We start from the raw sequence: 144,179 nt of genomic DNA on the forward strand, positions 1-144,179 counted from the left end.
TAAGCTGGCTACACACTAGACTAGACCATGTTCAAATCTTAACTGATTGTAAAGAGCAGGTGAGTTGAGTGAGCGTGGCTGGCAGGCAGAGTGGAGTAGAGGCAGTGCGAGTGGAAAATGAATACTGAGTGACTGAGTGAAGGCAGGTGAGCAAAACTGTGACATCATTGAAACATACAAATGAATGAGATGTAAACATATAGGGATGAAAATACCAATGATACAAAGAGTCAACAAATCAAAGCTCTTTCCCCAAATCTAAAAATAATAATGAAAAAAAAAACAATAGAGCATTCTATTTGTTTTGTTTTTTCTATGACTGCTTGTATCACAAACAAAAGAGCACCTCAAATACACTTGTTTGAGTCCAGGATGCACTTCCTTCCTCCAGCATTGTTTAAAGGGTTATTATTTATACAAACAGCAGCATTATGCCCACAATGACGTTTATTAGTTGACCTAAAAAACCAAAGTAAACCACAAATGGTTATATTTAACAACAGGTGTGTGTGTGTTTGTGTCATTCAAAAATGAATACTTCTTTAGGGGTATCACTCTTAAACGTCACACACACACAGAGAATCTCTGAACAGTAGGGGTTTTTAGTGAAGCCATGGAGGGAGCAGAGACACAGGGAGCATGTAGAGAAAGCTGAATCCATTCATATTTTTGACCCCCCCTCACCATATAAGATGACATTAAGAGTAGAAAAGCAAGTGAAGACACAGGACAGCATCGAGGAAGATAGAGATGAGGGCTCCTGTGGTACTGTTTTTTAACGTCTCTGTGTCTTTTTTTAGGCCAAAATTAAAGCGGAGCCCAAACTCTGGATATTTCCCTGTTTTAAACATAACTTGTTTGTATAGCCTGCTCCAACAAAAGACTGTAATAGGAAAGATTAAGCAGAAAGGAAAATGCATGAAGGAAGCTGACGGAGTGACATCTCAAGAAGGATCTCAAACAGAGGTGCTTAAACCCTGCAATAACTTTGAACATACAAGGTGATGCACTCAATTGCTGTGGCAGCCACTGAATAAGTACACTAGTCACAGTTGAAGTTTGTGAGGCTTTGGAGTGAGTGTAATTATTCAGCTTTCCAAAAGGAAGGGGCCGTTTTGGTGCCTGAGCAGATTTGGTGCAGTGCATTCAGCAGGGTATGTAATGATGAGGCTAAATAGAGCTGTGTTTACCTCTGCTCTGAGAGTAACAGGCCCCACTGAGAGCTAGAGGGGGACAGGTAGAGAAACAGCCTACATTGATTTCCTGAGGTTCAAATGAAAAAAAAAAAAAAAATTCTGATAGTGAGGATGAGTGTTGGAGACTGATGGTATCCATGGAAACAAGGCCAAGGGAAAGATTGAAATGCCTTACTGTTTTATGGTAAAGGCCCCTCTCTTTTTGCCCTCTGCTGTCAGCCAGATAAATAGAAAATCCCTGGACGAGGGGATGAAGAACACAAACTGTACAACTCATGACTGTACTGTACTGATCTGACCAGTGGCGTTTCTATGTGTGAAACGTTGGTGGGGCACAACCTCTTTAAGATATGCTATACCAGGAAAACTACAGTACTCTCACTACTGATGTGATTTATTTATTTTTTTACATGTCAGGGGGTCATTCTTGGTTTAGCAAAATACAATGCAGAGTGGCTTCTTACACGCGCACACACACACACACACACACTCGCAAAGAGAGAGTGGGAGAGAGAGAGTTAGTGTTCCTCCTACTGTCACAAGCCTAAATTAAACATGAAATATTCCATCCTCATAAACCAATACAACTGAGCTGAGAACTAATGAACTAACAGGACCATCAAAGCCAACAGCAACAGAGTGCTAAACCACCTAAGTCCACAAGGGAGCACGCAGACATCTTTTTAGGGATACAGATCCTTTCTATGACAACAATCCTTAGATAAGCCCACATTGACACATGTCACCCTCTCTACATCAATCAGTTCATCAAAAATGAACAATTCACATACAAGCTCTAAAAGGCAGTATGATAAAGTATCTTCTTACTTATCAAAGCTGCGGGCTCACTTGTCGCTGACATAAGGGATGAAGTCCAGTAGCTGCTGAATCAGCTGGCTGTCTATAGAGAGCATCGCCAAAGTCGTTGAGGCCCTGTAGTGCCGTATCACAGTTTAATTCACGTTATGATCCGATTGAGCACGTACCGGTTTTCCTCCACCCGTCTGTTATGCTGCTCAATGGATCGCCTGTAAGCGCTGTAAGTTTGCGTAGCCACATTGACTTTTTCCAAGTTAGCTCAGTTTCACCGCGCTGTCCAGAGGAATCCCGCTGCTGTCATGTTTTGTGATCCTCTCAGAAAGAGGTTTAAGATCTGTGAAACCTGTCCTCGACCAGGTACCATCTTAGCAGAATAACAGACACGGAAAACAGAAGAGCACCGTCTTCTCGATGCTAACCGTTAACCACTTTTTTCTTTGTTTTACTGGTAGTTTGGGTGATGATCCCTCGGCTGGTGGGCTCCAATGTGCTTTAACTCCTACTTCTCTTGCAAATTCATGATTTCAAACCTTGCTGGAGTAAGAAATCCACTTCATTCATTTTTACAACTTTGTTAGCTTTCAAACCATCCCGCTTCCTGCCGACTAATTCATTGCTACATTCACAGACAGACAGACAGCCAATCACCCGAGCCACTCTGAACAATATCAGCCAATCAACTCTAAAATAATGCATGATGTTTGGGTGGGGCTGCGAGCTGTGAGCCCCACTTGTCATTTTTTCCCTCTGATTCACATTACATACAGTAACACTCTGAGCATGCGTATTAGCACTTTCCCCCCGTGCAATAGACATTGCACTGTGACGGAGGGGCAGGCCGGGATCTGCCCCTCCGTCGTATTTAAACTTTATTTTTTGTATTTTTTCCCAAAAATTTTTAAAATAAATTAATTGCAAATTACGAACATGCTAATCATAGCTAATAAATTATGAGAGATAATATTATGTGAAAATGAATGATAACTTGATTTGTTTGCACAGTTATTTCTGGTGCCAACAGGTGGGGCTGTGACCCTAATGACCAGTCACCACTGCATCTGATGTTTTAATAAAGGTTTAAACATATTCAGAGATGTGTGTTATAGCCAGTTTTTGCACCAAGTGGGGCCACTGGCAGAGGTCATCATTAACACAATTAAACACAAAGATTTTCAAGCTGGCAAAGGCAGGACAAGCAATTTTGCACAGAAGGACGGCTATATCTCTGCTCCCAGGGTCCCTGGAAGTCGCTCTGTATATAGCGGTGGTGGCATGACATCAATTTATCTTCCTCTCAAAGGAAACAACTAGGGCAGACCTGCAGGAAGCGAATAGGAAAGAGTTGTTCTTTTTAATTCTAGCAATGCAAATATTGGCAGGGTTGAACTGGTAGCCAAGAGAGACACAAAGTGATAGAAAGAGAGAACATCTGGGCCTTTACTCACAGTGATTAACAAGAACTTCCAAAGAACAAGTGCTGCTAAGCAGGTCAATAAAAAACACAATCAATGACAAACCCAGGAGGAGCTCAATTTGTCAAGTGAGCATCTTTGCTCAACAACGTGAGGTTAAAACAAAGCAGCTGAGCGAGACGCAAGCAGGTACTGCCTCAGTCTAGTTTTCCTGAGCTCTGCAGTACCATGACCCTTCAGCCAAAGCTAATTCTTCTGCAATTACAGTTCATCTCATACATCTAATGGTAACTCAATTCAAATGGTCAAAGTGCATGTGAGGGTTCTCCTTTTTCCAGCAGATAAGATATGATGAGCAAAGAGGGACCAGTGAGCTGGAATTACATCAGTATTTGGAATGGAGCTATTGTGTACCAAGAGCAGTGTATGACTCTGTGTTATATCATAAATCAAAGCAGTGCAGAATCTGAGCAGGGAAATCTAACACTGAAGGGATTGTAGCATTCATAGCACATTATGTTGCCTGAGCCTAAGTTAACACTTAATCATTTCATCGATCTTTTCCTGTTTATTAATACCAAATATGAATTCATTTTCAGAACTTTGACCCCATAAAGTGTACTTATGTCAAATACAGGCCGCTTCAAAAACAATTTCTGTTGAGGATGGTAGTTTAAACCTGCTGCCTTCCTTGGTCTGGTAACCATTTTCCAAGGCTCGCTCTACAGATTAAAATCCTGGTTACCCTGGTTACCCATGGTCTCCTGGAAGGCACTGAACGGGATCATCCCTAAAGATCACTGCTCGTTGGCATGCATTGGTTCTGCAATTGCACCGGTTATCCAACCCAAGTCAAGTAAAGTTTACTTTTCATCTTTACAGATCAAATGGGTAATGGAATTGCATGCATTGAGATTCCTTATCACACAAATTCACACACCTTTACTTAGTTCTGCCATTGTTTTGTTTTATCTTTGTTTGTTTTCTTGTGTTTTTATATTTTATATTATTCTTTTTTTAAATTAATTAATTATAAACTATCTATTTTATCTATCCCTTTGCCATCATTATTATAGAGATGTATACTTCCATTATATATATTGTTGCAGTTGTTGTATGTGTAAAGTTGATGCTTTGATTTATTGTCTTAACACTCGATGTACAAAGCGATGGACAATTTCATCACTTTTGCTGCGCGTGCATAGTTTCATGAGTATTTGAGCATGCCCTGGCAAAAACTACCCCTCCGCTCTTCTGCTCACAAAGAAATTTAAGGCCATGAAACTATTCCACAAATCTTCCACCTGACACATGCACAGATCCTCAAGTATACTACTGGCAGGCTGACCTACACTTAACTAACGCACTGTGGGGCCATGTCTTCCTCTTGTCTTTAATTGAAGTGATTCATCTCTTATTTTGCCTGCTTTGTTTAGGTGGCTCAGCAAATGTTGTCGCCATAAATTATTGCAGCTTCTCGGTTGACTTGGGTCTGTTTCAAAGCTAAATAAATCATTCTGCGTCTCATCTACTTTAGCTGGCAAGCAAAAGTCTGACAATTTAACAAACTAGAGGCAGAGAATTAGGGGCCCTTTGTCTCTCTTTGGCTCACAAATGCTACTAAAATAGATGAAGGGCTGCAGCCTGATTTCATTATCTCTGCTCTGAAACAAGAGAGGAAGGGGGGGGGGAGAAGAAGACAGAAGGAGAGAGAAATGAGAGATCAGGAGATGGAAAAAAACGTACTTGGAAACCCAGGCCTCCATTCAGAACTGTATCACGTTAAAATATCGAATTAGCAAAATAGAAGGTACAAGATAAAGGACATCCCATGCTAACAAGCAAATGAAAGGACGGAGAGAGAGAGAAAGACTTCCTCTTACTTCCCTTAATTGCATCCGTGCATCCCTTACTTGCCTCCTCCACTTGTGTCTTAGTCCCTCCCACCAGAGATACATGGAGAGAAGAAAGTAACTGAAGTGAAAGAGAGGAAAGGTAAAACATATTTTTTAAGATACACTTTCCCCTGTAACGTCCCTTGTGATGATAACATCAGCTGATTCATGAAGCTTTCAGTCTGCTTTAACAGCGGTTTTTGTCAGCACACGTGCACATTGCTTGTGACAACTAAAGATTGTCACTGGGTCTTTATAAGATGAGCCAGGATGGAATGCCAATCGTTATTAATAGCAGCATTAAGTGTCTATTGTCTGCCTCTGAAGGGGTTCATCCTACGTTCATGTGAGCCTGCTTGTGTGCTACTAGTGTGTTTGTACTGCAATGATGTTGCTGTGCTTCTCTGCTCTTAATCCAGTGCCCCTTTTCAAACAGGGACAAAGCAAAAACTTCCTGACTGAGGGTGCCACTCTCCATAAGGTGAATTGACTCAGCGTTCCCAAGTGTAATAGTGGAGATGGAAATGATTGCTTTACAAGCAGACGAATGCACAGCAGTGTTAAGAACCCTCTGTGGATGCCGCACTAAATGCCATCATGGATCATGAATGGAGGGAGGGAGGCAGGCAGGCACACATTGAGCTCTAGGGATTCCTCTTTCTCTTACTGACTCGAGCAATCTTATAGCAGCCTGGCAAACTCAAATTTAGCTGCTACAAAGTCAATAACATCTCTGTAGAACCACAATCAAGACAATAAACCAATCTGGCCTTCACGATAGTACATGATATTATAGTCAAACTATTTACAGTCATTGCTTCCATTAAACTGAATACAGTGATTCAAAATGAAGGATGGTGGGAGGGGATGCAGCATGTACAGTATTACAAACTAGTGAAGGATGTTGGACTCATTCAACTTTCGGGGTTTTTGAAAGGAAAAAACACAAGTCAATGTTTAACCCTGTTTTTGCACAATTTCCAGAAGTGTGGTGAAACATGAGCCTTCTATGCTACCAATATTCAGGGACCAAAGCAGCGGACACAGCTCTCTTATCTCGCCACGCTCATCATAAAACGTTATGAAAAAGGGTCTGAGAATGAGTTCATGAAATTATTTAAAGCCCGCTTAAAGCAATTAGCGATTAAAAGACAAGAAAAGAAAGAGAGTTCAGCGCCTTGCACTGGAGCACATTAGCCTCCTCAATCTTTCAGAGGACATTGGGTTTTGAGCCTGAGAGTGTTTCCCCCCAAATGTACATCACAGACTTCTCCACAGATCTGGGCTCATCACACCTCTGCACTGAATCCAAACCTCAGTCAACACCAGAAGAGAAGCACCATGGCTTTTCTTGAAGAGGGGTCAGGGTCCGTTTCTAGTTTTCTACAAAATGTTGCCTAAATCACAAGAGCTCTGAACTTCTACAGTGAACAATCCTTGATATAGACATCTGGCTCCTGACGGGGCTTGAAACCCTCTCCAGCAATGACTCAAACATTGGTTAATCTGATCAGGGACTACCTGGACACAGCAGTAATAAAGTGGAAAGTGATGAATTTTAATTTATTTTCCTCTAACAGGAAAATAAAGCAATATAGCTGCACGCAAGAAGAGACAAGCCTATCATCGGTTTATGTAAGGACAAGTTATAATGTAATGGTGCTAATCAATTATGTGATAAATAAACAGTTTACCAGAAAACAGCAAAATGGCTCACCTTTTTCCTAATTTTATCCGATAGGAATAAGAGTGATACTTAATCCTTTGAAGAGCAATAAATATCATACCTTCAGATATAACCTTCAGGTTAATCTGACACAGAACTGTAAAATTATTTTGTTTATCTGCACCTTAATGATCGGAAACAGTGAGACCTGAACTGAACTTGAAGGTTGTTTGAGTGGTTTCAGGTAGAAAATTAAATTATGGTGAGGACTTGAGTAATGAGGGAAACTGCAAGGCAGTCCACAATTTGACTCCCCAACTTGTTCAGCTCAAGGAGGGAGTAAAGCTGCCTGACACAGACATTAAACATGACAGACTGCTTAAATCGGTCTAATTATAAAATATAATGTGAGACACATCCATCTAAAATGGGAAGAAGACTGGAAAAAAAGGAATGTCCTGTTCATTCATTATCACTTTCACTAAAGAGCTCTGTCACAGTTGACACTGAAGTGTTAAAATAAGGGTCATTGACTGAATGTACTTAATCTGCGTTTTAAAACAGTGGCCTTTATGCCGGAAACCATCCTTCAAAATGGCTTAACAGTTTGATGTCCAGAGTGAAGCCATTTCTTTTCTGGTATCATAGAGAGGGATTAGAGAACTGACAGCTTTAACATCCTAAAGCTCTTTTACATCTGAAAGTGTGAATGCTACACCTCAGTTTAGTGTTGTAGTCAAGACCACACTAACCGAGACCAAGAATTACCCTAGACCAGAGTGCTCAGTGACCGAGACAAGACCAAGACATTTAGGGATCGAGACCGAGTCAAGACCAGGACCAAGGCAGGGTGTGACCAAGAAGAAAGAAATTATGAAGAAGAAGTTATTCGTTCTTTTAAAAAGGGGCATTTTCCATCACATGATGTGGAAAAAAAGCATATAAGTGGGGGTCCTCTTTTACCAAAGGCTGGTCTGTGCTTCATCCCCAACACTCACATGAATTTATCCCTCTTTTTTAGAAACACAGAATCCACTGTGCCTCCTTTCTTTAACCAGCAGTCAAGGAACAATGCATCTTTTTTCATGGTCCTACTTTTTTATTTTAACTGAGATGAGCCTAAAGGGGAAAGAAGTAAAGTAAAAAGGCAGAGAGAGGAGGGATATGATGGAGGACAGCTTGCAGCCAGCTCCAGCAGAGGGAACCTTGCTGACCCAGATCCAGGCTGAGTGAGGATGGTATTAGCAAAACATTACAAGGAGATGACAGCCGTCAGGCAGGGTCACACGGACTCATTCTTGTAGCGACTATTGATTTTTACAACCAACACAAGAGGCTCCTATCAGCCCACAAGCGGCTGAATCAAAAAAACAGATTGAAAAAAAAGTTTTGAAGACAGTGGGTATGAAAAAGAGAAAAGTGTGGCTAGCGTGTGATGTTAGGGAAAGGAAAAGAGGCTCTCACGTTGGTAACCCTGTCAGCACTTTTTTCCCATTTTTCAGTACAGATGTGATGGACATGAAAGGGAGTGATGTTGCACTAAATATCAGCTTTGCTTTGATTCAGTAGTAGCACAAGACAGCAGGCCGAAGATAATCACAGCACTGCTGATATCCAGTACAACCTTGAGATGTTATGGTTATACAAGCAGCTAATAGTAGAAAAAAAGTGAAACTCAACAAGAGATTATTTTTAACTCCAACAACACAACTTAGTCCAAACTTTAAAAAATATATACATTTGATCATGTAACCAGTAAAATTAGTCATCCATGTAATTCTGATATATAAGATTTATTTATAAAGAAAAACACTGTTAGTTATAAATCAATTAAAAGTATTCAGAACTCCTGGCTAAGTGGAGTGATACATTGTGAAAAGTCCCAGAGATGTTGCTCTCCTATCATCACTTATGAAATGACTCTTGTCCAATCAGATTGCTTGGTCGGAACAATTGTTGTCTAAAATGTCATTAGGCTACAGTATGGCTATAAACCAATCATCCAAATCTCAATGTCAGCAATTACAGCAGACTACACCACTTACATCACTGGTCCGTTCAGCTTAAACAGAGCAGCAGCACACCAAAGGTGTCACTCCCTCCCAGCATGCCTCTACAGGTGTGGGCCTTGGTGGTGTTGTGTCTGCTTTTATCTGATCTCACTGGGTGGTGTTTGACAAAACACAGAGGAGGTAGACCAAACTGAACACCAAAAATGAGAGGAGTAGAAGTGACATAAGATGTAACTGCGGTTTGTGACAGAGCAAAGGGAACACATGTTGGTTGACTTTGAATCCCACAGTGTCCTGTCAACACCAGCTCATCTTAAACCTCAAGCACACTTCAGACGACACACAACACCAATCCCTCACCGCATCTTTTTCCTGCTCACATCTCTACCTAACTTTTTCATAGCAGGGATTTCTGTTTCAATCTTAAAATCATTTTTTTTTCATATTTCAGTTAAAAAGTGAGGGAAAGACTGTTGAGCTGTGAGATCAGCTGGAATTATTTGAATTCTGGTTATTTCAAAACTGAGACAAAACTGAAGCTGGTTTGTTTTTCCTTAGTGATATGTAAGGATTTTGAAAAAAAAAAGGCTGTTTGGGGCCCTTGGAGCCTCTGTGAAACTCCTATCTTTGCCTTGAATTCCAGACCACATGTGTCTCAGGCATAAAAACTGCTTTAAATAGTCGTACATGTGCAGCATTTGAGCAACCTGCAGATCAAGAGGTGATATTACTGACAAATCCTCTTGACTGGATCATTCAGATGTGATAGAAGAACAAATCTTTGTTGTCAAGAGCTCGGCTAAATGTTGAACAGCAAAATGACCTTTTGCATGCTGGTAATCGTTCCGCTGCTTAATGTTTGTATGAGCTCTCACATCTCTGCTGAAATATTTCCGCAATAACCATTCACAGACGTAACAGCAGCCTCTCAGCTTCTGTTTAAGTGGAAAATGCACTTTTTCTCTGCCTCTAGCAGAACAACGTCTGTCACTCTTTCGAACAGCAGTGGGAAAAGCCATAAAACATCTGTGTGGTCTGCTACAAATGTACAGAAAAAGACGTGCCATAATGAGTTGCACTCTGCAGATGGCCATTAAAGCTTACGTCAAGATTAGGAAGATATCCAAATAAAAAAATGGCAGATGATACTGGCAATTACGAGAAATCCAGCGGATTAATTGACCGCGGATAATAATAAGGTACATCCAAGTTCCTTGATAAGAGTCCCTGTTGGGAAATTAATTTCAGCAGCAAATTTTGAAACCCTTCATTGCATCGCTGAATGCGTGAGGGACCACACCGGGAGTTTTCATAGCAAGCATTTGGAAAGAAAATTCCTTTCAAAATGTATCTTTGGAAATCAGACAGCAGATTGAGCAGATAGTTTCTGCTGCTGCTCACAATGCCAGAATGTTTGAGAACTAATGCTGGGCAGGAAGCTGCTGCTCTGTGAAAACGTTCAACCACAAGGCAAACGCAGAGCAAATCAGATTTCTTGTTGAGCAAACAGCTTCAGAGCGCAAATGAACTGTTGGCCTTCACACAGATTTTTGCCATACTCAAGGTTCAGAGGGAGAAGCCTTTCTTTATACGTGCATCTTGTCTGCATCATTGTGGATTTAATGGTGAAGGAAAATAGTACGTTGACTTGGATGTAAAACTAAGAATTACAAAAATAAACATGCAATTAGGAAAGCCAGATGTAGTATTATGCAATATAAAAGAGGAGCTAACCTATTTGGGTTGAGCTATATCATCTCCCCATGGCCACAGCAAAGACACACAGTATAAAAATCGATGTGGCACCACTTGTACAGAGGCTAAGGAGCGTGTGGGGATGTCAGGTGGAGATATTCATAAATAAGACAACTTACATGACAGACTCACTGTGCATGAAATGTCTTGTGGGATATCATCGGGCGGCAGGACATTTTTTATTTTTTTATTATCAAGGATTGGCGACAGAGGGCTCAGAAAAACCATGGCTGACAGGATTTCAGGATGAATAGATGGATGAACAGGTGGTGATGCTGTGGACTTTTCAGCTTTCTCCTCATGTTATGTGACTGTTTTTGACTCACATTTCTCATGTTTAAGACAGGGATAAGATATTTCTTTGATTTAATCGAACATTGCTCATCTTCTGCTCAATGTCACGATACCCATTCTGCACCAACCCTACTAAGAAAAAGAGAGCAAGAGCTTTTTTAAATCTGGGCTAGGATTTTGTGATAAATAATACTTAAATAAAATAAAATAAATTAAAATCACAGAAGGTTGAAGACATTGAGTTCCTTTCAGTGGCAGGTCCATTTTTCAAACTTGTAAAACATTTTTTTCATGTTGGTAAGCTTATAATGAAGCGTCAAAAACTGATCTGACAGATACTCAAATTATGTTCTTGTCCTACCTCCATTTCTCTCCTCTTCAGTGAGGACACTATCGATAAAGCGGTTTCATACATTTCTTCTTCCTTATGATGCATTTATGCTTCAGTCCCTGAGGACAGATTAACGGGAAAAGAAACAGATACAACACTAATAGCACTTCTAAAAGTGCCAGCATGCCTCGTTCAGAGATATTAGCTTCAATGGCCTGTATCCTGTATAAGATGCCATGCTTGATCCCCTGCTGTGTGTGTGTGTGTGTGTGTGTGTGTGTGTGTGTGTGTGTGTGTGTGTGTGTGTGTGTGTGTGTGTGTGTGGTGTCTGTTTTGTCCTGTGTGTGGGACTCTAAGCTTCTATGCCCCTTTAACCACGGGCAACCCCCCTGTTGTGACTAACTTCTTCATCACTGCAGGGGTGTGGAGGAGACAATGCCTAACTGTTAAAGTGACGGAATAGAACCGGTTATGTGTGACAGCCGGGTTGAGATAATGTTATGCCTCTGCTATGGTCTGGCACTGTGTTTGAATGGAATGCTTGAAACTTTCAAAATAATCACAGATTTGAATAGTCTTTATCTTTCAATTAATTCACACAATTGACTTATTTAACTCACTAATGAACAAAGATGCACTTAAAGGATTAGATTTGAACATGAACATGAACATTTGCTGTGCACATTTATGGTTCCCATAGTTCCCAAATGAAATAAACATTCCTCTCGCACAAACTCCCAAACAGATAAAGAAGGCAAGATAAGAAGATAAGAACAGACAGAAAATAACTAATTGTTTGGTAAGAGCGTCCAGTCAAAGTTCTGTTTTTACAATCAGGTGCTTGAGGCTTTCATTCAGCACCACCCTCAAACTGTTCTCCACAACTCGTTCAGCAGGTCAGCTGCCAGCTGATTGCACCTTTGTCTGAGAGGCTCTGCGTGCTACCAGGAGACGTGTTTCCTCCTCACAGAGGCTTGTCATATATCATTACCTGAGGAGGCCTTGAGAATGATTCCTGCAGACAGCTCCAGCTTACTGTCTGGGGCCCAAATGTAAACAGCACACTGCTGGGCAAACTAGGGGGATAAAGACCATTATTTCCCCAGGTATGTGGTAAAAAAAAAAAAAAAAACTATTAATGTGATGTGTTCCAGCCTAAATTCAAGAGGCAGGCCTGGCAGGCAACAGGGCCTCTTTCATCATTTGGATTTCATAATTTTACAACACCCAAAAGATGATGTTCTTGTGTTGCTCTCACACTCTGCTCCTCTTGTATTGGAAACCAGTCTTTCACGCAGTGGTGGGCCGTTGGGGCCAGCAAGACCTTTGTGTACAATTTTTCCCAATAGTTTATTATATTAATTTCATAGCTGCCCTCTCTTCCTCAGTTGCGCTGCTTCCAGTGCAGCTCATTTTAATTATTACAGCTTCTATTAGATTTCACACATGTGTTGTCACCATGTCAAAGAAATCTGTAGAGGCCTGAGAAAATGCAAATAAGTTTCATAAATACATTGGTATTTACCACGCCTGAAACAAATTGCGTTGATTGTGACTGTGTCTGTGTCTGTATTTAATACCTTTGAAAGGAAGGTGTTAATCCAGGTGCGCAGTGCTACACAGATGGCTGCTGTTATTGTAGGGAGGAGGAGACATAAACACAATGAAATAAGGCGTAAAGATTGCGTTTTTTCTTCACTTGTTTACATGTTTGGCATAAAAATAATTGGCATGCATTCATTTTTTATTCCCATTCAATAATCTTTATGAGGAAAAATGATTAAACTTACATTTATTTTGTCACACTTGTAGCCAAAGGAAACGGGAGATTCACAGCCGCTGTATCCTAAAGAAAATTGACATTGACATGTCTTTTTATTTCCCTCGTTACACCAACATTGCATTATAAACTGGGGTTTTCCTCTTTCCCCCAGCTTGTCTCCCCCATTGTGCTCCTCTGTCCTCTCTCTCTCTAAAGACCCCGGCTGCTCTGTGGGACCGCTTGGATTGGTAGACCTCACCACTGCTTATACCCCAATCTTCGTTCCCTCTTTCCTGGGCATTTAAGGCCACTGTTAGACCAGACAACGCTTTTGTTGAAAAGGATGTCCAGCCATAAATCATCTTTGTAATAATTAATTGAAGCAGCTATCTGGATGTCAGAAACACTTGGAAGCATGATACATCAATTTTAATGACCTTTCTTAATTAGAGTGCTCAGCAACCAGCAGAGACTAATTAGGGCCTGAGCGCTGTTATTGTTTTAATCAAGTTAAAGGTCCAATATTTAACTCTGGCAGGTAGTGTTTAAAATGGGTACTGAATTCTAAGCTTCAGTTCTCTTGCTTGGTGTCAGAAAGGCCAGCACTTTAACATAGCATTTTCCTTAATGTCTGATCATATAGTAAGGTGATTTTATGATTGAATTCAATATCTTACATATTGCTACTTTAAGAGAAACATAGTTAGGCCTATCTTACAAACCCAGAGAAATATAAATGACTATTTGGAAAATCTATAACATCACATTGTGACCCACAAGCACAGAGCAATGACAAAAGTCATCTTTACAGCAACACTTGCAAATATTTTCCAATGTGGTTTTCATGCTACAAATGGCAATAAACTGAACTGAACACTTTCAGCCACAGTCTTATTAACATTATGGTAAATTATGGTAAGCCTTATTGTAGCTAAATGTCTGTTTTCTAACACAAGAGACAGATTAACTGCAACACATATAAAAGGTGCGCAGAGAGTGAGCAGAAAAAATTGGCTTCCATGTTCATTGTTTCATGTCCGACAGGACTTTACTCCTCTCTGATTTTCACTTTTAATTTCCCTGCTGCATATATGCGCTACTAACACCGTGTTTTCAAGTTCACTCCTGTAAGCTGCAAGGATATAAAGATCTCAAATATTAAACATTCACTGTGTATTGATGGCAACAGCTGAACCCCCTTGAAAGACAAGACCACATTTAAGTAAAAAAACTCCCTGTTTTCATTATTGCATTGTTTGCATTTACTGCTAGTTCTTTCATTAAAGCCTGCTCATTGTACAGCAGGTATTTAAACAGTGAAAATCTACTACAGCCAGAATGAATTGAGCAACATCAGAGTGCATACATTGCAATATATAATGCAATTATTTAAAAGACTCCTTGGAAGAATACCAATTCCTCTTTAGTCAAAAGCAACCTTTCAACTCACACTGCCTGAAGTTTGCAAATCAGACATTAATGTAAATCACTGTTATGTGTTCTTATTAAAGGATGAAAGATTTAAAGATTAGTTTCTTCCTGAGGACAACTGATGTAGAGTTTAATAGTTTGAGAATGAGCTGATCGCTCAGAATAAACTACATGGTGGAGAATTAAGAAGATCTGTTATCACTACATGAAAACAAACATTCACCTGTCAGTTCTGGTTATTACTCAGGATGCCTTGGAGTTAATGTTTTTTTCTTGTGGATACAAAGACAAATAAAGGAACAAACTCTACTCTGTAATTACAGAGTAATTGCTGTTGTGCAGTAACACATCTCAAATGACAGCAAAGCCAATGCTTGTGGCGAGAAAGGCGGGGGGGGGGGGGGGGGGGGGGGGGGAACGAGTTCAAGAGACCTTAAGTGGACAGAGCTGGTTTGAGTCTGACATTCATCTCCAAAATCTGTTCCAACAGAGATCTTTTAAGCTCCGCTTCTCCTCTGGGCTTATTCAATTATTCAGTTTTAAATGATTACATAATACATTCATGTCCTGCTAAGAGCCAGTGCACTCTGATAATGACAAGTATATTCTGAATTTTAAACAGGCCAAAAATACCAAGAATAGATTTTCTGTTTCATCATAGATGATGTTTATTTCATAAGATTCACCTTATTAAAATGAGTAACGTTCACAAAAGAGATGTCAGGGGAGCTGTGGCTTTCAGATAGCAGAAATACTCCTGCAGCCAGGCTTCAAGGGAGTCTGCATAAATAACAAATCATGGCTGTAGTTGTGTCTGTGGTTATGAGCTACAAGAATTTTATTTTCCATGTTCACCTTCTTCCCCATCTCTTCTCCTCCATGGAGCAAAACTGCTGCAGCATTATACTGTATGAGGCTAAAATGCTTAATCAGCCCCTCCATGGAGCCACTCATCCCAAAACAACCTCACAGACTGCAAGGGCCTCAAGATGAAGCCTTATAGGCCTGAGTTTAAACCAAATCCTTATTCCAAGTCCCAAAACATGTCGGTCAAGTGAATTAAAACCATGGCTGCCAAATCAAGATAATGTCTTATGTAGTCTCTGTTAAGAGGCTTAATTTGCTCCAATTAGGAGGAAACCAAATATTTCCAAACACTGCATGGAATACATTACATTGGCCTAGTACAGCTATGCTTGAATTTAAAACTGGGTCTAACTGCTAAATGTCCATCTTGGCCTGTGCCGCGAGTGTCAGCGTCATGCTCAGGCATGAAGGATTAGCTGATAAACTAAATTATTATTAGGACACAATAACACAAGAACATGGATATGCACAGCTCTCAACAAATACAGCATGTAGAGTATGGGGCTAAAAACATACAGTGGATCCATCACACAGATCAAATAATGACTCTTCACAATGGCTATTTTCACTTATTGCATGTGTTTATTCTAATTCTCTGAAGATAATCAGGAATGAGCTAATGGATTACACAAGTAAAATTGAGTGGAAGATAAACTTGTCAATACTCTTGTCAATTGTATATCTTAACTGATAAATCTAATGACTGAACAAAATACTCCATCTAGGCTACAAATACTGGGATAAATTACAGTTGGATTTATCCCATAAATAAAGTAGTCATATTTTACCAGCCTTAACAATATAAATCATTTTTTAATATAGTTTTTCATATTAAACATAAACAATGCCAAATATTAACACGTATAAGGGAGCTACTAGCTTATGTCTCAATAGGCAAAGGAGATTTAGAGCTTTGTGCATTTAGAGACCATTCCGGTCTCTGAATAGCAAAACTGACGGCTTTTAAGATGATACCAGCATCACTGGTCCTTTGGTTACTGTGTTCAAGAGGACAGCTGAAGAGAGACGGCCTTTCATGCTTAACTGATCACTAAAGAGATTGGGAAGCACAACGTTTTCTCATGGCCTTGTGTACAAAGGTCTTTTATGCTTTTTAATAACCTTTGATGCTAAATATTTAGCAGCACATTCAAGCAAGAAATATCACTGCTACTGAGAGCCAAAGCTAAGAAGCTGCTATGGGTAAGCATAGGACCGATTCTGCACTGTTGGTAGAGATAAAAATGTCTTCCCAAAAAGCTTAGACCATGAAAAAAACATTTTCACTTTCAGTAATGTAGAATAGGGCTGCTCCGTCATGACAAAAATCATAATCATGATTTTTTTTCTTTGATACTGACATCACTAATTTTAGAACATTTATTCGACTACAGTAAGGTGGGGTTGTCTGTCTTTAAATGTTATTCTTCTAAATCGGTCCTATGATTCAACTGATACGCTTTCCACCTTATCAAGGCAACAGATGGCTACACGTTCTTCTGGTACCAACAGCTAGTGCAGATAAACAGAAGCATTACTAAGTATGTACAATCATAAAAAAGAGATAATGGAAAGCTGTTGTCTTATAGGAAACATTTTTATCTGACTGTTACATGAAACAAAACGGAGATTTTCTGTGCTGAATGTCTCTCCTCAGCCCTGCACAGCTTATTTTCTATAGTCCATTAACAGAATCAAAAACAGTGGATTTCAGCCTGATCCAAGTACAGTAAAAAACACACCGTATTTCTTTCAGTCACTGCCAGTTTTTACGGGCTAGAGTACTGTATATGCACACAAATCAAATCAAGGTCTGCTTTCAGCGCAAAAGAGCCTTCTTGGTTAAATCAAATGGCCTCGAGCTTTACAACATTTGCTGACCATAACAAAGAGATTCATTTTTCAAATTAACTAATGGGATAAATGCCACTGGGTAATTTCAAAATAAAAATCTCTTAGGCAAATGGAGCTCCAAGGCCAAGCTAAATCACATTTGATACAGAGGGATTATCTTTGATTGATCTATATGCGGAGAAATCTAGTGACAAACCGGAGGAACCTTAATACCTCCACAGAGGTAATACTTGCCTGACATTTCAAACTACAGCTCATACACATATTTCACACCTCTGCTTATTCTAGATATGTGGAGACAATTATGTTAGATCCTACTGATGAGTCAAGAAGGCCCCTGCTCTGAGAGCTGCCTGGCTGTTCAGGGAGGACTGGCACTAAAGCCCTTAATCCTCGCCTCGATCCACAAAAACCTGCAAACGTCATCAGTGAGGAAGTGTGTCCTGCGTCTGCCTCACTGGGCCAGCTAACACTGGTTTAGCCTACAACTATTTTGAGGGGGGAAAACATGCAGTTAGGCCGGCTGACTGTGTCTAAATAATATAAATGCGCTCATAAACAGGAATCAGTCTAGACTACCTGACTAAGGATTGACACATGTTGTTTTGTGTGAGAGCTGAAATTAGATTGTTTACACATGACGGATTACATTTGATAACACCACAATCATTATAAACCCCTTTCTCTCATCAACACTTCACTTACCAGAAAACAAATAAAACACAGAGAAAAGTGATGGACAGCTTGCAGCAGTAATAAATAGGTAGACTCAGCGTTCAGCAGTGACTGTGTGCCAGGAAAAGGCACAGTGAGTGTAGTGCTCTTCTTCACATTCAAGCGTACAGCACTTCACTGTAACAACACAAGGGATTGGTGAGTAAAAATGAAGGTTTAAAGTTTGTTTTTAACCTCTCTATCTTTGCAGGCACCAACCTGAACTCTGCACACACACATTGTTTGGTAGGTTATGGTCCTTAACTAATGGGTGGGAGGGAAATTGATGATCCTCGTCTCATTCATTCTACATAGGACAGGTGTTCTTGTTCCGTTTTGAACTCTTCTTCCCAACAAAACGCAAAAACAAAAAGACGAGAGTCGGCATGTCACTTCCACATAGATGTGGACTGAGGGCTTACCTCCTCAGCCGCTCCTTTCCCTGGGGATTTTTCCCTGTTTCTTTGAGACACTGCTCAATTTATGAATTAGTACTTGTTTGAGTCTGCTGTTGAATTTCACAGCACATGCAACAAACATGTATGCTGGTAGAAGCTGTATGCTGGTGGGTGTCCTGTCAGTGCTGCTACATGTCACCACGTGAAGTGATCAGGATTTATGTCACCACGTGAAGTGATCAGGATTTATGTCACCACATGAAGTGATCAGGACTTTGCAGACATGTCTGGCTGTGCTCCCTGTGCGGCAGTTGATGCAAACCCAAAAGGCCAAATAATTTGGCTGTGAGGGCCAACATATTTTGTCCAAAAACACCGGCCAAAATGATGGCATTAAAGCGTTAAACAAATACAAAATGCTATAAAAAGGTTTTTTATTTTTTATTTTTTATTTTTTTTTATGATTTTCATTCATTTTTGCAGTTACCCTGTCAACTCTTCAATGATGTCTTATCCAGAGTTTTTTTTTTTTACTTTTAAAAACTGTCTATTTCTTCCCAACCTCTTTAGAAGCTTTCCACTAGTTGTCAACCAAGCAAATTTAATTTTTCAAAATAATCTAAGGGAGATGAATTGATAAATCATGTGGGGTATTAGCAGATACCTGCTGTGTGGTTAAACCAACAGCAGGTAAACCTTCCTGAGGGGTCAGACAAAAAAATGGATCGATTGCAGGCCACTTTTTCAGTAAAGTTTACGATGGGTGTTTCTTAGGTGAAGTTCTTTAACAAGCAGGCTAAAAAGTGTTTCCAGACGATTATTTTATGACAAAGCTCATCGGTTGTACTCATGTCAAGCTTTAGTGCCTAAGTTAATTTTCCAAAAGGCCCAGAAGCTATAAAATACATTGGGTCACGTCACGTTCTAATTCCATGACTATTACAGACAAACTTGCATGAGTGCGTGACAGCACCTAAGAACGCTGATTTACAGTAAATGTAAGATATCACTTGTTGCACTTCTATGTGAGTGAGGCTGTGTGGGATCTTTCATTTCCCCTACAGACTGTTAGACACTGCAGCCTCGATGTACTCATTAAAAACACTTTTGCAATGTGTTTTTTAGTTCATGAGACATACAAAGTAATGAGGAAACAAGCTGTCCTTGTTATCAATACATTAAATGAATATATCATGGCTGAGGCGTGCACTCAATATCTCAAATTGCCCGAAGAAATAGTTACGGCCATTTTGACTGATTCTATAGTTTAATACTGTTTGAACAACCGGAAAATCGTCTCTTAAAGCCAGCAGCAGACATATCTGTATTATAAGTAATTATTTCATTAAAATATATATATCTTTTGTGAAACATATTCAATGACATCTTACTTTATTTTGTGTTTGGAAAACATGCTACAAAGCTGAAGGTGTTACAATGGCCACTGGCTTAATGGATGCATAAAATGTGTCTTCTGGGTAATAATAGTGGAATGAACAGGAAACGTGTTTTTGCATCACAACTGTATTTCTGTCTTTTGTAACACTAATCATTATCATCATTATACAATCTCTACAAACTTGCCTGTTAAGCCCGGACAGACTTTTTCTTTCCAACTAGTACATAGTTTAGTGACTTCCCATTTTAACAGAAGGACCACACCAAGTTTACACCAATTAAAGGTGTGATTAATCAGAGCAATTAAAAACTTCGGTATCCAAAATTAATGTAGGTAAAAGTTAAATATGTCTCTCTGAAGTATACAGAGATTCATTAACATGGAATGGTGAAGTTCAACCATGGGGGCATGAAGGTTAAGGGTACTAAGAGAAGTCATTCCGAATGAAGACGTCATACCTGTTTGGTTTGTTCATTTAACAAAGGGAGAGGATCAAGATGCACACTTAAAAATATATATTTAATAAACAAAGAGTCAGATGAAAGCTTTCCCTGCAGAGTCCGGAAACAATCATAGAAACTGCAGCAACCAGATTTCTTTTAGAAAAACAATTACTCCCTTCCATCCATCTAAATTTTGAATGCTTCATGGCTACATTCATAAGCTTTAGCAAATGCAACCTACTGTGTTCTTTCTCAACATGAAAGAGTAGATAATGGTTGTTGTAAGACTTATTACGGGAGATGAAGGAGACAGAGAGTCTGCCTCTATCCATTATGAAATCCATCTGTCTGGAAATGAAACACAAGACGTTCATTCTCCAAATCATTTCATCTTTTAACATCACGGTCTGACCGACAAAGAATTTGTTTTCTTGAATGATTTATCAGCTGCAGATTTTGATCAGCCCTGTAAAATCAATGATGAGACATAATCAGGCCAATCTCCGAACTGTGGCGCTCCATGAAAACCAAACAAAAACCTATACAACTCTTAGCAGTGGATCACTTGGCTCGTGCGTCGATGAAGAATGCAGCTAGCTACGAGAACTAATGTGAATCATGCTCGGTCATTAACATTCAGGATGACTCAGCTCTTATCAAGAGATTGTCGAGCAAAGCCAAGTTTTGAGAAATGCAAATGTGCCTGTGAGTGGCAGTTATAGGCTTATGTAAATATCAAATTGACACTTAAGGTTTTAAAGACATATTTTTGATTAAATGTATAGTGTTTAATTTTGCAATCAATTGCTCCTTATGTGTAACCATGTAGTAACAGGGGAAAACTAAAAGTTTCTCTAAAGAACAACTGAACTTATTTTGACTATGTGAACTGCAGAGAACTGTTAGATACATTTACAATGGTGTATATGCGAGGTAACAATATTTGAAATCCATGTCATTTGGGATGTATTTTTAACTTTACATATTTAAACACTACTATCATATAACAGTTATGTTTGATTTGCAATTTAAGAAACTGTCTTTAAAAATGACGTACACAACCACCTGATGTGTTCCCAGTCCCCTTTCCCTCTGTGTTGCTCTGAGGCTCTTTGGGTTTGTAACCAAGAGCCAGTCGGTGGCTCACTGAAGACAACTGAGGCCATCGGTTGTATAAGTGTGTGTATTTTCTTTTGTGCTCTGCCACAAATTTATTCTGCCAGAACACCCGAGGGTACCCATGTGCATCACTCTGCGCCAGGGGACCAACTCACTGAAGCACCTCTATTTTCTACTGGCTCTGTTTGGGGATGCTTGTTTTCTGCCAAAGCCCAGACACAACAGCAGCAGTGTTTGAAAAGGCTTTTATTGTATCAGAATAGTAACATAATCATGCCACTAACCTTTATTGGAGAAGCTTGGTGGATACCAAAACAGTGTTTCGCATCAGGCTTGTTGCTGCTAAAAAGTTTGGCATTTTAGCAAAGGGACATCATTCAGGATTCTTCGGCTTTTGGAGTAAAGTAGGCAATGAACCTGCCGTTTGAAATTTGCACTTCTACATTGGCTTTCATATTCAAAACTAAAGGTAGTTACTTGGGAAACACACACACGCACGCACACACGCTTGCCCTCGTCTAGCACTGAGTGATTTGAGTGATTCTGAAGTGATTTTGTTCCTCAGAGAGACTCAAATGCAGGATGAAGTCGGCAGGGCCTGAGAGGGTCACTAGTTCTGTCAAACTACAATACTGTCACACTGAACAGATGAGGAAAATACTTTAGTTAAGGGTCAAACAAAGCTGCAGTGAAAGGCTGTTTGTTGTGTAATCTAGAAGACACAATACCGGAATCAGAAATGACCCAATCAGACAATCTGAGACAGATATCCCACAATGCACTATCCCACATTTTACTTTTGAATTGGTAGAATCTTCAACTATAATATTAGAAATATAAATATAATATAAGAAAGCAGGAAAACCAAATCTGGATGAAAAGGTGTGGTGTTACAGTACACTATGTAAGTTCATTTAAAATTGTTCTCCTTCGTTGCTTTTTTTCTTATGTCCCTTCATGCTATCCATACTGTCAAAATAAGTGAATTTGTTTCCTTGTATGAGCACCACATTAAACCAACAATCAAAAAAGAATATTGCAACTTGCAGATCTGGCAACCACTTCGCCAAGTTGGAGACACCAGGTGACACAGAGATGCCATTTGTTATGCCAGGCTCAAGACTTCCCATTAAGTGGTGAAAAGAAAAACAAGGTGGCAAACCCCTTCATTATGAACACAACTTGTCACCTATTAATCCCTTAACTACAGGTTTTGACTCTTCTGTGAGAGAGGTGAGCCAACCATGGTGGAGTCAGGCACCACCTGCTCCTACTTCCTTTCTCTTCTGCTTTGAACCGGAGCCTTAACCTGCAGAGCCCAAGACAAGGATGGTACGTATAAATCATGACACCTGGGCTCAAGACATCAGCTACCTCCAAAGATGAGCTGCCGCTGACATTGAGGATCTCAATACTGACAAAAGCAGAACAGCCATGTTTGTCTGACAAGGAGTCATTACGACCGTCCAGGATATGTGTCCTCCAGGCTCACAGGTTTCACAAGACTTTTGGAAATACAAATAGAAAGAAAAATACATATTGGACACACAGAGTCACACTATAATATTTTTTAAAAGATAAAAACTATCAGACTTACAGTCAGAAATTGGGAAGATAGAAAGTGGGGAACGACATGCGGGAGGGGGGCTCAAGTCGGATTTGTCAGACTTAAGCCTCTGTAAATGGGACACGCGCACTAACCACAAGGCTACCGGCGCCCCGATCATTTTTACTTTCAACAACATTATTACTGAGTTTGAGTTTAAATTAGCCTGTTTTACCAATGTTTCTTCATGATGGATTTCAGCTGGTTAACACTTCAGGGTCTCCTTCATCTTATTTTACGCTTCATTATGCTCCAAACGTTCATTGGTGAAGTCGGGACTTCAGGCAGGCCAGTTTATCACCTGGACATTTTTACTACAGAGCCATGCTGCTGTAACACGTCCAGAATGTGGTTTTGCATAGTCTTGATTAAATAAGAAAGGCAATGTCTGAAGAACAAGTTCTCCATTTGGCAGCATATGTCTCCAAAGCCAGTACACATGTATGTGGTTTAGCATTTATGGTGTGTTCGCAAATGTGCAGGCAACCCGTGCACTAATGCACCCCAATACAATCATGGAGCTGGTTCGGGAGCTGGTTTCCTTGAATGTTTTTAAAGGTCGTCTTAATGATCTGGAGGCAGAAATATCTGACTGTAGATGTTTTAGCTAACTCGTATTGCCTTTTTTGACCGCTTTGTTGCTGATGACTTATGACAGATTCTGATGAATGGTTCTTTTTGTGATTCCTGTATTTATGTTCATTGTTGTTAAGTGTTTTATATCTGAAACCCTATAATTGTGCTGCTGCCTGTCTTGGCCAGGACGCTCTTGTAAAAGAGATTTTTAATCTCAATGAGACTTTTTCCTGGTTAAATAAAGGTTAAATAAAATTAAAAAAATGGATCAAGGCTTTTGAACCGTTCACTGAAAACTGTTTTTTGGCCTTGTCCCCTGCATTCAGAGATTTTACTAGATTCTCTGAATTTTTTTATGATATTATGTACTGTGAAAATAAAATCCTCAGTTACGCTGTAATTTAATGTTAAAAATCATTATTCATATGGTCTTGCACTATTTGCCAGAGCAGTCTTTGAATTTGGCAAAGTGGTGAAAGTCTTTCCATCTTTACTTGTGGAAGACTTACCTTCTCTGGGGTGCTCTTTTTATACCAAATAATGTTACTCCACTGTTACCAGTTAGCCTTGTTAACTGTCCATTGTATTGGTAACAGTAGAAACCAAAGTACTTATCTGTAAGGTATATTCATTACATTTAGGAAGAAATGTGTCAAAATAAAGCAAATTGTCCCACAAACCGGAGCTCAGCTGATGGTTGGCGATGGACCCCATCCGCTAGGGTCCAAGCCGTCCTACTCTGAAAGTAGTACTTCTTTATGACCACACAGCCTTGTCTGAAGAGCGGGCAGGGCAGGGACTGTGAGAGCATCCATGTGTTGGTGCAAGGGTCAAAGGTCTCCATGTTGCCGAGGGCGGGACCCAGCTCGCTGCTCATGATGCCTCCTGTGGCGTAGATCTTCCCGTCTATGATCACTGCGCTGCATTGGCAGACAGAATATTGTATAATTCAGTTATCTCCTTTAAAAAGACAGACTTTGTGAAGGAATAATTCAACATGTTGGGAACTTGGCTTTGTCAAGTGGTAACAAGAGCCGTGTTACACCAGAAGTAACCAGTACATCTGAGTTTGTCGACATTAACACATACTGTCAACATGGCCGACAAGGCCCCGGTACTTTTCCTCTTGCTGGGCAGGAGAGGTAACTAATGAAAAACAAATATCTGTCCAATTGTGCCAATTTGATACGAAGAACAAAAACAGGATCTTGTGTGTGGACAGGATAAAAAATGTCCCTTTGAGCTGATCAGAGCTTTAAACTCCTATTGGGGTATGGAATGATAACACACACAAACGCGTCCCAAATCACCATTGATACATGCATCATTCTTGGCCCAACATATCCCTAAATCCATAGCGCGGCAATTCAAACAAGCTGTCTCTCAAGCTGCCAGGTAATATTCTTAAATGTAAGTAATTAGTTTAAGCTCAATCAAATATTAACCAATAAAAATGTTTAAAAAACAATATAGGCGTTGAAACTTGAATTATCTTAAAGATAAAGTTACAGTTCATGCATTAGTTATGTTAGCTAGTTCTGGTGAAGCTGTTGAGGTTGCTAGGTGACAGGCGGGGTGCTTAAAAATGACAGGATAAGGGTGAGACAGCTGGTGACACAAATGGCAAATCCTCTGCAGATCACACCATCGCAAAGGGAAATGACAAAATTTTATTGGGAAATGGAAAAAAAAAAGCCATCCTACTGCAAAAGAGACTGCACAGGTCATAACCTGGAGCTGCTCTACCTGATAAACAGAGGTGAGGTGCAGGCTTATAGCTCAAGACACAGTGAAGGGAGAATATCAGCTCTCCTCCAGGATGACCCTGCTAGACTTCATCGTCACACACTGCACATAGTGCTGTCTCTGAGTGCTGCTCTGGACTGTGTTCCCTCCTTTCCTCCTTCCCTGCATCTCTTCCTCTCTGGTTTCATAGTTAAATGTAGCAGAAGAGCGTCCTTGTGTGCTGGTGTATCAATAACTCTTGGGTGTTGTTTGTATATTCATTCAGTTTGATGGCATTAATTTATTATCCGGCTGGCTATGAACTAAAAATATCATCAGCATTTTCCTTATTGCTTTTCACACGCAATATTCTTAAGAATGTTTTGACGAGTAAAAAAAACTGTGACTGGATTGATACGAGTAAAAATGTGAAGTGTATAAATCACTTGGCTTTATTGGATTCTGCTCCAAACATGTTTGACCTTCACTGTGAAATAAAATCATTCACAATTGCATTACTGCACATCCATAGATTAACAAAGAAAAATGTAGCAGTAAAAAAACACTGAGCATGTATTTGAAATAAATGAGTGAATATGAGAGATAATGCAAACTGTGTATGCTGTATTCAATCTGATACAGAATATAGCACACAAGGAACAAAGGGCATCAAAGCAGAACCACTGAAGATGAAAAACAACTAAAGAATTCTGTGATGCCATTGGACAAAATAATGTCATTAGAAACCTGTCTGCTGGGTGGGAAGAAGAACTGGATTTCAAACTCAACACCATTTTTCTTGAGCAGACTGGGACCGGCCAATTTACAAGCAACAAAAATAATGCAGAGACACTCAGCTGTGAGCTGTTGCCCTTCGCTGTTTTTCTGCCACAAAGGGCCGACATCCCTCGCTGGAGGCGGGAAACAAGAGATGCATGGATGTGCACATGCCTCTGTGAAACTAGTTTTTCTGATTTCCTCACAGTCTGCCTGACATTTTTATTTTCTTCTTGATTGATATGCTGCTGACAGTCCTTTCCAGCACATGTGTTTATTTTTTTCTCCACGAGTGTGTGTGTATACGATGTTTTGTGTTGGTCCCATACACCCAGAGCACTTATTTCTCTTTGCCGTGCGCCTGAGGTAGAATAATAACAGGACATTCTCAAAGGAAAAATCTTTTCTCTCTCTATCCCTCACAAACTCTCACTACTGCTTCCTGCATCTCTCGTGGACCTGCAGTAAGCAGCAGGTTTGAGTGCTTGGAGAAGAACTACACAGGGGTATATGAGATCTCATTTGGCAAACCTCAAAGGACTGCAGTGTTGAATTCAACATCTTTTCCCCCCTGGCCATCAACACAGAAAACAAGCAAGTTCTGCACAAAACAGTGAGATACTGAGAATTATGAGTGCAAGAGTGGCATCCATGATGGATGAAAATATTCTATTTCTGAGGAGAACGTTACTATTCGTGAAGATTCAAAAACGATTTTCAGCTCTGAAAAGAAAAAAAACTGACAACATTCTACATAACACAAATAAAAAAATGGAGGACATATGATAACAATGATGATGATAAATGTTGTGACACAAACACAAAACTCCCACAACTATGACGCAATTTGTGGCTGCTGTCTTAACAAAAACTTTGCTGTTGTCTCACATCCTTTCCTATATAATTCCTGCATCAACAACACCAGATATCTGATTCTGTAGATCCCTCACCACAATCGCAAGGACATCACATACACACAAATATATCACAACTCACTTGTTTATACCAACACTGTGTACTGTACAGATAGGTAAGACTACTCTGTCTGATAAATACTCCAGAACAGCGGTCGTCATCACATAGTAGCGAGGAAACGTTTAGTCAGCATCAACATAAACATGACAATCTCCTCTGAAAGATAAAGGACGGGGTGCTGGTTGTCATCTGCTGTTCCCTGCACCCCTGCAGAGAGAACGCATTATTAGAAAGTCAAAAAGTATAAAGTATAAATGCACAGCAAAAAAAAAACATTTTCCCCTCTATATCAACTGACCTTTAGGAGATAGCAATGATGCTACATGAGAGGGTGGCTCATTTACACTGCCATGATTCAGTAAATGTATCGCTCAGCAGACACATACAGTATATTGCCGAATGAAGTGAGAAATGGATGAGCAGATCCACACGTCTCTATGGGCTTGTTGAAGGAACTATTTTTGACACAGGTTGTATTATTTTTCACTCTTTACCGATAGGAAGTCATGATAAGTGTTTGTGAAACCCATACACAGTTCATGTGGGAGATGTGATGGCACATGCAGAGGGAAGAGACACACATGCAGGACGAGCTGCCCAAGTATATTTCTGGCTGCCGAAGTATATTTCCCAATTTTACAAGAAGCACTAAACCTGCCCATTATCTAAGGTCTTGTAGTCTTTTAGATTTACAGTAGGTTCATCTATAGACTAACAGATGACAGTCTATCTGTCTGTGTAAGTTCTTTACACACACACACACACACACACACACACACACACATACAAATACACAAGAGAAGATGTGTCTCTCTACATGTGTGTTTCTCCCCCCGACTTTTCTCTCATTCCTCCCCTGCCAGCTGCTCTGCCAGCTCGACACCATTCAGCTTTCATCCCAAACACACACGTTACATAATCATAACTTTGCTCACAGTAGTCTTGCTCTGAAAAGACCCTAATAACTGAGAGCAAGTTTCTGGGCAACAGAGCTGAGAGAAGTGAGCACACTCTGGCACTTTAATGACACGATAACATCTTCTTGTCAGGAAACATTTGAATTCAAACACATGTTTGTCCCAGTGTTTCCCTCTAATTCCTGCTGCTCTGAGTGTCGCCTGCAGCAACAGAATACCACAATTTGAAATCATAATTCTCTCATTTTGCAAAGCACTCTGGAGAGATTTGTGCCACATTATGTGCCAACGCGTTAAATGGGGTTATTCAGCATCATATACACATAGAATCGCTAATTACGTGAAAAATTATCATAAACACATTTTGACAAGAAAAATGCTTCTTAAATTTCTGGTGGAAAGTGTATTAGGAATCTCGTAAATGTTCTTGATATGTATAAGGCTACAGCAAAAAGTACGTTAAAAATCATTATGTAATTGACAGAAGTGTTGCTTTGCACAATTCATTTTCTTTTCCAAAATGTCATATTAATGTTTCTATGTGTTATAGTGTCTCCCTGAACTTAATGCCAAATGAAGGATTCAAATCATCAGCAAACATCCATAACAACAGAATGTTTTTTGTGCAAAGATCTGCCTGTGGATAACATCTCTGCACAGGGAACTCTGCTCTGAGTGTTTTGAATCACAATGAGTTGTTCACTGTGTGATTTCCCTGCTATCAGAGGTATGGCTTCTTGGTTGAAGTTTTCCTGCTGTGTTACGTCTTTCACAGGTCCTTGGTGGCTCAGGTTTGAGAAGTGAAAAACTACAAAGTTTGGCTAATTAAATATCAGAAGTTTTAATTCTGCCCTCCTATCATTAGCCACGGTCTGCTAATTATCAAAACAAGCTATAACATAGGAAAAGGGGGATTATTGAATAATCTGAGTAGGACTCCAGGACTCAAACTATGTAAAAGGGACTGCAAGGTTAGAACGCTATAATCCAAACTGTAGCATTTATAGGGGTGAAAGGGAATCCCTGTGTGTAAAGTCAAAGATAACACAACCACCAAAGATTGACCCTCATGCAAACATCTTCCAATTGAAAAGATTTAACCTTAATGGGGAAGTCAGACACATGAAATGGAAGTTATGCATGTGGCTAGTGTTTGGAGAGCACTGTTGCATAATACTTATTGCTCAAATGAGATAGCAGGATATCATTAACCAAAGATAAAAGGAATGCATGCATATAAATGGTTACATTAATTGTGCATCAATATGTGCCTTTTACAGTCTGTTTAATCACTTGCAAAAAAAACAAATAAATTAATGACTTGAAGGGGAGTAAAGCTGGTGAGCAGGTAATTATCATTCAAATGGGAAAGGCAAAGTCATATTGAAGTAAAGGAAACAACATGTAGAATATCAAACCTGGTACACACTGGTTCAAAAAAGGAAACAGCAGCTCTGTCATGTAACAAAAGGCGATGGTAACAAAGGCAACATGTCTCCTGACACTGAGGGTGTTATCAGCTGTCTTACCTATCATATGTGATTCGATGAAGCTCCAGGTGTTGCTCTGTGGTATGTAGGACTGGAGGACCCCCAGCCGAGCGCCCGGCCTCGTTCACACCTCCGAACACGTAGACCTTCCCTCCGCACAATGTGTCTGCTGCTGAATGGACCGGCTTAGGAAGAGGAGGGACCGTCTCCCACTGGTTGGAGAGTGTGTCGTATCTGGAGAGGAAAAAGAGCATTGCATTGCATTGATTTGCATTGAAACCAAAATAATCAAAGGAGCAGGAGATTGAAAATTTGACTGATAAGTAAAGTCAGACTCCACTTTCATTTGTTAAATCAAATACGAGGACCCTCTGAGTTACTTGTGAATTTTTGAAGGGTTCTCACTTCTCAGAGAGAATGACCTTTCTCACTGAGCCACTATTTGAAGGGACTTCAAAACTGGGCCAAAAACTCAGCCGACCCAGATAAAAGGGCACGACACATGTAACCAAGACCTTTTTATTTGCATTTGGTGTTATTTATTTATTTATTTTGTTCTGTGGCACCATTAGCGTGGTGTGTTACCAGTGTAATTCTGTGTCCAAGGGCCACTGATCAAAGCACCCGACTGCCTTCCAGCTTCAGAACACCTCATTAAAGAGCCACAAACAGACCCTGTGATTATAATACCAATCGTTTCAGACAAAAGCAAGCAGTCTTGATCAACGCTGGGACTTTGTTACAAAAGAAAAACACCTTTACATGAAGAACTGAAGCCAGCATCCCCCAGGACAACAAGCCAAGCACATCAAATGCTTGAAAAAAAAAAGTAAAAGTCCAATACGGTCATTTGGACGATTTTATTGAAGTATGAAGAACTGAATCTAACGTCCTCTGGGACCACTAGCAGGACATTTCAAGAATTAATTTTATCCACTTTAGTCAATTACCTTAATGAGTTGTTTTGCCCCTTTTATTTCAGTAAGCACACAGGCGTTTACCCTTTTAACTTGTCTTTGACTTCTCCTCTGAGTATTTGTCAGTCAGTGGATGCTTTTCCTGTGCAACTCCTGTGGCATTTGTAGTCAAATCGGAAAGAAAAAAAACTTGATACGCTAGTTGCATCCATCTTGCTGTGAGAAGGACGTTAGATGAACTGAAAGAGGACACGATGGATTAGCCTTTGGAGAGTTTCTCTTTGGGGGTCTGATAATGTTTTGGCATCAGCTTCTGAGGGGATGGGTTAATGTCGACAGGTAGTCTGAGAGAGCGGTGACACAGAACACACTCCTGGAAAGGTAGACTTGTAACACTCAAGAGTACCAATTAGTATGGTGGCCGGTAGGGGTCAAACGCTCAGCAACTGATGAAACGACATACATATAGAAAAACGTGCATTTCTCAAAGTTGTGTTTTTCCCCCTACATGTTATAAAGTCGTGTTTGCGCACAATAGAAAGTGGGGCTAAGCCCCGGTGATACGCTGCTCCGGTGGTGTTTAGATAATAAATCCACTTCCCCTTCTCCCTCCCACATCTGTGAGCGGCCTGAGGGGGGATTCAATGAGAGCAGCCCCAGTACGCTAGGAGACAAGCCCGGCACCATCTCGGAATTTCCGACTTCCGAGGTAAATAAACGCGGAATAACCTTGGAACTCAGAATTTCCGACTTCCAACTTCCTAGTTCCGAGGTCGGAAGTCGGAACTCAGAATTTCTGACTTCCTACTTTCTAGTTCCAAGGTCAGAAGTCGGAATTCGGAACTCGGAATTTCTGACTTCCGACATATCTGGGAAGTCGGAACTCAGAATTTCCGACTTTCTCGGAAGTCGGAACTAGTAAGTCGGAATTCAGAAGTCGGAACTAGTTAGTCGGAACTCGGAACTTGGAAGTCGGAACTAGGAAGTCGGAACTAGGAAGTCGGAACTCGGATGTCGGAACTAGGAAGTCGGAACTAGGAAGTCGGAACTCAGAAGTCGGTAGTCGGAAGTCGGAAGTTGGAAGTCGGAAGTCGGAAGTCGGAAGTCGGAAGTCAGAACTAGTAAGTCGGAACTAGGAAGTCTGAAGTCGGAACTAGGAAGCCGGTAGTCGGAACTATGAAGTCTGAAGTCTGACAACAAATTACAAAACATGACCACAAATTACAAAACACAACAACAAATTACAAAACACAACAACAAATCACAAAACACAACAACAACTCACAAAACACAACAACAACTCAAAAAACACAACCACAAATCAAAAAACACAACGACAAATAAGAAAACACAACAACAAATCAAAAAACACAACCACAAATAAGAAACACAATGACATTAACTTTAACAGAAAAGGTAGGTACCTGCAGTCGACAAGGATCGTCGCTGATTGGACGAACGCAATGTCCGTCTTTTTAACCGGAAGTAAATGCTTCATACGCCTTTGGGAGCCAGGCAGAGAAATGTCAACGAAGTAAGCGGAGATTTACAGTTTTTTCCAATTGCTAAAACACAATTTTGCAAACCAGGCTGGTTTTATCAAAATACTTAACACAACTTGCAAAACCACACACCCAAACTGCAAAATACTTCATATATCCTGCAAAATGAAGCACTGCAACCAAACTACATATAACATTATCAAAATCAAACTTTTGCACCAAATGGCACACACTTCATTCATATTACCAGATTTTTGTCTAACCAACTACAGACTGTTGGGCATAATGAAAAGCACTCTCATCTTTAGTATGCTTTGCCATAATACTAAAATAGTTCAAATTGTAGAAAATTCTTCAGATTGTTCGCATGCACAGAAATATTTGCAGATACACACACACATGCTGTTGAAACATTTTATTTTATTTTTTTTCACCAAACAAGTCAGTGCTACATAAACCAGCAAAGTACAGTAAAACGGCTCAAGTTGGGCAGCACTCTCTGCCCAGCCTCTCGCATTGTCAGCGACAAATAAGAAAACACAATGACATTAACTTCAACGGAAAAGGTAGGTACCTGCAGTCGACAAGGATCATCGCTGATTGGACGAACGCAACGTCCCTCTTTTTAACCGGAAGCATGCTGCTTCCGTGAGTTAATTTCAAAACATGAGCGAAACCGGAGAATCAGACTCTAGTCTCTACTCTCAGAGAATATTTTGATGCAGGCCATACATATGAGGTGATATTGGCTATGCTGTCAACCTTTCACAACATTCAAATATCTGTACGCTAAAGACACGTTTAAAAGAAGCAGGTTTGTACAGACGACGGAACTATTCTCCACTAGCCGAGGTGAGACTTGCCATTCAGGCTGAGCTGCAGGGGCCTGGGCAACTCTTCGGCTATAGGACTATGTGGCAAGTTCTTCAACAAAAACACAAACTACGTGTGAAACGAGAAGTAGTAATGAGCTTGTTGAAACAACTAAATCCACATGGGACGGCTTTGAGAACACGCCGGAGGTTTACAAGACGCACGTATCATTCCATGGGTCCGAACTACATATGGCATGCAGATGGCTATGACAAACGGAAACCCTTTGGATCGGCCCTCTCAGGATGTATAGATGGCTTGTCGAGAAGAATAATGTGGCTTGTTTGTGGAACTACTAACAACAACCCATCTGTCATCGCGCACAATTATATTAATTGTATATTAAAAGTGTTGGTGTGATCCCAATGAGATTAAGAACTGACCTCGGAACAGAAAATGGGACAATGGCAGCAATACAATGTGCCCTACGCCATGCACATACGGACTACTATGGAGGCTCGTCAAGCCACAGTTACGGCTCATCAACAGGGAATCAGCGTATCGAGTCATGGTGGTCCTTTTTCAGAAGTGGAAGGTATGTAACTATGTATTGCCTAGTGATCAGATCAAAATGAGAAGTGGTGACTATTATGAATTATTTTTTTCAGACCACTCTTTAAAATGCTGATAACATTCCGCATCTCAGCCCTCTAGATTATTCAATCAATTCAAAATTTCTCCTCGTGTGTGAAAAAAACAACAACAACTTTCCATTGAATGCATTCCTAAGTCTCAGTTTTGGATGGACCTGGTCATTCCCGGTCCCTTATTCACTATCATGTACACTTATACACGTGTTAGCATCTTTTGTCCAGAGTCTCTTTGGAGACCTAAGAGACTCTGGACACTTCAACGGTTGCCATGAACACCAGTGCTTACTGAGATTCTGCTTCAGTAATGTTCTGCAGAAAGTCCTGGATGAATGTACGGACCTCTGGAACAAGCACAGGATTCGACCATCCAGACTTGCCTCATGTCCTGGAGGGATTCCAAACAAACTCTATTTGTTGCCTCACAGGTAATCCACATCAACTCAGAGTTAAATGATCATAAACTGAATATTGTATTATAACAAATTGCACTACGCTCGTTATGGTAACTATATTTGGATTATTGTATATTTTTGTAAATTATAGTATTTAATATAATTTATAGGCTAGTTGTCCTCCCTGTGTTTACTTTCACATTTCTGTAATCAACAAGCAAACACATCTTATTAACAATGGCCATTTCATATCCGGTTCCGGTGGCATGGAATGACTGAGTCTGCGTCCTGACTCTACAAATATTTTGAAATAATTTACTGAAGTAAGACTTATTCGTTATCTTGCTCAATAGGATTGAACAGCTGTTTGGTTTGTGCGAAGATACAATTAAGTGCCCTCGAAAAGCATCACAATCATGCCTGCAAAAGGCACTAAACAAACAGCATGCAACGCTGAGTTGGCAGCTACTCTCCGGGATATCGTGCGCGAGGAGATTGCCGAAGCGTTTGAAACAAAGTTGCAACCTGTGAATGAGCTGTTTACAACTTTAAAGGCAAGAGTGGATAAATATGAAGTGACCGTAGGATCTTTTGAATCGTATGCAAACGAATCTGACAAAAGACTCTCTACACTGGAAAATGACCACAAGGCGCTTCAGAAAGAGAACGCAGTCTTGCGTCTGAAGCTGGAGCAGCTCGAGAATCACTCTCGTAAATGTAATGTTTGGGTGCTGGGACTGGAGAATGGCATCGAAGCGGGTAATCCGACAAAGTTTATTAACAACTTTTTCTGTGACCTCCTTGGGAAGGAGAGTGTCGGCCCTTTTCCACCTGCAGTTATTGCCCATCGCATCGGCCCACCGCACAAGACATCACGCTGCATGATTGTGCGTCTGTACAGCTCTGAGATTAAAAAGACACCCGTTCAGCAGCAACCCGTGCGCCGCTGATGTACAGGGGTAAAAGAATCAGCATCTATCCAGACTTGAGTGCTGACACCATGAAACTGAGAGACGAGTTCAAGGAGCTGAGAATTAATCTGCGTAAATTGGATATAAGAAGTGGCTTCATCTATCCTGCCAAGTTGAACCTGACGCATCAAGATAAAACACACGTTTTTTCGTCTGCACAAAAGGCCCAGGAATTCTATGAGGAACACATCTAAAAACCAGCATGGATGACGAATCTGATGCTCATTCACAAAACGATCCGTGAAGCAAATAACTGCGATGTTCCTTTAAATGATGTATTCCACACACCGGAATATAACGTCATAAATGGACAAGTCCTCGTTGGACTAAACAGAGATGGATGAAGCAGCTGAGTAAGCCATGACTAAAAGTTTTTATTATTTACCATTTTGGTTTATTATTCTTAGATACATACAGCTTCTTTCCCTCCACTAGGTCACAGTATAGTCACTATTATTTGCTTTACATTTAAATACTACCCTTAAAATGTATTTCCTAATACATGTTTGAATAAGTCTAATATTTATGGAGGATGTAGATATGTCAGGAGGGATTACCCACCATGCTATAACCCTGCTGTGTTAGAGTAGGGTGTGGAGGACTGGAGGAGGGTGGGACAGGGGAGGGAGGGAAGGTGGGGTTGAGAGAAAGTGGGTTAGTATTAAGAGGGGTGGAGGGGTGGGCATGGATATTGGGTCTGATCAGTTGTATTATGTGTTGTGCAACAGTAAGTTTGGATGAAATATGTCTGTTTAGGTCCTTCTTTCTGCTTTTATTTTCTGTTATCTTGAGTAAAAATATTTTTAATTACATAAGTACAAAGTGGAAAGAAATCTTAAGGGAGGATGTAAATAAGTTAGAGAATGATCGCTACAGGGTGTCTGCTTTCTCCTCTGCTTTAAATAAAACAAAAAGGGTAATAATGTTAACACGTAACACACTCCCGATCTCCATTATTGGTGAAGGAGGAGATGAAGAGGGTAGAGTTGCCTTTGTTAAATGTATATGTCAAGGGCGGAAAGTGGCCTTTATTAACATATATGCACCAAATAATTATGACAACCTTTTTTTTGAGCGGCTAAATAAAGTTCTGGCTGGTTTATCTGAATTTGAACAGATAATTGGATCTGATATGAACACTATACCGGACCCAAAACTGGATAAATCAAGTAAAACACATTCCAATCTTCTAAGATATTAAAACATTTACTTTCAGATTTTAATCTTATTGATGTGTGGAGGGTACACAATCCCACATCTAAAGAATTTACTTTTTACTCAAATAGGCATAAAACCTTTTCAAGGATAGACTTCGTATTCATATCAGCATCCCTTGTTTCTTGGGTTCAAAACATAGAGATAAAGCACATGAGTCTGACAGACCATCATGCATATAAATGTAAGTTATTAATCTCCTCGTTACCCCAAAGAGCCACTAGGTGGCGATTTAATTTAACTTTGTTACAAAATCAAGATTTCTGTAAACAATTTGAATTGGAACTATTAGAATTTTTAAAGGCCAATAGACAATCAGTTAATGATACTCGGTTCCTCTGGGATGCAGTCAAGGGTTTTATTAGAAATAATGCAATTTAATTTGCTTCAAAATTGAAAAAGGAGCAGTTAAAGAAGATACATGATTTAGAAACATCTCTCTCCATTCAAGAGCATAATCAGCAAGTTAATTACTCTGAAGAAACTGCAAAAACTTTAACAGAGGTAAAGCAAGAGTTAAATTCTTTACTAACACAAAGAGCTGAATTTATCATACATAGAACTAGAGTTAATCATCTTTTTTATGACAATCGTCCTAGTCGCCTGTTGGCTAATAAATTAAAAACAGGAAATTGATTTACAAATATAGCAGCAATAACATTAGAGAATGGGATCAAATCAAATGACCCTAAGTTGATTAATCAAAGATTTTGTGACTACTACAGGCAGCTGTATACATCAGATAACAACTCTTCATCATTGTCTAGAGATAATTATCTTAAGACACTTAAGATGACTTCTCTTTCTTCAGAGGAATCCTGCGTGTTAAATTCTTCGTTGTCGCTGGATGAACTTAAACAATCTTTAGCCAAAATGAATAAGGCTAGATCACCAGGAATTGATGGCATACTTGAAATTCTGGAGTATCTTAGGTCCCCTACTGCTTGAAATGTTTAATACTTCGATCTGGAAAGGATCTTTTGGAAGAGATGTAAATACAGCCCTAGTAACACTACTCTTAAAAAAAGACAAGGATCCCAGTAACTGTGCCAGCTACCGCCCTCTGTCTTTATTAAATGCAGATGTGAAACTATTTTCTAAGGTGCTCTCAACTCGTCTTGAGAAATACTTGCCTAAATTGATACATCCTGACCAAAGCGGATTCGTCAAAAAGCGTCTATCGGCTGACAACATACGGCGTCTATTACATATTCTAGAGCAGGGGTTCCCAAACTTTTCAGCCCATGACCCCCAAAAATAAGGTGCTAGAGACTGGGGACCCACTCTGTCCATGGAGGTGGTTAAAACATTTACCGTTGTGCACAGCCGGGCACACGATCCAAACACTGGAATTAGAACGACACAAAAGAACAGCCTGAACACTGTATTATTATTTTCATAATGGTAGCAGAATTAATCTCTTGATCTTTTTTTTTTTTCATATGTTTTGACAATAATGGGTAAAATAGGCAATTTTAAGTGATTTTTAATTTTGATGTGTTTGGAAGAATTCTCACGACCCCCTTCTCAGTGTCTTGCGACCCCCCAGTGGGTCCCGACCCCAACTTTGGGAACCACTGTTCTAGAGCATTCTGATCATCTTTTATCTTCAGCCATATTGTCAGTCGATGCAGAAAAAGCTTTTGACCGTGTTGAATGGCCCTTTTTATGGTGTGTACTAAATCATATGGGTTTTGGCTTTAATTTTATCAACATGGTTAAAAAAATATATGCAAACCTCTCTGCAAGTGTAGTCACTGGCAATATTTGTTCTTCTCCATTCAAAATAAGTCGAAGCAGTCGTCAAGGTGATCCAATCTCTTCAATGTTGTTTATTTTGTCACTCGTGCCACTGGCACAGTCTATTAGGATATCACAAAACATCACACCAATAATACTTAAATCTACCAAGCATCATATATCACTCTTTGCTGATGACATCCTTTTATTTTTCTCTGATATAAAGAATTAACTTCTGCATATACTTAGTATCTTCGAACAGTATAGTTTTGTCTCTATAGTTTTAAAATAAACTGGACCAAGTCTGCGCTTCTACCTATAAATCAAACAAGTAGAGACGAATGTGCACATTTCAATATACCAGTGGTCTCTCAGTTTAAATACTTAGAATAAACATATTTCCATGCCTTAAAAAAACAGTTCATAAGAATTATGCCAGCACTCAGAACATGCTTAAAAATGATATGGAGAGATGGCATAACTTACCTATATTTCTCTCAGGCAGAATCTCAATAATTAAGATGAATGTACTTCCTAGGTTAAATTTCTGTAGTTACATGTTACCCCTAGCACCTCCTCCAAAGTATTGGGATAAAATACACAGCATCATCACAAGATTTTTATGGAAAGGAAGACGTCCTAAAATAAAACTTGCTAATTTACAAAGAAAGAAGGAGTTAGGAGGACTTTCAGTCCCTAACTTTAAATTGTATTTTCAGGCACTCTCCCTTCGTCCCACTATAAATTGGTTTAATGACAATATTTCCATACCATGGATTAAAATTGAGAGGGACCTGGTAGCTCTAGCTGCGTTGAGAGACATTTTGTTTACTCAGCTCTCTATTAGTAAATGCAAAAGTAAGTATGGTGAAATAATAAGTTATGTAATTGAAAAGCTGAGAAAAATTGAAAAGTTATATAAGTGGAAAACTAAATGGCATGCCAGCACACCATTATTCTATAACAGCTCTCTGAGGTCTGGAGGATCACATTTTTTTTTCAAATCAGTGGTCTGAGTCAGGAATACATTGTCTGGGTGACATCATGGGTCACCTGTTGTTCATCCAGTCATGATACTTATTAAGAAACTTTTACTTCTACCTAAAGGACATGTCTCCCTGATTTATAATACTTTATTGGAAAAAATACAAACTCCCTTAGCAATTGTATCAAAATGGAACAAAGACTGCTCTGAGTCATCTATAAACTGGGCAAATGTTTGGAGAAATACATCGCATTCATCACAAAATCTAAATGATAAATTAACAAACTTGTATTTCATTTCTCAAACCTATTTAACACCTATACAGCGTTACAGAATGCATATAGATAGTTCCCCCCACTGCTCCTTATGTGAGTTAAACCAAATAGGGACATTTCTAAATATTATGTGGGAGTGTCCACCTGTTCAAAAGTTTTGGATGCAAATTACAGAAGTCCTGACTGAAAAATTTTCTTTGCCAATTACCTGCTCTCCTGAAATTATGCTTTTGAATGATGACTCCGGGCAGAATTTTAACAAAATTCAAAGACTGCTGTGGCTTAACATTACATGAGCTAATTGGCCAATGTATGTGCCACCTGGCCAAACACCTCAATGGTTATTTGTTATCACTTCAATCAGGAAGTAAGCACTATGAAAAGACCACAAGTGAGCACCTCTTTTTTTACAACAACAATGGAAGACTTTGCAGAGAGAGGAAGAGGAAGAGGAAGAGTGAGAGGTAGGGGTAGAGAGGAGTTCATGGCCAAAGAAGACAACAACTTTCAAATGAAATCAGAGCAACCTTAATTGATCATGTCATCAACCTTGGGCTGACAATGCGAGAGGCTGGACAGAGAGTGCAGCCCAACTTGAGCCGTTTTACTGTACTGGTATATGTAGCACTGACTTGTTTGGTGAAAAATAAAAAAAATAAATGTTTCAACAGCATGTGTGTGTATCTGCAAATATTTCTGTGCATGCGAACAATCTGAAGAATTTTCTACAATTTGAACTATTTTAGTATTATGGCAAAGCATACTAAAGATGAGAATGCTTTTCATTATGCCCAACAGTGTGTAGTTGGTTAGACAAAAATCTGGTAATATGAATGAAGTGTGTGCCATTTGGTGCAAAAGTTTGATTTTGATAATGTTATATGTAGTTTGGTTGCAGTGCTTCATTTTGCAGGATATATGAAGTATTTTGCAGTTTGGGTGTGTGGTTTTGCCAGTTGTGTTAAGTATTTTGATAAAACCAGCCTAGTTTGCAAAATTGTGTTTTAGCAATTGGAAAAAACTGTAAATCTCCGATAACTTCGTTGACATTTCTCTGCCTGGCTCCCAAAGGCGTATGAAGCATTTATTCCGGTTAAAAAGACGGACATTGCGTTCGTCCAATCAGCGACGATCCTTGTCGACTGCAGGTACCTACCTTTTCTGTTAAAGTTAATGTCATTGTGTTTCTTAGTTGTCGTTGTGTTTTTTGATTTGTTGTTGTGTTTTTTGATTTGTTGTTGTGTTTTGTGATTTGTTGTTGTGTTTTGTGATTTGTTGTTGTGTTTTGTAATTTGTGGTTGTGTTTTGTGATTTGTTGTTGTGTTCTGTAATTTGTTGTTGTGTTTTGTAATTTTTGGTTGTGTTTTGTGATTTGTTGTTGTGTTTTCTTATTTGTCATTGTGTTCTGTAATTTGTTGTTGTGTTTTGTGATTTGTTGTTGTGTTCTGTAATTTGTTGTTGTGGTTTGTAATTTTTGGTTGTGTTTTGTGATTTGTTGTTGTGTTTTTTGATTTGTGGTTGTGTTTTGTGATTTGTTGTTGTGTTTTCTTATTTGTCATTGTGTTCTGTAATTTGTGTTTGTGTTTTGTAATTTTTGGTTGTGTTTTGTGATTTGTTGTGTTCTGTAATTTGTTGTTGTGTTCTGTAATCTGTGGTTGTGTTTTGTGATTTGTTGTTGTGTTCTGTAATTTGTGGTTGTGTTTTGTGATTTGTTGTTGTGTTTTTTGTTTTGTAATTTGTGGTTGTGTTTTTTTGATTTTTCGTTGTGTTTTCTTCTTTGATGATGTGTTTTGTGATTTGTTGTTGTGTTTTCTTATTTGTTGTTGTGTTTTGCACTTCAGGGCCACCGTAAATTAGTCCTCTTTAAACACATATACACAGAGCACACACGGGCACACATCAGGTTGAGTCACTGAGCCCTGTTGAGGAAGGTATGTCCCTTCACCTGTTTTATTGCTCTGCACAGTGTAGATGAAGGATCAGATGAAACTCAATATATAAAGTCTAAAGTATAATTAAAGCTGCAAGTAAGTGCCCATGTACACTGTAATGAAGTCAACTAGTGCAATAGTTTGACCATAGACGGTATATAAGAAGTGGGCATTGCCTCATAACTCCAGAAGTGAAAGCATGTTGAAGTATTTTGAGCCAACATTCCCTCAAGTGGCCAGCAGGGGCAGACTCCGCTGGCTGCAAAAAGATGTCAAAATGAATGATCAAGAGGGTTTAAAGGAGAAGTCTTAATCGGTTTATTAACTTATTCAACATGTCAAAAAAAACCTTAATGGTCTCAATCAAGTCTTCTCCAATATAACATGATGTTCACTCTGTAAAAACAAAAATTCACATTGCGTTTCAACGTTGTGCAAGCTCCACAGTATGTGGGGCAGATTTGATCTTGATCACTCCAGTTGAATTATTTAATTTTATTTATTTATTTTTGTCACGAAAAAACATGTTTACAATATAAATCTACTGTAAATGTTTAGCTGTACTTGAAACCCACCTCAGACCAGTCTGTCATGCAACTTATCCTTAAAAAAAAAAGGTTTACATCTCAGCTTTTATTGTTTAAAATGTTAAGGTGATGTGTTGCATGGTGTTATCTTCTGTAAATGTGGACATGAATTATATAGTAATGAGATGACATTACTTTTTCTTTTAGCTTCACAACAATCACACCTGTAAGTTACTAGATGGAAATATTCAGTGAAAATTCATCTCAGCGTGAGAAGTAGCTTATGTGGTGGAAACTTTAAAGTGTAAAACAAAATCCTTTTTGACATTTTTTTTTGGCTTATGACCCCTGTGTGAACATGTTTTCCTCTCACTGGACATAGTTTTAATTTGGACATGACTTTTGAACAGTTTAACTGTTTGAGTTTGTTTGATTTGCAGAATTTTAGAGGTGGTGGTGCAGTAAAGACATTCAGTATTTCACTATAACAGCTACCATTCCCTTAAATATGATCCGTTTAATTCTTCCAGTTTTTTTCTGATGGCACCTTGGGGGTCTTGACTCCAGGTTGTGCGCAGCTGATTTAACCTTTGACACAATATGAAGATGTGAATCGCTCTCATTGTTCTCGACGGCAGACACGCTTTGTTCGTTATTCTATCATAATACATTTGTCAGACAAAATGTGTATTACGACTTCTGGGAATCTGATGGAGCCTTGCCCTCAATATGGCCTAGGAGTGCTTCAGACAGACTGAAGTCAAGGTCAGCCAAAAGACACAGACACAACACACTCCACTGCAGTCACTGAAGGAGAACACACACCCAGACATTCATTAAAGCTGATGGATGTGGCACTTTATAGGCTAAAGGCACAGACACAAGTGTATACATCATTAATACAAATACACAGCACATACAAACACAGACCGGTCACCTTTGTGTCACCTTCAGCTGATCTTTATGAGACAGAGAGTGGCCATAGATTTACCCATAATCCCTGAGTGATTCCTCAAAGCGTGAGAACACAGCCTATAAAGCAAGCCGTACTTTGAATGTTAATAAAATGCAGAGATGCTTTAAAACACTTACTTTGCACACTTAAAAAGGCACCTTTAATTTCTACCAAGAACATAATTATAGGAGTCATTAAAATAACGTGTGTGCTCTTGTAAGTGTATGTGAGAGTGTGTAAATGTATGTGTGTTGATGCAGATATAATTGGATGGGAATGTCACGTAGGACAGGGGACATGAGTGCTGCCGGTGTGAAGGCGTATTCCAATTTCTGCTTCATACTCTTGAGAACTAGATGAAGACTGAGAACCCACTTCATTACCAAAGTGAGCCTTGTGATGATAGCAGACCTGTAGGGCAGCTCTGTGCGGTGTGGGAGGGTATAAGGGGGCGTTGGAACCAAATTGGCACTTAAATCATACTAAAAAATAACAGCTGCAGCAAAAGCCTGAGGTTTGAATGCTTCATTTCAATTACATATGTTACGTATTGTAAATACTGCAAGTCATGAAGGCAAATGGTTAAATGTAAGGAAATGGTCTCATTGGGAGTTGTTCAATGAATTTCCTGCATCTTACATGAAGTTTGTGCTGGGGGGTTAGGGAAACAGGACTTCGAGTCCACAGTCATGCGAGCAGCTCTGCAAGGTTTCACCAATATCATGCTTTATGTAAAATGCCACAGTCAGCATAATGACAGGCCCAAAATGACAACAATAACATTCTGAAGTTAAGCACATACTACAGTATGTATGCTATGTTTGCAGTAATACAGTGGTTGAGTATGTTAGCATACAGTTACAAAAAGTCCAGCTGAGGAGTAGGGACACACTGCCTTTACCTTCAGGCTGTGCCGCTAGCATATCTGAGAATCAGTGTAATCAAAATAATTCATGTAGAACAGCTTTGAGCTTCCATTCAAACAGCGCAGCATGGTGGGCTTTCCCTTACTTCCTTAACGGGGGCCTATTTAAATATTTAAAAACATGTCTTATCAAAACTAATAGTAACACCGTTGCACACAGGTAATAGAAAACTGTAAGAAAGCCCTGTTTGCACTTTGCACGAGAGCAGACACTCACATTCAAACACAAACATATACACATACCTGTACAAACAGCACAAATCTACATTTAAGACAAACTAACCCTCCCACCTCTAGTTTTGATCAGTCCCTTTATGTTGCTGTATGGATATTGTGAAGGTGTGCCAGGACTGCGCTTTTTAAAGGTCAGTCGTTGCTTTCTTCAGCGGGGGGTCATTGAACTGGCTTCCACCCATCATTGCAGCATCTGTCACATCCTAACCACTGATCATTAGTCCAAAACGCACAGCTTGTGACAGTTTGACTTTGAAATGTGTCTTTTTTTAATGTTTTTAGTATTTGTTTTAGAGGTACCAACCAGGTCTCTCTTCTGGCAGTTAAGATAATTCAGTAAGTTTAGTTTGATTGTAGTTTACGTTATGGTTTTAAATCAAAAAGTGACACAAGGATTATACACCTTAATAATCAAACCTTTATGACTGAATGACAGAAATTCAGGAAAACCCAAAAGACAATGAAAACTGTTCATCCCCAAAAAGAGACTCATCATACTGTATATTCAAATAAGGCAAACAACCAAAATTCCACAATCCTTTAGTCCTCAAGAAAAAAAAAAAATCAAACTCTAAATTCCACTTTTACAAGCTGAGTTATCACGCAAACATAATAGCAAACATAATAGCAAACATATCACGCAAACATAATAGCAAAAGAAAACTTGATTCTCTGTTCAGCTTAGTTCATTTTCAATATTAAATTAAGTTCAGTTTTGGAAAACATGCTATTGCTGTTATTTACCCGTAGTATGCTTCTCGTTTTAAGTGTGTAACAGCAGTGACATCCTTATTGGCGGCCGGCAAGACAGTGAGTAGTGTCCAAAATGTTTTTTTCTGTTGTGCATCGGGCAACAAAGCCTTTTCTATCACTATGCACTCCTTCTGGATCTCTCTCCCCAAACACATCTGAGACTGTACTGACCTGCCACAATATCACTGATTACTGATCATCACTGGGGCCAGGACTGAGGTCTTCACAGTTGGCCCACCTGTAGACATAGAGTAGCCTACTTAAGGACCTTTCAGTTCAAGAATCAGCCCAAGTGTTCAGAGTTCAACCTTCAGATGGAATCTCAATTTGCAGCCTTTTCTTTGTCATGGTTGTATTGATAAAATGTCCTAGCAGCAATTCAGCACTCCTACACAGAGGATGGGAGGCATTAAGACTGACCTCCAGCATCAGACAACGCCAATGTTTTTTTGAAATGGCCAATTGTGTTGATGAAAAGTGGAATGCCACTAAATGGAAAAAAAAAAAAAACTCAAATAGATGGAGGAAGGTTGTGTTAAGAGAACGATAAAGGCATTGGTTGAATCAAAGCCACGCCGACCGTATTATGGACATGCTGAAAGGCCTTAACAGGGAAGGTAAAATAAATCAGAAATCAACACTAGAAGATGTAAAATAAGGACATCTTAAAAGTAGCACACAGTGGTAAAGTGCAGAGATGCTAATACAGAAACAACAAGTGCAACAGTTAATGAACCTGAAAACAACACATGAACAACCAAGCTCTCTCCAAAGCTTTTTACAGGCTCATAAAAGCCATAAAATGCCACAGAACAGGATCTTTGTAAATGTGTTCCCCACTCCTCCAGATTTGTTAGCAAAACAGCTCAACATCCCTGCAGAGAAAAGCTAGCTGCTGTACTCAGTGTCATGTTGCAACAGTCGTCATGCAATATTAACTTACAATAGAGCATGTATGGCGCACAAACCTGGGCACAGACTGCAATAAATAAAACAAAACCATCTGATTGACACATCATGAGACACCCATGAGTTACTCAATATCTGCAATCATATCAGTTTGCCAAAGGATCAACAAGCGGAGGAACAAGCGGTTCCAGAGAACATGATTGCAAGTTAAAAGCCTCCTTGACTCCCGCAATCTGTCAGTTATTAGTGAAGAGAGCAGAGACATGAATGAACCCACTCTGTCCTCTGAGTGTTGTTTCAGACCTCCTGCTGTTCCCAAAGAAAGGGTGCATTCAACTAGCTTTGAGATGGCTCCGACTGAAGACATAATGAATTTCACGGTCAGGAGCGTGAAAGCCTCAGGGAAGTGGATGGCGAGATGGAGAAAGAGGGAGGCGGGAAGGACTGTAAATTAGGAGTCAGGGTGCTGGAAGGTGAGGAGCCCTGAAGCTGGCTGATGTATGCAGGCCTAAAAATAAACACAAATGTGTGCACTCCATGAAGTACAGAGGACACACAGAAATGAAGGCAGACAAAACCTTTGTATGTGAACAATGTCTGCATCAATCACTCTATAAGCGGAGCAAATCAACTCTGGCTGTTGATGCCACTCTTAAACCTTTAGATAGAGCCCACCAGCCACCTGTATATCAAACAATGCAGCCATTCACACACACTGACTTATATAACTGAATATCATTAGCTCTTCATATAACAAACTGCTCTTGAGACCTGTGCAGCTCTTCCTCCTTGTGTGGAGGCAACATCAAAAGGCTTGAGTATCAGTTTCCTTTATCTCCTCTGGCCAGGGTTTAGTCCTGCTGTGGACTGGCTGCCTCCCTGCTGGAGTCTCTACTCTCCAACAGTCTCTACTGTCCAACAATGCTGAGCTGCAGCAGAGCCAACTAAGTCTCATAGCAGAGACACTCCTGCCAAATATAATATATATGGTTTGCTAGAAAATCATAGATCAGCAATTAATGCGGCCCTTTTATCAAAGAGACAAACAACAAATGCCCCCTAAAAAAGGACTTAAAGACTTAAAATGATGTGGATAATCTACAATAGTCACGATAAGGATTAAAAAAAATGTCTGTTAAAATATGAAATATATTAAAGTATGAAGAAGCAAACATTGGGTACTTGTGTAGAAGCAGAAGTTAAAAGTCATAAAGGTTATAAATAATTATTCAAATCAGTTTTATTGTTGTAAAAACGTTTAAAACAAGAATACAGCTAAACAGCAGTTTGACAGCTTCAACCAAAAATAAGTTCTCAAGTTTGATTGGATTTTTTGAAAACAAGTTTTTTCTTGTTTTTTGCTCTATTTCTTTAATAGTCTAGCTCTTCCGTATGCCACTTGCACTTTGGACGATAAGTCTTTTTCTACAATTTTTCCCTTCTACTGTTTCTATTGCTTTTTCAAATATTAAATTTTGTAAACCAAGTTTGCCTGCTCTTAACCTGACCTAAGGCAGGTTTTAAGCTTCCTGACAAACTGTTACATTGAGCAAACCTGCCAATCATGTCAGTTACGCAACTAAAAATGTATCGCTCATAAAATAAAACGCCCCCCCCGTGTTTGTGACTTCAGTGGCTCTAGGGGCCAGCCTCAAGCGGACAATGGACCTACTGCAGGATTTTGCTCTTGGCGTCATTTTTCAACATGGGAAGTTGCAGCTTGGTTAGTACAAGCAGAGTCCCTCATAACTTGTATGTTTAATCATTCATGACACACTACATTAGTTTTGCTTCACAGCCTTAACAAAGAGAAGAAATTCCTTCTCGCTGGTGGCATAGAGTCTGACATCTGAATTTTAAAGTAACAACAAGCATATAACATGTTCCCCATGTACTAAATGTCCTCGTCCCAACCTGAACTTTAAGGTGAAGTCAATTTTGCAGAGAATTTTTAAATTCAGAACAGGCTTTTATCTGCAGGATGATAAATATTACCAACCTCTGCTCAAACCCAGTAAAACTGTCACCTTCCTCACATTCAATATATTGAGACATTCTGCTCTCCATATAGGGTAAATCAGCTCCTGTTGTCAGTGTTTTCCAGTTGATTAATTTAATTAATTCATCAACAGAGCTGTTGTTCAAGGCAGAAAGTCAACACAGAGTACATTTCAAATTAAAATCTGAACCCACAAATGATTCATGTATTCATTCATAGCATTACTATTAAAAAACTTAACACAAAAACATCTAAATCAGCATAGAATAAGAAATATCAGGCATAAACTCTCCAGTCTGTGACCTCTAACAGCACATCACCCTAAAGCTGTTTATGCATTTAGTAAGAGGATCAGGAAACTTTACAGGATTTGACTCAGTTTTGACTCTCGCTCCACATAGCTGTCTCTGAAAATGACAAAATAAAAGCCTGGGTTGCTTAGAAACGGGACCTTTGACCTCCCACAATTTGCCAGAACAGACTGAGATCTGTTAGCTTTTAAATGCTCAGGATGGTTAATAAGGCCCTGACCTTGTGTTACAAATGGTTTGCTTCAGCCCAAGCTCCGAGCTGTTTCCTCCCAAATCAAGTATTTTGCTTGATGTGAGAATAATTTCACCCTCCCTATCACCACCTTTTAGAGTGCAGCACAATAGGGCGGTAAGACCATGCAGAGGAGGCCTCTGGCAGTTCTTGGAGAGAGGTAAATAGGTTAAGTTTACAGTGCTGATAATTAACTTACAGACAAAGGAACACATACAAACACATCACATGCAGAGACTGTATTTAGAGCCATGAGTGCCCACAATCCACTGTCAGCTCTCAAATTAAGACGCTCATAGCTGGAGGAATCAAATGCATATCTATTACGGGGAAAACATTGTAATGACACTGTGGTGCAGCATTACAGGGACTTTCCAATTAGAATGTTTGATTTGGAGGACTATTGAGCATTGTGAAAAGCTTTGGAGATCAAATGAGCGTCTTGGTAATGAGCGGCAGCGGCCTGCTGTAATAAACCTAGTAATGTTCTTTTCATTACTTTGGTTCATCTAGCTCTGCCGTGCAGGAGGAGGAAGCTTCTCCGCTGAAACTCTTAGGAGAACTAAGAAATGAGGAGCAGAGTTAGAAAAGTCAAGAGGATGATTAAATCTGAACTATCACTATTCAAGTTTTATAGGAACTAACAGCACTCCATGAGGACACTGTCTCTGTCTGATGTTGTGCTGAAGCATTCCAGAAAAGAAAAGAGCCGGCTGAACAGGCCACAGAGGACGACCTTCACATGAAGTGTCTGCGATGCGTCAATGCTGAAGTGGCTGGAATCAGACAGCAAATCCTCTCATCCTGTTTTTTTAAAGCCTAACATACTTTTTTTAAATTATTTTAAAGCCTTTATCCAGAGAAGGGGACAATGGAAAGAGTAGGAAACTTGGACACACATTCATATGCACTTTTTGGCAATCACAAAAAATGCTTACTAACCTGTCTGTACTGTTGCAATAAGCTGCATCACACTATTACATGCTGCCCCATCTGCTACATTTAGTGCACAGCGTGAATATTGAGATGGCTGTCTGACAAAGGTTAGAGCTGTGTGGCACTGTGCAGACACCAGCTGGGAGCTGTTGAAGGTGTCTGTTGTTTGTTGTGTGACTCTCACCTCTCCAGGTTCCCTGATACTCCCAGTCCTCCCATGGTGTAGAGCTTCCCGTTGTGCACCAGACTGTTGTGTCTGCAGCGAGCCACCGTCATCCAAGACACCAGATTCCAGTTATCCAGCAGGGACATGTAGCACCAAACATCAGCCACCATCACACCGCCCTCTGTGCCACCTGATATATAGAATACAGTCATCTCACAGTAAACAATGGCAAAGCAACACTCTGAATATCAGTTTCAATCATGATTTCTTTGATGATCCAATACAAAAAAGTTTAAATGAAAGCAGAAATGAATGCAAAACTAAGCATCAGATGGAAGAATAAACAATACGCTCTTTGCTGTGTTGACAAGTTAACTAGGCCATCATCTCAACTGTGTTTGTTTCAGCTCCCTGTTACCTGTATAGTTTGATGTGTAACACCAGCAGAGACTCAGTGACCCTGCTCTGAGTCTGAGGAAGGTTACAGAGCGGAGCCTGTTGAATTGCTGGATACAACACCTCTGATTCCTCCACTGGAGGATTCTGGCACAAATGAAGAGTGGAGGGAGGGAAAATTGAATGTGTTTCTGGAGAAACAACTTCTCATAGAGAGAGTCCCAGAGTTCACAGTGCATCTTTGGAACCAAATAACCTTAAGCGCACTGGAGAAAATGTTGAGCCAAAAAAAAAGTCAAATTGATATACAGTATGAATGCTTCTAAGAAGCTACTTGCTTCTCAAAGACATTCTTTTAAATTTTCTTTATTCTATTTTTTTAAAGAAGGACATTATAGTTGCAGTGATTTTCAAAGTAACAAAATAAGTAAGTTTGGAGGGCAGCCACTTTTCTCAAACTATTTCCCAAAGGTCACAAAAGGATGGCAATGACCTGAGCAGCTTCATATCTGTAAGTGTGAAAATGTTCTCACAAAGAGACAGCGGATGAGGAGACCTTCGTCAGGGCTCATTATGCTTAATGTGACCTAAATAAAAGAAATGAGTGACCTGAAATTCTATGTATGTTTTTCTTGATTCAAATCCATAATGGGTTTTTTTCCAACAACTATTTCTTCTCTGCAAAATCATCCAGAGAAGAAATAGTTGGTCAGGTTTTACAGTGTCAAATCACAACAAAAGTGAATTATTTAATTTGATCATGTCTTGACTTTTCCAGTTACAGAGGCCACATATATAATGAACAGTTCTACAGCTATGTGAGGTTGCTCTTCAGTGCTATGATATACATGCTAATGTTAGCACTTTTCAACACTTTTGAAGATTGAAACATACAAAAACCTGATTAGCTTTCTTACATGTGCTCATTGGCAAACAAATAAACCTGAGACTGATGTCCCCAGTTTTACAGGAAAATAGTCAAAAACCTGAGATGTGTACAAATAGCACAGTGACCTAATCATAGCACTGGAAGAGAATTATTGGATCCTAAAAGTTGTTTTAAGTCATCCTGAGGGGATAATGAATGTCTGTACTAACATTGACATCTACCTAAATGTGTTGAGACAATATAGTCTGGAATGACTGACATCACATCCATAAAGGCACTCAACATGGACAAGAAACTAATGCAGGTAGGCCTATAATCAAACTGATCAAGCCTTGCCCAAGCTTAACATTTTTGAAACACAAAGACTTATTTCCAGATTTTAAACAAATTGTTCATACACGAACAATTGTACAATTGTACTGCAGTTCACTTAGCTCACCTGACAGGGAGATGTTGTCTCCTGCCGAGATGACACTGAAGAAGTCGCGGCTGTAGAAGGGCAGGCTGGCCAGCGGGTACCACTTACTGTTCTGAGGGTTGAAACAGGTGACTGCTGTCAGGGAGCGCTGGTTCATCCCCATCGTCTGACGCCCTCCCACCAGAACTATCACCTCCGCTACACCTGGAGGACAAAGGTGAAGGAAGAGGAGGATTGGGGTGGACAAAGGAAGTTAAGAGAGGGAAGAAAGGAAGCAATCAGGAAAGATTTCCACAAGTATATAAGGGCCAAGATTGAATCAAAGTCTTTTTTGAGACACCAGAGTGCTGTAGTCACTAAGCATGGTGTTTTGAGGAATGTTTTTAAAATTGAACAATGCCATCCTTAAAGATTACTTTTGAATCTCTTCAATTTATCTAGAACCTTGTCAGGCTTAATGAACACTGACTGAAATAAATAAATATTAAGAAAGCTGTTTTGAATTCAGATCAACCTTGGCTTTCCCCCGAGTCAGTTTCCTTTGGGTTAAATGCAAAACAAAACATTGGCCAACTAAAGAAATTCCACATGCAGCTTCAATGTGTCAAATACTTATTTTCTGCACATGCACAGGTCCTTATTATCACCTAGTGCACATATGCAGGTTGTCCCCAGCCCTTTCTGCTTGACCAGACACGTCAGTGAGAGTCCACATCTGTGCGCTGAGGCTGCTGTGCGGCTCTGACCCCTGAAGCCCTGAACACATTCATAAGCTAACACAACCAAACACCAGCCTGTCAGAACACAATGAAACAGGAGAGCAGCACAGCTGACAGGAGAGCCCCAGCATTCATCAGATGGTTGTGTGTGTGTGTGTGTGTGTGTGTGTGTGTGTGTGTGTGTGTGTGTGTGTGTGTGCGTGTGCGTGTGTGTGTGTGTATTCAAGGTTTAACTCGGAAACAAAACCTCTCAGGGACGACTGTCAGTCGATCAGAGGTTTGATGGGAGTTGGGTGGAGACATGCGGGTTTGGGATGAAGGGATAACTGAGTCTTGGCATTGTCTGTTTTTCTTGACATATTTTATACTCTTGGTATTTTGGGCAGAAAATGTCTCCCCCCCTCCTCTTCTTGAATGTTCACCAAAAACAAAAAAATTCAACTCATCAACAGCAAAAACAAAGAAACAAAGGTCTGCCTTTGATAAATCCAAGGGGAAACAAGCCTGATAGAGCTAAGTTGTTGGCAAACTGTTGCTATAGTTTTAAAATCTTTCAGCTGTTGTGACCTTTCTTTAACAAAGCGTTGTGACAGGTACAGTCAAAAGGACACTTAAGGGTGGGGTTGAGTGAAGTTTCATAGACACACATTCTGACAACTGGTAGTTACTGTGCAAGGTTGAAGGTACGAGTTGTTGAGAAGGTAAGTGTCTTTCTCAAGAGCATGTAATGTACGTGTCCTCCAAGCTTATGATTTACTTGTCTAAAAATGGTTTCTACAATATAAACAAGTAACTACTCCAAAGGTCCTTCTCCATCATAAACAATAGTTCAAGAAAAAAGATGATAGTACACCTTGTAGTTTTGTTTCACGGCATATAGAATCTTCATCGTAGTTGTTTCCAAAGTCAAAATTAAACTTTAATGCTCAACTCATTAGCTAACAAAAAGTAGAAGAGACCTTGGTTGGGTGACCTCGTGTTTAGTCCACATGCCTTATGTGCAGAGGCTGTTGTCCTCAAAGTGATTGGCCCGGGATCAAGTCCGACCTGTGGCTCCTTACCAGCATGTCAATTCTCCTCCCTTAGTGCATTAATACCAATGATTGATGGGGTGAGCTTTATCCCAAAGAGGCTAGTTACCCTGTCTCTGTCTTTCCTGTCCTATTTCTAATATCTCTACTAATGGTGTGCAAAACTGATCATATTGCTAAACATTTACACATTGGGCCAAAAAACGTTTAAACGATAAGGGGGGGGGGGGGGGGGGGGATGCGCAGCAGCTGCCTTGTGAAATAAATGTTTTTATTTGTCAAGAACCACATGGCATCTAGTTCTTGAAACTAAATCAAAACAAAGTAAATGTGTGACCCTGAAATAACTTGGAAAAAACATTAGGTAAAAGTCCTTTATAAAAAAAAAAAGAGCAAACTTGTTGAATTAATGTTTTTATTCCTAAGGCACCACATGGCAATTTCAGCCCATCTATTTCTTAAACCTACATACAAAACAAAATATATAACAATGACAACAAAACAAATAAATAAGAGTAAAAGTCAAGATTAGAGTTACACATATTAACTAAAATCATGATAAAACACTCACTTGGTAGTTTATACACAAGTATTTTGTTACGGACATGTGTGAGTGTCTTTTAGGATTTTATCAATTAATTTCAATACCGAGCAACCTCACATAAAGGAGCCGGGGTCTGTTGAAAGTAATGCTGTTTGAGTTGTGATGGCCACTAAGGGCCATGGGGTAGATAACGTTACTTAACAGTAAGGCATACTTGGGGAGAGGAGTTTCCTCACTGAGCACATATCATTTTCATCAGGGCACATGTATATTGTGTTTTATATCTAGTTCCCTCTAAATGTACATGTTGCAATTCTCAAACAGTGCCGTAACTAAGTACCCCCTTCACTAAGTTCCCTCTTCAATAAACCCAAGTACAGGCTGTTCTGCCCTGGCATGAACTGCCACCGTCTCGCCCCTGATACGACTCTATTATTACCTCCAATGGGCGATCAGGGGCGGAACAGCTTCACAACCATTTCGCCATGGTGTGTTGCATTGCAGAAGTGGCATAACAGGGGCGTAAATATCCTGCCTTGAACTGGCAATGTGTAAAGTGTTTTAATCCCATTTAGCATGAAATGTTAGACCATGCCCACATGCATTCACATTGAACAGAACCACTTCCTCACCTGTAACCTTTTTCAGTCTGTCTGCTGCATACTGATGAGGCTGAATCAGCCTTCCAGTCTCGTAGCAGCTACAGCGGGTCAAAATGCTGAGGCTGATCCGTGTTCCTGTAAAAGCTGATGGCTTCAGGCTGAGCATACACTGCTGCTCAGGAACAGAGTGAGCCAAGAATTCTGACTACAGCCGAGGTGATTGTTCACTCCCCTCTCCTCCCTCTCCCTCCTCCGCTGTAGCTGAGGCTGAGATTGGTCACAACTCAAAAGATCAAGTGGGCAGATCCTTACCATCTCCATGATTCATTAATGAGCTGAAATAAATGGGGTTTTACTCAGATTTCATTGATAAGCTGCAGGAAATATCAAAAAGTCATACTCCAGCTCGCTGATACAAAGCTGCATCATACTTTCTCTCCCTCTTTCACTCACTCTGTTTCTTTCTCCCTCCCTCAAAATACCATCTCAGATTCCACATGTCAAAACAGAAAAGGATACGAGGAAGAGCAATTTTCACATTGAGGATTTAAGACATTTCTGCTGCACTCTCCTGTATTTTGCTTTTCCAGTTTGAAGGGTGAAACTCAGAAATCTTCATGCTGTGTTGACTCTAAAAGACAAACCAGGCTGAAGAAATGACACAGAGCAGCATTATTGCAACATATGTGTTCTAGTCCTCTGTTAAGCTTATTATTGTCTTTCCAAACTGACAAAAGCTTCCCTGCACCTTGCTTTTTGGTAAGTGTTGAAGCCTTGCAGCTAGAAAGAACATTGAAGAATATAAATTAACTTATTCTATGAGCTGCTGCCAGTGTTGAAAAGGTTTAGTCCAGGAAAGCAAGACATATATTAAAACAGGACAGAGTCAGAAGCATTAGGTGGAAAACTAAAGAGGGAGGGTATCCGATGACCATCTATGCTCGATCACAATTGTTAATCTTGGTCTGCTTTCTTTTTAATGTTGCGGTCGCTCTGTTATGTTTTGTTTTCCCGCAACAAGCGGAGGTGATTGGAGCTTCTCATTGTGGTGTCGATTAAATGCTGCATCATGTTGGTTGTGCTATTTGTGTAGTTTCCTGTCTTCTTGCAATATTTGCACACAGTTTTTGTCTTGTCTGTTATTTTCTCACCTCTTTCATTTTCTGTCCTGGGGAAGCCAAAATGCTTACACACCTCCGATTTAAAAGACGGTGGTGCGTCCTCAATGTAAAAAACCTGATCTGCAGCAAACAACCGCCTCTGCTCTACCTCTGCTGACGCTCACAAAGTTATTGCGATCCATTTTTCAGAGCACTGATGTGAATCTTGACACCTTTGAATCGATTTATCAACATTTTACGATTAATCTTTACATCCCGAGTGAATAAGAAGATATATGTCAAGGCTACTGGCTCAGAACTCACAGAACAGCTGTATTTTTGTCTCCAAACTGTGAATGCAAGCCAAACTTCTGTGTGGGCTTATCAAACTCATATTTCATTTACCCTAGAGGTCCTGTCTATGTGTTAGCATCATTCTTTATTTTTAGCCTTAAGATACATTAACTCTTGATTATAGATGACGAAGCTGACAGAGAGAAAGGCAAGAGGAGAGGTAAAAGCATTTTTGAGCCACTGTTGCCTTTATTGGCTAGGACAGCTGAAGAGAGACAGGACATGTTAAGAGAAAAGAGTTGGAGATGACATGGAGGAAAGTGCAGAGGGCAGATTCCAAACCACAGCCGCTGCGACAAGGACTATAGCCTCTGTACATGGGCCAGCGATTCAACTGCTAGGCTTTCCGGCGCCCCAGTGTACTTTAATTTTATAAATTTTTAATATTGTGTGACAGTGAGTGTGTAAGACAGATAAACAGTGTGAGGTGAGCTGGACCCCTGTTTCTCCTCGTCATTACAGCTCATTTGTCTTGAGTGCTATTCCACTTGGCTGGATTGAGTTAACAGTTTGCCTTCACGCACTCCTTTCTCTTCTGAGCCGAGCGTGGAGAGAGGGAAATGGGAACACAGTGTAGTGTTTCACACACACACACACACACACACACACACACACACACACACACACACACACACACACACACACACACACACACACACACACAAACCATATGACTTGTCTACAGCATTCGGAAGCTTAGTTGGCAAAGAGCTGAATTTAAGCAACATGAAATGTAGTAATTCCCCAAACTTTTCTTTCTTTGTATACAGAGCCACAAGCTGCTGGAAATCAACACACAATCCAGGCTGCATAATGTGTCTGTAGAATGCAGAAGACATGAGTATACCAAACACTAAGAATTAGACTTGACAGAATATGCTTGAAGAAAAAGCTGAAAGAAACTTCCAGATCAAGAATGAGTTACTGCATGATGCTTGGCACATCTAATGCCACATTAGTCTTTTCTCAAGAGACTCGTGCCCGGATTTCAGCTGATTAAAGTTGAGAAAATGTTAACCGAACAAAAGTCCCTCAAATGTTTGTTTACTGGCAGATATACTCGCTGGACAACAACACTGCAAACTGATCTCTCCACAAAGTGTCATTTGTAAGGCAATTATCATTATCTATTATGCAGAAAATAACTGATGGTGAGGCGTGATGTTGAGAGGCTCATAATACAACGCAGATGGTATAATTAGCAGTTCTTTACAGGGGGAAAGAGTCCTGGACAACCAAAGGGAAAAATCTAACAGCCTGAGGGAATTTAGAAGCGCCTTCGAAAAAGACTGATTCCTTGATTTTTACAAAACATACAAACATGTTAATCAATTGCTTGCATATTGTAATGACTAAATGACTTGGAGAGAAGGACAGACCTGACAGTTCTTAGTGTTAAAAAGTTGTTGGGAGATGTTTATGTGCTGCTTTGATGTAACAGAGTCCAGGTTCTGAAGCTCAGTAAATGCCAGGAAACCTTTGTGGTTGGCCACTTTTTCAGGGTCAAGCTGGCTTGTCTCCAGCAGTCATTAGTTTGATAGTGGAAAGAAAAAGCGGTGCTGACTTTTGGATATTTGACCTGTGTGAGGATTTTACTTTCAGATTTTTCACTAGTTGTTTAAAAATAAAACATTACGGAGCTCTAAATCTTTGCCTTTCAGACGTGGGCTGAAATCAATACAATACAGTGGCAAGTCAAGGTCTCCTTTCGCAAACCTGACATCCATTATATTGTGTTTTAAAAAATATTATGCAGTGAAAATGAATAATGGATGTGTTATTGTGTGTGTGGAGTGCATGGATCCTGGCAAACTGTTCCGGGTAAATCAAATACAGGAGGGCGGCAGATCACATTACCACTATCTTGTTCTCAGGTCACACAGGACAAAGATGATGTACATAAGTTCATCCCTGTCTGTGTGAGTGTATGTGCATATGTGTGTGTGTGTGTGTGTGTGTGTGTGCGTGTGTGTGTGTGTGTGTGTGTGTTTGTACCTGCAGATAGCCTGGGCCGAGTCCTGGGTGTCTCATCTCCTGCCGGGCGTGGGGCAGCATGTGATAGCGCTTGGCCTCGTTGACCAGATCCCGACACGCCTCGGACAATTTGATCAGCTCCTCGTTATCCACCACGTTGAGCAGGTAGGACGGATGAAGGGAATACACCAACAGTTGTGACAAATCCTGAGAAGACAGATTTGAAAAGAGGGAAAGGTGGATTAGAAGTTGAAGGTTCCACTTATTGAGATGTGCAGTGACAACATAAAAGACAAAAATAAAGCAACAAAAGCAAACACTAATAGGACAGTGTTTCCAGACAGAAAATCTGCCAGGGATGTTCAAAGACATTTTACATCAACAACATAAAAGCAATAGATAAAAAAAATATATAGTGGACAACACATATACACATCTCTTTAATGGAAAAGTTGGATTCACTTCCTTACTCATAATACCCTTTTTTCCATGCCAGTGATCCTGTGTGGACAATCCTCAAGGCCCATTTCTAACACTTTATCATTTTGAGTCAAACATCCTTCAGATGAAGTTTAGTGTCTGAAAAAGGTCCACAGCTGACTGTTCTGACCCTGTCGCCTAAATTAAAGCTGTTTGTGCAGCAGTTTCAGCCAGGTGGTGCTCTCCATGACTCAGTTGGAATAATTCTGCTGCTTTTGAGCATATGTGAGAATCTTGCACCGATTTGGAACAGCAGGTGGACAAACTTGAATTTAATTTGCTAATTGCATGCGTTGCATTTTGCAGAAAATTCATCCAAATGATGTCATCTCCACTACAGTTAGGAAGGCTGTAGACAGTGCTCTGTTGTAGGTGCAGTGCATGCTGGGATGGATGTCACTGGCCTTGGTTAGGAATAAGTGTGAATGGAAAATAGTTCATGTGGGTTTTCTTAAATAAGGAACTATCTGCTTTCAGAAGAAAGCAAACTAATTTGAAGACAGCAGATTATGAGTTCAAGCCATGATGGAAATGTCAGATCAGTTGTTAAGACACATAAACACACAAACAAGGAAAGTTAACTTTTCTCTTTCTATGCAAAAATAGAGTTGAGAAAAACAAGCACCTCCTGTACCATCTGTAAATCTTAGCTTGCGCAAAGCCACATCTGCTGTATCCTCTTTTCGCTTGCCAAACATCTTAAAAAGGCAGTAAAGTACCTCAAAGAGACACCAGCCGGTCTCTGCAGAAAGGTAAGGAGTGCTACCACATAAATATGAACCAAAAACACACCCACGTACACACATTGCAGCTTAGAGATTTGCACATGTGAATGCAGAAAAAGACAGATGGGTGGACATGAGACGTGCAGCCTGCAGAATGATTGTAGTGATTTATCATCAGGTGCTCATAGTTGATGTTTATCTGGTTTAAGCATTCAGGCTTTACATTCATTTGAATGATAATCTTGAAGCGATGAGGGATAATGTGACTGAGGCTGACCTCTGATTAAGTAAACATGAATTCATTTGTACTGTAAACTGAGTGAAATCTCCCCTAAGTCTGTGTGCATGGTGATGGATATTGCTGTTTTCTCTATAAAACAGCTCTTATCCTCCAGCTCTCGCTCTGTCCCTTTTCTTTTTTAATAGAAAAAAAGTCTCTTTATCTTAAATTCTAACTAACTCCCTTAGTCTCCCACTTCTTTTTCTCTTTCCGTCTCTCACTCTGAACCTCCAGTCCCGCTCTTCACTCTTCCTCCCACACATGAATATATCAGGATGGAAATGAGGGAAAGTTAAATGCTTGCTGCTTATATTCAGTGTCAGATAGCACAGAAAAGGATCCCTGCCTTTAAACCACTCAATCAGGAGTAATTGCAGACAACAGTCATTCAAGATTGTTGTTTTTGGCTTTCCTTCCTATGAAATGTACACTATGCAAAGTATACAGCAGTTTGATCAAGTGTAGCACTACCATGGCTAATCCTGTGCATTTATACAAATTGGATTACTGTAGTATGAAAGACGTGGCAGTTCACTCTAATCATTCTTTATGTTGTTTACAATGATGTCTCCCTTCATTCATTTGCACTCTTTAGATCGTCCTTGTGTGGGAGGATTAATTTGTCGTTTGTTTCAAACATCTTTTAAATTCTTCTGTGTACCTTTGCCCCTGGCGTTCTTATCCCTTTCATTTATTATATCAAAAAACACATGTAAAAGGTTAAAACGTGTTGGCTATGCTAGCAATAAAGGCCATGGGAATGATCAGGTGGGTTTACAATTTGTTTATATTGGTCAAGTAATTATAAGTCAAGTCAAATCACATATATGCAGAGAGCACATTTATAAATAAAGAAATAATATACAGGAGTTTACAACAATCATAGGAATACAGAAATAATAATAATGAAAGCAAAAAAGAAAACCTGATAGAAACTGCCTTTCAGGACTACAGGCCTCAAATGCTAACATGTTAAAATGTGTTTTGAGGCAGGACTTCAACAGACGGGGCAGACCTGATGGAAGGGGGGCACGCTGTTCCACAGTTTGAGGGGTTTGACTGCAAAGGCATGATCACCTTTTAGCTTGAGCTATGAGCGAGAGACATCCCCAAGGCCCATGTCGAATGATCTAAGAGGCCCAAAAGTCCTAAGGAGGTCGGTTATGTACAGGGGAGAGAGGCCATTCAGGGCATTAGAGCGAAACCTTACAGTAGACTAAAATATCTGATAGTATTCTATAAAATGTGTTTGAAAATTCAAGATTCCCGGGTGCTGGACAGCCTAGCGGTTATGTCACACTCCCCCATGTAACGAGGCTATCCTCATCGCAGCGGTTGCACATAACCCGTTTTCACAATGCATCTCTTCTCAGGAAAACCCTGCTGCACAACAGATCAAAACACTCACTTTTCCTGAGTCACACACACACACACACACACACACACACACACACACACACATCACACACATTCAGGTAGGTGAACAGGGGATGTGGATGGGTTGAGTCTGGTGAAAGGCAGGGATAATGTGTCTAACAGGGAGCCTCTGAGATCTGTCAGCGGCAGCAGAGAAGCAGCAGGGAAGACGCCATCGCTGACACTGATGACAAATGTCTGCTGAACATTTTCTATTTCACCACTGTCACTGAGGACACTTCTCAATGCATGTGTGTGTGTGTGTGTGTGTGTGTGTGCGTGTGTGTGTTGACTCAGCATTTTATATACATACAAGAGATTATATCTATTTGTTTTCCCCAGAGGAGCAAAAGGAGTATGCATTGGCTTAAAATTTGATAAAAGGGCAACTAGAATCATACACTCCCTCACTGACTCTGAGTATGTGTTCAATAGAGGGCAAGCCCATCTTGAATTCACAGCACTAAAAACCCCACTCAGTTAAAATGACCACTGCTCTGCATCCTTGTGAGTGTGTGCAGGTTGTGCATAAGCTCTTCTCTATGATCCATAACGGGGAATGAAACATCCTTTACAAAAAAAACAATTATTTTTGGATCATGGGGTGATAACCATGACAATGTGTGTGATGGATGCGGGGGTGGGGGTGGAGAGAGATGTAGTGGAGACAATGACTGACAGGTACAATGTGTTCTTCTCTCACTCATGTTTCAGCTTGTTTTCTATTGGAGAAAAAAAAGCTCTTTTCACTCATTTCATTTAGAATGTATTTGAAATAATGACTGCTTGCTGTATGTTGACATTAAGTTATGTGACATTAAATTATGTGTCTCAATTATCTCAAATATCCAGGGATTTCCATCAACTTACTCCCTCATGAGTGCTGTCCTTTTTCAGAATTCTTCATGAATCTGTGGGACACAGAATTCATTTGTTTCATTCAACTCCTGCATGTTTATAAGGCTGCCCAGTCAAAATAAGACATATCTGAATCTCTCTGGATATGAAGCGGCTGTGGTCGAGTGACTGTGGTTCAGCTGGCTGCACACATCAGGACTGCGGGCGCTCTGGGACAACAAAGGAATAAGATGAGGATGTCGGTCCAAAGTCCGGTGGCCAGAATCAGTCCTGTACAATCTCTTATTCAAGTTGCGCCAGAGCTGATATCCAAGGGATTTCCAGTGTTGAGCCAAGGACTGAGACTGGAAATGTATTTGACAGCCTGTTCTTTAACTGTTCTTTACTTAAGGGGTGCATAATGATCAAACGCTCCAGTTTTTGAGCTGAAAAAGTGAATGACTAAATTTAAAGTGATGCTTGTGGTACAAAAGTAATTTGTAATTTTGAGGGTTAATGAATCAAAAAAACGGAGAGACACTCAGTTTATATCCTCAAATAGCCTCATAGCATTTTTGAAAATGTTCTGCTCTGATTAGACAATTATAAGATTATTTGTTTGGTGAAATGTTTTTATTTCCGCCTCATGAGTGCTGGAGGCAAAATTAATTCATATAACTACATTACCAGAGTCAATAGTAACGAATAACTTCTAAGCATATGACTAACTGTAATGATTTGGCTTGAGAGCCTCAAATGTCAGGGCAGCACATTGTTCTTTCTGATAAGTGGACAGCTGGTTCTTGTTGTCTATTTCTACCATGAAAATACACAATTAACTTCCCTCCTAGCTGGTACATTAGTTGGCCACTTTCCAAAAAGTCCATTAATCATGCTCTTTTGTCAGGTAGAGTCACCCAGTGAGATAGGATCCTTTATTAAATAAACCATATCCTGCAGACTCAGAGGCAGGGTCCAAAATTAACTTTTTGACTCACCGGCCATGGTGGCAGGTAGATGAAAAAATTCACCAGCCAAACATATTTTTTTACTGGCCAAAATAACAAATTGTGTTTTTGTGTCCTATACACATCTGTTACAGTACATTTAATTGAGAAGGCATTATGTTCTGTTTAATCAATAACAAATTTAAGTCACAGATTCGATTATGTCATCAGATCAGGAAATTGAGAAATTGTAAAAAAAAATACATTTACTAGCCTTTATTTTTTTCTTAATGTATTATTTGTAGGCAGGAGTTCCATTTCATTTTTTCAGTGTGGCATTAGTTTTTTTAACCACCCATCCTTCATAAAATTAAGCATAAGAGCAACAGAAATAACAGACTAAACAGCTTCTTCATCTATCTTTATGAATCATAATCCTAATAATGTTACTTACAATATGTTAAAATACAGACCTATGTCACTCACTGCTTGGCCAGACTTCCTATCAGCTTATTAACGCTTGTTATAGCCATGACCTCACTCTCCTCGTACTCACAATGTCATTCCGCTTCCCTGACCCACACCTGCTTCTCCAGCTCTCTTCCTGACAGAGATACACACCTTTCTTCTCTCCACCTGTGGCTGAATGACAGTGTGTACTGCACTAGCAGACCATGCCTGCATTTTGAATCTAACATTTTACTTCATCCAGAGACCGTCATGATCTGAGCAGGAGAGAACAGAGGGGGAGGTTTGGACCCGGCCTAGTAGGAGACGGGTCAGCCAACTGTCATCTAAAAAATGTAATCAATGGGCCATAGCCCCTGATCTCTTGGCCGGTTATTAGTCACCATTTTCACCGTTTAATATTATTGTCCCCTAAGTGCGTCAGCTAGTTCAGCCCTGCCGTCTGTCTCCAAGCGATGTCCGTGCTGTATCCTGGAACTTGTACCATCAGATGTTAGTGGCAGCATAGCAGAGAGAAAAAAATGCATATTATTTACCCAGCACCTTTAGTATATCAATTTTCCACCCTAAATAGCCTGCAGCTTATAACTCACAGCACACACACAGACACACATGCCTGCACAGACAAATGAATCCATATGCACACAAACTGGGTTGAAGGCTTTAAGTTTTGCCTCCTCCCTGTCTGAGTTTTGCAGCAGTGCTGTGACATTCTTCCTGACATGTCATTAAAAGTTTTGCAGGTTCTGGGGGAGTGATTTTCTGCTGCTCTCTGACTCCAAACTGGAACGTAGGAGGGGGAATGATGAGCTGATGCTGGACCATGCGTGTAAACTGAATCAAGGGGTCACATGATCTCCCCCTGAGGCATGATGGGTTCAGACTTCAACATATCAGTTCTCCCCCTCTTCTGTTTTCTCTGCAGGCCTGCAGGGTTGGTTTTTTTATGTCACAAAGATGATTTGAGTTTGACCGAGTGCTTGAGCACATCTCTGCTGCCTGGATGTCATGGCTGTGCACGGAGGAACCATCAGCTGGATATCAGATTAGAACACAGGGGCTTTTTTTCCATTACTTTTTAAATCTTTCTTTATTTCTAGCGTATCCACATCTGTCCTGCTCTGCTTCTTTCTCTCGCTCCATCTCTCTTCCCTGCCCTCCCTCTCGACTTCCTCTTTCTCATCTGAGATGGGGTGACCTTGGTGTCTCATGTCAGGAACAAGTGTGCTGGACTGTTAAGACAACCGAGGAAAATGTTCCATTTCTTTCTTTTTTTTTTTCTACATCATCTGAGTACGTCACCTCTGCACCTCTCCATTAGAGTGAGAGATTGCAGGAGTCTGCGGGGCTGAGCTAGTTTAGATGCAGATGAGAGCATGTACTTCACTACAAAACACTCCTGATGGCCTGATGGATTTCTCCATAATCCAACAGTGCCATATCAAAGGATAGCCACTCAATGTTTAATGCAAAAGTGGAAAATTATTGATAGTCACACTTCATTAAAGTGTGTACCAATAAAGTAGCATTGATTGTTGAGGTTTGAGGTTTTTTTTTTTAACCCCTGGATGGATATCCGTCTTCAGTTCGGGCCATTTATCTTTTCATGGATGTGGGGTTCACCTTGAGGTTCATCGATTCCTCGTTTGAATATTACACGCTGTAACTCATTAATTCACCTTTCTACTGGAAGAAACCTTGATCATTTTTAACAGCATCCAGGAATAAATCAAACACCTGCTAGGCAGAAAAGAAAAACAGAAAATGACTGTGAATGTTTCAGTTCTTGTTGTTCTTTTCTGCAGTACAGTTTGTCACAAACAAACGAAGTGTAACTAAGAATAGAGCACATTGTGTGGACAAAGCACTCCTGGGATTATAAACAAATGCTGTGTTAGGGTGTATTTGAAGCACTAAATTGATGAACACCACCCAGAGAGAACAAATAGTTACATGTCTGCTTATGTATGCTGTGCGTATCTCTCAGAGCTGACAGAACAACCACACTAATAAAGCTCTGCAGACATACAGTATCTGTACTGTCAGAGGGAATAAGAGTTGTACCTCGATTTTCACCTTATGTTACACATAACAGTCACCTTATGTTACACATACACAAACAGTCATCAGCTCTCTCTTATTTTTCATTACCTGCACTCTGGAGTCGGGGTCTTGTCTGATCCATTTGATGACCGTCTCGTAGAGCAGCTCCTCAGCCTTGGTGTTGAAGCTGTCGTTGGACAGGTAGGACACCAGATCCTCCTTGGACACACTCAGAATCTCTTCTTGTACTGCCACCTGAGGAGAAACAAACCCAGTCAAACTTCTTAAATGACACTTACCAATTACTTCTGTCGGCTTTACAAGCTCAAACAGAGAATAATTAGTGATTATATTGCTGATATATTGCTTCCTCATTTGAAAATTAACAAAGTGGACAGCTGATAAAGGGTATTATGTAATAAATGTGGTGTTACATCTGACACTGAGACTTGTGCAGGCAAATTAAGTAAGACGACACAAAGCTATTTAATAAGTGCACTTTGGAAGTGCTACTAGGCCTGGTTTATTAGCACTTTAACCAACATAGCTGTTCTCCTTTATTCCAAAACACAGCTAAAATACACATTACTGACTCCATGTTGAAGCTTACTATTTCATAGAGATACACGAGAGTGGTATTGATCGTTTTATCTACAGTTACCCTCAGCAAAGAATTCAAAATAGTTTCAAACCTTTAATTGAAAAATAATTACCATGTAATGTCCTTTAGTGAAATTTGATCTGAAATAAGTTGAAGCATCAGCATTTCAGTTTGTCTGTGTGTGTGTGTGTGTGTGTGTGTGTGTGTGTGTGTGTGTGTGTGTGTGTTTCAAAAACAAGGTACACATTTTAGCTTCAGGATATCCATAAGCTGCTTAATATAAAACACATAGTACAGTACATCATGCTCATATAGTAAACTGCTTCACACACAGTTAATCATAAGAGTTTGAAACATGGTGCTGTCTGCTAATAGTTTTATTTTCCTTTATGCCCTCTGAAGTAGTGTAAATTCTACAGTACTAATGAATGAATTAATAGTTCTGAAAGATAAGAAATCTCTACCCACCTCGGGGAAGTTCTGCAGTGCAAAGGCTTTGGCTATGTTGTGGAGCTCGGTGCAGCTCATGGCTTCACCCATAGCCAGCACTCCCCCAGTCAATATACCAGGTCAGAGACACACAGAGACAGGACAGAGAGACAAAACAAGAGAGAGACAGAGAGGAAGATTAAGACAGAGAAAAACACCATTCAGACTTAAGAAGATCATAGATGACTAAAAGCAGGCAGAAATATCAGCTGCAGGTGCCACAGAATCTCAGTCTAACGGGGTGTGTATGTGTCTGAGACTAAAGGGACAACATAATCTCTCAAAACAGCTCTGGGGACAAATAACAGGGGGAGTCGATCGATTCACAGCCCAGGAAGGAGGTGCTGGATTTCAGAGAGCAGATTTGGGATTAGTTGGGCACATTAAAGACGTACTGTCAGATCTCAGCGTGTACTACACAAACTCACCAACACATACACACAAATCCACCCGGATATCCAGGCCAACATGGATAAGGCTCACAGTACAGTTTGCGTTCTCTTAGAAAGCATTTAAGGTGATGAGTCTGTAATTCGATCATCATTCATCACAAATTGGTTGTACAGTTAACACACACACTCACACACACAATGTTTTTTGTTTAGAGCTAGGACAGTGAATAGAGTCAGATATTAAGGAGAGAGAGAGAGAGGACAGACATGCAGGAAGGGAGCCACAGGTCAGATTCAAACCCTGGCCACCCACTTGGAGGACTTCAGCCTGCGTACATGGGGCTTGCGCACAAACCACTAGGCTACCGGGGCCACCCAGATTGCATCATGTTTTTTGGCCAGACGAATGGTCAATAAAGTGACAATTGTTCCCTGACCTTGTTAGAAATCTGCCCAATCTTTTGGGCCCCGCCCACTTGAACGAGCTCAGAGGCAACCCACCCGACTGATAGGGCCCACGGCCAGGATTCACACACGGCTGCACGCCTTGGAAACGAAACAAGAAAAGATTGTGATGTGCCAGGGAGAGGGGAAGGAAATTATTTTCAGCTCAAGATGTCCTGTGAGGTTGTGCATAGTGATGAACAGTGGCAATGTTTGAGGATACACAAGGCTGTAGACACGGGAAGGAATATTGATTGATTTAATGCTCATGCACAATTGTTAATAGAAGCTTAGCAATCACACCTTCAAGCACGCACGCACACACACACACACACACACACACACACACACACACACACACAGACACACACACACACACACACATACACACACACATACACATACACATACACACACACTCCTTTAGTCTCAGCTGCTCCTACCTAAGAAGGAGGCACAGACTTTACAGAAGGTGTTGTACTGGAACTTGTTGGCGGCTTCAAGCAGCGTCTTTGAGTTGGACCAGTGATCCCGTATAGACGAACTCGAGCAGCATCTCCAGAACATCTGCACTGATGTTGCTCATGCTCAGCTCCAGCACCTCGCCACTCCTCGTTTCCCTTGATGACCTGATCAACCAATCACAGCAGAGGGAGGAAGATTAGGAATACCATGAGAGGAAAAACAAGGAAATACACAAACAGAAAAGTGGAGGGGGCCACAGATACTACACTAACAGCCAAAACACATCTAGGCCAGCACGAGAGTGTGGAGACAATAAGAGAATCATTACACAACTTAAAGTGAAAAAGGGACAGAAACTGAACTTTGGATGGTTTCTACTTCTTTACATTTTAACTATGTTGCTGCATCTGAAACAAGATTAAACAAACATTATTGCTTTGTTTCATGTATGCATAGTTTTAGAGGAGGACATGCATACATGTCAGGGTACATACAAACTATCAGACAGAAAACAGAGAAAGAAACAGACAGCACAGTTCAAACATGACAGAATGTAAAGGATGCTGGGTAAAGTGTGCTGTACGGTAAAGCTCTTGCCGTTTTGAAAATCTACACCACTGCTGCTTTTGTGTGCTTATGGGTATTAGAGCAGAGAATACAATCCCCAACGGGATATATCAGAAGGTTATCAACTCACCATCCGAGTTTAATGCCGCATGTGAAACAATAATACACTCAAGGGCAAAATAAACGGAATCACGGCTCTGCAGAATGTGTGTCCCAACTACACGTCTCTCTCCTGCAGCCATGGACATCGTTAAGAAAAGTAGCCTCCATTAAGATGGTTGGAGGCTGTTTGCTTCTGTAACTCAGAAGTCTAGCTCTGTCTGTTTGTGTGTGTGTGCGTGTGTGTGTGTGCGTGTGTGTGTGTGCGTGTGTGTGTTTGTGTGGGAGAGAGAGTTCATTTTATGTTTGTTTTTTTAGAAGTCACAACAAACACCACAACAAATAAGAAGATACAGATGACACAGGATGAAATGGTCAGAGTGAAGATGAGAGAGAAGAGGGAGGGATGAAAGGCGGGGGGGGGGGGGGGGGGGGGGTGCAAAGGAAGCAAAAAGGAAGGCAGGTAGGATCCAGCACCCATCCTTCTGTGGGAGGGCTTTGGTTGTTCCATGACAGTGCTGTGCTTTATTAAAGATATAATCTCCTACCAGGAAATACAACAGTATACAATAAAAACATCAAACATCATCACACCTAAACATAACCTTTATCCCAGCAGCCTGTAGTGTATGAACTGAGACATTAGTTGTCATTTTAAATCACCCTGAGGAGGTGAAAGTGCAGAAAAACATCCAAAAACACATGCAATACAATTGCATTTTTCTCTGGATGGACTTTGGCTGGAAAAAGAAATAAGGTAGTTGCTCAATCCTTCCTTCAAAGCAAGACAAACAACAAAGCGTTATGGGGGGAGTAAGGGAGAAAGAAGGGGGGAGTGTGATTGATAGTTAATGGAGGGAAAAAAAGAGTTGGATGAAATGGATCTAAAAATAGAGGAACAGTACAGTATGCTTATCAACCTGCACAACGAGTACAATTAGAACCACCTCAATTGCAAAATCCAATTTATTTGTACAAGACATCGATGCAGGGAAAATGCTCACACTGCGGAGATATGTCAAGATAGAAGATTATACAAACCCCACAATGTCTGGACTAAAACTACCCTCCATTTGCATGTTCTGTTACATCATGAGTCATGAATCAATAGCATACATAATAAAACTTTGTTGTGGCTTTATCACAGCTGGTAATAACAGTTTATTTTGTGGTATTGAGGCCATTGTGTGTATTTAAAGCTTTCGTTATTATTCAGGACACTTCAAGTGAGTCAGACTAAAGTTGTAATGTAATGTTGTTTGTTGAGGGGAGTATTACAGTGTCTCCACCTCAGGCTCAGAGCGGCAGCAGAGGGCTGAGCAGTGCTCTCAGGACTCAGCTGCAGTGTTCACACAGGGCCAACACTGTAATGAGCTTTAACACAGCGCTCTACCAGCTCACAGTCATAACACTCTGTGACTCACACACAGAAAACTCCTTGAGAGAAATAACAAACTATATGAAAGCCTGTGTCAGGACTGCTTAAAGACTCTGGAGCTTTTCATATTACTGTGGTGCAGAGACGCAGTGGTCATAAATTAAATACCTGCAGAGCACACAGATTGGAAAATCTCAAGGGGTAAACCAGATAAATCAAAAATGATTTGTCTCCCTGCTTTGTGCACCTGCCCTTTAAAGGGAAGGGGAATAGGCTTTTGGGTGTGGGCGATGAAAGGCGGTGTGCCAAACTTAGAAAAAGAGTTCCATCCAACAGTTATCATGGAGTGAGTAGGCAGGTTGTACGAACACATACTGTGAGTGATAGCGGTGCTGGAGAAAAGACAAGGGAGGAGAAAGACAATTTAGAATTTCTGAAAGTATTTTTCTAAATTACTTTGCCATTTCATGTTGCTTAAATTCAGCTTTAGACTATTGTAAGCAAGTCATAGAGTCTCTGTGTGTGTGTGTGCGTGCATGTGTGTGTGCATGTGTGTGTGTGTGTGTGTGTGTGTGTGTGTGTGTATGCGTGTGAAGAAATCTCTACTTATCTCTGAGTAAGCTGTTAGCCATGATTATACATAACCATTCTGTTCTTCCATTCATCACATATACACAAACGTGCGCACACACACACGCACACACACAAACAAACACACACGCACACACACAAACAAACACACACACACCCACACAAAAGAATACATTCAAACTCTTGGGAAAGAAGAAACACTGTCGTGTAAAAAAACACACACAGACTGTAGTTGAGAGAGCTGAAAGGACGTCTGAAAATAAGAAAAGGTCCTGGTTAAGATTCTTCAGAATCAGAAATATTTGTTATTATTTTTATATTCCAATTTATTAATCCCAGGGGTAAATGTGGTTGTTACAGTTGCTCTTAAACACGATATAGCAGTAGGAAGCAGTAGGAAATATAGAAACGCATTTAAGAATGTAAAGAAAAAATAGACAAAAAGATAATAAAATAAGCAACTGGGACTCAAATTCAGAGTTGAGCTGTGATGGACATGAGTGGCTATGGCAAGAGATTTTTTGTGTCTCAATGTTTGTTGTTTCATTTCTTACTTCATCCATCACCATGCAAACAAGAACAAAGACACACCCTCATACAAACTCAGAAACATAACCATGGAAGCAAAACAACATTGGGCCAAGTGGACTCTAATCAAGTTGAAAACACCTGAGAGGATTAAAAGTAAGGATGAGGACACAAGAAAATTACGGTTTTGGACACAAAAATCCCTGAGCCCACAGAAGACAGTGTTACTTCAGTAAATGATCACCTAACGTTGAGAATATTTGATTTTTTTTCTAAAGCTTCTGAAACATCCCCAGTCATGGGACATTTTCTCTGCTCATTAAAATGGAAATGTGTTTAAATTGCCCTACATGGGGAGGAAAGGTAATGACGAGGTTTAATCTTTATTCTCTGCTTTCAGATACATTCATTTAAGTGGGAAGAGAGAGAAATTAGAAACTAGCCTTCACTCACCTGCAAGAAAAAGAGAGAGGGGGGAGGGGAAAAGTAAACAAAAATGCTGCCTGCTGTATGGAAAGAACAGATTGGATCAAGAGCTGGTGTGAGGGGGGGGGGGAAGAGAAGGCAAACCTTTTCACCAGGTCCTTGAAATACAAGCTGCAGGAAGCTAGAACATTTTGGTGGACTTCAAACTCTTTGCCTTCAACTATTATTTTCAGGTCTGTAAACTCTTTCGCTCTGCGCTTCTGGTTCAACACCTTCAACATCTATTTGATTTTTCTCACTTTTCATACATACATAAGACAATAAAATCATGACAATAAAAAAACAGAAGACGATGATTAAAAGTGCAGGTTACAAAATAGCTCTTATATTTTAGACACAACTGAGAAATGTGCTCTTACCAAAGCATGCTGGTGTACAACATAGAACTGAGATCAATAGCTATCCTTATTATGTAAAGACATTTGAACAAGTGTTTTTGACCTCTGTTAATGTTCACTGCTGAGCTACAACCTCAATGAAGGGAAGCTGAATGAGATTTAAGAGCGTCTAAAAGAGATATGGGATGAAAACAGAGACTCTGTCGATGCATTATTTATATTTAAAAATAATTTTTTTGGGCTTTATACAAGTTCCATTCTCAGCAAAGAGTTGACCTTCAAACATCGCTCAATGAGAAATCAACAGCTGATCCTCAAATCCCAACATCCCCTCTTTGAAAACTCCATCCACCCCACCCATCTTATCTAAATAAATAAAAACATAATCTTGAAAAACATGCTTGGAGTAAACAATGTGCAGTTGTAGGCCGGAGTGCACAATGAATAATATCATTTAGCATATAACAGCACCATGTCAGGCCTGCTCTTCCTGTAGCGTTGTGTCGGAGGCTCTTGTATCGCTGCGTCTTAATGAGGCACCATGAGGGGAAGCTGAGAGGGAGAATCAGCGGGAGAAGGGGAACTTGTTCTGCAGCCTCAGGAGGGAGAACCAACACTTCAACTCTGTTAATCTGCTCTCAAGAACGTCACTAAAAGAGAACCCCCGAGAGATTCAAATAGAGAGCTACAGACACAATAATTTGGATGATTTTAGAGGGAGTCAGCTTCCATACTGTCTTCTTTGAATTTACAGGTTTTATAGAGACTGCAGGCTGCAGGGTAAACAAGTATTTAGCACAGAGTAGAGTCTGTGTTAACGTCACATATAACCTGCTGGGGAAAGATAAGAAGAGATACCTAATTAAGTGCAAATAATGACTTTTCTTTCAAAAATGTCCTAAACTTTACTTTATTAACTCTTTGCTAATCTGAACGGTTACTTATCACGAGTAAAAATGAAGCCATGCATGTCTTTGTGTACAATAAGCTTTACTCATCCATCCAGACATTAAGTTTGTGTTGATCCGACATGTGATGGTATCAGCGAAACCCCTTGGTGCTGAAATAAATGAGTTGGTCTTTAGCATCCTGAAAGAGGTCTGAGTTCACGTCAGATTCAAAGCAGAGATTTAATTATCCCAGAAAGACATTCAGGCCTCTATGAGGCTGAATATTATACTCTCATTTAGCGCCTTAATTCTCCTGACTGACACTGAGCTCAGCTCTGAATTCATTCAGCAGATGAAATTAAACAGAATAAAGACTCATGACAAATAAGGTGGAGCTCAGAGGCTCACTTTGATGAAAGTCTTTTAAATGAGAGCTGCATCTTTCAGAGTTTTTGTATCAAAGAATGAATGAGCAGAAAGAAAATGACCTGGTTATTAAACATGGTGAATACAGAAGAGGAGAAAAACACGATAATAGATCCTGTTTTTGACAACATGTCTATTGTATTTGGACTGGAGGGAGAGCAGCATGAGTTAGAGTGAGCCGTACGTTCACATTAAAACACAAAGGCCTCGTCTTCATCAATCTAGCCAGCTCTCTGATTACTGTGCGAGCATGGACTGTGCATAGTGAACACACAGTAACTTTGAGAGAGCCATAGAACTCGGCCTGTCAGCGAAAACAATGGCTGCCTCTGAGCCATGCAGACACACCTAAATGCCTGATGGAAAAGATAATCATGGCCTCCTAGAACACCTCATCAACACCGGGGACCATGAAACTGCACATGGCGTCCCCTTTTTGTTAGCTTTGGCATGGAGGGTTTTAGCCGCGTTCAATGGGACCATGGCAGCTTTGTAACAGCAGACGACTCAATACTCTTTAAGAGAAATCTATTCTGAGGTGTCTTCATAAATAAAGTAGTTGGAATTTGTTTTGTACACTAGAAAATGTGTTTAATTGTATGGTGGTTTTGGAGTAATTCAAAGTGTGAAAACACTGAAATGTGCTCGCGTAGTTGCCTTCCTCTGAGCTGTTCACTTTAGCAGCTAGAGCCTGAGCTGGCTTTTCCTAATTGGTTGTCACAACGCACAGGGAGAGCTTGCTTAACCAATAGTAACTCTACTGTAAAACATCAGAGTCCTGGGGCCAATTGGGTCCTCGGTGTGGTTTCCAATAACCTATCAGAGCGCATCATGCCTCCCTTATTTAGGCATGGTGCAGCCAATCATAGCTCAGATTGGCTGCTCAAGAGGGCAAGGCAGCACACCATTGGTTGCCAAACTTGGAGCCATTTTAGGGCTCTACATTTGTTTTACATGTGCTCCTGTGGGCCCACCATTTGGTGTTCGTGCCAAAATATAAATGTGATATATCTCTTAACACACTTGTAATATTTTCAGGGTTTTTTCTCTGGATTCTGTGTAAAATATACAAAAAAGTCAAGAGCAAAAAAAAGACATAGACATAAAATCAAGAAACATCGGTGTCATGAAATGTTCATTATGTGACGTTACTGTGTGTATACACCAATCAATCAGACAGTTCACTATTTGTATTTTTCCCCAATTCAATTGTACTGAAAGGAGACAAAGAAAATAAACTCTCAATTTCTGTCAACACGCTGGATAAGGTTTCAGATATTTAACTATAAATCACAACTTTGCAGGAAAAATAATGTAATCAATCAATACAACAGTATTTAGTCTTCAGTATAAACACAAGGAGTTTGATTTCGTTGAACTGTGCTCTATATGTTTAAAGTATAACATTAAATATCAACAATAAACACAAAATAAGAAAAAACTCACATTGTGCAAGATTAAATGAGAAATAGTGCAGTCGTGGGTAGTGCAAAAATGCTGATATGAACATGATAATAAAATATGTAATGATGTAACAGATGGGTTAATTTACATGGGGTAAAGTTTTTACAGTATTTACATGAAGCATGTGTGAAGCATTTAAATTTAAATTTGAATATTATGTACATTGACAGTCCATTATACAAGAGAGAAGAGGTGACACAATAATAAGAATTTATTATTTGAGAGCAAGTAGAAGATACATTATTTTTAGTACTGTTTTTTAACAATAGGAAGAGCTTTTATTTATTCAACTTTTTAAAAAGTTAATGTCTATTTTTTCATGTTAATCATTTGTATAAAAAGCTGAGTAAGTAAGATAAGGTGGAGAAGACGGGAAAGAGATGGAACCCTGGGAAAATAAATCAAAATAATTATTTTCTTATGATTTTGCTGTTGATTTAATAAGTTGTCCTCTTATCGCTTCTTTTTCTTTCTTATCTCTTCTGATAAATGATGTGTTTCAGCAGCACATCTAAATGTCTAATCCCCCCCCTAGTGAGCGGTTGGATGACATTCGATGTTTGGCAGAAAGAAGAACAGCTCAGCTAGAAGATGAGAAAAACTATAAACCACTCTTTCTTAATACTTTAGTCTTCATGCAGATTTAGAAGAAAATATTTTTGTAAAAAGAAAAAAGATAGCTGGGTAAAAAATAATAAAAAGTATTTTACATCTGTTTACATCTTATATTGAAGCAGCTCAGTCTGTGGATCAAAGCGGACTGGACTGATGAAGATGAAAACATTTTTTCTCATAAAAAAACGTTCTAAATAGTCGGGACGTTTCAGACATTGTATTTCAAATTGCAGCAGAATGAGAAGAGTGAGTCAAGACCAGATTTATAGTACATGCACACACAAAAAATAACTCTTTCAAAGCAAAGAGCTGTTAGTGTTTGACCTAAAAATGCCTTTCCCCGTCAAATCACAGAGGCCTGAAATGATGATGTCATAATGATGTCAGGAGGATCTATGCAGGGATTGATGAGGTGAAGTAAATGATAAAAGCGAAATACGATGGATACATGATCTGATGTTATTGGCGTGTTCTGTTGCTTTTTTTTAACCCGATCACAAATAGTAAATTACAGATGTGAACAAAAGAGAACTGGATTGTTTTAACTTCGCAGACATTTAGAGAGCCTGCAATAAGCTTTTTTAATTCCCCATCATTTTTCAGACAAACAGTCTTCTAGAAAAGAAAATGGAATAACTTTGTTATATATTATGAATATTATGATGAGATCTGACAGTCTTTTATAGTAAAATGTTCATTTTGATTCACCAGGGCAATGCTTGGATGTCTGCTCTGGGTTCAACAAAAATCTTTAATTTGATGCAGTTAATTTTGTTTAACAAAAACAATGATTTAGTTTTGATTCATGAAGTTTTTAATCGTACATGAACAAACAGATTTCTTTATTATGGTAATAGAGTGAAACTCTACTCTCATAAATAGAAATTCATTATAATAAATTAAATTATGTATTTTAAGAATTTCATTTTTTTCCTCTCAGACAATATTCCAGAGGAGGACATGGTACCATGTAAAATCACACTGTGGAGAATTTTGACCTATTTCTTTGCACAATTTTAAGCAAGGAAACATTCACTTATTCAGGGTATGTTTCATAAACAATGATCTCTAACAACTCCAGCTCAGGATATTCCACCTAAAGAGCTTAAGTGGCTTAATATCAGGCGTTAAAAAGAGTAAGTGTCATGGACAACATCCTGGCACGAATTGAGTCTCCATCTTCTGAACATACAATGATTCACGAGCAAATCAGATGTATACATTACCCAGTCAAGTCTGGATTTCTTTAAGGAGCAATCACTCTTAATAGACGGTAACACATACTGTACCTCTAACAATCACAGCCTCATTCATTTCTGCAGACGTCTCAACACTCTGAGTCTATTCCCAACAAATCAGCTCATTGAGGAAGCAGAAATCCTGGAAACCCCTCAGACAGCAGTGGCTCCATACAGCTTTATAGAATAGTCCACCATGAGGACGCTTTATATTCCCCGTGCTCCAATCTGCTGAGCTGAGCTGCTACGGCTTCAGCACTGCTGTCAACCAGCCTGGACTGAGTCGTGCGAGGGAACAGGGGACACAGAGAGAGAGAGGAACTTGTGCCCCTTAAAGACCCTGTGTGGGCCTTTGTTTCCTTCTCCAATGAGCATGCATGAAAAGACCCGGAGGAGTAGAAAGTACAGCTTTGGGCAGATCCGTGTGTACACACACACACAGATTCAGAAAAAGATGGCACCAGAAGAACAAAGTAGAGGCGAAATAGAGGCAAAGAAAAGAGCAGGAATAAGAAAACAAATTGCATGTGGTTTGTTTGTTTAAGGATTAAAAGAACATTTAATTGGTCAATCATTGTGATGAGGCTTAAGTTTCCGTGTGTTAACCAGCCAGCCACAAACTTCTAACAGGAGCTTTAAGTTTCACCTCAGTACCTTACTGTGATTTCCAACTAAGAATTCCACTTTATAAGCTACTATGGGAGGCTTTATTTATAGGCTATATTTAAAAAAAAAAAAACGAATTTCCCCTCGTGGGATCAATAAAGTATAAATTATTAATTATTATTATTATTTATTCCAAGAAGACAAGAAATTCGTACACAAAATTAAAATTGCTTTGGGGAATACAGATAATATGCTTGAGGAAAAGAGTTCTGCATCCTTTAAAAAAACACTCCATATTACAGCCCAAGCTTATGCCTTGAATTTGTGGATCAATTATTTTGTCGGAGTGCCAAACGGGATTTCACTTTTTGTCTTAGTTTGCAACATTTATTGTAAAAGTGGACTGGGCCTCATCATACATCCGCAAACATTCAGCTGGAGCATTAAACAGTACACCATTGTCAAACTCAGCTCAGGAGTTCAGTTCAGTAATTAGGAGTATTCCTGATTAAAATGTTGTGTGTATGAGTAGTGGCTGGTATGTGTAGATAAAATACTGTATGCTTGGAGGAGATTTGATTAGAACTGAGTGGGCATGAAACATCCATTTCTCCTTGTGTCATTAAAACAGCTAAGTTACTATTTTATAGACACAACTGCAAGGTCAGATTTCAGAGACATACAGCAATAATCCAGATGTTGTCGAGCCAAGTAAGAAACAGGAATATATGCGAGAGAAAGGAGATCTGCTCCCCACCTCCAAAGTGTTTATGAGTTTGTGTACGTTTTGTACCAGCTTTAGACGTGAAGGATACTCGCCTCTATGGGCTACATTTCCTCCAATTTGACCCTCAAAAGCAGGACAACTACACACTCCAAAACACACAGAAAAAACAACAACAACAAAAAAATTGAAATGTCACCAGAGCAGCCTGAGATAAATGTCACATCTCCCCCTGAAGACAATGTGTGTTTACTGGGTAACTTTGTGAAAGTCACAGCAGCCCAAGCAGAAAGGTTAGTGGTGGGGTGAGCTTGTTTGTGGGAGTCTTCTCAGCAGACTGCACACCTGAGATGATCTCCTGGGGCCTCAGGTGGAGTCAGGCGAGTAATCTTTGAGTTTCATCGCATTTCTCTTTTTTTAAGGTCTCCTGCTCTCCTTCTTTCCCTATCCCTTTCTTTGTCTCTTTCTCTACTCTACAGGTATCAAAAACAATCTGTTAGATGACTGGACCGCACCACAATTTCAGACGGAGTCCGGCATGCTACAAATCAGTCTGCATGTGTCCTTCTAAGGTTTCCATACAAGTTTAACATCATAACACAATACTGTTGTTTTCTTTGTCTTGCACTATAAGCCTCATTTGATGAAAACCCTTCAAAGCTGCAGACTCTACATTACACAACATTCTGTAATCATCATCATGTTATATTTTATCACTGGGGAGGACTTTAAGTCTATGAATCTTAAAAAGTGCACTACAAAGACTCCTACATACCAATTCAAGCCATTCTTATTCATCTTAGTATAGAGAAGAATAATCTGAACATGTTAAGCCTGTTTCTCTGCTACAACTGAAGAATATTGAGATGTAGACAGAGAGAGTTCTGTCACAGTATTATAATGTTCACAGAATGATAATGTTAATCATCATTAGTATGCTACACAGTATGTGTCTTTAATAATTACTATTCTTTGTCTTTCAACAAGTAAAAGTGTACATAGTGTATATGTATAATTGTCTTACTAATATATTTCTTCTTATATTTAATTACTTCAAATGTGTTTTTTTTAATGTTTTTTCTATTGTTTGCTGATTCAATTCCTCTTTTTGAGCTGTTGTAACAAACAAGTTTCCCCCAATAAGGGATCAAAAAAGTTAATCTTATCTTAGTATTTATTTGATGACTTGCATGTCTTTAAAAGTTTAAAGGTCACATGTTATCCTCCTTTTCAACACGTTTAAATAAGTCTGAGAGCTCCTCAAAGCATGTCTGTGAAGTGTCTTAAATCCACTCTGATGCTGTATTTGATCATGCCTATAAACCCCTCTACTTCAGCCCTGCTCAGAACAGGCTGTTTCTGTGTCTGTAGCTTTAAATCCAAATGAGCTGTGTCCGTCCACGCCCCCTTGCACCATGCCCTATTGTTTACGGTGGAAAGTCAGACTCCAAGGGAATAACTAACACCTAGCTGTGGGAGTGTCATCCACCTAGGGGAGGGGTTACTGCCATTTGTGATGTCACAAAGGGAAAATCTCAAAACGACCTGTTTGAGGACACATTTCCTCAGACTCAGTGGGACACTTTTGTACAGAAAGAGATAACAGTGTTTTAGAGAAGCATGGAACAGGTGGAAATAACAGAAGCTGATAAGAGAATCAGCTCTTATAAAAGGTAAAAGGTGGATGTTGGCATGGTGGGGGGTATGGAGAGGATGTTCAGCATGGGAGAGGGAGTAAAGAAACAGACAGGCAATGACAGTGGTGGGGGAGGAGGGAGGAAGGAGAGTACAGGTTGAGTAGACTATAGAGGAGGGAGGGAGGCGTGGAGGCCGTGCCCCCTCTAGTGTGGCATGAAGCCCCATGGCTGATCCTTGACTGCATCACGTCTGTGATTATACAGGAAGGAGCCGAGGCTGTCAGGCTCACAGTCCTGCTAATGAGCTTGATCTTGAAATTTCTGGTCATTGTGTGTGTGTGTGTGTGTGTGTGTGTGTGTGTGTGTGTGTGTGTGTGTGTGTGTGTTTGTGTGTGTGTGTGTGTGTGTGTGGGTTGGGGGTGTATAATGTATGGGGATCCTGGAGGGGCTCCTTGCCTTTTAAATTAGAAATCACTCTCCTTCCTACACTTCGACATCAATGCTGACCACACAAAAAAAAATCTCCACCACTCCCTTCTTCTCTTTAGTTCCCAAAAATTGAACTCTCTTCTCAATAAGATTTTGTGAGGAGAATGTTCAGCAACATCTGTGCGCTCTAGAATATACCTGAATGAGATGTTTAAGCCGATATTATATTTTATACAGCTGCCTTATGGACTCATGGGCCATGGTTACCCACAACATGAGCATATCACTGAGACTGCATTCATTAAAGAGAATTATCCACACACAGTGAGTCCACAGTGATTAGAATCAATTTCAACCTCATCAATAATTTGCAAAATCGTCAGCTCCTGTGGATTCCATTTTACCTTCTGATAAAGCTACCTAGAGTTCAAGAGACATAAACACCGAAAGAGTCAAGCATTTTTCATTTAAAAGCTAAGCCAGTTTCAGAATCATAATAACCCAAGACCTGCTTCAGCTAATCCTGATGTGGATAGCTTCAAGATAGTCGCCCAGCACAAGACGGCAGTGATTTTAATTAATGAACTCCTGCTTAGTCTGCAGATGCTGATCCCTGTCAGCATTTTGGATATTTAAATTATTAAGTACAAAAACATTCAACTCAGTATTGTATTGTTGGTGAAAGATTTGCTTTTGTGTATTGTGCAGTCGTGGGATTAAGGATGTTTATTGCACTTGGGAAAAATGACTTATTAAATAAATTTTTAGTTGCAAGAGGAACTCTATAGCGCCTCCATGAGCTCAGAGGCTCAAACTAGCAGAAGAGAGGATGGGAGTTATCTGCTAGGATACTCCTCGACCTCTTCCTTGTCCTATCAGTAAATGGTTGAGACAGACGTTTTTGTGGTTTGCCCACTATTTTGCCTGCCGTCGACACAATCTTAGATAGTTTACAGTTCAAGTGACTGTACCAGGCAGGAAGATGAAACGTTAAGACACATTCAACAATAGATTTGTGCACAAATTCTAAAATTTGCTGACTCACACCAAGGACACTGACTTTTCTAAGGAGATACAATTCTTATTCTCATTTCTTGAAAATATACTCTGTGTTTTCAGAAAAGCTTGGCTGGCAGTCCAGAACTGTGCCAAGGTATTTTGAGTTTCCACAGTTTCAACAAGTTGGCCGTAAAGTGAAACTGGAGGTTAATTGAAGCCAGCTATTAATATCTAGCCGGCTAGTGCAACACCATGTCTCCAGGGCCTTGTTGCGGAGTGAATCTGTGGCTTCTTTTTAACAGGCCAACAAGGGCCATATCATCTGCGTGACCTTTTGCCATTGATCTTAAATGAATTAGTAAATAGAGAAAAAACACAGAGGAAAGGCTTGGGGGCAGCCAGTGCTCACTGTGAGCACATCTGTCTCTGTGGACAGCAGGACAGAAAGTCTCTTGGCACATGACTAATTATTCAGAACGTCCATGCTTTTGGCAGAGTTTGAGAATCTAGAAGGAATTGAAATAGCCTTGCAAAGACACCTTTCAAGTGAGGAGCACAGACTTTAAGCAGACAGGCTTTCAGGCCTTGTGGGCCAGTGGCCTTGTTTGCTTTCAATTTTAAAAGACCGCGACATCATGGTATTGAAGTCTCTCAAAGGAGGTGTTTACATATTTCCTCACATTTTGTCTTCTCATCCACGGCATTGAATCGACAATAAAAATCGTTCAGGTCATAGACAGACGGTTTATATATTACATGGTATGAGGCGTGATAAAGAGTCAACAAAACAGGCAAATATCGATCATGTTTGCACTGACCCAGTCTGTCCCTGCCGAGCTTCCCCTGGTTGATATTCTTCAAGACACACATCCATTTTAATGATTTGCTCAATACACCGACTATGCTCTCAGCACCTCTTCCTCTTGCTCACCCTGTCTTCAGTTCGGCCCCTCGTCGTTATTTGTTTGTATTTTGTCTTCTTCAAACAACAACCCCAGTCACGTCCTCCCCACATTTCAGAAAATGTGCAGACAGCTGAGATTGCTTTAGCTCAAGCTTCAGATGTGGAGAAATCATTTGAGATCTTGGCAGCCCTGCTGTGTATGGAGGAAGCGGTTAGATCACAAGCAGGTGACTGAAATATCTCTGGAGGTCATAAGGGGTTACAACTGACATCACTCTGCTCTGTGTGAATCAATCCTCATCACGCACACAAACATATGGCATGTCAATAGACATACGTATAAACACACATACACACACTATGTACTGTAAACAGAAATGCATACAAATACCAACACGGACACACACCCACGCCACGCAGACGAGCACACAGTTGTTGATGTGCCCACTGATGCAGAGTGAAGACAAATTGCTCCCTTTGAATGCAAAGCCAAATCAAACACAGAGTCTGATTTCTGTCACTGTGATGTTTGGTTTTTCAGCTGCAAGGATGACATCTGACAAAACATTCATGCAGTCACAGCCGAAGAGCTGGGCAGGACTTCAGCTGCACACACTCATCTGCACACACACAGAGACACCCAGCGGTACATTGTGCAGCTGGCTTAAGTAGAAAGAGCTCCGTCAGCTCCTCCAAGATCCAGACCTTTGTTGTCAAAATGCCACAAAACTGCATATCAGTGTCTGCTAGCATTTTCTCTACAGGTTCAAACTTTCTATATGCTAATTATGGGCTGTAGAATTCAAAATGTTTGTCTCCAAGTTGCAGCCTGAATGTGAGGATGTTTTGGATGTATTTCAGTATGATAATTTAACAGCCATTCAATCAAATTATTACACGTCAGTCAGTGGCACGGTGAGAGATTGGGCACCTAATTTATTCTCGGCTTTTGGCGTTCATCACAGAAGTCCTGGCCAGTTTTACCCAGAGTCAATAAGTGAATTTCGTAAGGTTTGTGTGTGTGCCAATAAACCCTTCTTCCATACAAAGTAAACCCTGTGTGTGTGCTTGTTGTGTGTCTGTGTAGATGCTTTGACTTTATTTGCTTCACAGTTTTATGCCAGATGTGTGTGTAACAGAAAATCTCTGCACATTGATCACATTTGCCAAGCCTCTTCTCCTCACTCCAACTATTAGAGTGATGCAAAAACACTGAATGCTAAACCCTTATTGCCGCTTTTTTCTTGAAAAAATAAATATACATTTAGTATATTGTCTTAGCAGAGCAAACAACAGATCTGGGATAATTGTAACAGAAGTGAGGCAGAACGCAGGTCATTAGAGCTTACCGCCCATATTTTACCTCTGTGCTGCTACAGTTGGACAGTCGGTGAACTTGTGACCAAAAGCAGTTCTCCTTTATTGAAAACTCAGTGGAAAATGTGGAAGTTTGATATGAGTCTTGTCAATGGTTATGATTAAACGGTTTAGTAGCTCCCCCTACACAATTTAATAAATTCAACGCCTACAGTACTCTCAACTGAGAACTATTCATTTTGTAAGGCATTGGATCACACACTGATCCACAAAAAAAGCCTCTTGGACCCATATCGTAAACCCAAAAGGTTGAACCTTTGGTAGAGAATAAATCATAAAATACAAAAAATCTTTAGCCATCAGGTGTCACACTTGGATTGAGTCCAGCTTGGGGGTTAATCTAATCCACTTCACATTTACTGTAGAACTGAAAGAGAACTTAATGATATATTTTGTCTCTTTGTCAAAACTCAAATGGCATGGCTGTGAGCACCCATTAAACTTTGATGACCTGCCGTAAAACAGGAAGTTACTGTAATGCAAACATAGAGGGTCAAAGCTGCCTTAAATACACTCACATACTTGATTAGAGTCCCGTTCTGAACACATCCACATGCCTACATTGGATTTTTGTCACATTGCCACCAACTGTTAACACACCGTACCCCTCGCTTGAAATCCTAAATATGGTTTCCCTCTCCTCCGCTGGTCTGCGTTCACATTAGTAACATCTTTACGTGCCCATGTACACTTGCATATGAACACAGTCTGATCGCAGCAGGTGGCAGTATGCACATAGTTGGTTTGCAAATCTGCCAAGAAGCAGAAAGAAGAAGAAGAAACCATGGCAACCACTCACAGGCTGAGTCATTCTTACTTTGTATGTTTTTGTTGTTTTCTTTATTTCTGATACATCAACATACTTTACCCTCTTACTACTTCCACGTGTAATGTGCACCTCAGAGGACGAAATGGTTCCGTGCTGCACCTGAGTACGGTAAGTTTGTGTTAACAGCGTCAGATCCGGGCCTGGGTCCCTAGTGTAAAACCACCCTTACAACACACTCTCACTTCATGTTGTGTTCATAACAGATGATACTTCAGAGCCACTCTGACTCAGTGCTGCTTGGAGTCATAGTTGTGATGATATTTGTCTCTAGGGACGAGAGTGTTGGGTTGCCTTATTAGTTGATGAACTCAATGATTGACGTGTGTTTTCATTGTTGAATATCAACAGTCCGAGTGTGTTTTCCATCATTGTGACACGCTTCTGTATAAATAATGTTATTTCAATTCAGCTCTAGCTTCTTAGGCCTGTTAGCTCAATACAGTTTGACATTTACATTGTTAATTTTCTGCAATTTATACATATTATTTTGCACATTTTAGTGATCAAAATGAGTCCTAAAAAAAGAAAACACGCCAAACCTAAACTAAAAGATTCATTAAATGTGAAAATTGATAAAGGATATGCAAACATCTGTTTCTGGTTCCCTGAATCCTAAACTCCCAAAATAAACCAAACACCAATTTATGAATCACAGATTCAGACACGAGTCACAGCTCTGAAGCACCTTCACGAACAGAGTGGGTCAACAAGGCGTCAATTGACTGAGAGGGAAAAGTGAGGGCAGAGATTAAAAGCTCTCGCTGGCTTGTGTTTTGCAGGCCTTTTGCGACTATGAGCGGTGAAAAGATAAAATGCTATAACTTTAACCAATTTCGGAGCACAACTACAGACACTGCCGTTGTAAAGTTGTTTGAGGTCAGACCAACATATTCTGTTAAAGAATCTAGTATCAGAGAGGTAGCTGCACTTCTGTTCTCTGTGACCTTGCAGCAGCTCTGCAGTAAATTGGTTCTGGCTGTATTTCAATAGCCTCTTTCTTGAGTGTTTGCATTCTTATTTACTGTATGACTGCTGGCATCTGAAACTGCTCTTGTAGTCAGAGAGGGCAGGGGAGGGGACTATACTTTTCACGGCCCCAGATAAGGGGAGATCACAAGGATAGGATCACAAGGATTATAGTGCATTGATTCAATACCTAACAGCTCCCCGGTTTGGATTCTCTTCAGAGCTCAGGTTCTCCTCTGAACAGATCTGCTTTGATTCAGCCTATAAAAGGAGTTGTGACAAGTAACGTTTCTGAAACTAAGTGATCCTAAAAATGTGCCTGTGAAGAGTGTTACAGTTGAGGCTGTCTGTACTTACGTTTAGGATGTCTTGGGTCACTGAACTTGTATTTCCCCATCCTGACTGTCTGCAGCATTTTCATGCCGTTAGGACTGTCCTGAATGTCTGCAGCTGAGGGCACAGCCTGGCCTCCTGCTGCTGCCTGTCCATTGGTCAGAAATAGAGTAGGGGGCTGTATGAGGCCATGGTGAGAGGTTAAGTGGCCATTGTTCAGGTTTGGATGAAACACCTGGTTGGCTCGGGCAGTGAGGGCAACTGCGGGCTGAGCAGAGGGGGTACAGAGACTGACTGAGAAGCTCAGACTCATAGAGGGAAGCTGCTGGGTGGACTGTAGCATCCACTGGAAGCGGGCGGTCATGAGAGGGTGCTGCAGGTGAATCGCTGTTTGGATTGATGAGATTACTCCAACTGTGCTGTCACGCTGTGGCTGAAGAAGGGTCGCTGGGCAAGGACGTAGGTGTGGGGGAGAAGGCAGGACTGTATCACAGCTGCTACTGTTACATCCCAGGTCAGAACCATTGAGGGAAAAAAACTGAAAAAAGAGCAAAACAAAAGATCCATCAACTCTCTATTAACATTTTAACACCAAATGAAGAAATTGAAGTATATGTATTTCTTCACAGTAGACTGGTATCTCCTAATCCGTATGCAAAGCCAGAAACAATGGCAGACTGATACTATTAGATTTTAAAATAATGACAGAAAACTGCATGACAAGACAGATTCCAGCTCCTCGCACCACAACTATCAGACTAATGCTCTTAACTGCGTTTAAACAAAAATAAATTATCGCAACTTACAGATCTGCTCCCGATTACATTTGAATAAGAATAAGAGATTTATTTTTCTCCAAGTTGTAAAAATGCTTTTCCAAATGTGAAACATTACACGCTGCAGTCGACACGATTATCTGTGCAGGAGTCTATTTACCCAGACACTTTGAGCCAATCCTTTCTCAACCCTGAGGTGAGTGCTGGTGAAGACAGAGCCATTACGGGCCTGAGCGCTGCCTCCTTCCTCTACTCATCCGCTCCTACTCCCTCATCTCTAGCTCCCCCTGCCAGGGTCCAAGTTCCAAAAATAGCCCACCAGTCTGCCAAAGGGCCCAAAAGTTTGATCACAGCACGCAAAATGCTAAAGAAGAGAAAATGGAGCTCCATTTATGAAACAAGCTCTTCTGATATAATGATCAAGACAAGAGGAGGGTTATAAAAGACTCCTGAGGAGAGGCCAGTTCTGTTCATGATTCACTCGTGATTGAGATCATCTTCAACAACACAATTCCAGTCTTTTGTGGCATTGCATCTTATTAAAATGAAATTAAATCAAACGTGTGAGATTATTTCTTCAAAGGTTTGGTTTTAATGCTGTGATAATGAAATGATAGGCAATGCAAATATCAGAAAGAAATCCTTGTTCTTTTTTTTTCAGCTAATAAGGAACGAGCAAACATTAACCTACATTCAAAGGCCTTTCCTGAAAATGTTAACTAAAGAAAGAAATATATAATTCAAAGGATGTTATTACCATCTTGGATGTCGGAATTAAGATTTTCAAAAGTACCAAACTCCCTTTTAAAATCTCAGCTTTCATTTTTTGTTTCAAAGTAGGCTTACGTCTAAAGTCTGGCACCAAACAAAATAATTATATTTGAATAAGGAAACGTTGGTTTAAACAAAAGTTATTTTTCAAAGACAAACTTTCTGGAACAGCCAAACAGTGAAGTCTCTGTTGAAAGTGTTGATTAATGTGGGCACAGTTGGCAGAGAAATTTCTGGAAACACAGCTCAGTGAAGTGTGGAGAGGAGCTGGCTACACTGCAGACGCCAGTCACAGTTTGGAATAACACACATACACACGCAAATCAATTTTCAACACTATGCTGCGATTCTGGGCTTCATATGTGACAGCATGCTCAGTCTGTGACATCTCACTCTCCTCGCACTGCACTCTGAGCTGCAGTGTGTGTTTGCATGTGTGTGTGTGTTTGTAGGTGTTTGTGTGTATGTGTGTGGAGGGGGACAGGAAGTGGAGCCTTGCACACAATATTGCAAAATCTGGAGCATCATAGTCTATTCAGATGAAACCTTAAATGCACAGCAGGAGACTTTGGTCACACAGCAGGAGGGGCAAGATTGCAAAACGCAAAAACACCCCAAACAAAAAACGGAGCGCTCTGTGTCCTACCATCACAACTACATCCTACCATCTTTGAATCAGTTTTAAAAGAAAAAAATCCTCATGGGTAATTAATAAGACATATAAATAATGTATTCTTGAAGCAATCTTTATGTAAGTTATTCAGATTATATTAACGAGACAAGCTATGCAGGCAGTGATAGGAGCTGAACCTTTGTCTTGAACATGATGTTTTGTAAACAGAGTAGCAACTGAGTTGTCTGAAATCTGGATTTGTTCAGCTGAAGTTTTGACTGGAACGATCTCTGTGTCAGTGTAATTCTTAAATGAGACACGTTGTTGAATAGCAGGAGGAGGAATTGGCCAGAGGAGCCATGGGAGGAAGTTAAATGCTTTAGAGCAGAGCCATTCTGGGTGAGTTCATTACAATTAGAGTAAAAGAAAACATTGGCTGACCTCCTCAGTGTGCACTGCAGAGGCTCGTTTTAAAGGGGCATTAATAGAATAAGGTCGACATCTGAATTAGACGGTGGAGGTTATTGTAAGGACTTTAGTTTTTCGGCATGGGTTGAATTAAGACTGCATCAGCTTCATTTAAGGACAAGATCACTTCAAGGACAACTTGAAGAGAGCAGAGTGAGTCAGGGACTAGAAGACTTGTGAAGGTGGATTTGATTCTAACTTTTTCAATGTCAAACAGTTATTTCTATAGTTCTGTTCATAGTAAAGTTAATGAATTTAAACATGCTGTTTTTGGATGTTAACTATGCATTAGTATGTATTTACAGTATGTATGTTTTGGAGGAAGGCATATCGTTTTTGTAGCCCAAGTCAGGGAAGACGTCTCATTAGCATTGGATTGTCTGGACGGCCAGAGCTGCCTGGGCTGTAGCATGTACATGTGTGCAGGCGTAGTGAAGATGTAAATCTTGCATCACTGTAAACTCAAATCAGGAGGAATAGGTGAATATGTGAATGTGTCTGTTGGGGCAGTACATGTGTGGATGAAGAGTTTATTTGCAAAAGCAGTTAACTCCGTTTAAAATAATAAAAAAAATATATAGATATATTTTATTGTTAATTTCTGGTAATGTCACTAAGACTGAAGTTGTGTGGCTTTAACTGAGTTCCCTCTAGATGGTATTGGGTTTTTGCACCAGAACAGGTTTTGGATCACATAACAGCTCTATTTAAAGTGCCAATCAAAAGTCTCAAGGCACTGTTTTTCAGAATGGCTTTTATCTGTTTTCGCAAATGAACTCTCCGTATGTAAATGGTGTGTGTGTAAGATTCATTACCGCTGGGCTGGCTGTCTCGATGCTGCTTGTCAGGCAGCTCATCTGTGTCCCAAGGTGTGAGCTGGCTAATGAGAGTCTGACCCCACCTCAGCCTTGAAGCCAGCATCAGTCCTGGACTCTTTTTGTCCCCAGAAGACACACCTGATACATAAAAAAGAGATAAAAGGGACTTTTTTTTAAATTAAAATTACTTTTTTAGTGCCAGTCTTATTCTTCAATGAGATACTTTTTTCAACCAAAAAGCTCAAAACCCCAAGATTTTAATTGCAAATAGATGAAAAAAGCAAATCTTTATCAAAAATATGTTGTGAACAATTTCAATTGATGGATAAATGAATTAACCTTTGGAGATCTTATTAAGGCCCAGTCTTCTCTTTAATTAAAACATCTCAACAGTAGACATATTCACTGTCACTTACATGATCAATCTGTACTGAAAGTTATCTGACAGTTTGTAAGTGCTCTGGGACAAAATAAATAAAACAGTGATAGGAAACATCCCAAGGCAAAGTAGCAAACAGAGTGACGGAGTGAGCGAGTGAAGATGGGTGGAGAGGGGGGTGACAGGTTGTCAGCTATTTTTGTCCGGCTCCACCTGTCGAGATCAGACGAGAAAACTCAAATGGTTTACTCCAGAGGTTCCCAAACCTTTCTTTAGTGATCGAAGCAGCAGATATCCATTTACACCTTCTGCCCAATTCCACATGCAGACACAAGAGTGCACATATGCATGCAAAGCAAAGCTAGGACAGATATTTATCTAATCTCAAACCTCTGAGTGTCCGAATCAGTGTAAGTAAAAGAGAAAAGTAAAATCATGATGCACCAGACTTGACATCAAATATTTTCTCAGAAACAGCAAACACTGACATCTGTCACCGCTGGTTACCATCGGCTGTCGGGTCGTACAGGTGGAGCCTCAAGGTTCTGCAAAGTCATCTATAACATCCATATCCACATAAACCTGTGCTCTGTCTTCATGTTTTATTTGGACCAGCCCTCGCCTGTGTGATTTATTACATCAATTCAATCACATAATAACACAGATTTGGAGACCAGAGGGGAGTACCATGAGGAGAGACTCGAGAGTAAAACTGGTCTGTTGAGCCCAAAGTCTGAGTTGTCATGTCACAAAGATGGCTCTCTTTTAACATGACAAGATCACCATGGTAACTTATTCTAAACGTACCGGTAACCTCTGTTGTTCAGAGCAGAAGCATAACTTCACCAACTAACATGGAGCATGGGGAGTGAAAGGCTTGAAGAGGTAAAAAAAAAAAATCAACTTTATTTACTAATTAGACTAATGCCTTTCGGCTTGTGGCCTTCATCAGGGTCATCAAGACACACATTGCAAACATCATTTAAATAAGGTAGGTACGGAATTGTAAGAAAGGCTGAAAAAATTCAAAAAGGTAAAAAAATACATAAAGATAACCAGTCATATAGGCTACATCCACATAATGTATATACACATCAGCAAATGAGGTACCTGTAAAGGTGGGCTGGTTAAATTTGTTGGTTAGACCAATGAGCACTGACAGGCAGCTGAGGGGCGTGTCCACCAAAGGCAATGTTTTCACAAGGATCTTTAAGAATGCTACGAACAGAAAGAGCAGGAAGAGCAGCAAGACACAGTACATTGTAAGAAAGCTATTGTCACTGAACAAATACAACACTCAATTAAAATATTAAATAAAGTAAAAAATGCTCCATTTATGTTTAAAGAATATTAAGAAACATTAAAAAAATTATAATGTGTTAAAAAGTATTTAAAACAACACATTTACCTTTATAATCTGAGCCTTCCTACAGGCTCTCTCCTCTCATGTTTAACTGTTTGTTTCACATCAAATTATTTTAATTTCAGCAGATCATCTCCACAGTAATGGAACGATGAGGGCACGTCATCTTAAGAAACCTGTGTTTCATGTTTGGTTCTATTATCCTGAGAAGTCTGTTCAACATGGCTGGTTTTACCACGATAACACAGATGATGAAACGGATTATTCTTAAAAGTATCATCATGTATTAAATCAATTCAATAATGTAGACGTCTTCAATAAGAAATACTAAAACTGTGTAGTTTGTGTCGTGATAGGTTGATAGTTTTAAATTTCTGAACAGATTGAGTAGGAATTTAGGCGGCCCGGCGTTGTTGATCCGCTGACATGAATGTTCAATTTAAAAGCATCCGAGAAAAAAAAATCAGCACCGAATTAGCTTTCTATCTTTGTGGGAGATGCATATGCACCATTTTAATCACCATTATGTTTGTAATAACAGCAGTCAGTCCAGCACTAAGGTTAGGTTATTCCTATATTGAGTGAAACTGTAGAACCATTTCACAAGGTCATTCGACAGTTGAAGAAATTAAATTAAACTCGAAATGATTGTTTTTTTTCTTCCTTTCAGCCAGGCACAGACAGATACAGAGAATTATATAGAAAGGGTGATGGAAATAATGGCTTTCCTCCAAGAAAAGAAACACGAAGAATTGCAAGGAAGTGGAAGATTGAGAGGCAATGTAAGACAAACCCATCCATCACATCATCCTGTATTATTGCCTTCGACGGCTTTTCATGTTTTTATAAACAGAAAGAAAAAAAAAACATTTATTTCCTGCAGCTCTGCCAAATGCTCCGACCAAGAGTGGTCTGAAATGGACCATTAGCTCTTACAGGCGTAAAAAAAAATCTAATTTTCTCTCCAACATTATTCACTTATTGTATAGTCTTATCTCTCCTTCATGACTGGAATGTTTATAGAATATTCAATGATTCAGTTTATTGATTCAGTGTGATCCCATTTCCTGCATGTGAGCCCTTGGACGATACACTGAACCCCAAATTGCTACCAGTGACATAGCTGGCGTGTGGCGTCCATATGGATGAGATAAGTTAATACTGATGGCCTCTTTACATAACATCTTCTGCCATCAGTGGAGGAAAGTGGGAATGATTCAGTGAATGTGACATGAGTTTAAGTCACTGTTTGAGTGGTCAAAAGAGTAGAACAGGACAATACAAACACAGTTAGTTCACTTACCATTAACAATGGTAAAAATGTACACACCTGCCTCATTCTTAAAGCAACACAGCTGTTTTAAAACCAGTTATATTCATAGATACCATCTGCATCAAGACAATACCACTGTAAAAAATGTCAGCCATTACTGGTGCTTGTCATATTTGACAGATTGTGCTCTGGAAATTGAAAATCTGAACAAAATAGATCCTTCTAGACACCAACAGTTAACACTGACCCCCAACAGCACAACAGACAAACAATTGAAATACACTAAACAAGTGCCTGGTGGGTATATATGCTATTGACTCACCACAGATCACACACGTTCGAGAAAGGAGAAGGGGGATCGCACAGGCTTCAGTGGAAATGGAAGTGCTGGAAAGCCAGCCTAATATCCCATGAGAGGAGGGAGGTTGCAGTTTTGCCCTCCAGAATCAACCTCAGTCCAAGCTTTTTCTGTCTTCTTTTCTCTCAATAGAAAGTAAAACAGCTGTGAGCGACAGCACTGCAAACATGCTTTAGGGCATTCAGTGGAACTAAGAAGCAGTAGGATCCCTTCTCGGGGAGGTTGAAATGTATTTGGACATGTGAGCTGTGGAGACTTCCTTATGTCATGGTAACACCTCCCAGAGGAGCGTGTCAGCAGCCATGTTGGCCTCCGTTGGCTCTGGTCTGGACAGTGAGAGACAGAGGTCTCCAGCAGGCCGTGACCCTGCCTGATACGTGGTGAGTGTTTGGGGAACTAAACATCTTCCCCCTGTCACAGCAGCAGCCTAAAGAAACCCAGAGACCACTGTAGAGTTCTTTTCTGTGCTGACATGGAGGAAAATGGCCAAATGTGTGACTGTGTGTGTCCAACAGCCATTTAGCACTAAATAATAATACATTAAATGTATATTAATATTATATAATAATAATATAGCAATATAACTCGAAAACAATATCCAAGTGCAGTGTTGGGAATTTTCAAATTAATTTCAATCATTCTAGAAGCCAACAACTGGGATGTTGTGGCAGAGAAAGAACCAGAAGACCAAATAGCAGAGCTGGGAATTGTGGGAAATAGGATGTGGATGCTTTTTTGACAGATTTATTAATCTGAATTCCAACTGAAGCTACAAAACTCAGTAATTAACTGTTTTACATTTTGTCCACACATTTGTATTCCTTCTGCTTAACCATAAACTCACACCTCTTCGTATTACTTGCACCCCCCCATTACTGCTTATGAGATATGATGTTAGGGCAGGAGATGATGCTCCTGAGAGGTAATTACTTTGCATGTATTGAGAGTTTTAATTACATTTGGCAGCCCACATGTGTGATAAGAACAATTAGATATCAGCAGATCACCTTTAGAGTTTGTCTCCATCTGCCTTTAGATCCATCTTTGACTCGATGTATGCAAGACTTACAAATGGGAGAAACGATCTAATTATAGTAACTAAAGCATATCTCATAAGTAAAGCTATTCTAAACTTTTTTTTAATGAATACAAATATATATTATAAAACTTACAGAGCAGACAGGCAGTTAAACGGAGATGGCCCTCCATTGAGCTTTCTGTTGTTTTTCTCTGGGCACTGCGAAACAAAGAAACAGCTTTAGGTCAGTCAGAACCAAAGGGGAGAAAAGTCAGGCTTCTGGCCAACGCTCAAGTTGACTTGATAAATAGAACAGACAAAGCTCATGGTAGTAAAGCAGGGCTGCATTTTATGTCATGTAACGCCCTTGTCCACATAATCGCACTATATAGGAGGAGCCAATGAGCTGTAATTGTTGGAGAGCAGAAACAATTTTAAAAGCACAGGCAACAGATTCATCAGCTCTGCTCAGATTAACTCCAGACATTAAAAAGAAGTTGCCATTTGGCTGCAGAGTACCTTTCATCTTTTACAACAGTTTCTTAAAATAGGGGTAGGCGAGGTATACAATCTGCTTTATAGTTCTGTCAGATCTGAACCAATTAAGACTCCACAAAGGTTTACACTGTAATTACAAGTGTGCCCACAGGCCCCTTACTACCCAGGACCGACCGACCGACCGACCGACATTAGCATCCCCAGACCTACACGGAGTAAAGCAACTTATTTTATTCTGCAGTTTAGAGTACCCTAAAGTTGCAAATTTTGTAATCAGTTGATCTGTTGTGAAACATAACCAATGGTGCTTAATTTCTTCCCAGGTATAAGCTCAGGGAAGGAGAGGAGCACAAGGTCGATTGGCTGATGATTTTGTTTCCAGGTATTTTCACGCAGGCTCTCTTAAGCCTCACTTGTTGTCGAGCCAAGTAAATACATTTCAAAGGGAAAGCTTTCAATGTCTGCTTGTAATCAAAGCAGGTGAAGCTCTTTTGTTCATGCACCTTGTTCAAATAACAAAAGGAGTAAACGTCTTACTTTTACCAGGATTCAGCCTCAGGCAGCTTCTGAGGGCGATCGTCCAGAACTCCTCTTTTTGTCGGCAGAATTCATTTATTCAAATATGAGAGGACACCAGCCAAACATAAAAACACCTCAGATGAGAGCTGAGAGCTCCAACAGACCTGAATAGCAAGCGTGACACTAAGGTGAGAGAAGTGTCGGACGAGCGGCAGAGAGATGTACTGTTTTCCTTTGCGTCTTTAAAGCTCCTTCTCACTGCTATCTGATATTCACCATGACATGACTGATGCTTTATAGGCCTGCGTTCACCATCACCTTTCATATGCTCTCTGAATGTCAACCTCCACATGCAGACATTTTTTTAAATGTCAGCGCTCTTTATTTAGTATTAAGGATGTTATTAGGACAAAAAAAAGGTGGGTGGGGGTACATGGACGGCAAGGGACAAATTAATAGAGTACTATTTTCTCCATCAGAGGAAAGTCACATGACCAACAATCAGCTGACTCAGCATGGGGCTCACTTGAAGTAGGAATATGGGCACAAAGTGTGGGTCTTTGAAGGGCTTCAGAGCTGATCTGCTCAGTTTTGTTAAAAATCTCTTTCCTCTTTAACGCAGACCTCTCACTCCTGATGATGAAGTGGGGGCTGAGATGCAGTGGTGGTAGCAATGACAAGTGATGACAGCTACTTCAAACTTCCTTAGGTTCAACAATCAGGGAATTCTGACACATTCCACATGTTGTGGAGTGAAATGTGGCTGGCCACTGCCTTGTGTGTTTGGGTTTGTTGTCCAGCTGTGTTCTCTTTTATGTTGCCATGACATTTTGCTCAGAGCATTTCAAGCCTGAAGAGATTAGGATGATGAGTGATCCGTCAGTGTCTTTTATAAGCTGTCAGCAGCATGCGGAACATGCGGTCGCCACTATCCCATATTACATCTCTGCCACTCAGAGCCAACGGGTAAACAATCCCATTTCACACAAGCCTTCTCAGAGGGCAGCAACACTGAAGCAGGAACAAGGATCTCTGCTTCAACAAAGAGGAGAAGTTGAGGTTTTGACCCATGTTCTTTTTACTTAGAGAACTGCTGCAGAAAAAAAAAGAATAAGCTCTTGATTCCCCAAGATGTCAAACAAGAGATAGAAAAAGAAGAGCGACATCAACGATGAATCTGCTCTACGCCAGTTGTGTGGTGACATCCTAAACATCAGTTTGCTTTCAGAGACCAGCCATACAGTGCTCTCTGTGCAAGAAGGGAGTCACATCTTGTCTTTAACAGGGCAGAAAGATCATAATCTTATATCCAATGACTGTTTATTAGGTCCATCCATCGGGTTGATCAACTGTAGATGATTCATGGTCAAGCTGGGATCCAAACCCCGACAGAGAAGACAGAACAGACAGACACAGGAGGAGCCAGGAGAGGATACGGATGTGATGAAACATGTTGAGCACCCTGTCACAAAGAGATTGATAACACGGACAAAAATAACACTAACCTGAACCTGTTTTTTGACATGTCCTCTCTGTCTGTGCCAACTTAATTTCCTCTGATCAAAAAGCAGCTCTCAGTAATGTTTTTATGAAGGTTTGATTGTGACACGTTAAAAAGGAATGCACTTACAGTTAAGAATAAAACACAGAGTTCATGATCTGTTACAGGGTTAAATAATTGATTGTGGATAAAAAACATTGCATAGTCACAAGAAGTTATATAGAGAGTGATTAAAAAGTATAAATATCAGTTTTATGTTAAAAGAAAAGGTTAAAGATGCTAAAAGAATGTCTAATAGACATGATTTAGTTCATTCTTTATTGTTAAAAATAAGATTTGTTGATGTGTATCTGTGATCTACTGACTTGTCTGAGTTAGATTATCTGGGAGCGATTGCTTTTGTCTCCGCCCACATACCAGGAGAAATCGCGGTGTTTTCCTCATTACACTAAACGCTCTTGATGAGGAAACACAACTGAATCACTCTCGTGATTATTTCTCTCCTTATTCAGGTATGTTTATGGTCATAAACACAGCTAACATGTCCGAAATAACTCACTAACAAGTAAAGAGTTTCATGACTAAGTAATTTCGATGTTTGAGTAAGTTTAAAGTTAAGTTTCAGAACAGTAAGTTTGCTAGCATACGAGCCCGTGCTCGGAGCCACAGCACAACCCGTAGCTGCGCCGCAGCGTGTTCTGTGTGTAGTCTTCTGTTTCACAGGAGTGAGGATGTGTTTAGGTTGTTTCATTGTCTTATGTAGTTGGACTCATGCACTTTTATTAGCTAAATATGAGTTTAAGACTTATATATTTGATGCTTAAAAAAATGCGTGAGGAAAAGATTTATTGCAGGAAAATACTGTTTGTTATTATTTGTAAAAGATTTCATTCTGAAATGTGAAAGATGTTGTAAATGTGTACTTTTCTACATTGTTATATTTCTGTAAACATGTAATTCATTACACTAAACGCTCTTGATGAGGAAACACAACTCTCGTGATTATTTCTCTCCATATTCAGGGGTGTAACATGATCATTTTGATAAATCAGGTATCCGATTGGTGACTCTTCACAGGGTGCAGAGACATCCAGACCCTGCTCCTGGTAAACATAAAATCACAGCTTCTCAATACCTCTAAAGTGTACATACTGAAGAAAATCACAGCTCCATCCTCACAATGCTCCTTCAAGGTCCACTGTTGATGATGCCAGACAGCAGATCTGTTTGTCCACAAACAGATTAATGATGTTTGCGTGGAAACTATGATTATAAACTAATGCGTGCCAGTGGAAATTGAATCAGAGAAGAGGGAATAGAATGATTGGTTTGTAAACTATCAGAACAATTTAAATCCAGCGTTTGCATCTAATTAGAAAAGCTATGAATTCATTCAATAGAATAATAACACACGCTCTTTTCTCCAAGACTCAAAATGAGTTTGTCCAGAGAGAAAATCCAGTCAGAAGAAGCAAAGGGGAGCAGCAGTTTTAATATTGGCATGTTTAATACTTATAGGGTGGCTCTTTTATTAAAGGGATAGTTTTTACTTTTTACTTGTACTTTTAAAGTGGAGTTGCATGAGGTAGCCTACTTGTCTGTACTAAGTATATTGGGAACAATCAGCATGACCTCTTAGTAGAGACCGGCTTGACTACATACAGAGAAACATGGCGATACGGCTATGCAGACCAGGTTTGCACCACCAAATTTTCCAAACTTAAAAAAAATATATAGCTAAAACAGCAGGGTAAACATACTCTGCAAAAACAGAGGTATACTTTTCCACTATCAAGCCACTTGGCTAACTTGAGATCTTCTGTCTTCCAGTTTCCAAGGAAGCTCCCTCCTCTCTCTCAGACATGTTTAGTCTCCATCCGCAGAGTTTCCTCTGTGTACTGTTTGCTTCAAAAACATTTTTAGTTTGTTGTCTCTTTTGAAGTCCGCAGACCCAAACAGCAGGCTGAAGAACACGCACTGTATGTGGTGTGCCGATGAAGTGCTAAAACAAAGTGGCTTGCTGACGGTAAAGCATTGAGAATTTATTCAATATGGCTCATATACCCTGAAGTTTTGTATCTGTAGTTTCTCTTGAAATTTGCAAAATGTGAAGCATGTGGAGCAAATGACTCTGCATAGTCCTATAGCCTAGCTTTCATATCGGCACTCCATTCGGTCTCTCCTTAAAAAGGCAGAGCTGACCGGCATCACTTTGGTTAATATACTTATATTGACAAATACCTCATACAACCCTACTTCAAAAATAACAACCACTTAAGGCTGTCTTTACCCAAAATGACATTTTTGAGTGGGTGAACAAGGCAGAAAGAGCTGACAGGTTTGTAGTACTTTACCACTTACTACAGGGAACGAATGTGTGCAATAGACCTCCGGCTCCCACTGATCTGAACGTCAGATTAAGAAGAGACACTTGACTCGTCTAGAAAAAAAGCCATCAGGTTTCACACAAAGACGTATGGATACTAAATGGAAGTTATGGTTGGGAAATTAGTTATTTCTGATAAATCCGTTTGATCTTCTCTAGAAAAATTCTTCTAATATCTTCAATTTTGTGACATTTTCACTGTGAATGCCAACGAGACACAGTGAGTCTGTGACGGTGACAGCACATACAGCAGTTTTGAATAAATGAAATCAAAACCGAGTGTGAAGATTGTTTACCTCTCTGCTCTTCAGAGGAAGATAAAAGGCAGCTGCTGCTGTTTAGTATTAGTGGAGACCGTAGAATGCGGAATTCAATTGAAGTTAAAATGTCAGGAATGAAAATAACATGAATATCCATTGTCAGGTATTCGTGATTTGTAAGATTTCTTTGGTAAAAACTTTGTTTATCATACAATGGGCCTGGATGAAACGCACAACAAGCTGGATGACAATATTACTCATGCTGTGCGGAAATCATTTCCCCTCCACTAACGTTCTGACTTTTTCATAATGAGTTATCTAAAAAAACATGGTGAGCCTGTCTGCTTGAGACATTTTCCGTTGATTGATGGACTTTCACTTTGATAGAATTTGTAGTTTCCTCCTCGATTTGAAACTAATTCAAAAGCTCTTAGCCTCCCCTCTCAATTAGTCTCTCTCTCCCGCCCTCCCACTTTTCCTGCCCTGTCTCTGTTCCGACTCCTTCATCCAGCCCCCCCAGTGTGAGCCTTCCTGAACTTTAATCATCTCATTTTCAATACATTTCACAGCAGCTCGTCGCTGTCATTTTCTTCATTTTCTAAAGAACCTTGCTATCAACCTTGACAACAATTAAGTGATTTCAGATTTTACTTAGAGTCTGTTCTTTACCGAGCTTCCTGACACCAGAGTGATGCTGACAAAGGGATTTAATTGATGGAGATTTAAAAGCTCTGCAGAAAAAAAAAAAGAAAAAAAACTCCAGAGGTGATGTACAGTCATATCACTGTCAACCCACACACTTACTACACTTTGGAAGTTTTAACCTTCAAAACTATTTTCAATCACAATTTGTTTATCTTGCCTCTGTGAGGAAAACTACCCACATTTTTCTGTGTGGTTGAAGCAAAGAGTGAGGAGTAAACTAAATTGGAGTCATGCTTTCTTTCATTTATGTGATTGAGTCAGTGAGGCCGTCACACCTAACATGCTCTGGATACCATGTTGTGTTAGCAACAGTGCGGGCTCTGCTGCAATCCATTGTCAAGCCGACATGTTTGAAATCAATGACCAAAAGGTCACAACGTCTGATTTTGTTTCAAGCTCCATTGATTGAAGCTGTCAAAGCATTTTGTTTTCCCGACACCTAACTGTACACACAAATGCAAACATGAGCATGCATAGGAAGAAAGGTGATATCAAAGGTACACTGAAACAGTCATATGTGCAGGTGTATCGTTCTCAGACACACATGCTGCTGTACATGTCTAGCTAGATTAGACTGTGCCCTCACCTCAGCCGCTGCGTTTATAAAAAAGAGAGTCCCTAAACAGTGAGGATCAATACAGGCCTGTCAGCTTTTTCGTCTGGTGCAGAGACACTGAGACCAAAGAGAGAGAGAGCTGCATCCGTCCATCAGACTCTTTGTGACCCCAAACCGCTTTGATGGAAGATGACAAAGAGTGAGGACATCAGGCAGAGAGGACGAATATACATAGACGGCCGCCTGTGATGATTGCCAAGTTTCTGAAGGCTACTGCATCTGTTTTATTAGGGCATTATTAAAGCAGAGCCAAAACTCAAACTATGATCCACTGCCTGCCTTTTTGGTGTGATAGGATGATATTAGATTGCGAACGAAAATATTGTGTTGATGATTTTCCCAGGCAGAGAGTTCTTAAGATCGGGCCTTAGTGTACATTCTATCTGTTTCCAGATGTTTGGCTCATACACCAACACATCCAATGCGGTCTTATTTCTCCACATCACTCTATTTGTAATAGTATATCATCCGTTTCACACTAGACCTTCAGATACACAGATAAACCAACCAGCAAACTGTATGGTAAATGGACTTGAGCTGGTATAGCACTTTTCTAGTCTTCTGACTACTCAAAGCACTTATAGACTGCATACACACCTACCCATTCACACACTGATGGTAGAGGCTGCTATGTAAAGTGTCCATCATGGCCAAGGACACATTGGACATGTGGCTGCAAGGAGCTGGGGATTGAACCCCACACCTTCTGGTTTCAAGACGAACAGCTCTAATCTGAGCCACAGCTGCCCATCAAAGGTAGTGTTTGTTTATTCCCCTACCCTTTTGATTCACAACAAAAAAATGAAAAATGAAAACTGAACGTAAGAATTAGTCACCTAAAAGAACTCTATCTTGGGCATATGTGAGACGTTTGGATTTTTCCAAGCAGGCAAGGCACTTACAAGGGTTATTTGCAAAGTTTGCACAAATAAGGTTCACACATTGGATGGCAGCCCAACAAATCATTTGAACCATCTCAAGAGACTGCATCCTGAACAGTCTGCTGACAGTCAAACTGTAGCAGCCACACCACAGTCAGCAAAAGCCAAGGTAACACTTTATTTTGATAGTCCATCTGTTGACACTCAACAAGCTATCAGTAGATATTCAACATCACATTTTCAACAGACAAGTAACATACATTCAACTAACTATTAGTAGACTATAAAGGTGCATTCAAGTTGTTACAACATTTTACAAAAAAGTGTCTATCAACAGACTATTAGTAGACATTAGTAACTAAGCATTTGTAGACCTGTGTTAGGACTATCCAATTAAAGTGAAAACAGTTGGGAACAGTACAAACTCTATAAACTATCAACAGAGCAAAACAGAGACAAGTTTGCACAGCTGCATATCAGAAAAGGAAAGCTCATTTATTTGAACTACAAAACGTACTCAGTAGGCACACAAAATGACGGCAACATTTCAGTATACTGAATAAGAAAACAAGAAAGCAATTGTAGCAGCTATGAAAAATATAAATTATATAATAATTATAAATATAATTCAAGTTAAAGGAACACAAAGCTGGACCACAACCACCACTACAGGCACACAACACCTGGCAAAAAAATAAATAACAAAATGCACTAGCAGCGCATAGGTATTTTACAAATCTTTAGATACAGTGCAGGGAGAACTATAAACTAAAACAAACTACACCAACAGAGGGACAAGTCACAACATGGATCTTATCTTTATCTAAGGCAACCACAAAAATAATATAACTCTGATGCTAATAACAAAAAAAAACAGCTATCTTGTTGCCCTCATTCAGTCCTTTTTTTGTTCCTTAACTGCTCAAGTACACTTTTGTCTACCATGTATATCTCAGCAATTGCTGCTGTGTCCTTGACAGCATTTCTAGATGCATGTGCCTTCTTAAAAGCTTTTGTCAGCTTGAGGCCTCCTTTGATGAGTTTGAGGACACGCCGATATCGCCTCGCAACATCTGCAATGGTTGACACTGAAAAAACAAAAACAAATTACAACTGTAAAACATACATTTGAAAAAAGGTTATTGCTCCCTAAAGATTGTTGTGGTGTATATTAGTTGCAGGGTAATGGCCCAAAGTTCAAATTTGGTACACTTTGAAGGGATGGAATGGCAGCTTTAACCAATAGCAACAAAGTGTGGGTGTAGACTCCACTGTAGGTGTGTGGTTTGTCTCTATTTGACATGACGTTTGGGATGAATTTGATTGGATCTTTTTTTATTGGTCAAAACAAGTAAACGCTGATGAGTCATCAGATAATTTATTATGTTTTGCAGGTAGAGAGAATGTAGATTTGGGCCCTTTCCTAAAAGCCACAGTTCAGTATGGAGTGCAGACTTTTCAGAAGGGGGAGTCAGTAGACTGGTTTTGTGCAGTATGGTTCGGATGCTTCCTTTCAGGAAATGAATTGTATTTAAACTCCCACAATGCTGTGCAAAACTAAACGCAAAACATCATTTCACGTGCGGCTCCAAAATAAAACAAACGAGGATGGATTCGGCCGGTTCTGGTACGAGCCTTTCAAATGTTAAGATGTTAGATTGTTTTCCTGCAATGTGAAGTTTTGTATTATTTACTGAGCCATCGTGCAACTCACACCTGAGTTGGAGTGTCGATAACATAAGGCGGGCTAATGGCGCCACTTCCAAACTGAATGAATCAAACGAAGTAGGAACAAATATCGGCCTACTGTGCGCGCCTACTGAATAGTAGGTACTAAACAGTATACAGCACAGAGAGAAGGAGCTGTCTACAGTCAGATCCCATATTTTGGAAACTGGGTACAAATGACCATATATTACATTTGGATATATCCCCCCCCCAAATCCTTAATCTATAATTTTGTTTGATCACGTTCAATGTATTTTTTAAATAAATCCAATGTTGTCAGAGAGGAACCTAAAAGTTAGCTTTTTGAAATTTACATTTCTATTTGGCTTCTAAAGGCCTAAAACAAGCTACTGTAGGTGTATTTGCACTTTTGGTAGCTATGTTATTCAGTGCATGTTTGGGTGAAAATAAAAATCAGGTCTCACCATATTGTCTGCTTTAGTTGCTTCAAGCCATGCTATGTGATGTTATTTTAAAGAACTGAGGAAGCATGTGCAAGAAGGTAATTCTTCAGGGGACACCCTACCCCCGACGGTCTGAATTTTAAAGGAGAGAGACACTTAGGGTGCGTTCGAATTGTCCCTCCTATCTCCTTTCACTATCCACTTTACCTTAACCCTGTGAAAATGTCATGAGGTCAAGGAAAGATGTTAGGAGAATTCATAAAGGACTTAGGGAAAGGCGATCTCATTGCTCTGACAATCCAACCACATTTCCACTAGGCCACGTCATTAAATGCGACGGGCCGGCGGAGGTTAATGACGTGAGTCTGCCGTGTTGAAACTACAATGTTCCGAAAATGGACTACAAAAAACGCATCTAAAAAACTTTCCCCTGTGCCTTCTTGCCGGTGAAATAATCCTAATCACCACAAGGTTGGGATTGAAATAAAAGCAATAAAGGCTACCAGGCTACGAGTAACAAAAGTGAAACCATCACCTTCCTGTCCACTCAGAAATCAACATCAAAATAAGTATGATTGTATGAAATTAACTGTTACATTTATGTAAGATAGACATAATGTTTTAAGCATACAAATGTACAACTGCACAGCATTCTTAAGTGAATTAAATATGTTGAATAAAACATCATCTTGATAAAAATGTCTCTTATCTTTTTATCCCTTGATCTGTGTCACTTTACGATCGTTATTGTTCGTGAACGGTCGGATGCGCAACTCGCTTTAAATGTTGCGGCCGCAAGGAATTGTGGGGCGGCATATCTCATCTCCTTTCGTAAAGGATGGTCCAGTGTATCCTATGCTAAAGGAGGTTATAAAGGAAGCATTGACCCACCTTTCCTTAACTTTTAGAGAATTCGAATGGCTCTTATCATGGCCGCCACTTAAATGCTTCCGGGGTTAAGGTAAAGTGGATAGTGAAAGGAGATAGGAGGGACAATTCGAACACACCCAAAGACAGATATATTCCTCTGTCAATAGACATGTACGAATGTCGCGCAATTTCAGTGCGAGCCAAAAAAAATACATCGGTACCTCGCTCTCCTTTGCCCTTTGACCTCTTCGCCTTTTTGCTTGATTTTTTCCTTCTATTCTTGTTTTTCTTTTTATACTTCTTCCTTTTCTTCTTTTTCTCTTCAGAGGAGGTAGAGCTTGAGTGCAAATAACATATACATATATATGCAGTATATATATATATACATATATACATATAAATATAATAATAAATTACATTGTCATCAATGAGGATTACTTACATAAACAGCTTTATTTTTATATTAGAGTGTTTATAAGACATAAAACAATTTAATTGTCTGCAATTTCCAGGGAGTGCAGACGTAAAAGATGTGGACGTTTGAGGAGAAGTGTTAGAGCAAAGTCACTTTTCTCACGATCACACTGCAGTCTCTTCACATGGATGAAGTACATATACAGGTGAGATATTTAAAGTTATTATTCAGCTATAATCAGAGGCGCTGCTTGTCAACAGGCAAAGCGGGCAATTGTTTGGGGCCCAAGGCCTGTAGGGGGCCCCAAACGGCTGACAAGCTTTAAACCACAGCATTGCCTCACAATGTGCAAATTTTGCAATGGCAGTAGGAAACCTCCCTAAGGGGGCCCCATCTGATAGCACTCACTCTCGTTGCCCTGCTTAGAATCTCATCTTACATGAAAAAGTTTGTCAATGAAGGTTAAATGAAGACAAATTATCCATCTGTGAGTGAAAAAAGAAAAGAGGAAAATAATAATGAATGCTGGTTGGAGCGACCGTTTGAATCAGCTACTGTGCAACAGTTGTTGTTTAGCTAAAACACATCATACAAATTATGCTGATTGATCATTGATTTTTATGTGGAAATGTACTGTCCTTATTTAATTATATTTGTTTTGTTTGTCCTTTGTAGATTTGCACAGGGTTTACATCTACGGCAAGTAGACATGCTTCAAGAGTGCATTGCAAAGAGCACAGCTACACTTTCCATGATGTCAAAGAAACTCAGAAGAATTTGTGTAAAAAGTCTGAAAAAGCACCAAAAGAGAAAGAATCAGAAAGTTGGAGGAGTTAACGTCCTCGTTCACATTGATGAGAGCAAGTTCTGCCATAAACGCAAGGTAAATTCATCTATGTGCAGTATGTTACGGTTCGGTTGGAAAACAGGGAGGTGGACCCAAGTGCAGAATAACCAAAAATATTTAATTAAACAAAAAGGCCAAAGGCAACAAAACTTACTTACAAAAGTTCAACAAAAAACACAGGGATCAAAAACAGGGAGCCACAGAGGAGCACGAGCAAAACTGACATACCAATGAACGACATACAAACTACATACAATGAACTGACACGAAAGGGAAGAAACACAGAGACTAAATAGACACAGGGGTAATCAAACACAGGTGACACTAACAAGACACAGGTGAGGACAATCAGGGCAATCACACTGGGAAACACACAGAGGCAGGAATACAAGAAACACTGAGGACAACTACAAACTAAACCATGAAACACTGAAGACACACAGAACTCAAGAATAATAAATGACAAAACAAAACAGAAAACACTGAAGACAAAACTAGGAAACACACAAGGGAAAAACCAGCAACACTAGGGAACATTAACACAAGGGAAACAAGCAACACTGGGATAAAACAGGGAAACTCAAATACAAAACCAAATCATGACACAGTACCCTTCACTAAATATGGGGTCATTCCATGCTAATACACCCAAAATCAGGAATTTTTCCCAGTTCACAAAAATCATGTTGAAACTTCTATTGACTTCATTGAACCTTTTACAATCTTAAAGCTGTACTCCTTTATTCTAAGTATTATAATAATTATTTTTTTAACCTTCTGAGCTACATTTCAACATTTTTGTGCATCCGTCCGTCTGTGTATTCAAGACCTCACCAATAACTCATTTTAACCAGAATGGTTTGAAACCTGTCCTGAATCCTGAAAGAAAACTTGAAAACATGTTTCTATTACAGTTTTTGTTGCTAAATGTTGGCAGTACCCAAATAAAGTTCAAAAATTTACATTTCAAATTTCAAATGTTAACTGGCTGTAATAATACATTGAGTGGTTTTATTTAATGAGTAGATATTTATATTGTTTTGACTTCAAGGTTTTCCATCTGTGTGATGTGTAAAGATAGACCATGACAGAGATTTTTCATTGGGTTCAAGAAATTTGTATGTTTGAGCTTGTAATGTATTTGTCAGTTGCATACTCAGATAATCACAGTAAATCATATAGAGTCAAGAGTTTGTTTTGTAATGCTGCTCATACTGTCTTTTGGCAGTACGGAAGAGGACGCCTTGGTAACACCTGGAGAAGAAAAAGATTGTGGGTGTTTGGTATACTAGAGATCAACGCTGCAAGCAGATGTCCCATTCTTCGCCTTGTGAAGAAAAGAAACAAGAAGACTCTTGTTCCCATTATTAAGAAACATGTCAAGCGTCGAAGTCTAGTTGTGAGTGATGAGTGGAGAGCGTATGCCAATCTTTCCCATGAGGGCTACAGGCATGTCAGGGTCAACCACAGTCAGAATTATGTAGAACAGGACTACACACTCAACACATTGAGAGAGCATGGCAGACATACAAGAGGGAAATTTGGCGTATGAGGGGGAATCGTTCTGAGAAGACCTTAAAAGAACAGCTCTGCTTCATAGAGTGGACCTACTGGTTAGCAAGAAAACATAAACATGGTGTACTTGGAAGACTTCTAAAGGACATAAGAAATACTTACCAAAGATAAGACAAAGTCAAGCTGCCTCTGGTTTCCCTCATGGAACCTTTTTCAGAAAAGAATTGTACAGTTGTCTTGGGGAAAGAATAAGTAGAAGTATACTGAAATGTTGCCGTCATTTTGTGTGCCTACTGAGTACGTTTTGTAGTTCAAATAAATGAGCTTTCCTTCTCTGATATGCAGCTGTGCAAACTTGTCTCTGTTTTGCTCTGTTGATAGTTTATAGAGTTTGTACTGTTCTCAACTGTTTTCACTTTAATTGGATAGTCCTAACACAGGTCTACAAATGCTTAGTTACTAATGTCTACTAATAGTCTGTTGATAGTCATCTTTATACATGTTGACAATCAACAGATAGTCAACTACAAATTAGTAGCTTATCTATTGATAGTCAATTAATCTAATCTGTAGTTGACAACCAACAGAGTATCAACAGTCAGTCATTTGATGAGTGATACTGTTGACTTTCAACTGACAGATTGATTCAGAGTAGTTGAGTATCAACTTACAAGAAGTTGACAATCTACAGAGTTAGTTGAACGTCTATCAATAACCTTTTTAAAATTATAAGAGAGTCGAAAGACACTTTTTTGTAAAATGTTGTAACAACTTGAATGCACCTTACTAATAGTTAGTTGAATGTATGTTACTTGTCTGTTGAAAAGGTGATGTTGAATATCTACTGATAGCTTGTTGAGTGTCAACAGACGGACTATCAAAGTAAAGTGTTACCAAAGCCAATCTAATCATGTTGTTTTCATTGTTGCTACATGTTATTCGGCAGTCTCTTCATTATGCTACATCATTAACAAGCCTCTTCACAAAACACTCACCTCTTGTGATAACTGAATTGGGAGTGGAAATTTTCAAGACGGGACGACTGTATGAGCGGCTAACACTCATTGAAAAAAACTGATTATCAGCCCTGTAAATGCCCGGGAATTTCTATGATTCCCGGCAGTTAATGGCAGTTTACATTCATGTTTTCCAGTGCAGATAATTGTGGAGAAGCTCCCCACAGGGGGGTGGCAGGGGTCACAGGAGGGTTCTTGGCTAGATTAGCTGTAATTAGATGAATGAAACGTAGGGATGAGTAGATGTTCTCTTCAGCGCTAAGTGTTTGGGTGTAGCTGCAAGTATGATTCTATGGTTACCACTTTGTCTGGAGACTTAAACCGAACCCTCTCTTACATGCCAACTATGAAATGTTTAACTTCATGCTTTGGCTGAAGACAAGGAACTATATTAAAACAGATCTTAACTTGAAGGCACAGTACTTGTGCAAAAAATAAAAATAAAAGGGGAAATAATTTCGGTCGTAGAGGTCAGTAACTTGCAAAATAGTTTTAAAAATCAATATGAAAAAGGTTTGTGATAAAATTGGGATGACGATCTTGCTATGAAAAGATATTGATATATGTATGCCTTATTGCACACCCATAGCCTGCCCATTAAATGATTTGTGTTCTCATGTACAATGGGACACACCTAATTGCTGTGGCAGCCATTGACTGATGACAATGGCCTCAGTGGGAGTTTGTGAGTCTTTGTAGGGGTGTGTAATAATTCAGCAGCACAAATGGAGGGGCCGGCGCGGTGCTAGAGCAGATTTACTGTATCTGTGGTCAGTGCATTCAGCAGGGTATCTAATGATGTGCACTTACAGGCTAAATAAGCAGAGCTTTGTTTACCTCTGCTCAGAGAGCGCAGACCCCACCGAGAGCGAGAAGTGACCAAGAGGGGAGAAAAAAAGCCCACATATATCTGCTGAAGTTCAAATTAAAGCAAATGATCTGATAGTGTGGATGAGTGGAAAGAGAAAGATGAATGGTTTCCATGGAAACAAAGACAGGGGAGAGGCTGAAATGCCTGACTGTTTTTTGGTAAAGGCCCCTCTCTTCACACACTGCTGCCAGCCAGCTAGATAGAGAATCCCTGGGCGAGGAGATAAACAGAAGCTGCTGAGAGTACCAGTCGCACATTTTCAAAGCTGCAGTTCTAGGTATGATTCTTTATTTTTTTGTAATATATACAGGCTACAAGTATGCCACACTTTAAGCATCTAAAAAAGGGCCTGAAACAAGTAATCTGTCAGTGTTGGTCTCAGGAAAATGTACTGTTAAGAGCTTTTGGATCAAATAGCTTTCTCCCTCTATGACCAGGTGATGATGAAGTAATTTAAAATGGTGATGAGTGCAGCCAAAGCATCTATTCTATGATGTTCCCTCAGGGCTCGTAATGATGCAATTTTTTTTATTTCTCTTGTTAGGAATCATTTTTGACAGCAGCACCCCTATGGGTCATCACCAGAGGTCATTTACAAAATGAAAGATGAAAATGACCATGGAGGCAAAGGCAGGACGAGCTGTTATTTGGCACACAGAGAAAATGGAGATGGAAGAAAAACTGTTTGGCTAAATAGAGCATTGGACATTACCCAAAGCCAGAGGAGAGAAAAGAGAGAGCGAGAGAGCAGGGAGCTTGAGGAGATTGTTAAGCCATGAAGATGTGTCAAAGAGTTGGACAGTGCCAAAATATTTGAGAAAGTCAGAGAAAAGGAAACTGAAAGCCTGAACAGCATGGAGATATTTGGAGATTATGTCCAGTTGAAGAGTTTTCACAGATTTAAAATTTGAAACAGGGAGAAACGAAGATGAGAAAGAAACTTGACAGAGCAGGAGGAAACACTGTGAGAGCTTTCCAAAACGCCTCAGTGCAGAAGGTGTTGCTGAATCTGATTGGACAAGACTCTTACCTTGGCCAAGGACGGAACCACCTGCTGCGGCGACGCTTCTCTTGACCGCTATGTCACTTCTCTTGACCGCTATGTCACTTCTCGATGTTGTCACGGCAGCTGTAACAGGGGTGGGGAGCAGGGAGGGAATTACAAGGAGGACAGTTGTTGCCACTGATGACAGCTGATCCACAGCTGTGATTGGCTCCTATATTGTAGAGGCCAGAAGGACGGATGTCTCTCCGGTCCCAGGGTCCCCTGTAGTCCCTCTTAAAGCGGTGGTTGTGTTGTGACATCACTTCCTCTTCCTCTCAGAGGGAACAAAGAGAGCAGGCCTGCAGGCAAAATTATGCACAAGGGAGAGACACACGTGCTACTCAGCAGTTCTATAAGACACCATCAGAACAAAAACCATAAAGAACTTAATATGTCACGAGGTCTCTTTCGTTAACAACCAAAGCATACATCAAAGCAGCTGAGAAAGAAACAGGTAAGCAACCTGTCAAGTTTTCCTGAGGACAGTGCAGCAATATCATAACCCTTCAATCAGAAATCATTCATCTGAATAGATAAATGCTCCTGCAAATTACCAATCCTCACCAAAGGCACGCTATGCTTTCTGAGCCCTTAAATAACAGATGAAATAAATAACATCCTCAAACCAGCTTGAGCCCCCCCCCATGCAAAATCCCCAGGTCTATGAGGAGAGAATGACAGCAGATTCACTCTGCACACTTGGGTCTGTCACGCTGCTTATTTCCTCTCAGAGGAGAATGTGCCTTGAAATGCCATGATCTCTGAGAATAAGCATGTGTTTGGGGTTTTACAAAAGCAGAACTACAAGTGAATGGCTGAGCATGCAGGTAATGTTTTGGTACGATTCTATGAGAACACGTGTGTGCAAAACTCCTGTGAAGAATGTGAGAGTCCTTTGTGAAGAGCTGCTTATTTCCAACAGCCTGCTCAAAGGCTTGAGTTGAGCGACGCAGCCTGTGATGGGTGCACTGGTCCTTCTTTTCACCCATTAAAATACTCACTCTTTCTTCCCTTAGGTCTCTGTTGTGCTCCTTGTATTTCTTTTGTATTTCCTCTCTGAGCTGCATTTATTTCTCTTTCATACAAAGTCTGTTCACTCCAAAAACAGGAAGCAGATACGTAAGGATAAAGCCACTCTCACATTCTCTCACTGCAATACTCTTAAATTAAAAAAAAATGATTTTATCAACCTAGAATTTTACAAAAGACGTCTGTCTGTGCTGTCTCTGACCATACATTGGTGACACACAGAGAGAAACAGGGTGCAAATCCAATGGAACAATGGCAGAGTTAGTGCCAGGTAAAATTCCCTTATCACCCGAGCTGCATGCAGACGGAACAATCCTTCACGCAGAAAAAGAAGGAGAAGGATTTAAACTACAGGAAAGAGACAGATATTTACAAGAGTCAGAGTTGAGGGCAGAGGGCTTAGCTCTGTACAACTTATTTTTAATCAATGTTTTTCAGATGTGAAGTTGGTACATGTTATTCTGGATTCCCTTGTACAACAAAGTCGTGACAGTTTTGTGATGACTGTGAAACATTCCAAAACATCTTTTGCTGTAAACCTTGGGGAACAAGGGCAGGCTGGAGACACAAATCCATTACATTGTGCAGAAGAAAACAGTAAACAACGTTTGTTGGCGCTCACCCAGTAGAGAGCTTTGAGGGGAAAACTTCAGTGGGCCTGAAATGAGCAGCACAGAAAGAAACATGGACAAGTAAGTATTTTGAAATGTTACGGGTGAAAAGGGTCTGGCAAAAAAATGAAATCAAAATTTCAAAAACTCAATAGCGTATAGTATTTGCACTAAGTTAAGACAGGTTTAAAGTGGCAGTATGTAACAGAATCTTCCAATTGAATGCAGCCAATCGTTGTCTCTGCAATCCAAACATTCTCCTCTCAGACTCTCTGTGATAGACTATTAATGTGCAAACCAACCCTGACTCACTCATCTCTTTAGGAGAGTGTTTGGCACTACATTTCGACATGTGCATTATCCTGTGACTTGATGTCATCCTTGCACTACACGTGTCAGTGTGCTGTGTTACCGATGGCTCCCAACGGATCTCTACAGAGCGAGTGTCACTTAGACAAATCCCACCACATTTATGCTCCACTGTGAGTAGAAGGATATAACAAACTAATTACCATTAAATTACCTTAAAAACTTAATTTCCCTCTGAAGTCAGTGGATGTTTGTGTGTATGCGTTGTTATATTAGAGCATCTCCACTCGAGGCTGGTGGTGGGTGCTGTGTGTGTTTGTCAGAGGGTGATCAAATAAATTTTGCTCTCAGAGGTGCCTGTGGAAAACAACACTCAGCCAGCACACCTGTGGACACTGCCAGTGCAGATAAACACTTAAATGCATCTCATCTGCAGTGACACTTTGCCCTGAGCTGTGCTGCTCGAGGAGAATGTGCCAATAAAGGTTTTCCCATTTTCTTTCACATCCAATAAAGTCACTGTCAGCCTCAGACAAAACAACGGTCTTTGAGAAGAGATGCTGACCTTTGCTGCGAGGCATGCACGTCGAGCCAATCTTTTTAAGAGCCTTTTCAATTTAATAAGAGACTAATGGCATCATTTCTGTCTTGTCCTACAGCAATTACTGCTGCTGCAATCCTGTCAGCACGTTAATAATCTTACCTGACGGTGTTAGACTTGCCTTCCCTGTCTCCAACATGAAATAACAGCAGATGACTGAGTATCCTGTGCTGAGACATTTCAACAAATGATTGAAATGACTGATCATCTGGAAGCTCAAAGAGTAACAAGAAGAATCTCTGTTTGAAAATGAACAGAGAGCTGACTGACTGGCTGTTGGAATCTCGACCGCGCTGTCAGTCAAATCAAGAGTTAAAAGCTGAGGGTGTGCTGGTTGCTGTGTGTTTTTTGGCTCCTTTATCAGAAAAATGCCACTGATGTGTCAAAATAAAAATTGGATGTGTCAAACAGACGTGAGAGATGGTATAGGTGTATGCAGGTATATAAAAAAGATAACAAGTTAGCGAGCAGACGAGATGTACTGAAGGAGAATGTGTGTTTATGTGCGGGCATACGACAACGTTTTTTACAAGTGGATGGACAATTGTTGATGACATCATCATTACCTCACAGCTATCACAACGGAGATGCCCTGCATGACCTGTGTGAGTTGTAAGACCACACAACGCACTTCGGGGTTCTTCAATAACTTCAATTCTTAGGAAACGTTTTTGCCTGTTATCTGGCAAGTGGGGACATGAGACGCTCGTCCCAGAGAACAGCATCTGTCACTCAGAGGTGGCACACACAGCGTGCTAAGCTCATTTGTGTGTGTGTTTGTGTGACAAGGCTACGTTAACAAAGGCATGTGGGAATACGCAGCGAGCCGCAGACAGACGTGAGGAGAGAGTGATTGTAACAGATTGAGAGAATGTGGTAGCCATGGAGAGACAGCTAGACAGTGTGAGTGACAAAGCAAATAAGAACAGTCGTAAACTGTGTGTGTGTGTGTGTGTGTGTGTGTGTGTGTGTGTGTGTGTGTGTGTCTTTGTTTGTACCTACAAATTGAGAAAAGGGTTTTAAAGGACAGGATCAGGATGGGGTGGGTTGTACGTCATACTTCAGTCCTGTGAGGTCTGCTTTGCCAGCACATTCTGCCCATGCTATTCTCCCAATTACAGAAAAAAACAAGGGATCCATTTCCAATCTGTAGCAGTGTTTACTTCTATTGACCCAACAGGAGCCCAGATTTCATCACATAAACAGCCGCCTGCCAAACTGGTGATGGTTCAAACGATGGGATTGGGAAGTAGGTGTAGTGTCACTTAACAAGGACAAGATATGGCTGTGACTGAGCAGCCATGTGCATATAGTTAACAGAAAAATTGAGAAACAAATCCTATTCCACACCTGATAAATGCTGACAGGTCCTCCATTATAACAGAGCTATCCATCCTTATATCTAAAAATAAAATCAGCGACTGTTGGTACAGGAACAGCCCGGAGCAGTGCTAAACAGAGTCCCAGGCTTTTAAAAAAGATTCTCCTCAGCTGAATCTGTTCAGACCACGACTCAGGTGGCCTGTATACTGACAGAGACATGCGATTTCCTGATCATCTTTTCTTTGATATAGAATTCAAACAAAGGGCACTTAAAAGAAAGAAAAACATAAAGTAACTGAGAATACGCTTTATCTTCCCTAACATTTAGAAATATGGAGTATACTTGCAAAACTCACACAAATCCCCCCCCCCCCCCCCCTCCGTTGGCAGCAGTACAGTTCATTTAGCTGAGCATGAAAAAGTAAAACTTTCCTCCAATCAGGAAAGAAATGCATATGTGTGTGTGTGTGTGTGTGTGTGTGTGTGTGTGTGGGCGTGTGTGTATGACATGCATTTGTGTTGATATGAAAGGGTTTCAAAGCTGCTTGTTTACTATAATATAAGAACATGGGCTCTGGTTTTATTATAGTGGGGTAACAGCATGGGTTGACTGGCTTCTGCTTTCAAAGAATGTTGGCACTCACTGCGCCTGAGGCAACTGAATGACCCTGGTGTTATGAAACGTTCAAACTGAAGGAGTAAGTAACATCCTTCCAGTGTTTGGTTGTCAGTATCCCCGGCATGATTAGCCTGAGCAACAGAGAGAATGTGCTTTCACCATCACTGCACACTGCTGCTCAGTTAATTAAAAAAACGTCTTCCGACAAAACAGTGCATTACAACAACAGCAAGACAAGAAGCTGGAGAAAAACCCTGGGGCTAGAGAAAACACTTTGCCATACAGTTCCGTCTCAGACATTTGGGAGGAGTGTGGGACAAGCAGATTTCCAGATGTCAATCATGCAGTATGTTTGTGTGTGTTTGTGTTTGTGTGTGTGTGTACCTCTGGATTCACTGTGGCCCATGACAGCTGTCACCTTTTCTCGCTATGCTGCATCCTTCTGCACATTTCTCTGTTCTCTAAACAAAAACAAACAACCGCATCAAAACAAACAACTCAAATCTGATGATGTATTCACACACACACACACACTGAACCAGACACCGCCACACACACACATACAACACACACTTGTCTTCTTTAGGATGCCGTGTGTGTGTTGTTATATCAACATGCATGTGGGCATGTGTATGAGTTTGTGTGTGCTGCTTAATTATAGTACAGATGAGACAAGAGCAAAAAGGGAGTCTTAATTATCTTAATGGCTGCTGCGGAGATTTATCAGGGCGGTGAGCATCAAATATCTTTTAACACCACCACTGGCTCAGAGAGCGCGGCTATAGCTGGAGGAGAGATCAGGAGACATCGATAACAGAGACTGAGCAGTCATAAGCGAGAGAGAAAGAGATGGGACACTGGACGAGAGAGGTAGAGAATACTTTGGCAGTCATTAACAACACAGACGTTTGTGAGCCGGCGGCCTTTTACTATAAAAAGCTTGCCGTGGCATGCGATTCGTCAGCTACATGAATCATGACATGCCCTCTGTCGGCAAGGAGATACCCTGCACAACTTTGACTTTACTCTTCCAGTCATCGTCAAAAGATGCTCCGAGGTTGGATTGTATCTTGAGTCTCCCTGCTCGGCAACAAAAACACTCGATTAAAGTCCACCCCTCTGTTACATGGGCCCGTGGTTTCTCCTGGAGGGTTTAAACTGTGAACTCCTCGTGCACACATAAATCTCCAAGAACCTGTAAGGAAGATATTTAACCTCCAGCCCCAGTCCTGTTGGATGACCCCGCACCCCAACCATAGGGCAGGAAGAGAATTTACACGTAGAAAACTGTAAGAAAATACAAATATTTATTCTATGAGCACTCATGTGAAGCACCATCCACTACTGTATCATTAAAAAGTGATTGAACAAAGACCCAAATCCCCACACTTTTCAAAACTCCTTATTCCTGAGCAGATACTCTTAAAAGACCTTTGTCGGTTTCCAGGACAAGATTAGAAAAAAAAACAGCTCATGCAGCCAACTTGTTAGAACTTTAAGCTTTGATTCCTGACAGCAGGGACTATGGTAACAAAATCGTGCTCACAATTGGAAAGATCAGAGTTTGAATCCATGTGCTGCCAGAGGAAACAGAGAATGAACAAAATACATTATCCAGAGTAAATACACCCTGAACAAAATGTACCGCTCTACAAGCACTCTGCATTCAAAACCAGACATCATTTCTGTACTTTGCTCGGGAACACGTCCGTAGTGTGAATACAGGCCGGTTCCATATGGGTCAAAACATGCAAAATTGCAGAGGAGAAACCCACACAGCAATTCCACTGGACTAAAAATCCACAAAAAAAGGCTGAGATCTCAGCCTGTGGACTTTTTTGTTTGGCTTTTTCCTCTTTCAAAAATCACTTCAGTTCTGACGCACCAAAGTATTACTTTTTTGATGTCCTGAGTAGGCGTAGTCTCACACCTCCTGACATAAAAACATGCAAATGAACTGTCCCTGAGTGACACTCTAGACAGCAAAAGCAGAAATCTTCAGGGATAAAAAAAAAAAAAACAATAAGTCTGCTTTCAACTTGGAAAAAATGCAAGAAGAAAACAAAAAAGGATCATTTGAAATTCGCTAAGTGAATACTTGTTTTTTTCTCTGATTAATGGCATTAGAAGAAAATGTCTCGCACCACTAAAATGTAGAATGAGTAAAAAACTAAATTATGCTAATTTAAAAAGATGAAGAGGAATAATGTTCAGAGACAGTTTAGTTGTGTTGTGCAGTTGGCTTGATAAACAGGGCTGTACATAGATTTGTGTCAAAATGATACAGTTCAGGGAAATATCCAATAAATCAAGGACTGTTTATTTCTATGAGAAGCAAGTACATTAAATTCACATGTGCATATTTAATTCCCAACTCTGTCAGCTCCAATACTTTTCATTGTGAGTCAGAGTCTGGAGCTCTTTCGAACTAAAGCACAGGCACACAAGCTTCAGGCTAGCAAAACATGTTCACAAAAATCTTCTTACTTTAAGTCACAGAAAAAAACCACAAACTCAGGACAAACACCCAAGACAGATCTCTCGCTCTGAATAAGCCCTATCATCTGCTTGAGTTTCCTGTCACCACTACAACAGCTGGTGTGTGTAGACCTGATACAGGTAAGCCGGAAATACCTGAGTGTGATATAACAGCATCCATCCATCTCCTCAAGTCTCAACTGTTTCAAAAGAGCAGACGCATCAGATGATGTGAGATGATCTCAGTGCAGTTGTTCAGGACGTCATCTCACTCTCTCAAACACATTATTCTGTCACTTCTGCTTTTATAAGACGTGATGTCTCTGTCCATTGTTTTATATCTGTATGAAAATAGCAGACTTTCAGAGTGCACAGTGAGTAGAGCTGCAGCCTGGTCTGGCCCAGAGGAGCGGTTTGAAGCAGTATCGATATAATATAATGACCCAGGAGACGGCCGAGGATGAGTAGAATAAACAAACTTGACTGACCAGAATCACTAGTCGGTGAAGCGCATACTAATATTTTGATATTTTGACCTTTTATTCACATTCGCCAGAGCTGTTGCCATAGATTGGATGTAGCTCCAACTAATGGGCCTTCTTTTCTGGCTCTACTGCCCAGATGTAAACAGGCAAAGTGAACAGATAGACTCATAGGAGCAGAGAAGATTGTTGTATATTGATCTGGAAAATGGAGATAAAATGTTTGCAGCTGTGACAGATTAAACTGGAATTTTGACCACAACTATGTGTTATCACTATAGGGCCTGACCGATATGGAATTTTTGGGGCCGATGGTGAAATTGATGTTGCGGGAAAAAAAGCCACACTCAGCAAAGCAAGTTCAAATGTTTACCCGCACACTATTTTAAATGAATTGTGCTCAATTTTTTTACAGTTTTCTGAGTGTCTTCTTACCTTTAGACAAGTTGGTTAAACTGAATTGAAATTTTCTTTTAACTGACTTGGAAATTATTTGGTCATTTTTAGTGCAATAAAAAAGGAATAAATTGAAGCAGATGGAATTGTCTGTTTTGGATATATCTGTGATATGATAGCAAGCCAAATTTGTTTAGTAATTATCTACGTTAACCTCATGGTGGGTTATAAGGAATCACCAGCCTTATCATCCTTCATTTACCCAGGACAAGGTTTTTCCAATATTTCTTGAAAATCAATCATTTTTAACTTAATAATTTCTAAATGATACAAACCCTGAGATAAGCTGAAATATTATCTTCAGCCCAAGATGTGATTTTAAAATCAACAACTGGTTGAAGTATATTTGGTATCAAAGTAATCACTCTATGTCATGTGTAATCTTATATCTTAAATATTTGTCTTCAGCTTTGAAAATTAAGTGCAGTGCAACAGCTGATACCATATGCCTGCTTTTTTTCTCTGCTCATTTGAATTGATGAAATGTTCTGCAGCCACAGTACATAGAAAGATAGCGGTAAAGTTTTGATTCTTTCTTGTCTTCTCTTTGCCTCTCTTCACTCTCCAGTTTCATTCCTCCCTACATACATCCCTCAGCAGTACTTTCACACACAATCAGCAAAATAAGTCTGGGGCCAAGAGAAAGACAGAGAGAGAGAGAGAGAGAGCGGCAGAGAAAGAGAGGGACTGGGAAGTGGTAGAGGTTGTTCGGAAACATCAGAGAAGGAAAGAAAAATAATGAGAATGCCCGGAGACTGAAGAAAAGGTGAAACAGCGCCGTAACTAAGCTCAGCCATCATTACCTCTTTGTACAGTCATATTGCTTCTGCGATGGTGTAATATTTTTGTCCCAGTCAGTGAGTTCACATTGCGTATCAGCTTTACGGAAACACAGCACAGTGGGAGCTCCACATACACACACAGTCAGACACACACAGCGCTGTGCACCCCTGCTGGCTCAGCTCTTCCTGTTTCACACGTGCAACGCCTCTGTTACAAAGCACGGACCGACGTTACAGAGGGGGGATCACTTCGACCCCCCATTACGCCTCCAGCACATTCAGATAGAAAGTGAAGCAAAGGTGAAACATCACAGGGATGTAAATATCGCACCTTAAAGAGGGAATCTGAATAGTGCTAAAGGTACATTTCTATACACATGTTCCTTAATCGATACAGTGGAAATGTGGCCCCATGGTAAATCACTTTCCTGGCAATAACAGAGAGAGAGTCACCATCCCTCTTTTTAATAGGCTGTCATAGTTTCAGTGGATATATATTTAGAGGAAAAGAGAGGACAAAATTGTGGGGGTCATATGAGAGAGTGTGTAGTGGGGAGGCAGTGATGTATAGACTTGGACAGTTGGTCTGCACAGATAGAAGTGGAGAATCATGATTAGGTTGGGTAAAGTGCCCTTGCTGCCATCTCTCTCTCTCTCTCTTGAATCCCATATACCCTTATCGTGCGTCCTATCCCATGAGCGCTCAATGCATCGGACGTTCAAAGCCTGCCCTCCTCAGAACAAAGACTCACTGTATTATAAGAATTTCATTAAGTTTAAAAACTTTTCCTCTTAGCTTCTAATCACATCACTTAGAGGGATATTGAACGCCGGGAAACTTTTCCACCTCAGCATCGCAAATCTCTCTTCGCTCTCGTAGTCCGCAGAGCCTCCAGTTTACATGATGGCACGCATGGCAGATTGACCTTCACTTAACTTTCTGACTGCATGGCCATATCATCCTCCATGTCTTCTACTGATTTGATTTGATCTGATCTTTTGATTTGATCTCTGTTTGAGGCAGCTAAGAAAATGTTACTGTAAATAAGAGAGGCTTCTCGGTTGATTTGTTCCCCCTTTAGAGAGAAGCTTAATAAGTAATGGAGCGTTTCATCTGCTTTGGCTGGCCAGTAGCTGGATGGGTTAAGGTGAAGGGAGATTAACGGATGAGGAAATGGAAATACATTTTTTTTTTTTTAAATCTCTGGGTTAGATAAGAAGCTCATTCTTCTAACACCCATAACCTGAGAGTAAAGTCTTAGGCAGTTTTATTCACGTTGAACAAAAAAACAACTTTGTTGTGTCAAACTCACAGATCAAGGTTGAGACACTTACAATCTAGCCCATTTACTTCGTTAGGGTTGCATACCTCTGGGTATATTCGAGAAAATCTCAACATCCCAACATTTCCATCTTGTGACCCCTGTCCCCTCCCTCAGCGCAGCCTTTCCCCTCCAACAGTTCAGTTTACCAGACGTGTCACTGCATGCCAGCTGGATGATCCAGAGAGAGTGAATAGGTCAACTGAGAGCGTGACTCCGTTGTGGGTGCCCCTCTGACAACGAGTGTAAGAGTCTGACCTGTCAAACAACAGTCTTGTTTAGTAGCTAATCATGCAGAAGGTAATGAAGCTACCTGTAGAGACTCAGCCTGTGAGGTTAATTGAGTTCCTCCTCCAAGGGGGAACTCAATTAACCCCGAATTACCCCCCAAACACACACACACACGCACACACACCTGAACAAAATGGTAACTAAAGTTAAAGTTGATGACCAAAGTCTCGATTTAAAGTTCTTACAATGGGAAATGAGTCGTAATACAAAGAAAGCTACTAGCAGCCTGTTGCAGCACAGCCCAAACAGATGATATCAAGATAAATCCCAGCTCTGGATGGGTCACCAGAGCCCCCCTTTTCTAGTCCCCACACCCCCCCTTGGGGGTCTTACCACACAGTTTGAGAAGCACTGGGTTACATTAACACGTGTATGCACATTTTTTGCAAACTCCTGTCTTATGCAAGTGTACATTATTCAATTGGAGTGCTATGAGCCTCTGCAGCTTTAAATGAACATAAAAATTATACCACCATAACAGAGGAAGAAGAAAGAGCGTTTTCCAGGGAAACAGTGGGAGTGTGTGAGTCCTGTAGTAAATCCTTAAGGAAACATAGTTCAGAAGTGCAACATCATCATCAGGTCATCATGACAAAGAATTACAATCTTAATTTACGTTGATGGCAATGGGAGGTATATTTCTGTAATTCTTGCACCAATCTCTCACCAAATATTTGAATCTGATCAAACGAGCCGTTATTTTAACAGCTTTCAATTCCATCCAGTGACAGAAGCGTCTGCAGGCAACCTTTGATCAGGAGAGAGCAGGCGTCAAGATTATGCAAATGTGTGTCAATTAAACGAATCAGAGGCAGAGAATTAGCAGGCTGTTAGTCTCTCTCAGACCAACACATGCTGTTAATACAGATGAAGGGCTGCAGACTGGTTTCATTATTGCTACTATGAAAAAAAAAGAGGGAGGGTGAGAGGGAGGGAGAAATGAGAGATCTAGAGATGGAGATAAATGTACATGAAAACCCAGGCCTCCATTCAGAGCTCTATCAAGCCCAAATATCAAATTAGCTGAATGAAAGGTACAAGAGGAGACAGCAGGGGGAGGAGAGTGAGCATGGCGGACGGGAAAATGAAAGGGGCAGAGAGAGAGAGACAGAGAGAAGGGGGGGGGGGGGGGGCTGTGGGATTGGAGAAAATGTCAATAATCAATGGAGTGTAGAGTGAGAGAGTGATACACGGAGGAAGAGAGAGAGAGAAAGAGAGATAGAGAGGAGCAGGATATCACAGTCTATTAGTCATTGCTGCTGACAACTACAGACTATAACAAGAAGATTGTCACTGGGTCTTAATCAGATGAGAAACGATGGAATGCCAGTTATTAATTCCAGCAGCACTATGGTGTCTATTGTCTGCCTCTGAAGGGGTTCATCACAAACTCTCTACCTCCGCCCGCCGCTGCTCCTCCTGCTGCTACGCCAGCAAACAAGCTGCCAGCCGACTCACTGGGAAACCAAAGTGCTCTAGTGAAACCAAACTCTCCCTTTGCAAAGTCTCACTCTTGTATACCCTATTTTACACACAACTCTCCCTCTGCTCTATCTTCAAACACACACAAGGAGTGAACTCATGTAATGCTATCCTTTGGTGCTTCGAGGAAGGATCTCTGAGCCAGAAACCACAAAATCAATTTTCTCTTTTTAAGGGAGCCATTAAATAGCTCCAAGGAGTGTTGAAGAAGCTCAGGAATAACCATAAACACATATTATGTAGTCTGTTCCGAGGCAAACCCTAATGAACACACACCATTACACTCTGCTGCACTGAAGCTATCCATGCACACCCACATAAAATAAATATATGTACAGTCCCAACTCATGCATATGGTACGCCTGCAAGAAAAGCAAACACACAGATACTTTTATCACTTCATCTGTACGATACAAGTAAATACGACTCCCCTTCATTAAAAAGCACATCTCCTCCATTTTTTTCCTCTCTCAGGGCCTTTTCCTGTCAGAACAACAGCCCAAAACTCTCCGTCAGTCAGCTCAGCTGGGACGGTCTTTCTCTCTCAAACAGCTTCCCTGTCTGTCTGGCGGAGTGTTTGTAACACTTAACTTCACTGTGTGCGTCATTCACCACATACCACACAAAAAAACTATACAGAGAGAGATTGAAGCTCTGTTTGGCGGCATGTGCATCCCTTCAGGGGTCACCATGTGGGAAGAGTACATGTTTTATTGAAAGAGGAGAAATATTACAGATGTCCTAGGTCATATGAAAACTACTGATCAGCCCCCCTTCATACAATGTATTTGATAAATGAATTTTGTGGGTTCCTTTTTTTATATACCAATAATGTCCTTACTGATGAAGCTGTTTTTCTTCAGCGTATAGCTTTAGCAATGATTTGTCAGACTGTTCCTCTTGAAATGGAATGATTGCATAGGGATGGTAAAAAATAATGGATTAAGCAAATCTTCTGTGGCGCTATTGTATTGGTACACAAGTATCAAGCTTTTATGAAATCAATTATTAAAATAACATCAACACTACAAGATAATGCTAAAAAAAGTATTTATTTGGCCCATTTTCAAATACCACATCAGCATAAAGGACTGTATAACTTTATGTTACAGGCTGCCTTGTTCAAAAATCTCTTTACCAGTACAGTAGTCCACAGATGTTTGCATTTAGTTGAGCTGCAGTTCTACAGTATATTCAACGGGTGCCGCTACTGTCCTCAGAACCTTTTGACCTCCAGCCCGCCGCGCTGGTCAAGTGACTGAAGGCTGTGAAGAGTGGGACAGCTTGTGATTGTGCATGTGAGAGAAGTTTGTCAATGAGTGAATGAGAGTTTGAGAGAGAGAGAGAGAGAGAGAGAGAGAGAGACAGAGAGTGTGTGTGTGTGTGTGTGTGTGTGTGTGTGTGTGTGTGTGTGTGTGTGTGTGTGTGTGTGTGTGTGTGTTTTGCTTCAGTTACGTGTCAGCAGTGTCACCTGAGTGAAAAGACGAGTCAGGTGAGCTCAAAGTAGCTCAGGCCACACTTCTCTCACTGCACTTTCAGTGACCTCACACCTGCCCAAAGGGACACACACAAACTCCACAGAAAGGCACAAACTGATGGACACATTTACACAAGACAGCACTTGAGGGCATAGTATTATAAACACTCGTAGTGAACATGTGCACATGCAAAGCCAGACACGTGTCTGTAAATAAAGAATCTGCAGTTCCTACATCATCGAAACTGAAGAAGGCTTGATGTTGTTTGATCACAGTGAATATTAGTGTTTAACAAATCAGAATAGATAGACACAGCTGTGGAGGCTGGTACTTGGTGTTCATCCCACCAGAAACAAACTTCAACTAGATTAAGAGCCTCTCCATTTGGTCCTCTAGCACCGATATTCTTTCTCAATTTTTCTCCCCTTTTCTTATCCATCATACACAAAAAAACTGAATGTACACTCTCCACACAATATGCATCACAAACAAACATAAGCTTACAAGCAGCTGTAGATCTTAACAAATCTGATCCACAGATATTTCCTGCAAACATTTCTTTCATAATAGGAGGTGAAAGAAGGATAACACAGGTATGCCTGCTTTTGCTCTACCAGTGCAAGTTTAATACGAGTGAAACACACCAGGAAATCATCCTACCAGTCGGGAGCAGCTAAAGGGGCAGTGATTGGCCGTCAGGCCTCAGTGTACACTGCAGACTACGACGCACAGTGTACACTCGGCTTTAGGAGATGAAGGTAGGACTGTACTTGTGGAAGACAAATCGGCTCTGTAAATATATATTTATAATGTTTAATTTTTGGTAAGTACCAATATGTTTCAAACCACAAAGAAGACAACATTTTTTTAAATAGTACTTTAATCCTGATGAAGATGACTTGACCTAAAATAGTTATCTATCAACATTGACTTTGAACTTGGCTCAGGCCTTTAAAAGCAGGTCCGTTTTCAGGAGAATACAGTTCAGATGTCCGCTTTATGCAATATGTAGCATGGTTCACACCAAGTGTTACAGCAGTTAAGATAGCTAGTTTATGATTTAAAAATGTGTTGAGTGGGTAGGGATTAGTGAAAGGTCAATAGCATCCTTTTTGCATTTATTTTTAGCTTTATCGCAGAATATGTAAAGCAGGGATATACGGGTCTTGAGACGTATTTAAAAGATTCAGAGGTTTCACTGCGTATTAAGATAAGTCTTCTTATTTTACAAAGCTACTGGCACGCAAACTGCAGCAATCATACTTAAAATCTGTGCTTAAAATATTAACGATATTTTAAATAGTACAGCTTCAACCCTTTAAACAGGGGGAGAAAGTGACACAACAGCAAAAGAGTATCTGCTTTACACATGCTTCAGTAGCTTTGAATTAGGTCTTATTTATAAAATGTCTAAAATGCATGAGGATGAGAGGCCGTTTTAAATCAGAAAGATATGTTAAAATGTATTAATATGCACCAAAAGAGAAACGACCCATCAAAAAACAAGGACGAGACTGAATTTGCAGCATTTCTCTTGAGAGCAAAGAGCAGTTATCAAAGCTCTCTGACAAAATACTAAGTAGCTTTTTTTCCTACAGAGAGCTAAATTCTGTCCAGATACAACTCACGGCCACAGCTAAAAAAGGTCACTCTGTCCAACTGTGGAGTCTAATTACCATGTATTCAACAGCGTGACCCCTCTTCATTTGCATCCACCGCTGTTCTTCCCCTGACATTATATTTGCTCAGAAGTTTTCGAGAAGAGATCAGACTTGGTGATACATGTCGAGCACTAAAGTGGAAGGTGAGTTCAGGAGAGAATTGATTATTGCAACACTTCTCCAATGCAGAGTGATTTGTTGTTATTAAAAAAGAATAATAAAACAGGATTATCTTTTTTAAATTCAATATCTGTTCAGAGTTCATCAACAGAAGTGACTGATCTGTCGTCACTTTCTTTCTCTGCTAATATCAGAGTGAAGTCAAGAGGGATAGCAAAGTAATCTGTGTCAGCAACATCAGCTACTAAAACAAGTAGTTTAACAGTGAATCATGTCCAAACTGCTGAGACAGGTCCAAACACAGTGAGGGGTGGAGCCTTAGGGATGAGGTGGAAGTGGGTAATTGTTATAATAAAGAGCAAATTCACACAGCACGTCACAGAGCCAGGAGCCAACACTGATGGCGTCTGGACTTCATCAGTGTTACTCATCTGGCATGGTGCGACATTGTATTCTTCATGAAAGTACTTCAGCCCATCACATGACTTGACAATATCATAAAAGGACAGCTCGACCCTGACTTTAACACCAATGGCTCCTGTCTTCACTTGGACTTTAGCCTTATGACTTGAAAATATTTGGGATAAAAAAATATGTATGTTTATTTAAAAAGTGCCACTAACCAATATAGTTCCCTTTTACTTCCTGAATAAACTAACGCTAGCAAGAGGACACCCATTCCCCCAGAATCCACTTTGTTTGACAGTCGACAACATCCAATCGTGTTTTAGAAGTGTGTTGTGATGTAAAGGCCAGAGCTATTGAACATGCAACCAAAGATCGTTTTGTAGGTGGGCAAAAACTATGAGGTGGTCCATCAAAAACATTTTAGATAACAATACCTCAACAGCTAGCTTAAGTAACCTTACATTCTCACCATAGTTAAATCAGTGAGGCTGGAAACTATGACGCTGAGGTTAAGTTCCCTGAAGTTTAAAAGAAAGTAAGTACAGCTTACATTAGCCTATTTGTGCTTAATTTTACCGTCAGTGCTTAATGTGTGATTAGGTTCAGTCACACTGGTTATTTTATTTTAAGAAGTAAAAAAAAAAAGATTTCAAAAAGCATTTATGATTTCAGTAAATGTAATAGATGATTAACAATGGCATTTCATTTAGAGAAGGGTGCTAATGACTTGTTTAACACTTGTGCTTTACAGTTAAGGACTTTGGACTTGACTAGGGACTTGCCTGTCATTACTTGGGACCTGACTCGGGACTTGAGACCAAATAATGAGACTTATTTGTTACTTGCAGAACAATTACTTTGTCAAACCTCTGACTTAAACACACTGTTAAAATCTGATCCCAAAACTACATTACATATGAATTGAAGACCAAGATTTTCTGCTTTGCATAGTACACATCTCGGTGGAGTCCACTTTAGCAGTGGCAATCTCTTATAGTCCAAAGAGCTGAATGTAAGCTTTGATTGAGAAAAACTCTGAGGCTGACACTGAAATCTGAGCAGTCAAGTGGAAATTAGAAGAGCTCCCTTTAAGATCCCAGAATCACTTTGATTAAATATTCACACTGTTCTATAATATGGCTTGTAGCACAGAAGCAATAAGTGGGAGAGATTTAGGAACGGCAGAGTAATACCTGCTAATGACCCTGTGTTTCATGGAGCTTTTAGCCTGAAATCTCTCTCTAAAGGAGCCTCTACATTTCCAAATGACTGCACTTAGTGGATCAGATTGGATTTAATCAAGCATAGCATAGAGGTGTGGGTGAAACACTGATAAAACAGTGTTTGAATTTAATTGGGAACGACTTACAAGTTTAAGTTCCTGCTAATGTTGTTAGTTTGGTTTTGATAACATTCTGATGTTTGGTTTCAGTTTAGTAAACCCTGAGTGTTCAAAAGGGAAAGATGTACAGGAAGTACAGCCTGAATGGTCAAATGTACGGTGGGTGTGAGGCTACACTGCAGGTTTGATACCCTCAGGCATTTCAACTTTTCTTCCTAACTCTGGCTTCTTATGGACATTTCTTTAAATGACAGTGAAATATAATCACAGGCTCAGGGATTTATGTTCCCTCTGAATGCTGAACCTTATCAGCTTTATGCAATTACAGCCTGGCTCTCCAGCATACTCCTGGGAAACACCCACTTCCCCTGCAACACACTGACATTTAAAGAGCTGCATATCTTAGCCAGGTTATGCATGCTAATGTTTTCCTCCACTAGTTACACATGCAAGGAAAAAATATTGAATTGCTAGTAAATTCTGCCATTTTTTCCAAGTCTGTTGTGCCTCTAAGGGATTCTTGTGTTAATTAAAGCTGTTACAGTTGCTGATCTGTGGCTACAGCAACTAATGTAGCAGCAGAGATGACAAATAAAGAAGAGGGCTTTTCTTGTGTGATACGCACAGACACACACACAGTCTGATAAAAGGTGGTTCACGGTGTCCGTTTGTTTTGTAAAGGGTTATGAATATCTCAGGAGATGAAAGAAATCAGGCTTGAGGGAGCAGCAGATGGAAAAACTGCATCATGTCTCAAGAGGTACAAACACTGAATCTCTCTGACACTCTGATGTACACAGGCTGCGCACAGGCTCAGATACTCACAAAATGTTTAATATACAATCGCATCCACTATGCTGAACTCTCCATCTTTGCCTCATGTTTCCAACAAAGTTCTGCCACCCTCTCTTCAGCTGTCCTATCTAATACGGGAAAAAAAAACGGCAAAAAAAGTAACTTAAAATCCTTGATTAGTTATGCATAAATATAATGGATTAACATGAATTGGTTCCCTTACTATTTAACTTATGTGATGACAACCACCAACCTGTCTCAGTTGTAACTTGACTTTATAGAGATGCTGTTAGCTTTAAAAATAGATCTCTTGCTGTTGCATTACATAAAAAATTGAGGAGGGAGGGGGTCACCAGGAGTTGGTTTTGTTTCATAGCACCATTCAACATCAGCAGGAAAATGAAAATAGACTTAATCTAAATGGGATATAGAAGAGACCAGAGTGTTTCCCCTCAGTTAAAACAAGAACAATCACATATCAGACTCCAGCAGTTAAGATCTGATTCTCCCATGATGCATCTATTAGCACTGATGAATGTTCACTCACAGCTGAATGGTTTCATTCAAAAAAACACACTAGCTCGAAGCAGGCCTGCTATGTTTCTACATCTGTGCTCTAGAAATAATCATTAAATGGTCTTGGGTCCCTTTGCCGTGCCGAGCTGAGCTGTGTCGTGTCGTGTCGTTGGGCCAGGTGGGTCGGACTACTTCAGCCTTAGTGCCATGTTATCCTTATCGCTGCGGGTCAGCTAGAGTGCAAGGCTGTTCTCGCGTTACTGCATGGACCAATCGATCGTCACCACATCTTTCAGCACACTACAAACACACTCTTTAACCCTCGCTCAGTCGTCTTCATGGAGTCAACATATATTGGGCTTCTCATTATTCATTTTAGAGCAAGTAAACAAAGGCCTTTTCTCTTCATCCACAGTGTGGGTGGGGATATTACAGCAAAAACTCCAAGAGGCTTAACTATGGGCCAAGATATTGATGGTGTAAAAATGATTCCCTGACTTTTCCTCCAGCATCAGAGAATCAAAGCTTTTATTCCACAGCTGAATTCATCACCAAATACTTACAGAGCTCGTGAGGTTAGTGAGCCCCGACGAGTACTTTGTTTTAGAAGCCGGAATCAGATCATTTTTGGTGTCAACAATGTTCTTAAGACCTGTTTAAAGGCTTTAAATGTTAAAGATAAAAAAAAAATAAAAAATCATATCAATTCCCAACATCCTGTCTCCACCCTCAGGCCCCTCATGGTTAGAATCTTTCATCCTGAACATATTACCAGCGAGAGCTCAATCAGTGAAGTGATGAATGACTTCCAACACACTGCGGACTCAGCAAATGTTAAATATTCTCATTAGCTGGTTGAGAGATCACACACGCATACTCACACTCAGGCAGCTCTGCTGCAGCCTACAACTACAGAATTAGAGCCCTATGCAGTCCAACACTCCCTCTCCCCCAACCAAACACATACCCTTTCTTTTTCTGTCTCCATCCATCAGGCTCATGGGCGACAGGCAATAACTGCATCTGAGCTGTCATACATGTGTCTGTCACAGAAGAATTAGCAGGAAGCTGAAGACGAACGGGTTGCAAGCACTAAATTCAAGATTAACACTACAGCTGTCCTTGCAGAATACTGTGACTTCACTTGTGCTATATCCTTGATCTCAACTTACTTTCCTCTCCTCCCCTAAAATGAAAGAGGTAACAAGACATTTGGTTCCTGCAGTATCAAGCTGATAGCAGTGGCTCTGTTTATGAGGAGGGTCCAGGATGAAGAACTTAAATTAGCAGGAGAGACAAGCAGAGCACAGAGCTCATCTAGCTCTGGTTTCAGGATTCAGAGAGATTGCTGATAGGTCCCCAGGCTGAGGCCTCAGGGCTGTTACCGTGGATAAAAAGACAAACCGAGAGCTGTCACTCAAGAAGTACCAGCTAGACAGAGTCACAGGAGATGGGAACACGGGATAGAGAAACACCAGGGGTGTGAGTGTGTGTGTGAGTTACATACAGCCGAGACACGAAATGCAAAAAGTCAGTGATGTAGTGAGATATCATCAGTCACATGTAGATAAAGACCTTGTGAATTTAGAAGCAGTTTTGATCTCCTCCTCTTTTAATGTTTTTCCGCTATTTTAATATTTCTTTAGACTTTTGTTGTTTGCACAGTGGTTCGGAGAGAAACAATTTTTGAGAATTTTTCTGAATGTCCAGTACGTATGGCATGATTAACAATAAAGGTTACGTCTTTGAATGTTTGATTTATCAGAGGGGCTTTCTCTTTGTTCTACATCCTTGCATCGATTCCTCCCAGAGGCAATGAATGGGACGTCTTAAGGTTGGACAAACACACTATTCGTAGATAAATGACTCCTGAGTGCTGGAGTTTGAGCCAAATGAAGGAACGCTGTAGCTCACTAGGCCAGGTGAACATTGTGTGCTCGAGTCTAGTAGAATGTGAGTGTGTGGTACGGATATATGAGTGCTACACTCCCACCAGTATTGTTGTGGCAAAGTTGAGAAAACAAAAGGGAGAGATTTATTAGTTATGATCAAAACAAGCTGAATGCTGGTATGCATTTTATTCATTAACTGTATGTCCTTCTGTCTCAAAGAGTGTGATCATGACCTTTAAATGTTTTTTTTACTCCTGTTTACTTTAATCTATAGCACTTACAGCCGTTCAGTGAGTGTTGCCTTTATGCAACAGTGTGACAGTTATTTTTATGTTTTGTCTTCTGGCTGTTCAAAAAAAGCATTCTTTGTATATTGAAGAAGCACTTGCCTCTACTTTATTCATTAAGACCATGAGAGAGATGCATGTCCGTCTGTGTGAATCCCGCCCCCAGGAGCGCTCAGTTCAGAGCCGTCTAATGTGTCTCATAGATTTATATTTTAGCAAAATAATGGAAGATTAGCAGAAAAGCATTTTACTGTGCGGAGAGGGACATCCACATTATCACATTACTGGCTGCAACACTGGACCCCGGATAACACTGGTGGCAGTGGGGCTAGATAGATAGACTCAAAGATATATAATGTAGGTGATTGTCAGCTTCAGGAAGCAATGCATGAATCATAGAGCTAACTGAGCCAATATAGACAACCTGATCCCCTTTAAGTGAGAGGATCCCGGATTTTAGACTGAGAGAAAATAGAGTGAAGCAAGAAAATCTCTGAAGGGAAAGGCCTCCTGGAGGCAGAGCTGAGAGGGGGTAATACATGAAAGAGGAGGCCAGAGGGAGTGGAGTCGTTACACTGATGAAAACTAAAGGTGATGAAATATTTGTTGTGATGGAAGATTTATTTCAGGCAGTTTAGGCATCTGAGGGTTGATTTTCAGATCTGGAACAACCTGAAATCGATTGCTCCCCGGAAGGAGGAAATCAATCCAAAAACTTGAAGTGTGGGATGTACTCTACAAGTATGTTGTGATTTGGAGTTAATGATGCAAAACATGTGTAACATCGCTAGAATCATTGAAGCATCCTCCTGAAGGCTGAGCTGTCGAAACAGGATCCAATACATCCCAGAGACTGAGGGTATGTAGCTGATTTCCTCTCACGCTGTTGTCGTGGGAGGGTCGTTCTCTGCACTTTGTGAAACACTAAATAAAACGTTGGCTTTCAGGCTTCAATATCAGCCCTGTGGTAATGGCAGACGTTGGCCTTTTTTAATACAGTGTGAGGGATAGATAATATAAAGCGAGGTTCTTAATGAGGAGCTGAATGTGACACAACATGCCCCCGTTCAATGTAATATTTAATTACGTGCATTGCAAAATGCCAGGAAGTAATAATCTATTGCTCCATCTTTGCCTTATTCTGGTAAAGGTCAAGGCAGGTCTAGCATCGTGCAGTGTAATAACGGAAGAAAGGAGGCGGTCTGAAAATAGTTTGTGTATATTACACATGAAAAAGGGCTCAATGTAACAGCAGTTCTAAATAAAGCACGAGGTCTGCATCTCTGGCTTTTCACGCCATTCCTGGGTGATAAAATGATGCAGTATTGTTGACAGTGTGAGAAGACTCGCTGCACGGTGCCCTTATAGCAGCTGTCTGCTCTGCTGAGGCCCGAGATGAGCCAACCGAGGTGAATATATTACTCTCAGCTCAGTGAAAGTCGCAAATACCATTTCCAACTGCTGAATGTCACTGAGACTGTCGGGGTGACTGCTAATGCCTCAGAGCACCGCGATGTCTACATTACTGCTGTTAACATTCTGCATCCCTGCTCTTTAATTATCAAACCAAAACCCACTCAATATGAGCCAAAAAATATAAATAAGCCGGAAAGACTGAAGGTAATTGGTTTGTTTACTGTTGGAACTTATTGGCATCGATGCTTGACTACATGCAGTAATTTTTTTTTCTTTTGATTAGCTTTGATATCCAATGTTTTCTTCCAAACAATACAAGTGTAGGAGCTTGAACACAACAGACTGAAAGGTATTGTCTGCAATCCTTTGTTGGAGGGGAAGCATTTTTTAATTGACAACCCCTCCTTCGGCTGGCAAAGTATACCAAAAGAAAAGAGAACAAAGTTAAGCACGTTAACATACTCTCTGCTCCAATGAAGCTCATTTCTAGCTGTGCAGCCATCAGGGGAGCCAATGCCGATTATTTCGCGCATCTTCAGATATGAATTTCTGACACCAAGGTCATTCTCCTGCAGGTTTCCATACCTGTAGATCTGCTGTCAATCACAACATCCCGGGTTTCTTCTTCATATAAAATGACATTTGCCCACCTCAGGCTTAGTTCTTACTGCTCTCGGCCCCCAGCCATAGTCTACTGTAATTGCTAGTATAATGTATGTATGTATGAATAGTGTTTAACAGTTACAGCTCCTGGTGAGTTTTTCATTTCCAACTGCAATAACAACATTACATTGATGGTGGTGGCACTGTATTGTAATCAGCCCAGTACACCAGAATTGGCGCTGCCAAAACTGCCAAGGAGAAAGAAGATTGAAAGGAGAGGAAGAAATTGAAAGTTTTTGTGGAAAGCTTCAGGTTTTTTTTGCTACAGTCATGCAACTCATTTTCAGCTACCACGTAATTGTTCCTAATGATGTCAAAAAATAAATAAATAAATGCTTTGTGGTTCTCCATATGCTCAATCAGCCTGCAAAGAGATCGTTCACATGGGACAGCTCTCATTTGTCACTTTTAGAAGACTGCAGTGGATTTCATTCACTTCACTGATAGACATGAGATATACAGAGGAACAACAAGCTTCATTCTTATACATTATTATATTGCAGTTTTTCTTTTCTGACCGTTTGTCTCTCTTTGTTTCTCATCAGCACTGTTTTAAGATCTTTAAGCAGTGACCAAGTCTCGAAACAGTGATGTGGTGTGTGATTTAAAAGCTTTGAAATTCCAACATATTTTAGACGTTTTTTTTTTTTCAAGTTGATAATTAATAGACGAAACAAGGTAAAATGTTGCAGTAGTAGTGGACCAACTTGCAAAAATTCATACAAATGGTATGGAAGGAACCACCTCAGCCTCACTTAGAGCCAGAAATGCTGCGTTACATATATACATCGTTCTCTATTTTCATATTTCTGGATTTAATTAGAAGTAAGCAGAACAACTGTACCTGTGGGCTGGGAGTGCCAAACTGTGGCTTTATCAATTACGAGATGATAAGATTCTAATGAGGAAGCATCTCAAAACCCAGAGAGAGCATGCCCCAAATTAAACTCATCTTTGTTTGTTTGGTTTCAAGACTGATTTAATTATTCTGTTCATGGAGACGGAAGTTCCTTTTTTTAATTAAAGGTTCTTATCAAATAGAAATAAATAACCTGCATAATTGGCTGAAAAATTCTGGGTAAGTGTTCAAATCACAGCATCAACACCTTCTCACAGCAAATAAACCTCAACAATACAGCAGCTAAACACAAGAAAAGGGTGTGGAAATGTTTCTTTTTCTTCAGGCTCCATGTATTCTGCATGACAACTCTGCAACATGAAGACGTAAAAAAATAAAAGCAGTGCAGCATGTGGCTGTCAACATAAGAATGTGTCAATAGAAACAATTATTCTTTTAGAGTGCTTGAAGATTATACTGATGGACGACCAGTCAATTTCATGCAACTCCAGATCCGTGTGCTCGCTCAGTCAAATTGTGCTCATCTTCACGCTTTGTGCATCCGTCAAGAAGAAAATCAGGACGCTGAATACAGGAGAAAAGGGGCCACTGTGCTGACCTGCAAGTACAACAAAAGAAAGACTATTTACAGTAATTGCTGCACATCCAAATAAAAACAGTGATTCAATGCATGATGGAGGGAGGTGATTGCAGTGCACATTGAAGCCAGTCTAGGAGTACAATAACATCCTTCCATCCATTATCTTTAACCGCTTGTCCTGTGTGGGGTCACAGGAGGGCTGGAGCCAGCTGTCATTGGGCGAGAGGCGGGGTACATCCTGGACTGCACACCAGTCAAACACTAGGCTGACATGTAGAGACAGGCAACAGGCCACACCCACATTCACACCTACAGGCAGTTTTAGAGTCACCAGTTAACTTAAAGAGCATGTCTTTGGACTGTGGGAGGAAGCCGGAGGGAACCCATGCATGCACAGGGAGAACATGCAAACTTTACGCAGAAAGGTTCCTGTCAGACAGGGATTCGAACCAGGATCCTTCTTGTGCAGCACCACCACCGGGCAGCCCTTAATAGCATCCATCTTCCTGAAAACTCATAGCCAATCACAAATAAAAGAAGAGCTGATGGTGCGGGCGGAGGTGGTTTATCTGGCCGCATGCAGATCATTAAAGCCGGACATGACACACACTAAACGATAAGGAGTTCAAGGACTGTACTGTCTCCGACCTATTGAAGGTAAAAGGTGGGAAGAGCAGAACAAAAGCTTATTGATCTCACAGTTTATCTGTACCACAGGCAGCAGCCCACACACACTGCGTGTGTAAAGCCGAGCTGACAGGGACAAGCAGAGCATGATGTAAACAAAGACACACACATCTGATATCCATTCAGCCATCCTTATAGGTGGATTAAAGCAACTCTCCAGAGCTTCAGTGTGAGATAGCCGATCATGCACAGAGACACACTGAACTCCAAACTGAACTGGAGGTGGATCTATAACAGCTCCCTTTGTTTAATTACCAGAAGTGTTTCTGTAAAATAAGAGTCTCCAGAAATGCCACATGCTGCCAAGATTCAGGTACCAAAGCTGCAATCACAGCTCTCAAATCTCAACCTGCTCTTCATGTAAGGTTAGAAAAAAGGTTCTGAGACTGAGAGTTAATGAAATAATTTGAAGCCTAATGCGATTAAAAGACAAGACGCGTAAAAGAAAGGAGTTCAGCTCTGAACTTCTCTGGTGAACATTCTTTGATATACACATCCAGCCACTGACAGAGCCTCAAACACTCTCAAGCAATTAATGGTTTATCTGATCAGGGACTTTCTGGACAGAGCCGTAATAAACTGGAATCTGTCTGATGAATTTCCTATTTATGGCAACCAAGAGGAAAATAAAGCAACACAGCTGCACAAGGCAGAAACGGACAAATCTATAAACCGCTGGTGTCGGAATGAGCTATAATGGGATAATGACTATTAATTATGCAATAAACATTTTGATGGAATCACTATTTAGTGATTTCAGGGAAGACATTACATCAGAGGTATCTTTTTCTCTGACCACCTGCAGAGCATACAAACACAACTTGCCACACAAATGCGAGCAGTAGAGTCAGAGTGCAGATCGTCCACCAGTGGATTGATCTTATTAGATGGCGATCATGGGGGGGACAATTACAAAACTGTCTGCAAATTGCCTTTACAGAAATATATCTCATTACTCAGTAATGTCTGCTCTTTTTACCTCTCATCGTCTGATCTCTCTCTAGCCTATCTTTTATCTCAAAAGTCTGAAGTCCAATTTGTGGGAAACATTTTCATTGATCCTTTTCCCACAGCTCTGCATATGAGTGGTAAACGGTCAATGGACTTGAGCTTTTATAATGCTGCTGTAGTCTTTTAACTACTTAAAGTGATTTAGCGCCGCAGTTCACGCGTATCTATTCGAATCCATATATGCACTGATTGCAGAGGATGCTATGTAAAGTGTCCATCAGTATTAACTAATACCATTCGTACACATTCATGCTAAATTCATAGTCATTATTGTTAAAGTAACAAAGGTAGTCAGGGAATCACTTAAGCATTGTTAATAATACATAATAATAATAATAATCTCTGTGTTTGTAAAGAAGTCTAAACTGTGGTATTCATGGGTGCAGTGAGGTGTGTGGTGAACAATAATGAAATTCAGTGAGGGGGAACAGGTTTGAGATTTATTTTTCAATGCAGGTGTAGAGCAAGCAGGGGAACTGTGAATGAGAAATCTGCTTTGTGATTCAAAAGCTCATCAGTACCAAGTCTGGATGAAGTTTGACCAGAGACACCACAGAATCTGGGCATAATTCCCACCAACAGCAGCTCCAGAACAATAGGGCTTGTGCTACCCAGAGTGTCTGCTTTTATCTGCTTCCTGAGATCCTCCAAAGCAAACAGTTTGGGGGACAGCTGGACTTTCACTTTATGAAAAAATCAAAATAGAAACGGACATCCCCAGTGGGTGCTGCATCCAAAAAACATGAATAGGTAAAGCAAAGGAAGATTTGCACACCAGGAAGCTCTGATTTGTAGGACTTTTTAACAAATGATGTTTTGAGCCAACATGCTCTTCCTCAGACCTGACGTCGCTTCTTAATTAATCCTTCAAACTGGAGCTTATTGGGGTGCGGATCTTGTATTGCTTTTCTGGACTTTTCACTTTTTACCATGAGGAGATTGCTTTGTGTCCTCTGTTTGAATCTGTGAATGTGAGCTAACAGACACAAAGATTTCAGCCGACCAGGATTGAAGATGACGTAAGATGATGCTACACCTAAATAGCATAGAAAAACAATTACACTGGAATCCAATAAAACAACTTCAGCCAATAAATGTATTTTATTGTCACAGGCCATGAAAAATAGATATCTACTTGTGGAAACGAGGGCAGTGAGTGAGACTGAAATGTCAAGGTCCCACACTAAATCTTTTCTCCAGCTGTTCCACATTAGTCTTACTGTTCCAGCGAGCATATCAGAGAGCAAGGGAGGCAGTTTGAACGGAGCGTAGGCCGGGGCTGGGGCAGCTCACCTTGACCGTCACATGCTCCATTAAACCCGGCGCAGAGGGAGAGTATGAGGTCCTGACAGTTCCTGGCTCGGAGCTCTGCCACTGACACAGTTATTGGGACCTTGTTTAATATATCCGCCTGTAGACACAACTGTTGTTAACAGCAGAGAAGCTGCAGCCAAAGACAGGAATTGTTAACATTTTCTCCACATCTCTCCTTTAATTTAAGTTTGTGTCGGTGTTTAAGGTTGACAGTGTGAGGTCATCACTTCCTACTGCTATATTATTGACTCTGAGGACCTTATATGTTGTCATAACGGAGTCGATGAAGGCAGTGTTTTAGCTAATTTAATCTTGAATTCAATCTGATTCTGATTGGACAGTTATTCAAATTATTTTAAAGACAGTAGTGTTGTCCTTATTCCACTTCTCTCCTCCTCAGTGAGGACACTAAAGATGAAACACTTTCTTATTTTTCTCTTCCTTAGGGTGTGTTTATGCTTCAGTCCCTAAGGACACTTTAGGGAAGAAATAGAGAAACATTAGCCCTTCTAAGAAGTGCCATCATGTTCCCTTCACAGATATTAGCCTCAATGACCAGGATAAGATACATCGGCACACCCCTACCGTGTGTGTGTGTGTCACAGGATTCTGCGCCCTTTAAACCACGGGCTGCCCCCCCTCTGCCCCCGTGGTGCCTTACATCTTAATCACTGCACAGACATGCAGGAGACAATGCCTGGCTGTAAATCTGAAAGAACACAATACGTGTGACAGTCGATGTTTATGCATGTGAATTTATGTTCCACCTCTGCTGTGGTCGGTCAACGGCATGTGACTGGTATCCTGAGTAAAAAGGACGCAGCTATATTTATCATAGGGCCAGAGCTCTTCTGGTGAGAGGCAGCAGCAGGGGGGACTTGTGAACGTGTGACCTTATTGCTCCCTGTTTTCTTCTCATGCCTTCCTGCACACCTGATCTCTCTCAGCAGCAAAGACAAAGGCTGTGTCCAGAACCAGAAGATAAATTCAATCTCAATCTTGACTAGATTACTCGGATAAATAATTTCCAAATCAAGGGACTTACTACCTATTACTTTTGGCAGCATCTCTTCCACTCATTCTTCCGTCACTAAATGGATTCCCCAATTGAAATACCAGATACGCTAAATACACCAAATTTTGCAATGGATATTTCTGTCTCCCAGAGTTCCTCAGTGATAGTTATCAAAAGTTAAGGGACACAATCTTTCTTGGTTGGCATATGGCACAACTGTCCGGTACCCGTTCTTCCAAGGGCTTTTTCAAACTGGTGCTTAAAATAATGAATACAGACAAAAATATGAGCTCTGCACAGTACATAGAAAATCAATCTATTTATTAAAAGGGAATGCTCAGTCAAAAGCCGAAGGTAGGCCTTGAGAGAAGCTCACATTTACTGCACTCCTTAAAGAAGGCTTTTTTCCAGCACCACCCTAAAAATTTCCTCCACATCTAGAGCAACAGGTCAGCTGCCATCAGCCGGCACCTTTTGTCTGAGAGGCTCTGCGTGCTACCAGGGGACGTGTTTTCCTCCTCACTGAGACTTGTCATCTATCATTACCTGAGGAGGCCTTGAGAATGATTCCTGCAGACAGCTCCAGCTTACTGTCTGGGGGCCAAATGTAAACAGTTCACTTCTGGGTAAACAAGGGCGATAATTACCATGACTTCCCCAGGTAGATGGTAAAAGAATACTTGCATAATATGTGATGTATTCTGGCCTGAATTCAAGAGGCAGGCTTAGCAGGCAGCAAAGACATTTTCATTCCTAATTCGTACCCCCCCAAAGGATGTCATTTTTGTATTCTTCCAAGAAGAATAGAGTTTGGATTACTTTATCATATTTGTGAGCTGCAGTTTCTTGAAGACAACAATCAAAGTTGCTGTGAAAAGCTTGCCTTGATTGAAACCTATATGCAATTATCTCTCCCAAATCAGAGAAAACTCCACAAACTGTTAGAGAGAATCTGGTAAGCATTCATGGTCACAAAAAATGTTCAAAAAGTGAATTAAATATCTGTGTTAAGAATTAAAAATGAGCTTGAGAGAAGTTTAAGCTTGGTGCCACACTCGGAGCTGATTGCTGATGGAACTAAGTGTGAATGTTGGGGTTGTCGGTTTTTAAAAGTTAAAGGAAGAATGTGCGACTTTTTGATCCAGTAGATGTCGCCCTTGAGCACCAGCATGAAACTAAAACAAACTGCTGTTTGGCCACACATCCGCTATTCTGAAGCCTCCGCTCGCACACCTCCAACCCCTCGCCACTCGCATTCACACGAAGGAGTTATCAATTAGAACGCAGCATAATTATGCACCATTAAGGGCAAGCGGTGGACAAAATTGTTCTTGGCTCGAGCCACAATTGCCTGTGTGCTGCATTGTTGTTAGGAGGCTAATTTAAGCACACTTTGGTTAACTCAGCTTCATATTGCACATTAATTGACACGGAATGACCGTGATCTAAACACACTTATGTAACATCTAAATAAGCAGCGAGTAGGCTGTTATTCTTCAGCAGTGAGCAGATTACCAAAGGGGTCTGTACATTCCTGAGGTCCAGCAGTAATCCTATCTCTCAGTGACCTGAGATCAGGTCTGACCCTGTAATTGTTCAGAGACCAACCTGGTCTGACTCACTGACAGAATTGTGAGATCTTTGCAGGAGGAGAAACAAAGCCAGACAGAGCTCATTTTGTTGACACGTCATGGAAGTCAAGCAGAATGAATGATGCCGTGTATCAAATAATTTAGACCATCAACCCCCCACGAGAGCAGACCAACAAGACAGAGCATGTCCATATACACACAGTGGACACAGTATGACAGAGGATCAAGTACTGCACATTAAGAGTGGAAAAGTATAGTGAGTAATCTTATATTAGAAAATAATGTTTTAGATTTATTATACACATATCGTTTTAGACCATATAAAAAAAACAATGATTAAAAAAATACTTAAACTGCAATTGATGAAAATAGTTTACATTGGAAAATACTCAAATAATGGGCAGGATATGACTCAGATTGTGCCTCTAGTACCACAACTTATGGTTTGTCTGTGGCATGATAAAATGTGTATTGGGACATAGCATGATGAGTTCTTGTTAGCTTACTGTACCTTTGGTCTCTGGTGGGTGAGGATGCTCATCACAGATAAATTAGATCTTTGGAGTATGGCTCTCTGCACCTGCAGAAACAGTAACAGTTGGTGAATATAGTGAGGCTTTGAAGTAGAAAATTCAATGAAATTGTCCATAAATCTGGCCCTAATATCCTTGTGCTTGACATCTGTACATGAATATAAAGAATAATCAGGCATGCTTTTACTTAAAAATAATTTAAAAAAAAAAGAAAAAGGTCCATGTGTGGAACAATCTGCATCAAGAGATTTAATGGTGTCATATTTAGTCTGGAGAACAGACAAATGACTCCACAGAGACTCACACTTCTACATGTCCTGGGAGAACATCAGAGGTCAACACTGGATAATTCAGCTGTGAAAAAGGTCACACTGAAGACTTATGGTTATGGTTAAGAAATCTCTCGGGACTGGTATTAAATTAATTCCTGAGTGAATATAAAAAATTACGAAAATTGAATGTAACACTGAAAGCGCCGCTCTTTTCTAGGATGAAAGCAAAAGGAAAAGATTTGTATGGAGGTGACACTTCAAATTCCTTAATTGTCAAACACAACAACAACAATAATGATTGTACCAAAAAAATGCAATTATTGGACTCATCTGCTGTGGCAGCCTTTGGAAGTCACCACATCTCTCGTCTCATCTTTTTAAATGACATCTCTTAATCACAGTGCTCTGCAATCAGCAGAGACCAATCAGGGCCTGAGAGATAGAGACCAGCCACTAATGATCAAACATCATTAACTGTCAACTACTTTACAAAGTCATTTCTTTGGACAAATTATTTGGAGTTTTACTGTTGCAGAATGAGCAGATCACTCAAAATAAACTATGTACTGATTGTAGAATATCACTTGGAAAGCCTGCTTGATGTAAAATATTGTACAGTTCCATTTTTAGATATGAAAATAAAAAAGCAAAAAATAAATACTTTACCCTGACAAAACAAACAAAATACTGCTGTTATGTGGTGGCACAACTCAAATGACTAAATGTAATAGTTTAATTGTTACAGCTGGTGTCTGTCTGGCATTCAACCCCAGAACCTGTTTCCAGCAGATTTATTCTGAGTTTTCCTTCTAATCCAGGCTAATTTTTGCCTTTATTTAGAAAGGACAGTTGATGAAGAAGAAAATGGGGAGAAAAAGTGGGTAATGGCATGCAGGGAAGGTCAGACTTGAACCCAGGTCACCCGCTAAGAAGACTATAGCCTCCACACATTGGACGCGACCTAACCACTAGGGCCATCAGTGCCCCTAATTATTCAATTTCAATCATTTAGGTTCAATTAGTTATTATATAATACATCCATGTCCTTCCATGGGCCAGTGCTCTCTCACTGATAATGACTGGTATATTCTGCCATTTTAACAGCCCAGACTAAACTAAGTATAGATTTACATTTCATTGTAAATGTTTATTCTAAAACAGACATAAGATAGTAAAATACATCTCATTGAAGTGACTTAGGTTCATAAAGGAGATGTCAGGGGAGCCCCATAATGTTTCACCTTCAATATGAATGTCACGGAGGCGGAGACAAAGTGATCTCCCCTCTGTACTGTCTTTGGAGGTAGAAACAGAGGCATTTCAAGGGAGAGACGCTTTCAGCGGAACCAGCGGGGGAGCGCAGCCCTGTGAGTAACCCTGACTGTGTGTGTGGAGCTCCTGCTGTTCCGTGCTCTTGCGACGCAAAAACACAATGTGAACTCACAGACTGGGACGGGAATTTTACACCATCACGGAATCAATATGAATGTACAAAGACGTAATGACGGCTGAGCGTTGTTACAGCATTCTTGCGGAAACACAGTCTGAAAGGACTGCAGGGGCCTTGAGACGAAGCTTCAAAGGCCTGAGTCTAAACCAAATCCTCACTCCATGTCCCAAAACATGTCAAGTGAATTTAAATCATATATGTGGGAAAGAAAATTAAGGTAATGGTTTAAATATTCTCTTTAGAGAGGCTAAATGAGCTTCATTTTGGAGGACAGCATTTATTTTCTTAACACTGCATGAAATAACAATGGGTAACAGCTATGGATGTATTTAATGGGTCCTTATATTGTAAGTGTGGCCCTCTGCCCTGGCTGTGAGTGTCAGCTTGCTCACTAAGGGCCTAATGAGTCTCAGACAAGCGGCAACCCTTCAGTCTTGAAAAATTAAGCCAATGCGGAAATGCAAAATCCTTCAGGTTGGTCGAGTGTCTGCTTGAGGCTCAAACCTGCATTAGCTCTACCTCTTAGCATGTCATTAAGGTTGACTGAAATTTAGGCTGGGACTGGATTTCCAGCATGGTGGTTACTGCCGATGAGCCAATATTTACAGTAAATGGTCTCAGCATTTTGTCGTGCGTAGGTTGGCTCTTCCCACCGAAAGGACAACTGATGAACTCAATCCAAAATATGAATTTAACAACGACACGAGGAGACGGGCTAAAGCACATGTCATTGACAGATATAGTGTTGAAAAGCATGGACAAACACATTAACGAGTGAGCACTACTCAATTCCTTTCACTTACTACGACACTACAAATAGGATAGAAATACTAAAAAAAGACCTAACAACCACAGGTAAAGGCTCAATATCTAATTTACATTTTTGTAGAAAATGTTTATAAAATTAAATTTCAAATGTCCATAGGCGTAGGAGGTTTAGAGTTAAGTGCATTTGGAGACAATTCTGCACTCAAACAGGGAGACTGAAGGATCAATGATGCTGGTATACTGTATTTCTAAAAAGCCTTTAGTGACTGTGTTCTAGAGGACAGCTGAAGAGAGATGGCCTTTCATAGTTCACTTATCTCGAAAGAGCTCAGGAAGCATGCGATTTGCTCATGGCCCCTTGCTCCGTCTTTCAGAAGTGTTTTATGCTTTTTAATAAGCTCTGTTGCTAAATATTCAGCAGCACATTCAAGCAAAGACATCCCTGCCACCAAAAGCCAAATATACAAGGCTGCTGTGAAAAGAAAAGTTCAACCTCTCCATCTTTTGCCTGTTCCACTTTTCAGAAAATGTGTGCCCAGCAGTTTAGTGAGTTCTCCTTTGTGACATCACAAAGGGCAGTAACCCCTCCCCCAGGTGGGTGACACTTCCATAGCTGGTTGTTTGTTCTGCACTCTGAGTCCGCCTTCTCCCCGTAACTAATAGGGCATGGTGCAAGAAAGCCCAAGCCACCCAAGCCCTTCCACGGGGGCTTGGTCAAACACTTGCATTTAAAGCTACAGACACAGAAACAGCCTGTTCTGAGCAGGGCTGAATTAGAGGGGTTTATAGTCATGATTAAATACAGGATTAGAGTGGATTTTTGGCAAGAAACTTTACAGACATGTTTTGGGGAGCTCTGAGACTTATTTAAACTTGATGAAATTGGTATAATATGTGACCTTTAATAAAATACTGTTTAAACAGAAAATTGCATCTTAGCCTTTTTCTTTCACTTTCATTATGTAGATATCAAAGCAAACAGTCTCAGTAATGTGTTCTTCTGGTTTGCTATCAAGCCGGATACATTTGATAGAGTAATATACAAGGCAAGAACAACCTGAAGGACACTGTGATGACTGGATCTTTAATTCTTACCGAGTTAAAACAGAGGTTGCTTGAGTCCCATCAGAACAATTAACCGCCTGCAGGCCACAGCAAGTGTCTCTAAGGGGAAAAGATCAACTAAGCTTGGACCTGCTGAAATTTAGAGAGGAGTCTGGCTGCAGACCGCCACTGTCAGCTCCTGCCTCTGCAGACTGCCACTGTGAGACACCGCCACTGTCCGGACCGGAAGTGACGTATTTCGGCTGGTGACTCTCTTGACTATTCCCCAGAGAAGAAGGAGAAGAAGAAGAAGGAGGAAGAGGAGGAGGAGGAGGAGAAGGAGAAGGAGAAGGAGGAGGAGAAGGAGAAGGAGAAGAAGGAGAAGGAGAAGGAGAAGGAGAATAAGAAGGAGAAGAAGAAGAAGGAGGAGAAGGAGAAGAAGAAGGTGAAGAAGGTGACTATTCCTTATTATCCAAAACAGCGAATAACTTATTTACGCAACGGAACTTGCATTTGTTCACCTCTATATACTTTAAATAATTGTAGACTTCAATCAAACAAGTAACCCAATGTGGCATGAGAGAGCGTATTTCTTTTTTTATTAAGCTATGTTAATTTTAATGGAGCGCGAACTTGTTTTCTGTCGGAGTACTGTGTATTTGGCTTTATTATACGTTTTTTGTACAGATTTTGATAAACAGTTTAGTTATTTGTAATTTAAAAGGGTTCAAAGTTTGTCATGAAGATGAAAAGTTTTACTGTCGTTAAAGCCGTTCAGCGAAAATATTTGCTGAAATGGACAGTTTTCACTTTTTCTGTCTTTCGTAGATGCATCATTCAATTATTTCTGATGGTGCAAAGCCCGAAGTCAAACGCTGCACATCTTGCTGCAGCCTTTATCACTGCCCACTGTGGCCTAAGTATAAAAATTTTAAAGAATTTAAGATTCAGATTCACCTGGACATCCACATAAAGAATGCCATTCAGTTTAAATGTAAGTCTGCATGTATATAGATAGCAAATATGTCCATAGGTGTGTGGATTCCTACAAACAATATATATATGTGTGTGTGTGTGTGTGTGTGCACTTAATTATTATTTGTCACTGACTTTTTTTCGTCTTGATTTGTTCTCAGACAAAAAGATATGCAGATGCAATCAGAACAGTAGGGCTGTAGGGCATTTTCATTGCCCTTCAAGCCATAAAACCTTAATTAAAAGATCCGACATGGAAAAACACCTTGTGGCTTGCCAAGGTTCCACACAGCCAACAGCCACCTCAGCTGTTACCTTGTTTGACCCTGGTCTACCACCATCTTCCTCGAGGAATGCAGACAATATAAGTTATTGACAGTAAGAAGTGGACTGCCATCAAGGCATTGTGAACATATCCGCTCCCTGCAGTACTGTACTGAGACAGCCAATGAAGAATTTCTTCAAGAGAATGTGTTGAATAAAATGGTGGAGTTACAGTTTTTTGGTGAGGCACTGGGGTCCATGGATTAGGTAAAACACATGCATATCTGAGATGGTGTTAAACACAGAATTCAAGAAAATTTCCAAGACAGCAACGTCCTCCACTGAAGCTGAAGTCAGCATGGTGTCTGAGGACCGGCTTGTTGACGAGCTAATGCAACAGAAGGTACAGTTTATATCATTTTTAAAGATAAAGTGGTGAGGCAGTGGATATGTGGAGTCAGGCTCGTACTAAATTAATTCTTGTCTGTTCTTATAAAAGGTTTCAACTGTACACAAGCTGTGGAAGGCCTGCAATTTAGATTCAAAGGGATCACGGATCTTGTCTTGTCAAGACATGACAAAATATTCCAGAAAATCTGGGGGGCATCTGGTAAGGGTTGCACATAGAGAAACAATTACTCTGAGATTAATTATCTGTGCACTTTCTAATATATATTTTTTAAACTCTCACCTGAAGGTGGCTGGTCAGTGATCCTCTGCCCTCATGATGTGGTCTACAGTTTAAAGATTAACCTAAGGGCAGAGTCTCCAAGGGATTTTGCAGACCTTTTGTCCTGGAAGCATCTGCCAAACGTCTCCGTGTATGATTATGCACAGGGTTTGCCAACTCATGTCAACCTCCGTTTCCCATCCTCTCTACCTTTTAAGCAACATGAAGGGAGACTGGCCTGACAGAGATGGGCATCCATACACAGGTTCCTCAGACCACTATGTTCTGTATGATACATTTCATGAAGCCAACACCAAGGATCCACAGGAGGTCTTAAAGGCTTTATATGTGATTTTTCACCCTTAAATATAATAGAAATCAAGTATATCCTCTGAAAATAACTGTGAGTCATGACTGTCTACAATGGGTGTAACACCTGAGTCCCACTGTCTGTGATGTTTTCCGAGTTTTCCGAGTCATATTTTCAGTTTGTTTATAGTTCCGGCTGGCTCCTCCCCTCGCGAATAAAAGTTGTTTAATTGTGGGACTAGAGAAAAGAAGAATAACATACTGTACTCACTGCCTAACTGCGTTTCTAGGTCACGCTCATTTCGCGTAAATTTACATGCAGTGTGAAGATACGAGCATAATAAAGATCGCTAGCATTAGCATGCTAACACAACAATGCACCGCGAGTTGTTTTGGTTTCATGCTGGTGCTCAAGGGCGACATCTGCTGGATCAAAAAATCGCATATAAAGCCTTTAAGGAGGATCAACTTGGTCCCTGAACTTCAGGGTTCATTGAATAGCCAGGTGGCTGAGCAGTTTTTTTTCAAGCATGAGGAAAAAAGAGCCTCAAAAAAGTCTCAACAGCCCCTACCAGTTGGTGCCCCTGTGCAGCCACAAGAGCTTCTCCTTTATAGTCACTTCCCATGTGGAACACATTGTGAATCTATCACCAAATGTGACCAAGTACAACCATGCCAAGCATCATGGACACTGCAAACTCATCCTGCCCAAGAGCAGCTGGTACGTATTATGTCTCTGAAAAGCAA

At 40.3% G+C, this 144,179-nt stretch overlaps 1 pseudogene; it reads right to left on the reverse strand.

Moving 5' to 3' along the window:
• Nucleotides 1-2,041: 2,041 nt before the first annotated feature.
• Nucleotides 2,042-107,986, reverse strand: LOC132985398 (kelch-like protein 29; annotated as a pseudogene).
• Nucleotides 107,987-144,179: the final 36,193 nt, after the last annotated feature.

The sequence above is a fragment of the Labrus mixtus genome, chromosome 12 (assembly GCF_963584025.1).
Source record: "Labrus mixtus chromosome 12, fLabMix1.1, whole genome shotgun sequence".
Taxonomy (NCBI): domain Eukaryota; kingdom Metazoa; phylum Chordata; class Actinopteri; order Labriformes; family Labridae; genus Labrus; species Labrus mixtus.